This window comes from Melanerpes formicivorus, unplaced genomic scaffold, assembly GCF_026170545.1.
Source record: "Melanerpes formicivorus ecotype bairdi unplaced genomic scaffold, bMelFor1.0.p_v2 SCAF_3, whole genome shotgun sequence".
Classification (NCBI taxonomy): domain Eukaryota; kingdom Metazoa; phylum Chordata; class Aves; order Piciformes; family Picidae; genus Melanerpes; species Melanerpes formicivorus.
In genome coordinates, this window is record NW_027142355.1 from 7,085,321 (window position 1) to 7,207,401 (window position 122,081).

The window sequence follows — 122,081 nt, forward strand, 5'->3', positions numbered from 1 at the left end:
GAAAGAAAGAAATAGAGAAAGAAAGAAAGAGCGAAAGAAAGAAGGAGAGAGAGAAAGAGAGAATGAGAGAGAGAATGAGAGAAAGAAAGAGAGAAAGAAAGAAGGAGAGGAAGGAAGGAAGGAAGGAAGGAAGGAAGGAAGGAAGGAAGGAAGGAAGGAAGGAAGGAAGGAAGGAAGGAAGGAAGGAAGGAAGGAAGGAAGGAAGGAAGGAAGGAAGGAAGGAAGGAAGGAAGGAAGGAAGGAAGGAAGGAAGGAAGGAAGGAAGGAAGGAAGGAAGGAAGGAAGGAAGGAAGGAAGGAAGGAAGGGAGGGAGGGAGGGAGGGGAAGGAAGGAAGGAAGGAAGGAAGTATTTTGGAACAGATGCAATACTTGAAGTTATTTTCTTTTTTACTCTTCCTTACAAAACTAGATTTAAATTTGCTCTGTAGCAATACTTACAATAAGCCTGTAGTACAGTGCTTTGTTCCACAGTATTATTTTGAATATGATATTATTAACACACAGAAGTTGCCTGTCTGCTGAAATTTCATCAAACAGTTCCATTCTGAGGCCAAAAATGTTTTTCCTCTATCCATCTGCTACAGTTTTGGAGATTTATTGAATAAAGAAGACAAAAGTTCTAAACATGGAGTAAATCTATTTTAAGAAGTATATTTATCACAAATCTAATGTGTTGGGTGTCTAATAACATACATATGTGCACTGTGCCTGCCAGAAAACATCAATATTTCCAAATAGTTAACACATTTACAATTAAAATAGTGTATTTGCCAAGCATATAGTTGTTGTTCTTTATTTTATTAGAATGATGATTTTTTTTCTTCTGGTCAAAGTGCAGAACAAAATTTCCTGAATATCAAAAGTAAAACATTTGGGAGAGATTCCAATGTCAGATAGAGCCTCGTTCAGTTCTCAGTCATACAATATTGCTTAGATAATATCAGGCTTGTCATTGTTGTAGGAGGCCTAACAGCATTCTAACAAGGAAAACTGAAATGAGGCTTTAAAATTTGCCACTTACAAGTCCCCTGCTTGTCAGCTGCAATTCTCCAGCTATTTCTCATGTTGCATGATTTCTGGCTTCTGCTGACCCCCCTGCTGCCTCCGTTCTTCTGTAAGTGATGGTGGCAGAAGAGGTGGATGGCAGAAGGAGTTCGCATGCACAGCACTCTTACACTCCGTGGTAGCTGGTATGCAGAAATATTAGTATGTGAATGTTCCTGCTGCATTATTGACTTCTGCTCTGGGACTGCCCTGGGGGACAAATCTTACAGAAAAATACAAGATCAAAGAAGGATTAAATCTACATTGCCTTTTGGTAACATACTCATTCTTAAGCCTCCCACCTACTTCAAGCACAGATAGCTGCAGCTTCACTGGAATGTAGGAGCTGATGCTCAGGTACTGGTAAAAACACAGATTTCAGAAGAGAAAACATGAATGATGCACCTGGTGATTACTTCCCATGACTTCTTTTTGTCTCTCACAGGAAGAAAGGATGTTGAGGCTGATCCAATTGTTGGTCTAGTGGTCTGTTACTTCCATATCCCACTCACCACATTCCAACCCATGTGATGCTGTTGACACCATGCTGATCTTGTGGTAAACCTGCTCTGTAAGCAATAACATCAGGCATTCTGGAAGTAGAAAAAAATGTATCATCTTTTCTTGTTGCTTTCTGATGGTTGGCTCCCAACAGAGGCTCATTATGGGATCAGATATGTACCAGAGCTGTACCAAGAGATTCTGGGGATTACGTGACCAGAAGTAGGGAAGGGGATGGGGAACATCAATCATGGAAGAGAACCTTAGACCAGCATAGCCATAATGTGAAACTCCTCCTGAAGAAATTAATTGTCAAGGACATACTGGGAGAGGAAGGACAGTGTAAGAGAGGGATAAGATGTTCATTAATCATGATTTGCTACTCTCAGTATTCATTTGTTCACTTCTATGTAGCACCATGCTGAGAGTACTGCTTGGGAGAGGCACCAAAGGTATGAGAAATAGAGTGCTAGTGGAGATCTGGGAGATGGGAGTTGCCAGCTACAAGCTGCAATTGCTGCTTTAGTATGTCTCTAGATCAATCCCCCCTACTCAGGCTTCAAGCTGTTAGATAAGAGAGCAGGTATAATCAGAGTTTTGAAATACATAAAGGGTTTTTGTGAAGAGGCAAGAACAACCTACCTGTTTACAGAACCCATGTAAGCATACAGAACAAAGTATTTAATCTGCAGCATAGATGATTCAGATGGGATATTAGGATTACAGTAACAGTTAAGCAGTAGATAACTGGTGTGCAAAATGCTCAGACCTCCACCATCACATGTACGTGTAGATGATAATAATGCCCCATATAAGGGGCATGTACTAGATACCTCAGAGGTCCCTTTGCAGCCCTCTGGGTCTGTGAAATATCATAATGAATTTGCACAATAAAAGTGGTCCTAGCAGAAAGACTACATGTTGCAGAGAGCTGTTGGTACTGGACTTCTGTACCAAACAGTGCCTCTGTGTGACAAGCCTTAGGAAGAGGCACTGGCCTGGCTGTGGCTGGGTATCACGACCTTTTATCCTTTTTAAGAGAAATCTGAATTGAAATGTATTTCCACTGTGAAAGTTTTCTTGAAGGGAAGAAGCATTCAGAACTATTTTAAAATGATCAGATTCCTGATTTGCCTGAGCCACCATGCAAGACAGTTCTGTAGGTGATTTGATGTGACTGAATTTTTTTCAACTCTCACAATTTTTATGCTGGGCTTTGTATTTTGCCTTGTCTCAGAGGAGCACAGTTTCTGCAAGTATTATTAGAATGAAATATAGCTGCAGCCTCAACTATTAATCGCTCCAGAAGGGAAGACTTGGGCTTTCTTATGCTGCACTGAGGGAAGGACTATAAGCATAGATTTGATGCATATATATATATATACATACATACATAAACCAGAGCCACAGGAAAACTGAGCGTCTGCATTTTGTACTTGCCAACCCTCACATTTCACTTCAGATTTCATGAGTTCCAGTTACCCAACACGCCTGTGATAAACATGGGGGCTATTACATCCTGAGTCCTTGTCCAGAAGAATATAATCTTCTAATAAACTATAACATTTTAAAAAGGCATTTTTGAGGGTGATGTGTAGATGACATTGAGATTTTGTAAAATCCTGATGAATGAGGATTGTTTACTGCAGACAAGAGACAGCAACTGCATTGAGGCCACTTATTTGTAGCATCTCTCTCTGATGACAAACACTGCTTTATTCTGGCCTGAGTTCAAGTGAACCAACTGCCTTCCTCAAGAAAATTTCTTTAGGTGCTCTGACAGAGTGGCAAAGGCACTCAAAATGTGATTAATGGCAATGGGAGACCATAACAAAGGTTAATGCTTTTTCAGCTGTATGCCACTGTTCTTAAATCAGAGATCTGGATGTCTACTGACTGGCTATTTCACCTGCACATGCAGGGCAGCAGCTTTCATATGGCAGATTAAGATTGTGCTAGAGTTCTGGAATGCAAAAGTAACAGAGAGGGGCAGTATAATCAAAATTCTATTAGTCCATCTTTGTGCTGTTATCTAACCAAAATAATTTGAGTTGGATGTCCTAGGTCTCAGTACAAGCCTCATGATTTATGCATGACAAAAGCTGCTTCTGAAAACATTCATCCTTTTACCATCTCCCATGAGCATCAAAATGTCCAGTGTGTCTAGCAGGATGCTGTCTATTTCTCATGTCACTCATAAAAACCATGGAGTGGCCAACAGTGTTAAATAACACAAGTTTCACGTTGATTACCCCATTCCATCTCCTCCCTGTGACAGAAATAGATACGGTGATTTTTCTACCAATTTCATCAATAGGAAAATAGCCACTGTTGAAATCAGGGCTAATGAGCTAGAAATGTACAACAAAAAAATGGCCTAAACCCTGTAAATGTGGACACAGAAATGTAAGTATTTGACATGCTGAGCCACAACAATGACACATGATTTATTGATTAGTTGTCATCACATAATGGAAGCTTAGCTACCCATTGAAAATACCTGATTGTCTTAGAAATCCTCCTGTGAATAAAAAAGGTAAAATGTAGCCTCTGTGTTGGTAGTTAATGTTTTATTTTTTATCTTAACTGGTGGGTCATCGATGAATTCTGATTGGTCTAAATGATAAATGCTTCTTTGTGTTGTACCGTATTTAGCTCCAACTATTTTAGCTATATGTTTAACTACTCTGGTCCAGACACATGTGAATAGTATAAACACAAAATTTCTGCAATATATATTCAGAAAATATTAATTATACACTATCTGAAGTTACTCATGTAAAAAAAGATGCATTATTTCCAGCATAAAATAGTCAAATCTGATTTTCCACTTCTGAACAGAACACTGTAATCATGCACTCTCACTTGTAATTGCCTTCCCACAACATACCTCTCCATAATAAAACTAATTCAAATATTAGTAGATAATGAGATTCTATGACTTTTTTCCTCTACAATGTAAGTATTTATAAGAATTTATAACAGCATGGCTGGCAGTCAACTAATTCCAACAGCTAATTCTACAACCAGTTGCAGAATTAGCAATATCATCAAGTGCAAGTATATTGGCTGTGGTTAAAATGAATGGCTACTTTATGATAGCAGAGCAATGGCTTTGGAACTTAGCTAGGCAGCTGCCTTAATAAGAGTTGGAAATATTGGTTGGACAAATATTAGTTTTCAATATTTGATATTAGTTTTCATCTACATTTTTAAATACTACTAAATTTTTTGCTGAAAATTCTTATAATATTTTTACTTCAAAAACTAATTTAATTCCTCAGAAAAAATCAAGGTGAACCTCTTCACTACCTAAGGATGTCTTAACTGGGCTCACACACAGTAAAGTACAACCAGGGCAATGTCAGAATGTCAAGTCTTGACTGGGAGGACTGCTACTTGTAACAGCGATAAATATGCACATAGACACTGCACACATCCATATAAGGCTTTCTGTGGATTCCACACGGAAATAGTATCCAGGGCCTGCTGGTTTTCTATTTCCTACCTTTGTGCAGCAATTTGTATCTGCAGCAAAGTATATGCAAAATGCCTGCTAAACTAAACAAAAGCAAACTTCTGACTGGGTAACATTTTGCACAGGGGTAAACAAATGTATCAAGTGAGGGTTAGTTAGAAAATGCCAAAACTACCTGCTCCAGTGGTTGAAAATTTTCCAGCAACACAGGAAAAAATGAAGAGAACTAACTTTAGATTACTCTACCCTAAAACATTTTTTTTTCTAGATTGTTGGAAAATGGGCACTGAGAAATCCATCAACCAAACCCCAAAGATACACAAATTGATCTGCCACATGAGTTTGGTGCAAAGGGCATAAAAGTCAGTATGTGCACAGTGATATTTCCCAAATCTAATAATAACACCTCAGATTTATCTGGCACTTTTCATCCAGAAAAAGTAGATTCAGGGTGATTTATGGACTGTAAAAATATAAATATGTATATTTGGGTCATTTCAGTCCCTAGCAGAAGATGACAAGGTGCCCTGTCGCAGAATTACAGAATCGTTTAGGTTAGAAAAGACCTTTAACATCATCAGAACCAAAGACATCTGATGGAGGGTGAAAAAGTCTTGTAGAGCTCTTGGTTATATCTTAACCAAATGACTAAACCCATTCAGGTAGTGTCTTTATTCTTGTACTTTTTGCATTCCTGTTATTGATATAAATTTCCTACAAAGGATAGTGGTAGCAGCAGTGCTAGGGCCCAATGAATTTCAACTACCTGTAAGGCAGATCCTTTCTCCTTTCTCCTCCCTCTCCCTCCTTCAGAGTGGAGCTGAGACACAGGACATCTTCAGACAGGATGTACAAAGGTTGCTCATACATGTGGGATCACAGAAGAGTTGAAATTTTCTGTGCACATAAAGTGTAATTTTAATAATTTTAAAGGATTTGAGGTTCTTTTTTAGCTGTTTGGGTTGCTCTCAGGTTATCTCCAATACCACAGGGCAGAACCTTCTTTCCTAAAACCTGACAATCTATCATGTGGCTGCTTATCTGCCCATCAGACCTCATAAAAATGTCAGAACACATTGTCTAGTTGCAAACAAATGAATTAAAGAGGTAGAAGCCTCAAAGATAATTAAGTTCCTAGGGGGTTGTGAGTATCGGTGACTGGAGACTAAAATTAGTTTTCCAACAGAGAAAGATGCAGGAGGATCTGGCTGTTAAGGGCTGTGACTGGCAGCAGCCAGTTGTCCTGGCAGTGCAGCCAGACGTGCTGTGCAGACAGCATGCGTGCCACTCTGGACCATCAACCGTTGCTGCAGTCTCCTGCAATGAGAAGAAATGTCACATTGGACACAAAAGAGAAGCAAGATATGAGGTTATAGCAATGAGTGAGTCAGAGGTGAAGCCACAGGAAACCTGGATTCATTAGTCCCGTTGCTCCTGGAACAAGGTGTTTTTAATAATGACAGCTGGAAGTTCAGCTCTTTTTTACAGGCCTCAGTGGTCTTAGTGGTAGGACACTACATATTGCTGTGCCCCAGATAAAGCTGAGAATTGACAGCACTAGGAAGGGAAGCAGGAGAGAGGCACAGACTTTGAATCAAGTATAAAAGATAGTAGCAGGCAGAGGAAAAAAACAGGGGGACACATGTAACAACAAACAGGTGACAACATGGCAACAAGGTGAGGAGAGATAGAGGGAGTGCAGATGGAGGAAATAAATAGAAAATTGAAATCTGGACTAGAGTCCTATTCACACACAGTCCCATTATCTATTTGTGTCCTCACACTGGAGAGGGAAAGAACAAGGCTTTCCTCCCTGTGAACCACATGCTGTGTGTGTGCAAGTGCACGCCAGCAGTAAAGATCCCCAACAGTCTGGGAAGCTGTTAATCACTCAGTCCTTTACTAGTTGCTCTTTTCTAAGCATTTCTTCATTTAGGATTTGACAAGACCTTTTTTTTTTTTTTTTTGTTTTTTTGTGGGTGGTGAAAGGGGAGGGGAATAATCCTTCAGCTGTTAATAGCAATTTTCGATGTGCAACTGTTTATCTGAGTTCACTGGGAAGGTATCTCCCTGTATCACATACTTCTCCACGGGGGTGAAGGATGATGTGCTGGTTTCAAGACAAGAGCAGGCCGATGGGAGGCAGAACACCATCTTGTGAACACTTTGCACCTTTGCAAACCATCTGAGTGCTGAATTCAGCACTGACTTGGTAGCAAAAGTGCTGAAGCACACATTTGTGCCCCAGCTGGCAGAATCACGGGCCAATGTGCTGTGCTGCTGCTTTAGTGCATCCACATGTGCCTGGCAGAACAGCAACTTAAGAAGGCTTTGCAGAGAAGACAGCTGTCCTGGGATGGGATGCTGTGTGCCCACTCTGAGCTCTAGTTTAGCTTCATAATCCCTGTCACACTCAGCAAGGTCAAATACACAGCAGGTAACTGTATGGATTGGATGAGAATTCAGCTTAGCTGCATTTCGCCAGCTCCTCTTTTGAATTAAACTGTCACCATTGCTCTGGCTTTGTGTGTGGTGTGTGTCCACTGGCAGTCTTGTGTGTGTGTGTGTAAGTTTTTTGTTGTTGTTGTGGTTTTTGTTTTGTTAAAAAAAAAAAAAAAAAAAAAAAAAGAAAAAAGGCTGTTATGAGGCCAGAGCAACAGGAGGTGGAGGAAACTGTTCCAGCCATAGGGAACTGAGTGGCATGCTGGGAGGCTTAGGTTTAGCCTGGGGACAGCCACCATGAGACAGCAGAAGTACAGCACAGCCCTGGCCATGATGGAGCAGGTGTGTGCCCACACCTGGGGCTTCCCCTGCTTCACTAGGGCAAGCAGTTCAACAGGTTTGGAGCAGGCAGGGTTGGGGAGCAAGCAGCAAAGCCCCCAGCAAAAGTCCCTGGAGCAGAGTGTGCTGGGAGGCAGGGATTCATGGGCCAGAGCACAGGGAGAACTGCCTGGCTGGTAATTCCAGGGCATTCTGCCAGAAGTTTGGGCACAACCTGGCCAGAAGCCCAGACAGTTAAAAAGCAGCCTGGAAAGTGAAGTCTTACCAAGCCCATTAGCAGCCTGTGAATTTCTCTGTCCTAGATTCCTCTCAGGACTTGCACAGTTTTCCAAGGCAAGTCCCATCTTCCTCCTCTTCAGATTTCCTTTCTCTATTCCAGCAAGCAAAGAAGTATAGAGGGGGGGATCCAGATCTTCTGAAATGTCCCACAACTGTGCCAGAACCATTCTTTCTCATCTTACAGTGACTCAGCCCAATCAGGTAAAAAACAGGAAGGAGGAAAACAAGCAAGGTCAAGGGCCTCCTGGTGGATGTTAGCAAAAAACCAAAACTGGGCCAGACTGGTGAGACCCAGCCAGGGCAGTGTGCCACCTGAGCACAGCCCCAGAGGGAAGAAAACCACAAAACATGGTGTTATGTTTGAAAGCTCCCAACCTATTGCTAAGACTCAGTGTCACTTACCACAGTCAAGGTCTGAAAGCCAGTTTTAACATCTCCTCCAACTGCCTCTCACTTTTTCTGCTTGTGTAGATTTTGGAGATGTTTTTATTTGGTATCTGTTACTGTTCTGAGATGGAATGTTAATTTTTCAGCAACTTCCAGAGTGCCAATTAAGAAGCATGGCTTTCAGACCAGCTCTCCTCTGTTGTTTCAGAGCAAAGCCCAGTACATACAGCATTTAATGAAGCTGTACTCTAAGTGCCAAAGTGTTAATTAACTACTCCTTGCAACATTGCTGCTTTACATTTCACTGATGGAACACTACTTACAAAGTCTAAACAACTTGCCCAAAGTTTACCTGATCCAATCTTCTAGTTCTTTTAACAGATAATCCCTACATTACTTACAGTTGAGACAAATTTGACGTCTGAACATGGACAGAATCATGATGCTAAAGCAAACATGATGTGCTTTACGCACAGGTGGAAAATGTGCTCTGCATTCACTCATGTTAGTGTTTCTGGGAAAACAAAACAGAACAAAACAAAACAAAACAACAGTAAACTTGCTCATGGGCTTTTTAGTGGAGCACTTACAGAAAGTTTACCTGAAAGGAATAAATCCTGGTGTACTTCAAGTTCACTAGAAATGCTGCCATTGATCTATTGTGGCCCCACAACAACAGGACAGAGTGTCCAAGTGGCAAACTGTGGGAGCCCAGGAGTCTCTGCTCAGAGATCAGGGGTGGAAATTACGCTGTTCCATACATATTCAGGACCGTCCCCAAAACACCACCGGAATACGCCAGCTACCCCAAGGAACAGCAAAGCCCCCTTCCCCGTGGTGCCCCCTGCCCTGGAGCGCTCTGCGGAGCCTCATCAGAGGCCGCGGGCAGAGGCCGCCCTGGCAGTCCCTGCTGCTGCCGTTCCCCGCTGTTCACTCCCGAAGGCCGCGGGGCTGCGCTCCCCGCCGTGGAGCGCCCGCAGGCGTCTGGGGATTCGCCGCCCCTGGCCGGGATTCTGTCCCCAGTGGTGCCCGGCGCACCCTCAACTCAGGGCTCCCCACGAGGCCCCGCTCCGCCGCGCCGGCTCTGCCTGGCTGGCGGGCAAAACAAAGCAGAGATAGGGAAAGGAAACGGGAGAGAAAGTGCAGCGCCTGCCTTCTCCCAGCCCTCCGCTTGAATCTCCCTGAATGAGACAGCGCTGCAAGCAGATCCTGACCGGGGGCAGGGGGTGGAGAGAGGTGGAAAGAGGAGGAGAAGGAGGAGGACGGGGGGAGGGAGAGAGGGAGGGAGGGAGAGAGAAGGAGGGAGGGACGAATGAACGGGAGCCTCTCTCCTTCCCTGGGCTGTTTTTTTCAGTTTCCTGTCTCGCATTGTGCTTACAGCGGATATGTGCTGCGCCTACAGGTGTGTCCCCTCCTCGCAGCTTTTCCCCGGCTCCCCGGCATAGGTTCGGGCTGTCGGGGGACGGCGGCGGATCGCGACCGTGATGTGACGATTAATTTCTTTCGAGGCGGTTTCTCTCTTTCTGCTTTTCCCTCCCTCGCTCCCTGCTGCTCTTCTCCTTCCTTTCGGAGGTGGCCACAGCCGCTGCCTCCTTCGCGCTGACTCCGGCTGCTGTGGCGGCGGCGGGGCCCTCCGGGAGCATGGGCGGCCGCCGGGGGCTGCCGTAGCGCCTCTGACCAGCCGGCCGTTGCCCGTGCCCGGCTCCCGGGCGCCGCCGCTCCCGTTCGGGCAACTCGGACGGTCCGAGCCCACGGGGCTCCCTGCCGCCGGCGCCTGCACCTGTTGAAGGTAAAACAGCCCCCACTCCTGCGCGCCTCGGGATGGGGCTGGGGGGAAGCGGATTTCGCGGCAGGGTTGCCCCTCGTTTGCCCTCGGCTCGGGAGCGGCTGAATCGCGGACATAGCAACTTCCCTATTCCTCGGCTGCGGCCCGCGGGGCAGGGCGGTGGGGGCCGGGGCAGAGGGGGCCGCCGCCGCGCCACCCGCGTCCCAGATGGTTTTGGTTAGGGTTCTCCCAGGCTGCAACTCTGGACTTTGAGCCCTTTCCCAAGCCGCTGTGTAGGGCCGAGGGAAGGCGTGGGGCGGCGGCTCCTCCCGCCCGGCAGCGAGGGAGCGCCGGTGCCCGGCGGAGCTCTCTCCGTTCTCTGCCGCCGGAGCGCAGCTCTGCTCGGCGGGGGCTGGTTACTCTTCCAGGGAGTTTCGCAATCCTCTTGGCGCTGCTGGGGCCAGCAGCCCCGGTGTCGCGGCTCGTCCTGGCCCGGCGCCGGCCTTGCGCTCCGCCTTTAGACCGCCCGCTCGGGAGCTCGTTTGGGTTTTCCTGTAAATGCGTTCTGCTTCTTTGCAGAGGCAGCTTTAAACTTTCTTTCCAAACAGATAATTAGATACACTGCGCTTTACTCGTGTTTCATGCAGGCGAATGAAAGTGCGGGGCTGGAAAGGCTTATGAGTCAAGGCATAGTTATTTGGGAGCTGCAGAACACTTCTGCTTTGCTTGTGTAGCTGGGCTGTACCTGTGACTTGGGACTGTGCCTTCTCCGAGACTGCGTCAGTCTCAGTGATACCCGGAGGCAGAGGGGATCAGAAACGATTTGGATCCCTTCTGGGTTAATCAAACACTCCAGTGAATATACAACAGAGGAAGTGTAAATTTATCGAGTCTCTTAAATCTCAGACAAAATAGCATTGTCTTTGTTGTCTGTGAATTACAACACTAGGATCCTGTTCTTATTACCGAGCTCATCATCAAATGATAACTTGATTGTGAGGGAACTTGATGCTTTTATAACTAAGACTGCTACCTTGAATGTGATGGTTAGCTTATTGAACACCAGAGGGAACTCTGAATAGGTGATTCATTCGGGGGAAATATATACTTATTTCACTGCTTATGTTCTCATTACAATGGAATCTAGAAGGAAGCAAGGGTTGGTAACTAATAAGCTGCTGGTATGTACCTAGGATTGGCTTTGGCTTGACTTTACAGGTCTTTTCCTGAAGATGTCAACCCCAAAGCTGGGCTGAAAAATCTCTCTCTTTTTTTCTTTTCTTTTCTAAAGCTTGAAATGTACAAGTGGCCTCACAGGAAAAGGGCTGTGTACCGTCCTGTAGGCAAATCAGCTGGGTGACCTGCTTGCTGTGAGCAAGAGAGTGAGATTTCATAGGCATTTTGGGATGGTACTTAATGCCCAGACTGCCTCTTGGGTTGTGAGATGGATCTAGCATGCTTGGGCACAAGGACTGCCGCCTGCGATGGAAAAGCCAGAATAGAGCATGCTTCCAGCTAAAACAAAAGGGAGGAAGTCTACTTGCAAGCCTTGTGTGGCTTCTTCTCCTTGCCTTGAATACTTGTGGGTCTCAAGCCCTGGTGGGAACCTAGGCTGTTTGTACATGAAGTAGAAAAATATCTTTCTTAGAGTATGTTTCTTAGACCACTATAGAAAGTAAATGGTGGAGTTGCTTGGGAAAGGAGTTTGAATGGTGGCTTCTGATACAAAAAGATTTTTAAATGATGTGACATAACTTTAAGAAGCTGGGGTCAACCCACCAAAATGTGATGCTGTGTTTTGTAGTAAAATAAGCCCCCAAAACACGTCCTGAAGCTTTGGATACTTGTGGTAGTCAGTTACAACAGTGTTGATGAACAGACTTATTTGATGCTCCTGGATTGTTGATGGTTTGCAAAGGATAGCACAATAAATGCACTTGTGACTGTTGTGCTCCATGACCTAAAGCATCCAGCTGTTCATTCTGTCCCTTTGCCAGAAGTTACTCTACCATTCAGCAATATTTTCTAGTGGACTTTGAATCTGCCAGAGTTTACAGCTGGGCATATGAATGTAAACTGTGTTTCATGGCTGCTCATGTTAGTGTGTAATGCTGTGAAGTCAGGTAGCATGAGCCTTCATGAGCCATCTCTGTCCTGGCAGAATGACAAAGCAAACAGCTGGAGTCAGCTAAATTGAGCTGCAGTTGTCAACCAGAGCCCATAAGCAACTAGGTTCTTCTGAAATGGCAAATGTGACTCCATCAGACTACCTCACACCATATCTCTGTGGTCAACAGTCATGAGGAGGCAGCTGTGTACAAGAAGTTGTTGTGGTTCCTTCATGGTTGGGTGGTCACTGCATGTGGGGTTCTGGGTTTCAGAAGTGCACCCAATCAACCCTCCTTTTCCTCTCACTCATCCATTCTGGGAATCAGCAAGTGAACAAAGGGTTTCTTCTTTTAGCCAAATATCCTCAGCGAGGGCACAGCATTCTTCTGCCTGAATTTTCCTACAGATATTGTTGGAAGTGGGATAAAGACTTTATATATATCTTTACAAAATTGGGAACTATTTGCCTTGCATGCAGAAGCACCCTAAGAACAAACTATATTTTGAAGGGAGATCTCTTCATGAATGCTTATTAACAACAAAAAATTCCGGTAACTTGTTTCTAACAGGCTTGGAGTCTATCTTGCTTTTGAAAAAGTGGTTTGCACATTTATTTATTTTTATGGAGGTATGATACTAAGCATTTTGTATTTCTGTAACAGTTGTAATTTGGAACTTTTTTACACTTTGGTAATTGGACTCAATTTTAAAGGGCTTTTCTAACCACAGTGATTCTGTGAAACAATGAATGAAGGTATTTGTGACACTAGCACATTCTGAATATTGAATTACAATGCAAAAGTAAGGCAACTAAAGTTTCCAGCAAACAGTTAATGGCAACATTAACTTCTAGTAAAGTAATTGCTACCATTCTTTCACTGTCATTTTGTTCTCACTCTTCCAGTCAGACTGTTCGACAGAGATATAATGAATATTCACTAAAATAGCTTGGCATTGTCACTTGTGCAATTCCTCATCAGATCCAATGTGTTGATGAGCTAATGTGCACTTGATTAAATGTACTTGATTTATGCAAACAAAAACTGTAGGTCCTTCTTGAAGTGAAGTTAGCACCTGCACAGCTGTTAGTGAGATGAGAGTCTAAATAATTAAGATGGAATTAAGTAAACAAACAACCCCAGTGTGGTGTTCCTCCTACTTCTTCACCTTTGTCTTTTAGTTCAACTCAGTGGGGGATATTTATTTTGGCTTTTTTTGCAGGTTTTCTCAGCCACCACAGGAAATTGTGAAGCTCATCTTATAATGTGTGTATGGGTCCTCCTCTATTTAAATACTACCATTAGAATAATTCTTTAAAATAAAGTCATTATTAGGTATAATAAAACCAGGTAACTAGAATTGGAGGAGCATTATTTTAGGACTTTTGTTTAAGTATGAGGCTATCTTGGACTTCACATTTTTCTGTTAATCCTTGTTAAGAAAAATAAAACACGGCCTGAGTAAGGGTTTTTTTTGTTTGTTTCTTTGTTTGGTTTTGGGTTTTTGTTTTGCCTTTTTAACCCCAGTGTTTGGATAGTAAGTGGTTTAACCTCCTGCTCTTTGCTCTGTCAAAACTTATGCAGACAAAGTGGAAATAAGGAGTTGAAGATAGCCATTTATCTAACCATCAGTGGCTTAGTGGTAAAAAAACTCTCTAGTTGTCTATAAAACTGCTCAGATGTGGCTACAGAAAGAGGATGGAAGATGTGGAGTCCTTGCCCCTGGAGGCTCCAGAGGATGGCTGAGAGAGGGAGGGGGCATGTGCTTGCCTCAGTTTCAGAGCAGTGGGGCAGCCTAGAAAGCTGTTGAGGAGACCTAGTAAAGCTGGGACTTTGTTTAGGCAGATAGTAATTCAGTTACCTTGTTGAAGTCAAGTATTTAACTTTTTTTTTTTTTTTTTTTTTTTTCCTGTGGAAGTACATAGCTTTTGGATCTCTCAGAGATTCAATTTGGATGGTTGAGGAGTTGACATAGTATCCAAAGTGTCTGTGCTTGAAAGAGAATTGCTAATGATTATTGAAACCTCTCAAAACCAACTTGATGATCAGACCCTGGTCAATTGCTCAGCCTGAGACTGCTGTAGCATGGGGCACTGTTTGTCCCCAGGAATGTGTCAGCAGAGTTGTTGTAACTAGCCACATGCTCACTAGGACACTCAGTTTCTCTTTGGAATTTGGCTTCTGGGAGCCGGCATGGATTGATGATTAGCTCTGCACCCAGCTTCCTGGGCTCAGTAGCCTTGGCACTTGTCAACAGAGTCAGCTTGGTCCTTTCTGAGGCTCTTCTGTCCTTGATTCTAACTTTGTAGTTAGCTTCCAAGTTTCTGCCTTTCTGTATTCCTTTTCTGACATGCTTTCTTCCCTGCCCTAGAGCAAACAGCAGTACCTGGAAACACATGAAATTCATAGTTTATTCAATCTATGTATGTCTTCTTCAAAAAGTTATCTAATTGAAACCTCATTTCCAGTGTTTCACTTGCTTTCATTGTTAACTAGTATCCATAATTGAAGGCAGAAAATGGAGGCAGTCAGTCTTGCCTCTGTGCCTGAAAAGATAATGGAGCAGAGCCTCCTGGAAACTATTCTAAGGCATATGGAAAATAAGAAAGTGATTGGTGACAGTCAACAAGGCTTCACTAAGGGCAAATCATGCCTTACAAATTTAGTAGCCTTCTACGATGTGGTTACTGCATTGGTGGATAAAGGAAGAGCAGCTGACATAATCTACCTGGACTTGAGCAAAGCATTTGACAGTGTCCTGCACAGCATCCGTGTTTGGAGAGGCATGGATTTAGTAGATGGACCACTTAGTGGATAAGGAATTGGCCAGATGATCACACTCAAAAGAGCTGTGGTCAATGGCTTGATGTCCAAGTGGAGAACAGTGACAAGTGGGATTCTTCATAGATTGATACTGGGACCAGTGCTGTTTAACATCTTTATTGGCATCACAGTGGGATTTAGTGTGTTGTCAGCAAGTTTGATGAGAACACCAAGCTGTGTTGTGCAGTCAAGACACTGGAGGAAAGGCCTGTGGAGAGCTTGAGAGTGTTGGTTGACAAGAAATTCAATATGGTGCACCAATATATGTTTGCAAGCCAGAAAATATTGTATCCTGGTCTCTTCAAAAAGAGGGTGACTATCAGGTCAAAGGAGGTGACTCTTCCCCTCTTCTCTGCTGTTGTGAGAGCCCACCTGGAGTACTGTGTTCATCCTTGTGGCCCTCGGCTTAAGAAGGACATGGAATTGTTAGAATGTGTCACAAAGATGATCATAGGGCTTGACTGCCTCCCTTGTGAGGATAGTCTGAGAGAGCTGGAGTTTGGGTAAGAGAAAGCTCTGGTGAGGCCTTATTAGCAGCTTTGCAGTACCTACAGGGGGCCTATGAGAAAGATGAGGACGAGCTGTTTAAAAGGGACAAGGCATAGTATAGGATTTTGAACTGAAAGAAGGTAGACTTAGATAAGGTGTAAGGAAGAATTTCTTCACTGTTAGAGTGGTGAAACACTGGAAGAGGTTGCCCAGAGAAGTTGTGGATGCCACAGCAGAGACTGAAATTAGATGGTCTTTAAGGTCCTTTGCAACCAAACCATTCTATGATTTTGGTAAATCGCAGTGAATGTATTCTTTATTACTTGACAGTCACAGGTTTGGTGTGCAGGTTTTGGTGGTTTGTTTTTGGTTTTGTGTGGTTTGTTGTTGTTGTTTTGGTTTGGGTTTTTTTAATGTTGCAGGTGTCTTCTTTCTTTTCCACCCCACCCCTATTCTTTTCTTCCACCCACTTTCCTGTTTCTTCCCACCCCTTCCCCCCCAAAAAAAAATAAATCAAGATTTCTCACAACTCAGGCTTAACTTTCTGTTTGTACTAATTTGCTGTGTTTTAAATAAGTAAGAATATCGGGAGTTAACTCCTTGAATCTCTTCCCATAGGGCTCTAGTTTAAGAAGAGATAAAGTGTCTTTCTGACAGATGTAGTAAGAGTTGTATGGAAGGAAAATCTAGCATTTATTTCCTGCTTGCATCACTAGGGATAGAATTTATAAAGGACTTGTTCTTTAACCAGTGTTTGGTCAGTGTGAAAATAGTAGGAAGAAAGAGGGCATAAAAAATAAAGTACATTCATGTGGTAAGAAGGGTGCAACTGAAATACAAGGTGAGGTCTTCTGTTCCGAATCAGAACAATTTAATAATGTTTTGTTTGAACTTAGCCTAGGCATACACAGTGAATAAAGGCTTCTTTCCTGAAGATCCATGGCACTTGGAATGGTTAATCATAAGAGGGTATGGCTTACTTCAGCTTGTAATAGTTAGGCCTTCCCCCTGGTTATGCTCATTACAATTGGAAGTCCAAAATATGCAGCTTCTCTCTTAAATACATCAGAAGAATGTTCATTTGTCCAGGTTAAGGATATGTGACCACAGTGTGTATTACACTTAAGTTCTGTGTTCGCTTAATGAGTATGAGATGAATGAGTATAAACTTGATGTTGAACCTGTTGAAATGCAATGAAAGCATTAATTTAATCTTTTCTATTTCCAGTCTTGTGGAATTAGTAAGTTAACCTTTAAAAGGTTTTTCTGTGCAGTTGAGATCCACATCAGCAGCATCTGTACCTTTTTTCCTTCATGAACTGCCCTGTGTAAACTCGAGTTGGAATTGCGATGCATGCGCATCACCCTTCGTGGTATAAGTTACAAACTTAGAAAAGCAACTGAAAAGGGTCACTTTTGGGATATTTCTTTTTCCTCCCAATCATGCAAAATGGATGTGGTTTTGTTTGCTCAGTCTTTGAGTACTTTGTAGAAGTTTTTCAAGAGTCAATACCTGCAAGGCTGGCTTTGTGACTGGGAATATGTACCTGCTATGTACTCCAGGTGATGTCTCCTGCCCACCCAGGCTGTTGAGATGTAGACACAAAAAAAGCTTCACTTAGCCTGGCAATCCCATAGTACTAAATAGTGGTATGAGTTTACTTATTAGAACTCTGGACAAAACTCCAGAGAGATGATGTTTATGTTTATTAACAGATGGCCTCTTCATTTGACATTTAGCTGGGGGAAGATCTGCAAGCATTTCACAGTCCATTGTGCATTTAATTCAGTGTTCAGTAGCATTAATGAAAATGCAGGGCAATAACCTTTGGTCCTCTGGGTGTTTTGTTTGAAGGTTTTGGGTTTTTTTTTTTGTATGGGGTTGTTTATAGTTTGTTTGGGGGTTTTGTTGGTGCTTTTTTTTTCTTCCTTTTTTTTTTTTTCTTTTGTTTTTCTTTTTCCTGGGGGGACTGTTGCTCAGACTTTAGGGTCAGAGCAGCTTTAAAGTCCTGCAGTTGTTTGCCCATCTCGCTCAGCTATTGTTCATGGGCCTAACAAATGCTTGAGCCAAAGCATATCTTATCCTGAAAATAATGAGAACAAGATAATCCGTCTTTAAGAATGTTGCTCCTGTTTGTTTCTAACAGGAGCCTTCTATGCTTTTGACTTGCATCTGTTGGTCCCTTTTAAGTTACCTGGTGGCTATATTAAAGCATTTTTTATTGTTAATAATTTTTTTTTTGCTTAAAGATGATCAAGTAAGCTGTCAGTTGTCAGTGGGTTATCAGAAAGACTGAATCTTTAAATATGATTATACATGATGCCTTTTTAACCACCTAGATGTTAATGGCTTCTGTGGCTCTGCTCTACATGTTCTCTAGTTTTCAACATGTTTTTTTGCACACCATCCATGGAATTTGGCACAGTATTTCAGTATCAGTCTTTATGTTTGCATACCCCATTCAGTATTTCCATTCACTCTGACGTCTTTGCATCCATGAGCAATATTGTTGTGGATTTAAGACTGAATGTCTTAACCATGGAGTTGAAAGTCCTGCAAGTACCAGAGAGGTGCAGGGGGCTGGACACTATACAGTGTAATCTTTTGTTATTTCATCCTATCATGCCGGCATCTCCCCTATTATAAACAGACATTTCTGTCTTTTCTGCCCCTCTTCCTTCTCTCCTGCTCCCAGCATGGACTGCTATCTCTTGTTTGGTATTTATAGGGGAGTTGAGGCTTTCAGCCTTGAGTGGCCTGGCTAATTATTATTGCATCATTCTGGCCTGGGGTTAGGGAGCGATGGGGGGTGGGCATTGAGGCCTGGGGTTTTGGTCTGGTTGCAGGGGAGGTTTTGGATGATGTTTTCCTAATGGAGTTTTGGTAAAGCCCAGGTTGGAGAGAACTGGGCCAAGGCTGAATATGAGTTTGTGTATTTTGTATGTTTTTGTATTGTTGTATATAGTTATGAATAGTATTTTTATTTAAATTTCCAATTCTTTCTAATCCTGTGTGGAGCATTTTCCTTTAACTCCCTTGGAGAGGGGTAAAAGAGCTCTTGTCCACTCCAAAACTAAGACACACACTAGACCTTTAATAGAAAGAGGAGCTCTGAATTGAACAATTAGTTGTGAGGCTGTGATGACCTCTACATGTCTTTTGGTTTTCTTGCATCTTAAGGTCATGGTGGTCTGATTTGCAAACCTTATCTGCATTTAGGTATCCTAGACTGTTTTGGTTGGAACAAGCCCAGCTTGGCAAGTAATTGATTTAACTCTCTGTGATTTCCTTTCTACTTTTGTTTATTGTGCTACTAAACAATGTAGTCTGTTAATTTTACCACCAAGGACATGCTTATTTCCAGGTAGCTAGTGAAACAGTAATAGGTAACAGAGCACCATTCTAGTCATTGCAAACTGCAGAAGGAGCAGCGCAGTTGCATGATGATGTTACTCAGTAATTACAACTTTTTTGTTTGGCCTATATATGTTAATATTTAATTTTAAAAATTCTGTTGATATTTGCTGACTGTTATGATACATCTTGAAGTCTTCAGTTGCTACATTCAGTGGGAAATCAATAGATTTCACCTTCCTTACTCTTCCCTCTCTTGTAATTGCACAGATGAAAACTAGGTATTTTCTGGGATGTCTTGAGATACTAGCTCCAAAATGATACCTCATTGGGGATATCCATAAACCCACTGAGCAAGCTATTTCTCTTTGAATTGTGAACATTGTGCAGTCCCTTGTCTTACGTGTTCTCTGAGTCATCTTTTTGTGTCTTTCCCAGCAGGAGGAAGTACACATCAAAAGGCACTTCATTCTGGAAGCTATTTGCACAGAAGCTTGAGCCTCAAGAAGTCCCTTTCACTAGCGGTGGTTGTGCTGCTCAGGTGGGCTAAGAACTCATTTGAACCAAGGGTTTGGTTTTTTTCGACCTCCTTTTCTTCTTCCAGCATGGTGTCTTACTTGAGGAGGAGGAGGTCATCTTGTAGAGCACTGCAGTGTAGTTGGGTTGGTGCACTGCGAGAAGAGATGACTGTGTAGAGTTTCTGTGCTTTGGGCCCAAGTCGAAATATTACAACCTCAAGTTTCATGCAATAGTCTGACATGAAAATGTATTTACTTTATTATTGTCCCAGATACTGTCTGATTTAGTAGTGATTTTTTTACCTCCTGGACCTGTAATGTAAAATGGCATTAAGCAAGTTGTGCCTGTGAATCATTTCCAAGGTAACTTGGTTATCAAAACATAGTATCTCAATTGCTCATAGTAACACTTTCCACTTCTCTAATTGCACTTCTGCAATCTGTGTTGCTTACGCTGCCTCTGTTCAAATTATTGTGTACAGGTGTACTTGGTAAAGACTTCCAATTTACTTTTCCCAGTTGTAGCAATTAGTTACTACCTTTTCATTTTGATCCTGAGGCCTGTAAAATAAGTCAGTTAATGTAAACAGCATCCTCAAAACTAAACTCGTCATGGTGTTTTCTCCTACTGATAATTTGAAGAGGCAGACTGTGTTTTCTGTTGTCTGTGGCATAATTTATCTACCTGAATTGCACTTGAATGGGAACTCTGATATCAGAAGAGAGTTTAGCAGCCTTGGAACTTAGGAGCTTTTGAATGAAGGTACACTGAAGAATTCCAGTGCATTATTACTCAACTTGTTGGGGGAAAAAAAAAAAAAAAAAGGATCTGTACTTGGTTCCCTCCCTCTCCCAGACTTCCTTTTTGGATTGCACCTTTTGTATACAGTAACTTGTCATGGCCTCACTGTTTGCTGATGTGTCCTGTCCCAAACTGACGCGTTCCTACACTTTCCTAATAGGTCAGTGGCTGTGGTCAAATGAAACAAATGTATCTATTGGAATACTGGAAGCCTAGGCTGCTTTGATTATAGGTTAGGTGCCCAGAGTGCCACGTATACAATGCACTGTACGCAGTGGGGTCCTGTAGGTTTCTTGACTGGGGACTTTATACATTCTGGTTTTGTTTCTGCCTTTATCAAGTAATGTAATTTCTCTGTTAATTGTTTTTATTATTATTTATGTATTTTGACATTGCCTTTCTTGGGGCGGAATTTCAAGGAATCTGTAGACGAAAAATACAGTTCAGTGGTATTTTGGTCATATGTATGTCACTCAAGTGGGTGCTGTAGCATTCCTTCTTGACCAGGAAAGGTTGGGATTTGTTAATTCTATAAACTATCCTATCTCCTCTCCTCAGAAGTCCCTAAGCAAAAGCAGACCTGCTTCCCCACATATCCTGGTGTGAGCAAAACCTTCTACAAAGCACTTTTCACATTAGTCTCTCTTGTACTCATGAGATGACTTGGCACAGGTGGGAGCATTTCTGTTCCAAGTGGGTTAGCAGCTTGCACAGACTATCATTCAATGATACGAAGTCTTTGGTGGCAGCTCTGCTCTAGTTTATGCCATCACTGGCCAGTAGCTGCTTGCTTGTGTTGCTGTGAACTGGACAGGAAAGCTGATCTTGCATTATACTACATTATATGTAGTTGCTATATGGCTTTGAAAAAAACTGAAAGGCAAAAAAAAAGACACACACACACACACACCCCCAAAAGAAAAAGGACCCCCTTACACTGATCTTGTTGCCAAATTCTTTGTGTTATCAAGCCCCGCCTGCGTCTGTAGCTCAGATGTATCAGCCCCTGCCCATCCCCTTCTGGGTGGTCCTCTTAGTCAGAGAAGAGGAGGCTTTTGCAATCAAAGTTAGGGTGTTGAGCTTGTCTTTCAATAGTAGCTGTGCCCTTGTGTAGCTTCACTTCCATTAGTAATAATATGAGGTGGTTTTAAACTGAATGCAGACTTTTTGCAACAGAGTAACTATTTGCTTTATTCTCTGTGGGTGCTCTAAATATGTCCATATGCACTTTGTGCAGGAGCTTTCTGGGTACCTTGGTTTTCTTAGCTAATTACATAGCCTGCACTGGTAGCTCACTCTAGTCACTTCCTTTTCCCTCTTACCTCATTTTAGAAGGCTTTGCTCTTGAGTCCTGTAGACGAGGTGATAATTTCAAAGCAAACAGTTTCGAATCCCTTCTTGCCAACTTTGGCCCACAAGGTATGCAAAGTAAACAGAGCAGTTAAGAAATTAGTTATGTACCTTCCCTCCTGCTGCAAGGCATCCCAGGATGATTCCTAGCTGTTTAAGTAATGAATAAAGGGAGAGAAAGAGGTTGATATGCCCAAGTTGTGTTTTAATGTATGGAGCCATTGTGCAGATCATTCATATTCTTAAGAAACATTAGGAAAACCCTCTAAAATGTGAGGCTTTAAAACATCCCCACTATTCATATATTGAACATAAAGGTGTTTTATTGCTGGCAGCAGAGAAAGAAAATCAAAATACCAAGGATGCAGTAAAAGAAGTATAGATAATTTTCCTCACAAAAAAAAAAAAACACCTTTCATGCAGACTTTCCATAAATATAAGGATTTTTACCTCTGATAGGCTCTTGGAGGAACATTAGAAGGATTTGCAGATCTTACCATGACATTTGTATGTTTGGTTTGGAAAACGGATCTGGATGCTGGAATAGCAGATACACAGCAGCTATAGGGTGAAATGCCAGATGCTGTCACAGAGTATTTATTCAAGAAGACAAATGTAGGCAACAATTAGAAAACATGACTTTAAAAGGTTGACAAAGAAATAAGTTAACACTTAATTTAGCTCCAGTGATGGTATTGAACAGCCTTTGCCATTTGAGCGATAGAAAAATTTGTTATTTGTGAAAACTAGACCTAAGGCCTGGGTTATTGACCCTGAGGCTCAGCTACAAGAGAATGGTGTAGCTGTAAAGAGGAATAACCTTCATGTGATCTTCTGCAAATGAGAGACGGCAGGTCCCAAGTGTACAAGGCTTGCAGGAATCAAAATCAACAACTGAGTTAGGATCTAATGAGACCATGAGTACAAACACAACTTCAATTCTTAGCTCACGTGTGGCAGCACAAATAGAAAGCTGGAACTCCTCCATCCCAAAAGAAGACCCTTCATTAGCAATTTTACTGCCTTGGCATACCTCAAAGTATTGTCATAACCCATAGTAGTTCTCCTTTGTATGTTTCTAGCTAGTTCATAGAAGTAGCTGTATGCATGGGGTGCTCTCAACTCCTCTACAGATACAGGATCTCTGTTATAATACTATATATATATGGTGACAGGTTGGACTTGATGATCTTTGAGGTATTTTCCAACCTTATTGATTCTCTGATTTTATATATATATATAAAGTATTATGTATAATATATTTCATAGTAAAATTGATGTGCGTTTAAAGGAAAGTATGCTCCGTCATGTAAAAACTTCATGTTTCCCAAGTGAAGGTTTTGAAATTTACTGAAAGTAGAAATTCCTTGAGTACCATAAACTTTTAACTGAAAACACCTGAAAGAATGTAATATATCCGTCTTCTGGAATATTCCTGCTGTACTTGTGCCAAATTCAGAGCAGCAAACTCAGCTGCAAGGTCCTAGTTTATCTGTGCTTACAGTTCCTAGAATACATGAACTGATTTTTTTTTCTCCCCCTTCCATAAATACACATTTAATGCTAAGTTTCTATGTTTACCTTAAGGAAGAGGAAACATTACAATAAGTAAATATTTAGTCAAATATATATATATATATATATATATTAGCCACAAGGTAAGGATGTATTCCTGGAATAATTTCTTTTTAAATAGTTATGCTTCAATAAAGCACAGGATCAAACACTGCAAACCACACAGTAACATCATTGGCTCTTTTGTTTAAATAAACCTCCCCTCAATTGACTTTTCTTTTTTTTCCTGAATGAAATTTTGAATAGCCTATTTACAAGCCTAAGAGAGATTTAAGAGTTGAGGTAGCCTTTTGCTTAGCTTAGTCCCCATGAAGCAGACACTGCTTTATGAGATTTGATTTAGCATCTGTTTTTTACCTGTGAATCCTTAATGAGGATAAAGCCATGCAGGTAAATACAATTACAAATGTGATGCAGATCATACCAAAGCCGCCAAGAGATCAGCAGTCTGGAAGCTTTGTGACTGAACTACAACTCAGGAGAGTAACCTCTTTAGTACATAGCTGTTCCCACACTGCCCATCTTCTAGGGAAGAAAAAGCAGCAGTAGTCAGTGGCACAGATTGTACCTTCCTTGCTTACCTGGTGCAAAGATCAGAAAACCAGGTAGGAATCCAGATTTTTATGTATTTTTTGTTTTCTGAGTGGCTTTTCTGTTGCTGTGGGGTCAGACAGAAGGCAGTGTCTTACCGACTTCTCTATTGCTGTGACAATAGCTTTTTTTTTTTTTTTTTTTTTTTTTTTCCCTGCAGACTTTGTATATGTTAAGTATAGTGAGGACAGAACATTTATTTTTCATCCTTTCATCTGAAGAAACGTAGCAGCAGATTGCAGAGTGCTGCAAGGCTGTCTAATAATGTGAGCAATCCTTGCAGCTGTTTCATATGATTTGTCTGAAGTGAGAGATTAAAAAAAAACCTAGGTGACATCTCAGTTGGGTTTTATCTCTTTGGTGTGATGAGGCTGCACCACACATTTTGCAATATTTTTGCATTTTGTAGTTTTAGCAATAAATATCTGGCCTATTTCAGTAAGGTGGGTCCATGTACCTCAAATCAAATAACTGAATACAAAAAGGTCATTTTGCTTTCTTCAAGTGAGCAGTTGTGCAAACTCAAAACATTCAGAAAAGATGAATTAACTTAAGGTGTGGGGATAAAGTACACCAAACCTCAGTTCACCTTCAGGCAGGTGAATACTCTTGAGACACATTTGCTTTCTCCTTTGGATTAGAAAGAAAGGGGGATTTGATTCCCTGTGAACATGGAAGAAACATCATGCTGCCTCATCTTCCGACTTAGGTGTTGTTCTTCAATGGAGTAGTCTATAATTACACCTTTTTTTCCAGGAAAGAAAGTGGCTACAATTTTACAGGAGAGCAAAGTGAATGATGGGGCTGCACTTCTTTGCCTGAGGTCAAAACTGTGGCTTTATTCCTCAGACCCAGCAGATCCAGGAGTAGAAATCATATGTCTAAAGGTATTTGTGTTCAGAAACCCTCAAGAGTTTCTTTCTGGATGAAGAGTGACCCTCAGATGGTGGTTCGGATCTGTACTGTACATGAATTATATAACTTCAACTAACAGTCACATTAAAATTACACTATTTACACAAGAAAATCTGTACAACTGGTTCAAGTTAAAGTATCACCACATTAATCATGAGCAGAAGCATGTGAAGGAAATCCTCTGCTGGAATTCCTTGGGAGCAGTGCAAATGCCTTACTGTTCCTGGAGTGCAAAATCATTCCTCCCTCCTAAAGAGCACCAAAATGCTTTTAATATTGACTGGGAGATTAAAAAAGTCCCAACAACAAAGTGTACATCTTGGATCCTCTTACTGTATTGAATAGCTATTAACATAGCTGCTGTTGGAGATGGGTTAGGAAAAGTGCAGGTGCCTATAGCGGCAAACGTAAGAGCTTCTGAAGTTTTAAAATTCTCCTTCTCTGTCCTCCCATGTCAATACTACCTGCCATCCTATATTTGCATTTTATACATTGACTTGAGAAAAGATTTGATTTGATGCTACAGCACAGCTTGAGGAACCAGCTGTACAGAATAGTAATATCTGATCTTGTGTCATTAATATCAATTTCGGGCCTGCATTCCAGAGGGAGTTAATATTAATCTGTTTTTAACCACAGTAATATTGTACAGATTCCTAGACTGAACACACCAGCTGGTTTGCACTAAATTTTATGGTGCAGGAAACAAGAAACAGGCTTCCTCACGGAAAGGGAATGTGGCAGTAGAAGTCCTGGAACCACCTGGAGGTTTTAGGCCCTGGGTGGGATGTTTTGCTTTCACAGAGAGGTCTGGCAAAGGTGAGGCAGGAGACAAGAGAGGCTGCATCTTGCCAGTGCTGTTTCCTTTGTTTTAGATGTTTCTGATCACCTCACATTCTTTGTTCTGATTCCACCTCAGCTCTCTTTCTAATTTACATTAACCACCAAATGAGGTAGTAAGACACTGGATTTTTAGTTTGTATTTTTTTTGTTACAATTCAGATATGCAGTCTTGGAAGAAGTGAATGAACCATATCTGTCACTCTCCACTCTTTCCATCACATAAAATGGCATAATTAGGTGAAAGCAATATTGTTTTACAAATGCCTCTATGCGTGAAATTAGTGTGCTTCCAAAACAAAAGCTCTAAAACTGAAAGACACTGCAGTGTTTGCTACAGTAAGTTAGGCTTGTGACATTCTATCCTCTGAGAAATATTCTTGCATAGGATCTAGTTATCCAGTTCATCAACATGCATAATTTCTACTACTACTCCTAGATTTGAGTTGAGATTGGATTTTGTGAAGATGTCTGCAGAGGAGTTTTATGTATTGAGCCATATGAAAAGGTTAAAAATTGTTGTTGCAGAAGCTGTGCAAAGCTATAATATAAACTCTTACTGCTTTAAAATATGAAAAAAATGGTGTCTTTTTAAATATCAAAGGGATTAGTATTAATCCAGCACTTGTGATTTTCTTAAATCATGTTATTTGCATAATAATACTCAACCACCTGCTATATCTTCAAAGCGCTTTTCAGACATTAACTAATTGATCTTTGTAACACCCCTGTGATGCAAAGACCTGTTATTATCCCCACTCTGCAGATGTGGAAACCAAGACCCAGAGTAGCTGAAGGAACTTGTTGGGTGCAGGCTGAGATGGTGACATCACAGTGGCTGGGTCCCTATTGTCCTGTCCACTGGGAGTTCTATTTGCAGCACTTCCAGGGGCACCCACGCTTTTGTCTTGCCTGCTTTTATTTAAGAACAAAAAAGGCACTGAGTTACGTCTTTGTAGGGATACTGTTGGGGGATGTTTATTTCTTTTTATTGTGAGGTTTTTTAGCTAAATGGTTTTATTCTGGTTTCTTAGTCACCTTATAATCAAATACATGTAAGATAAAAAAGCCTCTTACAGCTCCTTTTTGTCTGTGTACACCACAGTGATACTAGTTGGGAGCTTTCAAGCACATTTTCCTTTGTTCAGGACTCAGTATGATGTTCCTGTTACAAAGCTTTTGGTCAAATTTGCCCCTGCTTGTCAAAATAAGAAATTATTAAAATGGGAAGTGACCAGGTGAGTTACTTGTCATTATAAAACCTCAGCTCATTCTGTGCTGGTGGTGAGCAGCAGTGCCCAGGTGTCTGCTGGAAGAGCAGCTAGTGTCTGCAAGTGAGGGCAGCTTCAGCGGTGGGATGTTGGGGTGTTCCTGGCACCAGGATGGCATCGTGTTACCACCCTGTGGGATGTCTGCCTCCCTGTCATCCTTTGCCATGTGTTTGGGGTGGCCATGGATGTGTGTTGTCCCAGCCTTGGTTGAGTGGGTGGTATGTAGGTGATATGCAGGTACCTCCAACCTCTACCACTGCTGCCTTTGGAGCAGCACTTAGTAAAATGCCATGTGGGCCTTGCTAAGTGTTGTGTATGTGGGGCAAAAATATAGGACAGGCAAATGTCATGTACCTAAGTCAAAGAATAGATTCTTTCATGGACAATGATCTGAGGGAGGATATTAAAAATATAAATTACAGTCCCCTTAATCTGACAGTGGCACTTAGTGCAAGGGCTTAATATTAAACTGCATGGATTTGTTTTTACAGATGTTTCAGTAGTATTATCTCCAAGCAAGGAAATAAATCTTGGTGGAGCACTTCTATTCTATCAGTGCAGGTTCAGAATAAACTGTGAGAAAAACTTGTGTCACACCAGATTTCAGGAGATGATTTCAGACTGTGTGTGGTTTCCCCAGCTCGGTTCCTAGGGTTCAAGGGCTGCAGCAGTGGCAAAGTTGCAGTCAACAATTTAGGGATGTGGTTATATGTATTTGCTTTAGTTATTTGGCTAAGTGGGGGGCCAGAGGATGTGAGGAAGGGGGAACACAAGTGACTCTGAATTCCTTTGTACTCCAGCTAGGACATATAGGCTGTAATTTCTCATCTTGGTGCAAATTACAGGGTTTCCAGCTCCTGCTATGCTTGTGAGCTGTTGGCTTCTTTTTACTCCCTTAAACATTATTTTCATGCAAGGTGTGTTAGCTCAGGACAGAAACAGATCCAGTTTCAGGTGAGAGCATCACTTGTCTGGTGAGGTGTTCTGTCCATGTTTTGTGGCATCTTCAGGTGAAAGGGATGAAACAAAGTATTGATGAAACACTGCTGGGAGAGGGAAAGGCGGTTCAGGAGAGGCAGAGGAGTGGACAAAGTGCTGGTCATCATTCAAGTGATGCTTGATGGCCAGGGAAGCAAACCAATGCTGTCTGACCTGCTAATGATGTGTTTGAAGATGGAGAGAAGTGTGATAAAAGGTGGATCATTTAGCAAGAAGCAGGGCTGGAAGTATGGGGCATGGCGGAGGGTGGAGGGGTGGGGTGTGTGTGGTTGAAAACAGATTGTGGGAGGCATTATGCCAGTTTGCTGTGCTGCCTTAGCAGGGATGCACATGCCACTTGGGAGAAGGCTTTCTTCATGGTGTACCTGGTTCTCCCAGCAGACATGGCAGTGCCTCTCTGCCTTCTTCCCTGCCAGAACACAGGACAGCCCTCATGCTGGCAGGAGCCATCTGCTTCAATAGTCTCAGGGGGAAATTGCTATACTCATGATCATACCAGGTGTTTTTTTTTTGCCAAGGGCACAGCAGCTCTGGCTGTCATAGTCATGGCTCTTACCTTCGGTGAGTGCCTGAGGGAAGAAGCAATGGTCTGCAGTCTTGTTGGGGTTGGTCGCAAAGCAGAGGTCAATCTTCCTTTTATCATGCTCCACAGATGCTTTCTGGCCTGTGAATGTCCAGAGGAAGTGGGAAGTTGTAACCCACTTTCCCACTTTCTCTTCTGAGGGTAAAGGTGGACCATCAGATTGTGTTAGAATTACAATGTGGACAGTGATGGCCTGACTTCTGAAATGTCAGGTGAGGGCATTCTTTCTCTCCTGGATTATTTATTTATTTAATCTGGAACTACTGAAGTGTGGAATTTCTTTGTTATATAAGTGGAGGTGTACTGGAAGACTCTTATTTTAACATATCTTTTATCAGGGCAAAAGCTTTTAAGCCCAAATTCATGTTTCTACTCCTCCGCAGCTTAAATTAATCAAAGGAGTAAAAAATATTTTTTGCCATTAAAACTTAGGTTTGAGACTTGGGGATTAATTTTGTCAGTTGCTGTCTGCAGCAGAAAATGACATTCTATGTATGTGGAGACAAAGCTTCTCCATAGCACTGTATCAGAGGGTCTCACTTCAGGATTGTGGATAGCAGATGCAATTTTTTCTTGGCCTTTAGATCAGTGAGTGCAAATTTTATTTTATTCTTTTTCCGTACTCTGAATACATATGTAGTTATGGGACTGAGATGATAGTTTTCCAGAAAACCTGGGCACCTGGCAAATAAGCATTACTTTTGATCTCTTCTGATGGGCTGTACTGAGCTATCAAGTCTTGGGCAAAGTCTCAGCAAACCAAGTTTATTTAAAAGAACATTTAAAATAGTGCACAACAAGTTTGGAGAGCGATCTGAAGAGGCCATGTATGCAGTCCATCCTCTGTCATAAGTCAGGATCAACTGTGGTTAAGCCATTCATTGTAGATGCTAGCTTGACATCATCTACAGGCTGTGATGTGAAGACATCATAGCTGTCTGTTCCTCTGCTCAAGTATTGTTACTGTGAAGTTTTTACTGATGTTTATCCTACAACTCCTGGATGCTGTTTGGATCTCCTTTCTATAATAGATACAGCGAGTAGCTAATTTCCTTCCTCTGTGAGTAATATCTCTCTATTTGTGTACTTAATAAAAGCTAGATCACTTGCCAGTAATTCTTGGGCTCCTGAAATAGCAAAAAAAGCAAGCTTTTAAACTGTTTTAAAGTTCTCTTCAGAAACAGCACTGCTTTGGCAGTTTATACAAGATTGAACTTGTTTGTGAGCTGCCTCTATAGACTCTGTAACTGGCTAGGTTTGTTTAGTAAACTTTTAAAAACCTCTCACCTTCTGAAAACCAATTGTTTCCAGACTGGTGTTATAAATGATGCTCTGTGCCTCTCACTTGTTTAATTTTCCTGTGAATAGAAATGGCAGTGTCTTCATTTAAGAGCCTGCCTTGCTTTGTACCAGCTGATTTACAATACAATGTGTAAATGTGGTAGCAGTCTGGAACAAAGGATAGCCTGTTTATCCAAACAAATTTGAGGGTGAAGGTGAAGAGGTAAATTGCAGCCTGTTCACTGAACTGCAGCATGAAAGCAAAATGAAACTACCTTGCTGGGGACACGTGATGGGCAAAATGATCCTTAAAGGTTTTTGCCCTGTAATTTGAGCGTAATGCTGACTGAAGGAGCCAAGGTGAGCTGTTGGGGTGCCCAGGTGCTTCTTAGCCCTTTGGAGGAACTTCAGTGGCAATTAAGGATTTTTTTGTTTGGTGGGGTTTTTTTTTTAGCCAATTTTGGTGCCCTGCTTAGAGCAGTTGCTCTTCTGTAGGTAGCTGTGTGGAGCCCAATGTAACCTCTTGGCAGGTCTATCTGTAGTCACCACAGTTCCCATCTGTGGTGTTTTAGCAAATTTCTTCTACTTGTCCTGAACTAAGGCCAGCAAACACTTTTCTCAGATTTAAGTATTCTGGGTATTTTAACCTTATTGTTGAGCTTATGTATCTCAGCTATAATGGCTAAGTCTATTAGCAAAGAGATTAAATTACGTAGAAGTTATATTGCCTTGTCCAGACATGAAAAATAAATTGTTAGAAATAGGCTTCTGTCCAAGGTGTGATTGCTCCTGGAAAATAAAATGGACAAAAGTACTCACTTCAATGCTTTGCTTAGAAGCCTGTGCCTTGTGCACTCACTCTTTGTGCTTCCTGTAGATGAGTTTGTTACCTAATGACAAAAGTAGTAAAGAAGTTCCTAGTCAAATTCGTATTGATAACAGTAATCCCTGGTTGCTGAAAATCTCTTCTTCACCCACTGCCCCCCTGCCTCTGCTACTATGTAACAGCTTAAAACGGAGATCTGCAGAGCAAGGAAGGTTCGTTGCAGCTAGAGTGTGATAAGGTGAGCCCTTCAATGTAGCTCATGAGCTTCTTGACTCAGTAATGTCTTGTATGCTATTGTCAGACAACATGAAGTTTCATTTGTCCTTTGTTTTCCTGTCCACTAAGTACAAAATTCATTTTGGTTTTGTAGCATTTTTTCCCTAAATTTTCTTGAGTTACTATTTATGGCTTTTCTGAATCTTCAGCCTTGCCTGTAGGAAGAACACTTTAATTTGTCATAACAGTAGATGAGTAATCTAGCTACACACAGTGATTTTTCAGTTCAGCTACAGTCAGCTTCTTTCTCCAACTGTTCCACTAAAATTTCAAAGGCAGCAATCATCCCCAGCCAGCCTTGTTTATCCTCCTCTTGATTTTTCTTGTTCTCTTCTTGGTCTGTGACACTGAAGGAGAGCACTATATTACAGTGCATGTAAATACAGTACTGTATTTACATTAATGGTTTTCAACACAATTTTAAGTCAGGGTGTTTACTTGGGTTTGCTTCATTTGGTCCTCGCCTAGAATTTTACATTTCATGCTTGCCATTTCAAAACAGATGAGCAGCATCTCTTAAGAAATATATTTTAGCTTCTTGTGTCTGTTTGAGTCCTTTCTGGTGTCAAAGAAAGTCAGCATTAGTTAAACTAGTTTACCTTTCCTTCATATACCTGAATTACAAAGTCAGGCTGAAAGCTCTTGATTGATGTGCAGGTTAACTCCACAGGCATTTTATAAAGCACCAAAACTTGAAATGCATCAGCAATCTCTGTTCTGCAGATAGATAGATGGATGGGATGGAAAGATGTAAGGACTGACTCTTGTCTGCAGGCTTACTGGGTAGCTGTGCTGAGGCCAGCAGGGAAGCTCCAAATTTGGGGCATAGTGTGCTCCTTGGAGTGGGTGGATGAGAACAAGAGAGAGAGCCTGATGGTGTGGAAGCTACTGCCCTGTGAGGTACTGGTAGGTCAGCAGATGGGATATGTTGCTCTTGAGAAGTTTGTTTTTATTTATTATTAGTATGTAAGGTTAATTTACTCCTGAGAATGTATTAGGGAGAGAGTAATGTATAAGGGGGAGGCTGGGTCTTCAGGGGCTGCTGCCGGCTGAAGTGGGGAGGGGAGGTATTTTGTTTTAAGCAGCTAAGTGTGGTACAGACTGTTTCCTGATAGAAAGACAGAAACATCTTCTTTGCTTTTGTTCTAAAATGCTTTGAAAAGGCTGTGGGTGATGGGTTATCCCTTAAAGGTTATTAATGTTATTTGGAGTGGCTAAAGTTCCTACTTACTTAGGTAATGCACCCACTGAGCTTGGGTAGAAGGTCAGGGATGGTAATTATGGAAAATCCCTTTTTTGTTAAGCTTTTCTAAGTTTAACCAAGCCACTCTCAATAATTACTCTTTTTTTCCTTCCTATTGTCAACTGGGTCTAATCCAGACTGGGCTTATTTATTGGTTGTTTTTTTTTTTTTTTTTTGCTTGAATGTGCATGTGCAAGCTACATGAAAACTATCAAGCTACATTGGGTACACGCTAAGCAAACACGTTTGCTGGTGTTAAGCAGTGAATATCTTTACAGTATGGTTGTAAGAGGTCATAACTGAGTTATGAAAATGTGTGCTCTTGCACTTTTATTTAGCCAGTTGTCTCTTAAAGTTGAGCAAGGCATCTTGCACAGTGGAGGGAGGAAGGGTTCAACCAGAACTAGAAATAGCAGCTGTTTGTTTATGCCAGGAGTTTTATTTTCTCTTCTTCCTCCCTTTCTTAGGGATAGTCTTATGTATTCCACCCACTCTCATTCCCTTCTGGTGAATGTGTGTGGATGTGCTCCAGGACCATATGCGCTCATAGATACATACTTCAAAGGAAACTGTAGACTGCCTAGAGAAGCTGTTTGAGTTTATATGAGCCTTGAATTTGTCAAATGCTGCAGCATTTCTTTTGAAGAACCACTTGGCAGTGCTGCCATTTCTTTCCTTCAGCACCTTTGCACACTGATGAACACCCTTAGCCTCCAAAGCAAGTAAGCTGCCAATAAGCATACTCTGTATGAAATTAAGCAAACTGAATTTTACCTTAAGGCATCAGCTCAGCTGGGCTTTTTCATGGCTAACAGACATGTTTTGGATCACATGATGTATTCACCCAGTAGTGAGGTTGTTTCTTTTTTCTCCTTTGTGCACAAAGGTGTTTTTAAAAGATGCTTTTCATGGAATGGCCCCAGCTGATTCAGGTACACTCTTACCAAGTTATTATTTCTAGGTACTGAGGATTCTGGCTGCCAACCAGAAGGATCTTAGCCATGTCAACTCTGCTGGGGCTGTTCATGGTTAGATGTCTACTTTCTGTTTGACAAACCACTGTAGATTCTTGGTGGCTTACATATGATCTGTGTGGTGTTAAACTGAATATGTTAAACATACTTTCAGCAGGGGATTGCAGGGCATCTGGTGCAGATTTTGGCATCCTTTCCCTTCCAAAAACCAAAACTGCACAATAGCCACTTCATCCCAGTGGCAGCAGCTGTTGAGTCTGCACCATATTCAAGTTAAGTGTTTGCCAGGAGTTGTCCATTGAGTTTTCCAATATGAAACATTGATCTTCTATATGAAGGCATTTATTAAAAAAAAAAATAAAAAAAAAATCCTACTTATTTTTATGGATATTTAGTGTGCACCTTTTGAAAAATTAGTTGTTTTAATGAACTTTTATATAGCATCTTCCATTCTGTGTCCTCTAATCTGTGGTGCTGATCTTCATTAATTTGTTTCTGTAGAAGCAAGTTTCATATCCTAGACAGGCTGATCCTGTTTTGTAGCTAGCTGGAGGTAAGGGAAGGAAAATAGCTTGATTTTTCACAGGTGTTACCGTGCAGTCACTCATTCTCTTCTCCAACCTTCACACATTGGGCAGCCATGAAATGCAGCATGTAAGGGTGTATATGGAAACTTAGCTAGAAAAACCTACCTTCTGTGAGCGTAGGGAGTTGGTTGTACTAGGAATGAGAAATCTTGCTTGCTCATCTCCTTAGACAGCAACATGAAATTGCCTTTAGAGACTTGACAACGGCAAAATAAAATGACTTCTCCCCCTCAACTTGCCCTTGGAAGAGTGTATTCATGTTAGCTGGGTTGCCTGCAAAGGTATGACTCTCTTTGTTATCCTTGAGATGATCTGCTGGGGGAGACCACTTTCCTGACCATGGGCTTGTTTCCCTGTTATTCATGCCTGGCAGAGTGTTTGTGTTCACAGGATCATTTGTTTACAAATTATATCTTTCTCCTGAGACTACATCTTCTGATGATGATCAGTGGCTCAGTTACTTTTAATAAAGCTGAGGCAGTCAGACACAGAAATTCTTTTGAAGCTGATGAGGCCTCATCTGAGTCATATAATACCATAAATGAAAACAGAGGAACTAGGAAATGTAGAAGGAAATGACAGGTGTTGGCAGGAGGGATGTTTAGGAATTTTATAGCTTTCACAGCTTTTTTTTCTGCTCAGGGCAGTTGATTACTCTGACTTTAGGCACAAGCAAGCTGCAAATGTGAAGCTGGTAGAGAAAAACGGCTAGAAATGGCAGGATGATGGGTCTGACCTAAGGCATCTTCCTTTTTCAGCACAGGCAAAGCTCCTTGTTTTGGAGAACCAAGTTCAGCATTTAGTGTTGATGCCGTTAGCTTTGGGAGAGTGGTCACAGGATGTGGCTGGCTGTAGGCCAGGGCTCAGCCACTCAGCTTCCTGCAAGGGTTACCTAGGACTTCTGTAATGATTAGCTCCAAGATGCTCTGGCAGGCATCGAGTGCGTTTTTGTGGTGTGTTTGGAAGGTGATTCTGTAACCTCTAATTCATATTCCTGTATGTTTTCATATCTGTCAACCTCCTTACCTGTGAGTGTCTGTATGACAATTTAACTCTTTTACCAAATCAAGCTGTACACAGGCTTGTCAACCTGACAGAGCAATGGTGATTTTCTGCAGAAGTGGTAAAAGGAGATCTTTAGACATTGCATTTAACTTTCTTTAATAGGAATGGATACATGGCGTGAGTGCTGAGTAAGGACATCCCTACTATTCACTTTCCTGATAACATGGTACTTAAAGCAAAATATTTTTTGCCTTTAAATCTCCTCTAGGTAAAATAGCTCAGTAGAGGTTCAAAAAAAGATTAAGTTTCAGGAAAAAAACAAAATAAATGGAACATCATGTGTGTTGTGCTGGGTAGTTTGTTTTTGTAACCCTGGGCGTATGCTACAATGCTGCAGAAGATGGCAGGCTCTTTTTTCCCTGCTCACCTTCCTATCCCATCAGACTCCAAGCTTTTTGAACCAGTGCATGTTGTTATCTCTCACTTATTTGCTGTGCTATTGCATGGTTAAAACAGTTGTCTGGCCAGGTATTGCGGTGGCAAGCAGCTTATTGTTTTGCTGGCCACTGTGTCATTTTCTATGGTACCCATTACCTGCCACAGTTTGAAAGCTACTGTCCTAGTCCTGCTGGACTTGCACAGTCTTACACAACTAGCAAAGTGCACTGCTAGTTTTTCCACATGAGATCTTACTGTGCATGGTAAACCTAGTCTAGCTATTGACTAGTGCTAACCACCACTGATGATAACATTAGGGGAGAGACTGATGTGGGGTTTATTTTCTGAGATCACAGAGTGGTTGAGCTTTGGAGGGGACCCTCCTGCTCAAGTAAGGCCTTCTAAAGCCAGTTGTTCAGGGCCATGTCTAGACAGATTTTGAATACCCCCAAGAATAGAGCATCTGCAGCTTTTCTGGGCAATGTGTGCTAGTGTTCAGTCATCATCATGGTGAAAAACTGTCTTGTGAGGTTCAGAGGGAACCTCCTGTGTTTTTATTTGTGTCCATTGCCTCTGCTTCTATTCCTGGGATTAATTTGAGAAGGTAGAGCAATTTAAGCACTTAAAAAATGAAAAACAAAACCATGCCTTGTTTGATACTTGTGAACCTGAAGGGGTCAGGGCTGCTAGGGTGTGGACTGCTTTGCAGCCTATGGTTTCTGGGTGGCTCAAGTACTGCTAGACTGCACGTGGTAATAGAGGCTTGCTGCTGGCAGGACTCATGCATTATGTTGAAGTATGAGCCTGGTGGGGGTTCCCTCCCAGAGGCTAATACACTTGTAGTCATTCTCTGTCTGCAAAAGTAGCTGTCAGGCTGAGTATTACTCCCCTTTCTTTTTAGGGCAGGGTGGAGATCAGTGATTTCTGTCCCGCCCCGGTTCCTTGTGCTTCTCTCCCCGTTCCTTGTGCTTCTCTCCCCGTTCCTTGTGCTTCTCTCCCCGTTCCTTGTGCTTCTCTCCCCGTTCCTTGTGCTTCTCTCCCTTGTTCTCTGCAGCTGGTGGGTACTGTTTCATCCCTGAACTAATTAATCTTCTGCTGTAGTGGTGCTTTGTGCCAGACCTGTGAGATGTTTTGATCTGGGGGCAATTTGTTTGGATTTCTCTTAAAGAACGCAGTGCTCTTTTCAAGGTTTTGTTTCTAAACTCCGCATTTGAACACACACCCAGCTTGCCTGTTGTTAGGCAAGCAGCTGAAGTGGCACAGGGGGAAGGTGTGGTAGCCATCCTGTGCCGGAAGGGAGGCATAGGGGTGGTTACAAGGCAAAGAAGGCAGCTCTCAAACCAGCTTTGCTGCTGGAAGATTGTCAAAGTGCAGCAGCATCCTTCCCCAGGCTTTTGCTATGCCACCCATTTCTTCCTGAAGTTGCTATCCATTTGCTAAATGCTGGTAAAATAGAGTTCAAAGTACCTTTCTGGGAACTGAGACGACTTTGTCTCCAAGACCTCGGTGGCAGGGCTGCAGGCATAGTCCCTTCTACCATACCCATAGAGCTCAACCAGGCTGGCGGGGAGCATGGTATGTTTGTTTATGGAGGGGGACTGCACAGTGACAGCAACACTGTGCCAGATGTCCCTTGTCCACCTTAATCACCCTGCTGTAGCTAAATCATTCTAGTTTAGTCTGTAATAAAGTGATCAAGACTGGGACATATCTGCACATATAGCAAGTCTTGCTGCATGGCATTAGTTGCAAGATCCGTGGAAATGGCTGTGCTGGAGCTGGAGAGGGACGAGAGCTAAAGGTGCCTGTAATCCAAATGAGTTCTGTAGTACCTGAGTTCCTTTCCAGTAACCTAATTTTTCCGTGCACTGGAGCTGAGTTTATCATAGCTGTGGAAGAGACGTGAGCATTAACTGCATTGTTACTGCCTTGCTTAGGAGCTTCTACTTAGGTATTAGTTTTTCCTGGCTCACCTCAGTGAGGAATCTGGTCTAACAGCCAGAGAGAGCCTAGCCCGTATAAAAACCACCCATAACATCCTCTCTGAGCATCTGTTAGCTGTGTCCCAATTGGCTCACAGGATACGTGTACTTGGTGCTTGTAAGCAAAAGCTATGGGAACCTGCCAAAAGTATGCCCTTGGCTGCAAAGGGAAGAGGCACATGGAGTCTAATTACTGGCTCTAAGCAGTATAAAATAATGTTAAATAACTCCTGATTTTTAGATTTAATTAAAATGAAAGGCTGAATTGGCTCAGCTGCTTCTAAGTTCTCAGTGAGGGGTAGGAGTTTGCAGCAGAAAGGAAGGTCTGCAGGAGAAACTTTGAAATCATTCTAGTATTGCTGGAAGACAGAGATCCAAAAATATTTGGCCTTGCTCACTGTGCTGAACATACTTCTGTTCATGCTTTTTGTTGGTTGTTCCCAAGTGACAGTGACACATTCACTTAAGTCATGGGGGGGGGGAATAGATTTCAAAGCAGCTGATTATGAATCATACTAAAAAAATCCAACCACCCCGTACTTGAGACATAAGTAAAATTTAGTTCAGCACTTACAGTCATGAGAGGGGGAGGGGGGAAAAAAAGGAAGTTTAGGGAAGTAAAGCACCCAAAGTAGCCTGCAAGTCATTGTATATTGATACAACTTGACAAGAGTGATTCCTGTCAGCATGTCAAACTATGTATTTTGCAGTAGTCTTCCTCTATTTGTTCTGAGACTGCCTGGTCTGACTGACAGCTAGTTTGCTTGTTCATTCATGGGGTAATCTGTTTTGTCTCCTATGTCTGTATGAAGCTGAAAAAGAAAATTGCAGGTAGGCTTTTTATAGAGAGAAGGAGACTTCCTACTCATCTCTGCATGTGAAAAGGTACAAGCTGTGTTCAGGGAAGAAAAAGAGAACCTGTGTTCTGCAGGTGTTTCTGTGATATTGTTAGAACACCTTCCTAATGAAGCTTTCCATAGCCTGACAGTGGAAGTCAGTCCCAGTGGGTCATTGGCAAAAACGAATTTGGAGAATTCATACAGCTTTTAAAAAAGTTTTCTTGTGTTACATGGTACAAACTTAGCTTCTTAGACCTGGTTATTCTGCTGTAGATTTGTTTATTGTTCTGCCCTCCCCCCCCCCCCCCCACCAAGATGGAAGAATTAACAACCCTCTGCCTCCAAGCGTAATAATAATTTTCCTAGCATTTTTGAATGTTATAACTACAGTACTTAAGCTTTATGTTGATAGTGTTTAAATTTACTGCAATGAATTGCAAAACTATATTCTGGTTGGACCTTTTGTTTTCTTTAAAAAAAAAAAAAGGTTGGCTTCCCTGAATTATATTTTCTGAGAGAGAGTGTAAAGTCTTGGAAATCCTGTCCTCTTAGCACTGACATGATGTTGATCGATGCTTGGACAATTGTATTTGTGAAGTAATGTGTCTGAAAGCTGCAAACTTATGTAATTGTCCGTCCAGAGGTAGATAATCTAAGCAGTGTTGCATCACTTAAGCATGGTCTGAAGTCCATGAAAGCTCTGCTGGATAAAGCACTGGCTGGGCCAATGAGCCCAGAGAGTGGTGGTCAATGGAATTAAATCCAGCTCTCAGGTTATTAGTGACAGAACAGGAGGGAATGGCCTCAAGCTGTGACTGGGTAGGTTTAGACTGGACATTAGGAAACATTTTTTCACTGAAAGAATGGTCAGGCATTGGAATGTGCCTGAATGGTGGTTAAGTTGCCAACCCTGGATGTGTTTAAGGGTCATTTGGATGTGGTGCTTGGGGAGTTGGTTTAGGGGTGAAGCTTGTAGAGTAGGGTTGTCAGTTGGACATGAAGATCCTGAGAGTCTTTTCTAACCTGAATGTTTCTGTGATTCTTAACCTTGTTTGTTTTTGTTATGTTTCTTTTTTTTGTTTGTTTGGTTTTTTTGAAGCCCAGTTCCTCAGAATCACACTATAAATAATTCTAGCTTTTAATTAAATTCCTACATTTCACAAGCATGTAGCTGATGGAAAATAATGACATGGCAAACAAGCTGTGTAGGAGGGGAAAGGGGATGCTCCATGTATATTTGGCATTGTCTTTCTATTTTTTTCATGGGAAGAGAGTCCAAATCATTTCTCTGCAAGTATTTGGGACTGGTACAACTACTGCAAACCGTGCTACTGTTCACCAAAGTCAAGTTGTAATGTGTTTAAAACCTACTCAAATCACTTGCTTCATAATTTCATGATAGGCTTAACCTACAGCTGTCACCACCCTAAAATGCAGGGTAGATCCATGTTTACTGGAGTTAATGAGAGTTTTCATTTCCCTCCTGCTCCTTGTTAAGTGGTGCAGGATTCCCAGTAGTGGAAGTCCCTGCAGTATTGGAACGTGATGTATCATCCAAAGTTGACTGAGGTGTTAGTTGCAGACCGACATACAAGGGCATGCCGTCCTAGGGACTAAGGGTAGCAAATTTATGCAGTAGTTTCATAGCAGAGCATGTGCCTATGCCCATATCCTTCAGTTTGGGTGGGCTGAGGACACGCATGTTAGTAGGTGCCACAGTGAAGACAAGCTTAGGTGCCAGTTATTTTACAATAGTATGACTCATACCTTCTTTTACTTTGCGCTCCCTCTTTTCTCATGCCTGTGCTCCTTTTAGGCTACAGATCATTAGCTTTGCTAACACCGCTGTTGGTATCTTCAGGGCAGCTGAATTGCAGGGACTTGCCTTCGCTGGACCAGACATGTCTCTTTGATAGCCGCCTGGCTGTGTTTGAAATGTCAGTTCTAAAAGGCTTTTCACAAAAAAAAAGAAAAATAAAATAAAGAAAATCTGGCAGCAAGGCACAGGAGCTGTATGCTGCTTGTGTAAGAGCTCTACAGGAATGAAAATAAGAAATTGCTCCTGCTCGGCCGTCTGCTTAAATAAACCAATAATATACCAGTCTAGCAAGGGCTTCTGGGGTCGTGTGGGGAGATTATCAGGAAGTCTGGCTGCTGTAGAAATCCGAATAGAAGTAGTAGGCAACAGAAATATAATGCTCTGGAGGGGAAGTAGCATGCCTTCTGTAAAGGGAATTTGTTTCTTGTAAATCTGTGGAAGCTTTAGAAGGAAGCTACTCTGTGGATACAATAGATCCAGCTGATACCTTGTGGAAAACTCTTTGAAAATAAAAGTACAAGCTATATTTCACAGAAATATGCTAGAACCACAGTTACCAGGGAATGAAAGGAAAAATCGTCTCATGAATTGCTAAGTGGTTAAAAATAGGAAACAAAGTGATTAGCACCCCTGCTCTACAGCAGCTACTGTTGGGATGAAGTACTTAAAACATCTGAGCTGTTGTTGTCAGAGCATCGATGATTTGATTTTAAGTAGATGACAGAACTTGTAGAGGATCCCAAAACTATTTACAATAACCTAACCCAAAGCTGCCTGAAACAACTTGCAGAAGCTCCTTTGACATGGAACTGGAAATATGGGCAAATGAAAGTCAGCGTCAACAAATGCAAAATAGTGCATGGAGGGGGGAAAGGAGGCAATCCTCTTCTTGCTGAGGGATTAAAAAAAGCCCAACACCCTATCCAAGGGACAGTGGATGATTCTTCTAGTGGTGCTCAGTAAAGTAAATAGAACAATAAGAAATACTGAAAGAGCCATACGGAACAAAATGAGAATTATCCCTGTGATGCCTCAGGTCAATCTTAGATATTGTGTAGAGTTCAAGAGTTCTGGTCATCCCACCTCAAAACAAACAAACCCCAAACAAATAAAGAAAAAAAACAACCACACCCACAGAAATAGAGAAGGGATAGAGAAGTGCAGGAGACCTTGGGATGTAAAAGCTTAACTTAGAAGACTCTTCATTTAGGAGGGATGGAAAGAAAGAGAGAAAATGTGATGCAATTTAGTAGGAATACTGAATAGAAACAATACAGTAATCAGGTAGCAGGCTTATATGAAAAGTAAGTCCAGCTCCTTTTGCCCCTTTTCTTGTTTAAGGCAAAGCTAAAATCATGGAATTGTCCAAGAAAGCTATTGGATGCCAGTAATATGAAGAAGAGATTAGGCATATACATACAAAATAAGGTAAATCTTAAGCCTTGATGCAACTTCCAGTTTAGTAACTGCTGAAACCCACTTTCTTAGGAATCTTGGAGGGTTTTTGCAATGCAAAATGACTGATCTTCAGTGCCAGCTGCTGGGCACTGTTAAAGCACGGTTCGTTTTCCCTGATTGTCTTCAGCAAGACATCTAACTTGTATCTCTGAACAGTTACTGAAGGCAACTTCTGTTGTCAGGGGAGAGATGGAAGGAGAGACTGAGATGATTGGTGCAAGCCTTAGAAAAGCACCTAAACTAGGACATGTAAATTGCCCCAGGAGGGCTCAATCTCCTTGAGAACAGAAATAATCCCATAACTGTTTTGGGCTGCTTTGCAAAAAAGTGGGGTGAAATCTCTTCTCAGGGAAGGGTGTTGGGCTAGAGGATGTTTCATCTGTCTCAGCTTTGTAAACAACAAAACATCCTGTGCATTGAAGTAAGTATCACAGGCCTTAATTCAGAATGGTTTAGCACAATCACAGTGGGTATATTGAGCTGGCTTTCAAATGTGTCTTCAGTTTATGTGGATGATCATGGGTGTGAAGAGGGGCTCCAAGCTAAGTACTCTGATTTAGTAGTGTCACCTTTAGAATAGAATAGAATTAACCAGGTTGGAAGAGACCTTTGAGATCATGGAGTCCAAGCTATCATCAAACACTATCTAATCAACTAAACCATGGCACCAAGCACCCCATCCAGTCTCCTCCCGAACACCTCCAGTGATGGTGACTCCACCACCTCTCTGGGCAGCCCATTTCAATGGCTAATTACTCTTTCTGTGAAGAACTTCTTCCTAACATCCAGCCTAAACCTCCCCTGGTACAGCTTGAGACTGTGTCCTCTTGTTCTGGTGCTGGTTGCCTGGGAGAAGAGACCAACGTCTGCCTGTCTACAACTTCCCTTCAGGGAGTTGTAGACAGCAGTAAGGTCTGCCCTGAGCCTCCTCTTCTCCCAGCTAAGCAACCCCAGCTACCTCATAGGGCTTGTGCTCCAAACCCCTCATCAGCTTTGTTGCCCTTCTTTTGCTTCCAGTCTCCTCCAGTGGTGGCATTGTCTGGAGGTGCTCAAGGGCTTGAGGAAATAGAAATATATCCTGCTGGAATAAGGGGAAAGCACTGTTACAGATTAACATTTAAATATCTTCAATTAATGTAATTACATTTCTTGAATTGTACCCTACCTTGAGTGCACTTCTGTACATTCCACTGGTGCAAGAGAAAAAAGTGTAATTAATTTCATTAAAAGCTGCTATTTTTAGACTAGTCGCAGTAATAAATAACCTCTACAAGTCTCTGCTGGGGGTTCCTGAGCTGAGTGTTGAGACAGTTTTGGTAGCATGTCAGTTGAGGAGCCTACTGAGGAACTCTGAGACAGTGTGCACAGGAGGGAGCTGGAGGAAGTCTGAGATAAATTTGCCTTGCACTTAGGGCAGGCTAGTTGGACGTATGTCATCTGTGATGTCATATATCTGATGGTAGAGATTGCTTGCAGTGAACATAAATAAGGTAATCTGCTCTAGGGGCCTTTAAGTGATACTGCATCTCTGTAGAAGGGACTAGTTCTAAAATAATGAAGCTTGTCAATCTACCAGTGTAAACATCTTCTATATTGTTCTATTGCTAGGTGGAACAGTGGGATAATTCATCTCTCTTGGTGTTCTACAAAAAGGTAGTGAACAGGTAAACTCTTCAGCTCAGACTTAAATAGGGTGAATGCCAATGTATATATTTTCGCCTTTGATTGTATTGCTGCTTTTTTTTTGCATTGTAGATCTGCAAAGCACATGCCTGTCTAGATTTTACATCTGAATTTCTAAATTACCAACAGATTCTTTATAAATGACATAACCATGGGGTGAGTGTGATCCCGGGCTGCAAGGTGTGAGGGCATTAGTCACCATGGGCATGTTTGCGGTGGAAGTCAGGATTCCTCTGCCAGCCCATGGCACAACTGGTGGCCCAATATGCCCAGGGTTTTGTTGTTTCTTGCCTCTGTCACAAACTTTCTGCAAATTCCTTAAAAAGAGTAAAATTCACCACATTGAGAGGAAGGATTTCATACTCAGCCTTGTTTTGTACTAATCGAGAAAGAAATTAAGAGCTTGCTAGCACCCAAAATTTTAACTGAATTGTTTAAGTACAAATGGTGTGGAGGAGGATGTAAGATATGATATGCAAAAGCAAAAGTTGGGATTTAAAACAAAACAAAACCCCACACTTAATCTTCCATCTATCATTCCCACAGAAAGGCCTATGTAACTTCTACAGTTATTTCAAGAGTGATTGAAAAGAACCTCATGAAGCACCCAGGGGAGAAGAGCATTGGGAGATTCAGCACTTATGAACTGCTGCCGCAAACAATCTCATGTTGAAATGTAATCTCACGTTGTAGTACAAATGTGATAGATAGATATATTCCCAGTCAGTTGGCTTTTCATTAGAAACTGAGATGCTAAAACCTTCTTGTGATTCCATTTGTGGTGCATTGGGGTGACCTGGAGAATGATGTAGGAGGAAAGAGAAGTCTTATGACAGGTATTTTCCAACAAGTTACTAAAAGTACAAGAATGCGCTACACAATCTTCTGGTGTTAATTACTGTTTTCAAATACATACGCCTCTACTATAAAAAGGGTCTCTTTTAAAATGTATTTTTATGTATTACAGTCCCTATAATGTAAAAACCTGTATGCTATAATTGAAAATAGGTATTTATTGCTGCTGCTGCCACTGATATAAAATGACTGACACTCTGAAATGGGGTCTGTGGGAGGTTCAGGTGCAAGCAACCCTGAAATGTTTCTTTCTCCAAGAAAAGATGGCCTGAACTATTTAATAAACAGATGCTTGACACGTCATGAAAAAGCCAAATCTTATACTCAGGGAATTATTTCTGAAAACTGACAACCAATCAGCTTAGCAGCATTAAGGAAAAACTTCCTTCTCTGCCTCTTTTGCACGTCTGAAAAAGGCATTTCAGATGCGCATAGCTGCTGTGTGCAATTAGCTGGAGGATTGGTTGCTCGTGATTTTTGAATCATTCAGGAAAGTAACACCTGCTTGGCTTCTAAAATTGTACCTTCATGATAGCACCACCTAGTAATTATTATTCTGAGTCATCAGGTAATGCTCATTACCACTTCATAGTAGCAGTATAATTAAAAATACTGTGCTGTATTCCAGTAATGATCAAGCTCAAAAGCTAAAGATACGACTTTAGAGAAGTTAGTTGCTCTCTGCTCCATCTGTTGAATAGTTTCTGAATGCTCTTCTGTTTTTCCTGATCTATAGCCATATTTTTATTTTTCCCCGTGTGTTTTAAATATGAGGAAACCTTGAGAGGGAAGGAAAGTCAGAGCAGCAAAGGTTGCTCATCAAAATGAGAGGCTCTTGGGTTGGATCTGGGAGAGCTTGAGGTCAGATCTCAGAGGAAATGAGCTGCTGTACTCATTGCTTTGAAGGTCAGAAGTGGCCTATAGAAGACTGAAAGGTGAGAAGCTGACTGGTAAAAGCAGGAAAAATCAAATGGCCTGTAGTAGTTAATTTTGAGTAGAACAAAGCGCTTTGAATTCTCTCCTCAGTTCAGGTGCTGGTGAGGCCAAGATGTTGATTTGCCTTGTGTGTTCTGCAAAGAGAACTGACTCTTGGAATAGCCAGTGGTCTTCCCTCAAGGCTTTCATCTATGAGGTGTGTGTGTGTACCTAGATTTGGGGATTACCTTCAGCCTGAGCGGGAATCTAATTACATGGGACACTAGTCCATTACTCTCTCTCTTTCCTTCCTTCCCCTGGCCTAAATGGCATTTCTATATATAAAGAGAAACAGCTCTGGTGAATAGGACAGAGGTGGGGAGCTGGTAGTTTAGTTTCTTGTTTGGAATACGAAAGACTGAACTTGGAAATTCTCTTCCAATTTAGGCAAGGCAGAAATAATTTACACAGAAACCCCCTGGTGTGATGGCTGCCAAAATAGGTCAAAGCATCAGGAACTTGAATTATTATCAATCTTACGGGTTCTGCCAAGCTCCTAAGAATACCTTTGATCTGGTGTATTGCTATTCTCTGATGAAATCAGCTCTAGGAAAAAGTCTTATCACCTATAAGCCGACAGTTACAGACAACAATCATCACCTCTTTATCATCCTCTCTTTACCTTCTTTCAGATAAATTAAATGGATTGGCTGCAGTATCTGTCAAGTATACTAAGTCTAGCTCTTTAATTGAGCCTGTTGTTTCATCTGAACTTTTACAGATTTAATGACATTAGATGCAACAGTGTCAAGAGCAGATGTTTTAGAAAGACCAATGCTAAATGACGTGATTACATCTCGCAATTTAAAGATGCTACTTTGATGCTGTGTGTGTTGAAATATCACATTTGCTCTCTTTCCACTTCCCTGGAGTGATTGTGCCAACATGTGACCCTAATGTTCTTTTACATTACTGTCTTCCAAATTACATTCTAACACTGCGACCTTTGTTTTGGGTCTGCTTTTTGTGTGGTGTTGTTTGGTTACAGTAATAATGCTGCTGTTCAATTGAGTCTATTGTACTGTGTGATCCACACCATCACACCTTTGACCTTGACTTGTTCTTTTGTACAAGTCAGATGAAAATTGGTGGAATAGAGGATTTATATCACTGCTGACTTCAGAAATAGGATGTAGAGATTCCTGGCAGACTTCTGCTTCAGGTCTCAGTTCCCATAAAGACTAAGGGAGCTGATATACCCAGAACAGAATGACAGTGGTCAAAAATTATTAATTATTTAATCTACTTTTTTAAAAATAGAACTGTTTAGATATGAGAGACTAATAATAGGTTTAGTTTGCTGCAAGATACCACATGTCTTTGTTAACCAGACTAACCAGTCTGCGGATATTTCTGGGTAGGGTTATAGCACTGATTTTCCTAAAGCTATATTGACTGTTTTACTGAGGGTTCTGTACCTTAATTCTGTATGGTCTTCAATTTCTATGAATGTTTTGACTCTGTTGCTTGAAATCAATGTTGATTTAAATGGCCTACAGTTGCCATAGTGACCTCATTTGCAGTTCCTATATATTGCTAAAATAATTCATTCTTTGTCCTCTAAGATGTGATATCTAATCAGTCTTCAACCCAGTGGGTCCATGGCCCATGCTTCTAAAGCTCACAGGAGGACATGATTTCGTCTGACACATCTTCACCATTTTAACTTTAACAAATGGTGTGTAACATCTTCTTTAACTTCCTCAGAAAATGGTACCTACTGACCTTCAAAGCTCAGGCAAAGTACTGTAGTGGTAGGGTGAAGAGGTGATGGTCTGCCTCAGCATACTTGAAAGTCTCCTGTTTTTCAGCAGAAGACTGGTGAGTGGGAAGCCACCACTGAAGTCAGGGCACCTGAGCCAAGGGTGTCCAGCAGCTTGTGCTGTGCTAATGGCAGCTTTTGGGAACATCTGCTTCTCTGTTTTTCTGAAAGGTGTGTGATGAGCATGTAACCGTTACCTAGTCACAGTCAGGGTGGCAAATTTTGCTGCTATTGCTGTTGATACCTGCAGTTCAGACATGGTCTGATCTCACAGATGTGATTTGTTTTAACTTAATTTGTGGGTAATAGGCTGTAATATTGAGGGATAACTGTGAAGTAGGTTCTTTGAAGCTTTTTCCTCCTGCTTTTGGCATCATTTAGTCTCAGCAAATTCCTTTTATCTTGAAACAGATTTCAGCTAGCCATTAAGAAAGCTGAATAGTGGTGCTATTTCAGTTGGTTCTGTAATATTATGCTCTTGCATATTAACTGCTGTTCTCCCATTCTAGTTGACTCTTAAAGTTCTTGCACTGCTAGTGGCTGTTTATTTAATTTAAGTATATGTATGCTGAAGAGGGGAGAGAAACAGTAGAAAGTTAGCTGAGGAAAGCAGGTATGTGTGTGTGTATATACATATATACATGCACATACACTCACAGTACCTTCTGATGCTGTTCAAGTGGTTCTTAAGTGAAGCACATGTGGTCTGTTAACACAGCACAGAATCTCCGTGACTCCCACTCCCTGCTATAGACACTTTCAGCTCTTTTCTGGTTTGTTTACAAGCTTGGCAACTAGAACAGGGGCAAAGGAATGAAAGAGGAGCCCTTGCCAGAGCAGTGGGAAGGGAGATTGCAGGCTGGGAAGATGTCCTCTGAGAAGGGAGTTTGTGGTTTGTGGAGGGAGCTGAGAAGTGGCTCTGCTCTCCCTGGCATGGAGAAGATGAGGGAGTTGCTGGGTATTCTTCTCAGTCAGCAAAACTGCCTAGGTTTCCTGGTATGTTCCATTATAGCTTTGCTGCAGCACTTTTTCACTCCTTTGCTGTATCTTTCTGGTTTCTTAACTGGAGCCGTAGCTGGGTCTTCCCCAAACCGGTCAGAGGACTGGAATAGGTCCCTCTGTCTCACACTTTGACCCCCAAATCCTCCCACATTTCAAATAGAAAGCATTCTTTAGCAACAGATTTTTAAGAAGTTTTTGATGGCCATCATAGAAGCAAGACCTCTCTCTTTAGTGAGAGAACTGGGAGAGAGCAGTTATTTCTTCTCCTTATATGCAGAGCATTCCCCACTGATGAGGGTGCTCCTTTGAAGTAAACAGCAGTTTGTAGCAAAAAATTCTTATCAATATTGAGAAGCTCAGGTATAAGTGTATAAATATGTCTCTAATTAACATACTCTATTATAGGAAAGTTAGTAAGAAATCAGTACTATCTCAGCAGTTGTAGCTTCAGGAGCTGTTTGGTATAATTCCATTGACCTTTATTCTTAGAGAAGCTTCCTTCAGTGGGTTGTCCAGGCTCTTCGACAGTGCTCACATGACTAATGGTAATATTTTATTTCTAGCTTTGGCTGACAGTTAGTAGGAATACTCACATATTGAAGCATTGCTCTGCCACACAGTATGTATACTATTGTGCTGTAGGATGACAGGCAGAATAGGCATGCAGGTGTACCAGGCTGCAGTCATGCTCCAAATGTCACATCATTGTGTGATCTTGAGATGTAATTGTATCTTAAGCTTTTCCCTAAACACCTTTCTCCTCATCATTCTAAGAAGGATGCCTCCTGCTACTGTTGCTCTCAGTGCTTGTGTGGCCACAGGCAACTGAAGTAAGTTGATTTATTGCTTTACATTAAAATGTAAAGAACATCTTACTTAGACAACATGGATTTCTTTTTTTTCAGGTGCCAGTTAGCAACGTGGGGTACAAGGACTGGCACAACTGAGGTGGAAGTATGCAGTAGCATGGTTGGGAATCTCTTAAGACATGTTTGCTGACTAAAAAGATTTAATATATAACTACTCCTTCAGGTGCAGCATTTGATACCTTTCAGAGCCTTTAGAAGGATTTCAGTTTTTTGCTGTCATGCCCCATGAGACTATTTTTCTAATAAGGTTGTTTTCTGAAGGGTAGAGGAGAAGTGCAGTAGAAATAAATGGTAAGCATCAGCCACTGTAAATGGAAGAGTATTACCTGGAATTTAAGAGAGAAATTCACCCTGCTGTATTTCTGTTGCTGAGAAGTAGTCTAGTGAGTCTCAGTCCTGTTATCAGGGACACAGAACTTGTAAAAATCAAGTTATTTCCTACTGTATCCTTCTTCCAGGAAAGAGAAACTCAGGTTTTAGGCAAAGTTGTATATATTTCTTTGTCCTCATTACCTCATACAAAAAAAGCAATTAGTTTCTCTCTTCTCATTCTTCCATATTGGATCATTTGAGAATGCAGCATCTTCCCAGCTTGGCCCTCGTAGGCTTTGAATTAAAATCTCACCTCATAGGGCTTAATGCTTTTCAGAGTACATGGGCAACAGGAGTCCTGCAAGAACTGGGGAGGTATTCAGCTGGTCCTTTGGCAGAGTTGGTGCATGAGTTGGTTAGCAGAAGATCCTACTTTTAGTAGGATGTACAGAAAGGATGAGAGAAGTGAAGTTTTGCTTCTGAGGTGGGGGAAATGTTGATCAAAACTGAGAGATTGTAAAAGACAATGAAGAAGAGAGTCGTATTCTCCCTGAGTATAAGCAAGACTTCATGAGTCTGGATTAGCCAAACAGCCTGAGACTTCAGGTGTTTTAAGCATGTCCTCTCCGACCCATCTCAAAGGGGCCTGGTCATCAGGAAAAGACGGGCATGCAACCCCTGAAACCAGTGCCCTCTGTTCTCAAGATAAAAGATTATTTAATCTCTCTGAATAATGTCCAGTGCTCATCTTGCATTTTAGCTGGTGCAGGTACCAGGCAAAAAAGAAGTCAGCACTACCAGTAGTTAGAAACTGACCTCCCAATTCTGTGTGCCCACATGCCTGCTGCCTTTGAGGCAGTGTTTGTAGTGATTTTTACTCCTGCTACCTTGGTGCCTTGTGATGCACCTCCTGAGATATCTAGGGCAAAAAGCTGAGCAGCATCGTTGACTTGAATGCATTCTTCTTGGTTTTATTTTTATTCTTAGAGAAGCTGGATCCTCTACTGTTATGTATGGATGCTTTGAGCTTTCAAAAATGTAACTCTGTGCCCAGAGAGCAGTGCTAGCCCCACTTTGGAGGCATAAAAATGGGAGGTTGAATGATGTGGTGCAGTCCTAGTTCCTCCAGGAACTTGTGTATCACAGCCCCAAACCATCACCACACCCTGGCATTGGTCCCCAGGGGGCTCCTATGTGGAGGGGATAATAAAATATGGAGGTGGCTGAGGAGGTAATTGGAGGATAATGAGAAGGGGACATGGCTGTGTTTTTGTCACCATGATGCTGTGCCAGCAGCTGCTTTAGCTCCCTGCTGCGACTCAGCTGGGAGAGATGCCAGTGGGTGCCCAGCTCAGCCCTGACAGGCAGCTACTTCTCTTTCATGCTCTCCTGATCCATCGTCACATGAAGCGTTATCTTCTGCACTGCTGGCGTTGGGCAGCTGCTCTCTGGCACACTTGAGGTGGTGGTTTGTTTCCAGAGCTGTTGTGATGGCAAAAATCTGGCTTCCCCGGAGTGTGCAGCCAGGGCAGAGTGTCACATCTATCCCCTAGCTTTTTTCCTTCCATAAGAAAAATGTGGGGTTCAATAGTTTTAATAGTCTTGAAGTATTTTGGACTAGCCTAGAACTGGTAGTCTTTCTTAAATACTGATTGGCCCTGAGTGGTGAAAGGTTGGTTGATGCCATGCAAGTCTGGCACCCGAAAAAGGTGCCTCTTTGCATGATTTATCTGTAAAGCTTTTTATAGAATAGCTGAAACCTTCCTACAAAGCGCCAGTCTTTTAGGCTGGAGAATCAATGGCTCATCTATCCCGGGAAAAATGTTGAAGATCTTCAGGTTTTGGTTCCATAATGGGTATTGGTTCTTCTAAAAGAAATGAACATTTGGACCACTTTTTACCCTGCAGCAGAAGAAAGGTCCCTGTACCACCTTCCTGAACTTGGCCTTTTAAGCCTTATCTGTGATACAGTAAAGGCCCTGGGCCTCCTGAATGTCAACTTGATTTTTAATTTCTTTTCAACAAGAGCAATAATTCTGAAATGCATGTAATTTGTGGTACTTTCTTCACAATCATCTGTGGACTGCATCTACATGGGCTTCTGGAAAAATCTAACTTGAGCTTACTTCTAATGTGTTTAAGCCATCTCATTACTGTAGGGAGCCACCGGAGAAATGTGTTAATGGCCATGTGCCAGCATGTGCAGCTCTGCAGAAACCACTGAGATGAACCTGCTCTGACTGTTGAAAGCCAGAAACAACTATCCTCTTGTCTACGCCAGGAAAACTACAACTTGTTAATGTGCCATCAGCCAGTAGCTGCTCTTGGGCTGGCAATGGTGGAACTGGTAAACGGCGCTCAGACATATTTAACACTGTAATAAAACATAATTTAGAATTACAGAGCAGAAATGCTGTCTATTATTAAGGGTGTTTAACACTTTCCATTACAAGACTCATGTTTTCAGCTGCTTGCAAGTTTGACAAATTGTAATAGCTTTCACTGAGAGTTCTTTAACTTGGTGTCTGCCTCTTGTGGAATATTCTCTTATTGTTGTTTTAAAAGGAACAGCAGCATTTAACCAGAGCAGCTCAGCTGTTTCTAAGAAAGAGGACTGAGAAAATATCTTGTTAGTCCTTTCAAATTAGGTGACCTTTTCTTTTAACAGCTCAGAGGCAGGATTTGGCAAGAGAGGGAAGCTGCTGTCAGAGATGCTTGTGCTCTTTCTATGAATATTGACCAAAATAGGCTGAAGTGCCAGTCCTCAAAACATTTCAGTTAACACCAGCTAGCAGGGCTTTAATTCATAGCAGCAAATTTCCATGGAGAGGTGATGCCTGCAGGCTGTGCAAGTCTGGCCCATATGTTGGAGAAGCCAGTTTCTACGTGGTCTTGGGAACCTGGGTCTATGTGTGGGCACTTGGGAATGCAGTGTACTACTTCCTCTTGGCTAAGACCAGGCCAGACGGAAAGATTTAAATGGGGTAGAATGTGACCTATAGACAACAGATGTGTGTACACCTATGCACTCTTCATGGTATCCTTTAGCTTAATGCATTATTTGCAACTGCTATGTGTTAAGGTACAAAATGTAAGGCAAGAGTAAAATTTCTTAATAGCATTTGTCAATAGCTTCTCTTGTCTTTTTTTTTTTAAATATTTTTCCCCCTGGATATAATGGTAGAAACCAGATTACTATGGTAGAACATCACAGGCAATTAAAACTGAATTACTTTTGCTGTAGCACACTGTAGGTTTTTCCTCAGTAACATGTGGTGCTACTCTTGCCTGTGTGTCATAGCAGATGCTAGTGAGATTTTGATCCAACCCTACAGAGACCTGAGTGCTGTCTTCCCCCAGCCACTGCCAGTGGCTGGAAGGGGAAGAGAAGAGAAAGCACCTAAACCCTGTTAGCCAAGCAAGAAATGTTGTTTCTGCTTTTAGCTATGCTCCCATTCTAGCTATCAAAATTGCCTTTTCCTTATTTTCCTTTCACCCTACTTATATGGAAATTGTAGGAGTATCTCAAGGCTTGTCTTGCAGAGCTCCTAAAATCTGCAGACTGAACATCTCTCAGTTGGCATACAAGCAACAGTACTCTTTATCTATTACGTAGCTACAGCTGCACATAGCAGGGCAGCTGAAAGCTTACACCAAAGGGCTCAGAGAATCATGAAATCAATTATACTACTTACTTCCAGGCAAACTGTGTTACTGTGGAGTTCAGCCATCCAAACACATGAGCTTGCAGTTGGAGATGAGGCATGGCTGCAGGACAACCGCACCTAAATTAAAAAATAACACTTAAAAGTTTAATTAGAACTCATACGTTCATTATGCACCTTCTCAGTGCATAATGATATCAGGTTAAGACACTTGAAACCTAAGGCAATTTTGTATTTGTATCACCCCAATCTTTTAACAGGCAGGTTTTTCTTCTGCTTCCCTGGTTGGCATGAGAAGCTCAGAGAGACAAAGGAAATGTGGAAGAAAAATAAAACCGGAATATAACTCAAAAGACTCTCAAACACATGTAATTTAAAATAAATGGTGCAAGATGTTTTCTCCTTTTTTTTTTTCTCTCCCTTTATCTGCTTTGTAAAACCATTCTTAGGCTAAAGGTGGATGGGAATCCTTTAATGACCCATCAATAAAACCACTTAGCAGAGCTGAATAGCAGTTGTGACAGGTGACCTGCCTTTTTTTCAGAAGTGCTCTATTAGTTCTCATTAACTTGCCTCTAGGTCACTTTTGGGGGCCTTTCAAGGCCCCCTTCTTTTTTTCTCCTCTGAAATTGTATTTCTTTCCATCTGGAGATGAGTCCATGCCATTTGTTGGGAGAGTATGTTATTCACAGGAGATGCCTGTGGGAGAATCCCTTGCTTACTGTGGCAGAAATGCTCTTATTGAAGAGGAAGCTAAGAGTGGATGAAGGTTGTTGGGAAGAGATGCCCTTTAGTGTATCTGATTCAGATTTCATGGGGCAGCAAAATGCTATATTCCTTGCCTAAATCTGCTCTATAACTAAAGCAAGGGGTGCCACCTTCCCCCTTTGAGGCCTGGTTTGTAGAACAAATGAAATAATCTACTTCTCTGGCTACCTTTGTGAAACTCATCCATTGCTTCACTTTTTCTCCAAAACCTATGAGGTCAACTAGTAACTGTTTGGGGCCTTCTTTCTAGCAAAGGTACTGCTATCTGGTTTCTAGGTTTGTTCCCATACAGATGCTGTGTAATTCTTCTTAGCTCTCTGATTTCTGGAATTAGAAGTAATTAGAAGTCATGAATAAATAATCAAATATCTTAGGGAACAAAAAAAAAAAAAAAAGCTGCGTTTTGCTCTGATTTACTTGCAGATATTTGAAACGGGTATGAAATTGGGCAGAAATGATGTGGCTGGGGAGGGAGAAACACAGCTTTTTACTGAGGTATCTTTCTTTGAAATAAACTGAAATGTTGTGCTGCAGTATTGTGATCAGAACAGTCTTAAGAGCACCCATATTTCATGTTTCCATTAGCAGCCTTTTCTTATCCAGTTTTGCTTTAGACACAAAAATGCAATTTCTGAGGCTTTATCACATAAAACAAGAAACTTTGCCTGGAAAGTACTAGAAATCAAGTTTCTGCAGACATGTTTTCTTTCTCTAAATGCTGACAAATAACTCCTGCCAAATGCTACATAAAGGAGAAAAAGAAACATATGGCAGTTCAACAGGAGTGAAAAGATGAGCTAATCCAGCATCCAACAAGTCTTTGGATAAGACTATAATAAAACCAACCAGCCTTTATCATGCTTGATAGCACCACTATAATTAGGAGTCTGTCACCAGGTTCATAATGAAGCCGTAGCCCTGTTTTCTGAGGTTTATAGTCTGTTAGCAAGTCACTCTGGGTTGCAACTTGGCATATTAGAGCTTACTGTGCAGAAGGCTCAAATCTAGCATGCAGATTTTAAATAACCTGACTGTTAAAAGTTGGTGCCAATGATGAGCTAGTTGTGCTTATCTGTCCTATCTGTTTAAGGAGTCAGTGTCTAATTTGATATATTTTTCATGCTAAAGATAGTAAAAATGTGTGGTTTGATATCCTGATGTGCTTTCATAAGCTGCCATGTAAGGAATCAAGAATGGAAGGAATCAAGATGATTTTTTCCCCTTAGTTTTATGATCCCTGTATCTGCCTTAGCAGAAGCTGCTGCTGCAGAGCTAGGGGCTAGAATTTGCTGTACTCTGCCTTAAAAATGTACTTGTAAGAAAACTCATTCCTTACAAGTCAAGTTTTCAATCTCAGGGAGAAGTCTGCCAGACAAGGCAAATATCCAGCCTGCTACCTTCTCTCTCCTTGCCCTATATTTTCAAGGCTTAGTCAGCTGTGGGGGACTGGTTGTGCAGAAGGTGCCTCAGTTGTGTATGGAGGCCTGCAGTTGTTTCTGTATAAAGGGGTTTGAGCTTCAGGAAGTGTCTTTTTCTTTTCTTTTCTTTTCTTTTTTTTTCTGAACCCAGAATTAATGCATATCTACTCTGAAATACCAGAAGATGAAAGAAGCCCTCTTTAACGTATGTTCATTATGTGTTGTCCTCTCTTCCTTGCAGCATTGAAATTTCTCATCACCTCACAATGTCTAATACAGCTATTTGAGAACATCTGCAGGAGAACATCTGCAGGAGACAGGGTAGAACTCTCACAGCAGTATGTCCTCTGCAAAACGTGTGTCTAGTAATGAAAGGTCAAACATTTGCATGTTAAGGCTGTGGGTTCATATAGCAGCTAGATGCATATGGAGATTTAAAGAAACAGTGAGGCTCCCCTGCAGCCTTGTGTGCCAGACTCTTAAGAGTCTGGCTTAAAAGGAATAACTAAGCAACCTCAATAATGTGAGCAAAGCCTTAGCAGGTCAGTCCTGTCCCAGTATGATTCAACCTTCTGACTTTTGTATGAAAAGAAAGGTGAACTGAGGTGTATCCAGCTCATATTTAATATACTGTAAATGTTAACTTTCCTTCCCAAACACTTCAGGGGAGGCTTTGATGTTCATTTGATGAAGTTGAGTAGGTTGGGGGAGGGTTAAAGTTCGTGAAGTGCTGCAGTAATCCTAAGGCTAGCATGGTGGGCAGCTGAGTGATGCCTCTGAATCGGTCTAGAGTAGAAGTTTAAAAACCACACATGAGTGCTGGAGACTGGGGTGGGGAATATCTCTCATAATCCCACCACCCCCTGCTATGTTGCTTCTGCTTGTCAGAAAGTCTGTGCTGCCTTTCTAACAGAGACCTTCCCAAAGCTGTACACTTATGAATCAGTGATTCATAAATTAGCAACTGTAGGTTGGCAGTCTCTTCAGGGGATTATGCCAGGTTTTGCTTAAAGGAGAGGCTGACCTGTAAAGCCTGTAATTGTAAGCTCAAGAGTTGAGAAATCCTGTCCCTTGAAGAGACAACATGCTCTTGGGGGCCATTGTACCTTGTCTTTAGGCAAGACATTTTGAAACCCTGGGGGAGCCAGGAACTGTTGCCTCTTGCAGATCCCCTGGCCTCAAGCTCCCAGTTGTGCTATATTCCATTGAAACCCTTCTGCCATCTTTGCCACCTTTCTGACCTAGCTGGCCAGGGAGGACAATAAAAGGGAGAGGGTGGTAACATGTGTGCCTCTATACACACGTATTTGGCTGCTTTGTCTATATCTGCTGGCAAGCACCAGATAGGAAACAGCTGCACACACTACCAGTTGCATTACACCCTTCATTTGGGCCCTATGCTTTCCAGCAGGAGTCACAAAACACAGATTTGTACCAAACTGTGGCAGCCTTCTGTGGAAAGGAGGAGAGGCCTTATAAAGAACAAGGGACACAAAGCAGGCAGGGACCTCTGCTTGGCCTTCACTTCACAGAAGTGCAAGACCAGGAATTCCTGCATGAATGAAAACATAGAATCCTTTAGGTTAGAAAAGACCTTTAATATCATCAAGTCCAAATGTTAACCTAGCATTGCCAAATCCACCAGTATACCATGCCCCTAAGTGTCACATCTACACACCTTTAAAACACCTCCAGGGATGGTGATTCAATCATTTCCCTGGGCAACCTATTCCAATGCTTGACAACAGTATTTAAGATGTGGCCTGACTAGTGCCATGTACAGGAGATCACTTCCCTAGTGCTGTTCACCTACTTCTGATACAGGTCAGGATGCTGTTTGCCTTATTGGTCACATCAGCACACTACTGACTTACATTCAGTTGGTTGTTGACCAACACCCAACAGGTCCTTTGCTCCTGTGCAGCTTTCCAGACACTCTTCTCCAATCCTGCAGCATGTCATGGGGTTATTGTGACCAAGTACAGAACCCAGAACTTGGCCTTGTTGAATCTTATCCCATAGGCCTCAGATCATTGATCCAGCCTGTCCAGGTCCCTCTGTAGAATCTTTCTTCCCACAGGCAGATCAACACTCCCACATCTTGGTATCATTTGCAAATTTATAGAGGGTGCACTCAATCCCCTTGTCCAGATCACTGAAGAAATTGCTAAACAGAACTGGCCCCTATAGTGAGCTTTGGGGAGTACCACTTGTGAGTGGTATTTAACTCTGTTCATCACCACTCTTTGGGCCTGGACATCCAACCAGATTTTTACCCACCAAATACTGTGGGGAACTGTGGCAAAGGCTTTACCAAAATCAGCAGACAACATCCACAGCCTTTCCTTCATTCACTGAGCAGATGAGTAGGAGGTAAAGGAACCTGCACAGACACTGCATCCCAAGGTGGTCTCTCTGTATGAGTAGCTACTTGGTGTGGACATTACAAGAAGGCACATAGCATACTCTAGCATACCTGTGAACAGGGTTATGCATAATCTCCAAGGAGAATGTGGTGACTGAATAAAGCCACCAATCACACAGTGTATAGAAGCTGCTCATGCTAACAACTTTGATACTGGCACTAAAGACAAGTGTCTTGAAAATTAGTGTGTGAACATGAGGGACCTTTGTGAGTATGACTTTGATAATTAGAAAAAAACAAGCTGAGACACTCAATCAAGAATATAAAGCAGAAGGAAGCCACTCTACAGCAAACTTATAGAAAAGAAAGCTTTTTAACTTTTTCATTAATTAGGATATATTTGATCTCTTGGCTTCATCTTAATTTAAAGAGAAATGTGGAAGCACCTTGCAATTTCTGTTTTGCAGCAGAAGCTTGCACAACCCTTCAACTCCTGGCATTTTCAAACTAAGGTATAAATTACAAAAGGAGAAGTTGCAGTTGATGTGGAAAACACAATGTGTCTACAAAATCGTCTATTTTAAAATGACAGTTTTATACTCTCCTCCAAAAGTTAGAGTAGAATAGAATAGAATGAATAGAATTAACCAGGTTGGAAAAGACCTTTGAGATTATCAAGTCCAACCTATCACCCAACGCCATCTGTTTTGGTTGGGGGTTTTTTGCTTTGTTTTTTTGTTTTGTTTGTTTGTACCATTAAATATTTTTCTGGAAAAAAAAAAAGCCCTAAAGTGAAGAGGAGGTCTGGAAATCTTATCCTTTTTTTCTTCCTCCCCCCATTATTCTTTTACTTGTTGTATCACAATTCTAATTCTTTCTGTATGTAATTCACAAAAATATTTTATCTTGCTAGTAGATGCCTAGAAGTTTTATTATTCACTCTTGTTCTCACTCGGATGTGACAGATACTATTTTTTCTGTTGCTATGCTCTCCTAAGAGTTTAAGAGCTTTAATTTCTCCATTCATTTAGTACTTTTCCTGAGACTTCAGAAAGGGAAGTTTCTGCTACTCTGGCCCCCTCCTCAGCTTTTTTCAGTCTTCTTGCCTCACCAGCTATCTCCTCTTCAATTTTTCAGCATTTCCTTATGGCTCTTCTGAAGAGCAGCAGTCTATACTTGGCATGATCCTTGCCTTTTTCATTAGTGCCATTGGCAAACTCATCATGGAGCTGTTAAATTGCCTATGCTTGTTAATTTCATTCTGCTGGTTTTGCTTGTAAGGAACAGAAGACTTTTGCTGTCTGCCTTCAGTCTCAAGAAGAGGCCACTGAGATACATGCGTCTCCAACTCATTTGAAAATACTGGGTTTTGCAAAACCAAAACCACCACAGTTATTTTTAGCTGAACCCCTTATTTGCCAGAGTTGACGATTTAGGTTTCCATGTGCCAAGCATAAGGTTATTTTTCAAACCCGTTACACATTTGTAGTTATAGGTGCACATTTTAAAGATGAAGTCCCTGAGTAAGGAAGCAGAGGAGCCCAGCACTTAGTGTGCTGGTGAGAGCGATTGTTGTAACGTGATGTGAGAATCCAGCCTAAAGTGTTTGCAGGGCTCTCGCTCCAAAATATTCTCACAGTTTGGCTCTTTCACAGTACTTGCCCCTTTCTGCTCACCAGGAGGAAGGGCTGGGAAGGATTTCTGGGTAAACAGAATTATATTTTGGGAAAAGTTTTGCTTGCAAGAAAGGGGGAAAACTTTTACCTTTGCAGGTGAAAAAAAAAAAAAAAAAAAAAAAAGGGAGGAAGAAATAAGGCTTCAGACCAGAACAAAACCAGACACTTAAAAACTCTGTGGTGGATTGAATCCACACAGCATTATGTGTTTTGGATTTGTGCACTCACATTAAGAAAATTCTTCATGGGATTCTACTGAGAACTTAACACAGATGCAAAATCCATTTATCATCTGTTTGGTTATGTGCCGCTGTCCCTTGTGACCTTCCCCAAACTTGGAGCAATGAACATTTTCTATCCCTCTACATGTGCTTATTTTATTTTTAACCACTTCCTCACCACTCCACTACTCATGTTTTGTGCGATCAGCAATTTTTTCACATAGAGGGTGATAGGTGCATTGATTAAAGAAATACAAGTATTTGGAGAGAGAGCAGAATTAGCTGGAAGCAGCAGCTTTGGTGGATTTTGTGTGTGTGTGTGGGGGGGTGGTTGTTGGGGTTTTTTTTGTTTATTTTTTTTGTGGGGAGAAGTTGTTTATGACAGGACTACTGGTATACAGGACTACTCAGGATTTACTTCTTTTTTCCACCCTGTGCTTACCCCACCCAGTTATTTCCCCACCGACCCTTCCATTAGAAAGGGTACATTCCACAACCACACGTCTCTTTGTGGTCTACCTGATGAAGCTTGATATAAAGTTAAGTTCTTCCACAGCTTCTTCCTGAGCCCAGAACCTTAGTTCCTCTGTCTGAAAGCACAAGAATTCAGAATTTTCCTGCACTTCATTATTTTTGCAGTTATTCCCTTCTATTACTGCTTGAAGATATAACACAATGAGTGCAGCCAGCACTTCCTGGCTGATGGCCATAGAGGCTCTCCTTTAGTCTTGCAGGAGGACATCTACCCTCATTCACTCTTCTCTCACCCTCCAAGCTGCAGCTGTAGCTGAGCACGGCTCCTTCTCTAACCACAACTGTCAGCTGTTCCTGTGGTCAGGATTAGCAGTGATAGTTCAAACACTATAAATAATAGGTTTTCGCACACCTATATTTTTTATATAAATGGGCAAGGTAGCATCATCTAAATGGTTCTGACGGTAGCTTTGGAAGTTGGTAACCTCCATAGGAGCCCAGAGGAACACTGGGCTGAGGGTAATGGCTTCTTCAAGTGTTGTAGCTAGAGGTGGTATGTGGTATCTAGCCACAAGTAGTGACTAGCATCTATGATTTGCCTTATGGCAAGTCGTTTTTCTTAGACTGTGCTTGAAGAAGTTAGGTAAAAACACAGTCAAGAAAGTGTATGCTTCAAACCTAGGGTTGTGTTGTCATGTGCATTGTATTGTCATGAGATCTAAGAGGATTTGTCATGGTTGGTTGATACAATTTGCTCTCTGAGTGGTAAGAGAACAAATTATTTTACAGAAGAAGATTTCTGTCCTCACTTCAGTTTAGACCTTGGTGGAAGAGCACAGCAAGTATGTGGCTGGGCCTGACAATAAAACTTGATGCTATAAGAGCTTAATCCACACAATGCCAAACATGCTTTCTGGAGAACACCAGGATGCAACAAGTAGTTATCAACAGAGAATTAAATCAGGGTTATGGCAGAAAAGGGATCTGTTGGTCTTTTCATAGTCCAGATAGACTAGGGTGCTCTTCTAGCATGGTACAGATGTGTGAAAATAGACTTGGAGGAGATGCTTCATGAAGCACTGTGAGCTAGAAGGCCTTTTAAGAAGTGATACTGCAGAAGGAGGAAGTGGACATTCTTCAATGTACTTTATCAGCAAAAACAGAGGGAGAATTTCCAGCTTCTGTGGCTTTTCCTCTGTCCTCACAGAAGTTCTCCACCACCTCAGGCTGCTTTTGTGGGACAAAATTTTTCTGCTGTGACTGTATGGATACGTATGTGAGACAAAACCATACAGATACATGCCCTTCCTTTGTACTCTTATAATAGTTTTTCACAGAATTGTTCCTGCCTATATTTTTACACCCCATTTTTTTTTTAGCAGCCTTTTCCTGAGTTGGGTTCCTCCCACACAGCACAGTGTGGCAGCATAGCTGATAGTGGGGTGTGGGGTGAGGATGCATCATCATCATCAGTGGTGTAAGCAGAGTGTGCCGCCAGGATATTGTTGTGCATTTGGAGCTTCATAGATGTCTGTTGAGCTATCTGTGTGCTGCAGAAAGCACTTTAGTGGAAGGAGCAGCCACCTCTAGCAGAGGGTGTGTAGGGTGTAAGAACTAATCACTGTAGGAGAAGGGCTGGAAATGCCTTCAGTCATTGCTATCTTCAGAGGATCCCTTCCATGGAGTAATGCCATAAAGCTCTGCTTCAAGTCCTCTCAGTGCCACAGTGTAAGAGATAACTGTGCTCTCATTTAAAGCAGACTGATAAAATCTGCTTCCCTTGCACAAAGCTGCATTGCTTCCTTATGTGGGGAAGAAGGTGAGTTTCCCTGTAGGCCCTAGCTGTGATTTGCCTCTCTTGCTTTCAGCAGTGGCTGTCTGTTTTGGAAAATCTTAATTTAAGTCTTGGTTTTCCTTGGAGCTTACCTTCATACTCAGCAAAAAAACTACTGAGTAAGTGAAACTATAGGCATGTTCTTTCCTTGTAGTGGTGTTTACCAAGGACTGTCTTTGACAATCTCTGAACAGGAGAAAAACAGATTCACTCTGAAATATGCTCATCTCCCAGTTAGCTTAATGGGAAAATGAGCTTCTTGCATGTTTTCTTTCTCTCCCAGGTACATCTATGATTAATTCAGTTTTGGTACATTCTTCTGACCAAATGTTTGCATTCTCAAATCTGCTTCATCTCCTTCATTATGGTCTGGCTAATAAAACCCTTAATTTTGCAGAAGTAATTCAGAAGGCTGAATTTTGGTATTTTCTCTGCACTTTCATTTTATGCCTAAGTAATGTATGGCCTTGAAGTTACCATCAGCACAGGTTTGGTGTCTACAAAAACCTATTTGAAATGAGACCTACTGTTACCCAGTGTCTTGCTTTTGGATGAAGTTTTGGATAATGGCACTAATATATTTTTGTTTGATGTATATTTAATAATCTCCATGGAAATACAGTATTTTAAATTTGGATTGAGAAAATGGAGTAGATGGCCTTGTCAGTCCCAGCATTGTCTGGTTGTGCAATCTCCAATTACCTTGTGATACCATCGACATTCCTGATGCAAACATGGACACCGCTATAGCGAAATCAAGTTTCCTGAAAACATACTTGTTTTTCTTAGGAGCTGCTTAAAAGCAGAAGGTAATAGGGCCTACAGATAGTCTTGTGGGTGGTTTCTAGTAGTATGGCACAGCTGCTCTGGATGTGTTGCCTGAGCAGCTGTCTTACAAGGCTCACATTTCAGGGTCTGCACTCATTGCCACCAGGTAAGTGCCTAGGCAGCACATGGGCGTGTGTTTTGGATCGTTTTCATGCCCTGTTCTCCAGAGGCAATTTACTCTAGTTTGCAAGGGTACCTCAAAATAGAGGCAGTTGCAATCCAATGAACATGTGTTGTTTGGCTTAATGTATGAAAACATTAGCTAGGGTTTTCTTATGCCTGTTGGCAAAAAGGTGTTCTTTTAAAGAAATGCCAATAATAATAAGAGCTACTTCAAATAAGGTCTGAGTTTCTTGACTGAGTGGGAAATTATGTAGATTACCAACCCCCTGATACTCAGTGTCATGATTAGAGGGTGTGAAACTCTATTTGAGAACTTGGCTGCTTTACACTGAGTTCCACAGCAAGACTACTTCACGTAATGCTTGACAGATGTGTTTTCTAGCAGTAAGAGCTCAATATGTTACAGAAGACATGGTTTGCTATTTATGAACTTCTCATTTTGAAGCAATGCTTGCACTAATGATTGTTTTCAAGGGCTTGAGGAGGGGATGATTTTGTGAATTGTGTTCCAAGCTGAAGTAATTTTGTGTGTGTGTGAGATGTGGACTAACTTGTTTACCTTGGGAGATACAACTGGAAGATGAGATGGCAGCTTTTTTAAAAGGAAAGTATCTGGATTTTACACTCAGTTTAATAATCTTCTGGTCTCTGATTTTAAACCACATTTCTAGAACACCCATGGAATATGTTTGAGGGCAAGAAGCATGTAATGTGTATGTGAACTGTAGTATTATGGGTTTAAGGCTGTGTGTGTATATATATATATATATTGTTTATATTTATTTCTATATATATAACTAGATGATCATTCATCTCACTAAGACCACAACATCCTTAAGAACCACTGCTGCTAGGAAAGTACCATCCCTCCTGGTCTGTCTAACATTTGTGTTAAGACCTTTTCCCTGCCACCCTCCAGAAATCTGATTTCTGCTGCTTTTCTCTCCTTGAGCTTCTGAGATGTTTGGATCTCCCATGAGAACTAGGGTCTGTGGCTGGAGACTACATTGGTTGTTTACAGAAGACCTCATCTTCTTAAGGTCCCTTCCAACCCAGATCATTCCACAATTCTGTGATTTGTCACTTGGGTTTGTGTGGTAGGTCCATTGCTCAAGGAAGTCCCATGGTTGTTAAAGGCAAAGTACTGCCTAGGATACCTGTCATGAAGCCAGACATTTATTTACAGGAATTGTCCACTCCTGCCTGGGGTTTTCCCTTTTGCCTTTAGGATCCAGGAGAGTATCACCTGAACTCCTACTTTTGCCCAAAGAGCTATTTAGCAATTCTTCATGTATTCCAGGTTTCCTATGGAAGTGTCACTGGTAGCTACATGGATGAACAAGGGGTGATAGTTCGAAGGGCAGGTGAATGTCAGTTAGCTTTCTACATCATCCTAAATCTAGCACCTTACAAGTAAAACATCTCCCATGACATCATCTTTGGTTAGTAGATGGATACCTTTTAAGCCCTGCAGAAGGGAATCTCAGCCACTGTCATCCAGCCCTTCTTCATGGTGCTTAGGCTTAGTTCAGGACTTGTGGAAGTTGAAACCCCACTTCATGGAGCTTGTTCCCCATCCTGGGCCATTTTGGCACAGTACCAATCCTGACTATTCAGGCTTGAGGGCAGGGGAGGAGTCTCTGTTCTGCCTCAGAAATCCCAGGCTTCTTGGGAGTTTCCATCTGCTGTGTGCTCACAGGTGCCTTCTCACTGTTCCTTCTTCCTCACATTGTGGTACTTATCTCTTGTTCACCCTTTATTATTCTCTACCCACAGCCTACTTACATGTCTGGCCTGTGTTCCACAGCACTGCACTTCCCTGGGGGAGGCAATAGAGGGGGCTGGGATCACCACCTCCCTCTGGGCTGTGACTGCTGATTTGCTAGGGTGTTATCTCCAGCCCCTACTTCTGATCCAGGACCTACTAATTCAGGTGGGAAGAATGAAGTGCATAATGGCCATGAGCTTCCTGTGGAGGAAGGAAACAAATTGCTGCAGATTCCCTATGGCACCGTGTTTTACCAGTCTTGCAAGGGTAGGGGGAGGCAGTGTAGCTCTCCAGGATAGGGTACTGTTTGGGATCTTGAGAGGAGAAACTCCATTGGATAGCCAAGCTTGACTTTTCATAGTTAGTGTTTAAAAAAGATGGTCCTGACTACAATGAGAAAATATTTCTTGCTTTCTTGTCTTCAGGCATTCTGTTGAGGGGTTTGCTGCAGTCATGGTTTCAATTTCAAGAGTACAAAAAACTGTAAGGTTGATTTTTTGTTTTGTGTTGTTTTCCCTACAGGATGTGGTGATTCCTCTTCTGGACCTTTTTATTTTCCCTCCCCATGCCCCCCACCCCCCTACGCATCTTGCCCAAAAGAAACAAGTTCTATTTCAGTAATTCACCCTTGCCATTAATGACCACCTTTGAAATAACTTTCTAAGCCACTTTAGAGTTCTGCCATGAAAGTCAATAGTTCTTTTTCTTGTGTTGTTATTTTTAAAAATTGTAGAGTGCCTTTTGTCATTCAAATGCATGCCTCATCAAAATATTAATAAGTAGGTTTTTATGCATAAGTATTTATTTCCAGACTCAATTTGCAGCTGTTATGGTTTGTTGGATCAGTGATTTCATTTTTTTAATGAAAATTCTAAGGAGGTTTTCATTATGAAATGCAGTCTCACAAAGAATTATTAAGTTTTAATGTGTCAACATCTGCTTTTCTCTTAAATTACTCTAAAACTTCATACCTGTTTAAAAGTAGAGAAACACCCTATAAATTAAAAGTCTGGATGACAGGAGGCTTATATCCCTGTTACAAATTGGAAAAAATAAATATAAAGGAATTACTTGGAGTCAAATTCAGACTCAGTGATGCTGTAGAGTAACAATCAGGATGATTCCTTAGGCTTTTTGTGTGTTTAAAACAGCCATTTGAGGAGATTTGAGAGGGACATTTGAAAAGCCAATGACTAAGTCTAGTCTTGCGGTCCCTCAGCAAAGGGGATTGATGTGATCCTTCTAATGTGGGAGAGGAATTTTGGCAGAAGTATCACATTACCCAAAATGACATAGTGTGACTGCCAACTGGAAGTGATGCTTACAAGCCTTACCCTATGATTCTGCATTTGAGCCAGTGCTCCTACATTAGCACCCATGAAGTTGGGAGGGAGAGGAAGGAAGAGAGGGGAAATTTGTTGTTTATTTGTCCTTGTGTAAGTCAAAAAGCCCCCTGCAGCATCATGGAGGAAGACAGAGAAACAGCATGGCTATTGGTGAAAACACAGTCCTACAAATGTGGTGAGACAGTGGTTTGTAGTTCACTGACAAATGATTTGGTTTCAATCCAGCTTAAGCTGAAAACAAAATTGTAAGCTGTAAGTGGATGGGATCCTACAGCTGTTCACCAGATCTGGGCTTTTGTAGGGCTACCTCCCTTTCCTCCCACCATCCCCCGCTATCAGCCATTCCCAGAGCAAGGCTCTCGCAGCACTTTCCCTCCAGATGGATTATTCAGCAGAATCCATTAGAAAACTCACTTCATCTTTGCCAGGGATTGGTTGGCCCTAAGACTGCTCTGTCCGAAGGGAGGAAAACATTGCTGGAAGATGTCTGTAGAGTCTCTGTCCCCCAGGGTTGCCTGCTTGCTTGTCAGTGCTAAGAGAGGAAAAGAGAGCTGGGGAGGCCATTTTGTGTTGCATGGAGCACTTTGTCCTCCAGCCCCTGTTTGACTGCACCGGGGAGAAGATGGGAGGGAAATGACCAACCACTGAGGTTTACTTGATTCAGGTGTCAGGATTAATAATAACTTTGTGACTGCCCCAGGTACTCACTATATAGGGGTTTTTTTTTTTGGTCAGGAAAACTGGGTGATCTCCATGTTAGTTCTGGCATCCTCTCATCCACATTCTCCTACTGATTCCTACTGCCCAAAGAGTTGTGATCTTGTGTCCATTCTTCTGTGCGTTGCCTCTGGGGCTTGTCAGTCTGCAGAGGCACTGCTCTCACTGCTGCTGTCTCACATGGCCACAAATTCAACAAACCAAAAAAAAATTGGGTTTTTCAAGATTAGTGAGTCGAATCAGTTTATTCCTAAGGACCAGCTGCAGGGAGGATCTGGGACTGCATAGTGTAGGTTAAGAAAGGGAGAAGGATATGTGTGGGCAGAAGGTCACCCAGCTGGTGGCATGGATCAGCTGGATTGGCTGTCTTGGAGCTGTGCCTGAAGCGTTCCTTGTTGGGTATCCACCAAGAGCAAATTCAGTGAAGCTAATTCTGTAGAAAGACTACACTAATCTCTTTCTGCCGCTCTCCTGTTTTTCAGTGTGGGTTCTCTCATATTTCTTTGGGGAATATTCTTAACTTTCATGCAATTCTGTTAAGAGAGCCAGTCAAGCACAAGAAGACAAATCGGTTTAGGAAACAAAATTCATTCATCTCAATGCACATAAACCCATTTGTGTTATAACCTGTAAAAATGAATGGATGGCAGTGAAGCTATTCCTATTTCCTAGTCATGCAGAGTATGGCCACTGTCAGCACAGGTGATATCTCACCAGAAAATATTAAAACCAGGGCTACAGCAAATATTATTCTTCAGCTCAGTAATTCTGTATCTCAGAGCAATAGCTTCCATAAGTCGCTGACTGTTGTAAATCCTATGTCTTGCGGTAAAATGGATTAAAAAAAATTCTTTTACCTCATTTGGTCTGTTAATTAAAGTCAACAAAACTGTGTGAGAAGAAAAAAGTATCACACTTTAGGGATATGATAGTTTGTTTCTTGGGCAGAAGCTCTCTTGCTGAAAAGTATTTCAAGGAGACAAAGCTTCAGACTCCAATGGAGCTGCACCTTACTCTAACATTGTACAGCAACTCAGTCTGAACACCTGAAAAGCTTTCCACGTATTTCATGGGAAAGATGCAAAATTCTGCTTCAGTGTTAGCCTTGTGCTAGTCTGGATTTTTAGTCTTCACCTGGAAAGGACAAACAGGCTTGAACTGTGCATATTTACAAGCTGTTTTGTTAAACACCCTTCTTTTCTAGCAAAGATTAAAGACCTAGCCAGACCCTTGCAAACTGCAGAAAGCATTTGTTGACTAACCATGGCAGGAGCTAATGTGTACTTCGTCTCCTGTGAATACTGCTGTATAAAGAGATAACAAGAGGGAACGCCAAGCATGCCACCTTGCCCATCTACTTGCAGTAATTCAGCCAGGTAGTGATTAAAGGCATCTACTTTTGGAGGACACCAACAGAAACACTCTGGAATTTCATGCTGAATTGATTTAAGAAGATACTGCTAGAGCTGTCAGCTATGTTTCTTTAGCAGAGATGGTTGAAGGAAATGAAAGTCTACTTCCCCTTCATTGCCCTTCACAGCCTAATATGCTACTTAAGGCTGAAGCATGCTGGCCATCCTTTCCCAGAGATGACAACCTCTAGCAGAAGGGCAGATCTGACAGTTTGGTGTGGCACCTGCCTCCAGGCATGAACTGCTTGGACTCATATGCCCACTCTGCATTAAGGTTAGGATTCAGTGGGGAGACTGATCTTTGTGGTATCTTGCCAAGAACTGCAACAAAGTTTATATAGATCATACACTTACATCAACAGAGAGCATGCTGCTTACTGGGAATTGCATCCTATAGCAGATGCAGTTGTCTCTTGCATGGAGAGACAAGCTCATTGGATTTCACAGATGGAAGTGTCTGGCCACATTGTCATGGATTTCCTTCCCAACTTTAGGAAGGGCAAAGGCATGTTTTATCTCACCTCTTGAAAGAGCCTTTGCAGTATCTTGTATTTTGAAAGAATACTTCTGAGATACTGGGTTTTTTTGTTGTTGTTGGGTTTTTTTTAGTATACTGTATTTCCTTTTTTGAATAGTTCAAAACTGGGCCTTTTGGTGGTGTTAACCTTTCTTCACATGTAAGGCAGAGTTTAAAATACTTATATTGAAGGGATTTTTCTGCTTATCGCAGAATTGGAAAGAGAGGAAGGCTTTTCTGTTAGGTCCATCAGGTAAATTCAGGTCAGACAGGTTTTGAAGCTTCTTGAAAGCTAGAGGAATATGTTGTTGTTAAAGGACTAGTTTCTCTGGAGCTCTGCATGTGCTGCTGTCAGTTGTTAAGGTTTTTGCTTTTTGTAGGATCTCATCCCTAGGAATTAACCTCAAATGAATGCCCTTTTTTCAAGCTTTGCTATTTCCAGTAAAGTATGGTGGATTCAGGGCATTCCTATGAGCTCCATCAGAGGCATGCCCTCATCTCCTGGAAGTTACTCTAAAGTATTTTAGGTATCTTTGATTTCTACCTTGATAGCCAGCAATGCAGCCAGAGTTATGGCGAGGACAGTTGCTTTCCAAAACCCTTTTATAGCTAGATGATTTGTCAATTTACTGAAAGGTTTCTTACTGTTGTATTGTGGTTGTGTGGTGGGTTTTTTTTGGTTGGTTTGTTTCTTCTAGTAGTTTCTTTGTACTGGTGTGGAAAATCCAGGTTATTCATTCATTGCAAATGTCGATATAGCTGCTATGTTATTATCTTAATAACACGGGTCAAATGCAGCACTTGTGCACTGCTACAGATCAGCCCCACCTTCCTCATAGCTCTGTCAGAGTGCATGGCCTTCACCCTTGGAAAATTCTGGGTAATTGAAAATGACTATTTCCATGCAATTTGTCTCCCTGAAATGGCTCTTGCTTTCTGCACTCTCCCATTGCATGCAGCTAAATGGACAAATAGGAAACTGATGTGCGTATCGGTGTGATGCACATGCCAGAATGTGTCACGTATACTCTGAAATTACCAGCAGACATTTATCTGCCTTTTTTCTATTTGCTTGGTGATAGGTTTTCTGTCTTATATGTATTTCGGCTACAGGTATTTTGTGTGTTGCATTTTTTTCTAAACAAATCTAATGGAGATCTGTTCATTCTGGTTTGAGTGTCTTCTCCTCCCTCCCTTGTATAAGCATGTAATAATAACTAACACATTTTATAACAGGTCATGTAAGTATTGTTTAAAATTCTCATTTGGGAAAGTGATCTCTGCAGGTACTATATTTTTATTTAAAGCTCTCTGATGACAGCATGAAGTTAAAAAAGCTGAAGCATGCATTTTTTGAAGAGTTTGAGGTACAGAGAATAATACTTCTGGTCTGATTTTATTTTACTAACCTTAGAACTCTTAGAAGAATTTCATCTTATAGTTCTTTGACACTGATGTGTGATTGTGTTTTATTTCTAGTAGACCTCATGAATCTTTGCCTCATGTTCACCAGTTAAAAACCATACCTTTTGCTGCTAACTTATAATAGGGCATGGAAGAAAAGACTTGATCCCACAACTAGTAAACAGTGAAAAATGCTCTGGAGAGGGATGAATGTTTCTTCATTCTTTTTTTTTTCAGCTCTTGGCAGAAAGCATGATTGTGGCTTTATATGCATCTTCCTTCCCATTTCTTTTGCTGGTGGACATCCTGGCCTGCATCAGAAATAGTGTGTCCAGCAGGAGCAGGGAAGTCATTGTGCCCCTGTACTCTGCATTGGTTAGGCCACACCTTGAGTACTGTGTCCAGTTCTGGGCCCCTCAGTTTAAGAAGGACATTGAGACTCTTGAACATCTCCAGAGAAGGGCAATGAGGCTGGGGAGAGGCCTCAAGCACAAGCCCTATGAGGAGAGGCTAAGGTAGCTGGGATTGTTTAGCCTGGAGAAGAGGAGGCTCAGGGGAGACCTCATTGCCCTCTACAACTACCTGAAGGGAGGTTTTAGCCAGGAGGGGGTTGGTCTCTTCTCCCAGGCAACCAGTACCAGAACAAGAGGACACAGTCTCAAACTGCACCAGGGGAAGTTTAGGTTCAAGGTGAGGAAAAAGTTCTTCACAGAGAATTGTTAGCTGTCGGAATGGGCTGCCCAGGCAGATGGTTGAGTCACCATCCCTGGAGGTGTTCAAGAGGGGATTGGACATCGCACTTGGTGCCTGGTTTAGTAATCATGAGGTCTTTGGTGACAGGTTGGACTTGATGATCTTCGAGGTCTTTTCCAACCTTATTGATTCTATCATTCTATGATGTTAACACCGTTACTTCCATTATCCTGTTTAAATTGGTGTACCTCCCAGAGAAAAGTTTCTTAATCACATAGTTACGTATTCAAATATGCTTCTAGTCAAGGCAGGACTGTATGCTTTTCTGTTGAGATTTTGGACTAAGTGAAATACTGAGTTTGTCCGAGGCCTTCTGAATCTAGAAAATCTAGTTATCTGAACTGGATTTTTCCACTGTATTTCACTGTGCTTCTGCAAATAGGCTAAGATAAGGTAATCATGCATTATATTATTAGATTATTAGCAATTATGCATTGTGCACCCAGAAGCGACGACCATAACAGGAAGCTTTCTATGTTGCAGTCTGAACTTCAAGCCCCATAATACATTGCTCCAGTTTGCACTTTCATTTTTGAGGCTGGTGTGACTTGTAGCATGGTTAGAATAACAGCAGTGGGTTCAACTCCGTCCATGACAAACCTGAGAGCCCTCCTACAAGAAGAGCTTTTATGAACAATGTCACTATGAAATAAGTCTATTTCTGAGATGGTTTTAAGAAAAAAGTTATTGTGACAGTACATACGTACAAATGACTCTCTGACCTCCCTTTTCATTGAAGTTAACCATGCACATGTGACCAGCTTTCTGAAGGAACATTTTGGTCTTTGAACACTGCAATTCAGAGTCCTATAAAGAAATGTTTCAGGTATGTGACATGGTAACAGGTGCCATGATTCACTGACCACCTTTGTGTTTGTTGTACAGTCTCTCTACAGCACTAACCATAAATATGTGAGTTCAGCTAGTTAATCTTTGCTTTTACTAGGGGTGATTTTTGTGTTTGCTTTCCAGGGTAACTACCTAGATGTCTTTGGTGTGTAAAAATAGCTGTGCAGCTTTGGTATCCGTGGCCTTCCATTTAGCTTGATTTCTTGGCTACTCAGAAGACTATAGTTATAGCTAAAGTGCTGTAAACCACTGCAGAAATGTAATGGTTAGCTTTTAATCTAAGATTTGACTGAGTTCTTCACAGCTGTGTGAAGGCAGCCACATCATGTAATACTGTCATCTGGTTAGATAATCGGTTGACCAGATACATCATTACTTGAAAATTCACTGCAGAGAAAAATCTTTTCTGATCTGTGTTTCAACTGCAATGCCAAACTTAAATTCAAGCAAGTGTGTGTGTATGTGTGTGCGTATGCATGTGCATGTGTGTGTATAGCTATATATATATTTAGATGACTGACGTCTGAATGCAGGCCAGACAGGAGCAATTTGCACACTGCAATGTGACAAGCTCACAGTGTAGAATTTTAATCAATAAGACATTTTAACTCATTTCCATAAATTATTTATGCTTGAAGACTAGTATCAGATTGAAATATGGCAAACTTGCTCTTCCCAGAGGAGAATTTGGAGAGAGTATATAAAATCTCAAGGTGATGAAGTTAGAGTGAGAAGCACTCTACCCCATTACACTGTTAATACAACTGGTTGTTTATGACAAAAGGTACTCCTGTTACTACCTTTAGTGCAGTATAAACCTTCCAAAATATTGACATTCTTCCAATTTCTTGTGTTAGAAATGCTTTCCAGAGACAAGACTACTGTTGGGCCTTCAGCAGTCTACTTTATGGAAACTAATTACTTTGCTGCTCTGATTTCTGCAGTTAACTGACTGTTGTGTAGAATAGCTGCACTGTTCTTCACTCTTACTGGTGTCAGACAACTTTCCATGCAGCCATCACCATTCCATGAACTCTGATGAAAATATCACAGATCGTCTTGCATCACCAGAGGTGATAGATAATGTATTTTGCTACTGCAGGACATAGTTGTCTTTTTGCAAGTATTAGGACCACATCTTTGGACCATCATTTGTGTATAGGTATCATCAATCATTTCCAGTGCTTTTAGTACATACCATATGAGTCTTACAGTTCTAGTTTTCTAAACTTGATCAACAAATTTGAATTATAATACCTTGTAATAAAAAAAGAATTCTTATATACTAAAAAAAAAAATGAAATCTGTGTTCTTAAAAGGAATGCTGAGATCACTGGAAGCTTCAAAGATGAATTTGAAGCAGAGAATGATTGACTTGTACTAATAGGAGGAAAACTTTATTCCCAGCTGGAAAGGAAGCAGCACTGGCAGAAAATCTTTGAAGCATTTGTTCATAACAGAACAATCTAGTCTTTGGGGTTCTGTTAAATGAATTAAAATCAGCTTCCTTTCTCTTAACATGCTGAATTAACAATAAGAGATTAACAGTACTGAGAGGGAATTCTAAGAGCTCTGACTTGATTACTGCTTCATAAGTGCATAAACTTTATTTTGGCCAGGACTGAGCAAGTAACTCATTACAAATAAGTAATTCAAGATGATAAAGGGGGTTTTGGTCATAAAAAGTTCAACTACATTATCTGAATACATTCCATACATTTTTCTTTCCAGTGAGTGGGGAAGGAAGAAGAGGTGACATGGCTGTTCTGTCTCTGAGAGTGGTTGGACATCTCTTAACTATTATTATAAATCTAGGAAAGTGGCAGAAGGATGAGGAAGATTCTTGAATTTCCAAATGTTTTACATGAGAGCTCAGGTTATTTCAGACAGCCTTCAAAAAAGAAGTAGGTTGTAAATATGGAAAAAAGCAGAAGCCATGTGTGTGGTATGGCTTTAGCAAGTATACAAACTTGCTGATGGTGTTCATATTTATCACAGCGAATAGGTGATACTCATCAATAAATTACTAGGCCAATGGCAAGCTTGAACCATCTTCAGGGGTGCAGCATCAAAGGTACCTTACACAATACCTGAAACCCAGAATGCATGTGTGTGGAATTGTATATGAATGTTGCTGCATCAGTGGATCAGCTGGTGCTGTTTCTTATTCACATCATAGCTTGCACAACTGGTAGCATTCCCCATGAAATAAATTACTGTAATTGTCATAATAAAAGTAACAGAACATTTAAAAAATTTTTTTAAAAAAATATATATAGTCAGCAGTCCATAATGATTAGGTATACAGCATTAGAAACTGGTTAGCTCAAATACACATATTTGAAACATATGTAGGAATTTTAGGGGCTCATAATGCAGTCTGCATTCACATAATATTTTTAAGCTGCATTAATACTTTACAGAAGTCTTCACATACTGCTCCTTTGGGATTTGGAAAGATAGTAATTACATGGTAAACATACACTCATTATAGGAATCACTTGTTGCAGCTTAACAGTGTCCTTGCAGATTTGTTACTTCTTTCTGAAGGATTATATGAACTTCATTTTTGGGTTCTCGGTCTGCTACGCATCACAAGTGCTAAGCTCCACTCTAGAAGTAAAAGGTAGTTTGAGTGATCAGTGTTGGGTAAATTGCCTGTGTTAAATAGGTGACAGGTGCCAGGGAGATATTGGTGATACTATCCTATGAGTTTGTGGTGGCATTTCCATAGATTAAGATATTTTCTTTCCCCTCTGTGCGGCTTAGCAGTTCCCTTCTATGAATACTGTCTCAGAGTCAGGATGGGTCAAACACCGAGACTAAGAGCAAGACAGCACAAAAGCAGTCAAACATCCAAAAATAGGTGGCAAAGAATAAGGAGAGAGATAACATATCCTTCCTTCATCACATCAAATAGGAATTAAATTCTATGTCATCCTTTCATGCCACAAGCAAAAGACAAAATATTTAAGAGACATTGTTACAGTGCCGTAGTTGTGTAGGGCAAGCTCAATGATACTGTAAAAAGTGGAAATAAATAAATAATTTCCCCTAAACCAAACATCTGAGTGCTCCATGTGCTTGTTCTATGATTGAGCATGCATTTTCCTTGCAAAAACTCAATTTGTTATTTGAACAGAAAACACACCAAATAGTAAAAAACCATTTTGGATGATGTTGGAAATTGTGATGCAAGACTGTCTGGTGTTCTAAATAAGGCATGACTGATACTGGAATTAAAAGCAAACAAAGCTGTCTTAAAGATCTATATAGCAAAGCATCTAGATAGGTCAGCTAACTACAAGGAACCAGGAATTACATGAATGATCCCTCTATACACTGTGCATCTGCCATACAGCCCCCAGTTTCTGATAAATGAAGATTTAGGGTTTAGTGGATCGGAAGTTGCATTGGGACTGTTTTGTTTGTTCTTGATGGATCTAGTTGTATGCTTTCTTAGTGAGCCCTTTCTGCTTTTGGCTTGTGGCACAGAATGGAGCTGCATGGAAAGCCTTCTTCTGCATATCTGACTTGTGATAAGCCACTGGATACCTTGTCATTTTTAATATTGTGATATATGGTGAAAATTGTTTTCTGTTCACTTTTTTTCTGGACTACTTTTGTTTGTTTGGCCATGATCATATCCTTCTACATCTCACTTGCAGATTCAACTGCTAATCTGTTTAGTCATGTGATGAAAGGTTGGTTGATGCAAATTTGCTGCCTTTGTTACCCATGTATGTTTTTTAATTCTGTAGCATTTTCCAGGACATGTTGCATATTTTGGGTAGTTAAATCTAGCTTAATATATTAAGAAGGAGCCAGGTAACTATGTAGTATCTTGATAGTTTCTGCCTTTATAGTAGATCATGAGGCACCCCTCAAACTCTGCTGCTTTCTCCTGCAAATTTGGTCTGGCCTAGTTTTTCTGGTGTAACTGTGTGAGGAAGCACCACCTTTCATTGTATCCTAATCGTATTTCAAAGTTGATTCCAAGCCAAGCAACAAATGCTCTTCCCAAGCCACCTTGAAGGGATGAACTCTAAGAGGTGACGCCTATTTACATCTCTACCCATTTAACAGGGAGTAACTGTACAGAAAGCCAGGTATTTTTTCCTTCCTTCTCAATATTTGACTTACAGAGCTTAAGAACAGTTACCAGGGCTTGAAAGAAGTTTTGGGGTAGTTGTGTGAGAGAGAAAGAGAATCCACTTTCTTAGAGTACAGCCCTTACCGTGTTTATCAGTGGGAATCTGTAGCTGTACATTTGTCCTGTTACCCAAAACCTAGTGGTTCTCCAAAACCTGATGTGGATTGTCTACTATTTATGGAACTATTTACGGAATCCAGTGTACCATTTTAAAGTTCTGAAAACACAGGTATGTTCTTTAACTGGATGCTGAAAGGGGGCTGCTATTTGAGAGCTGTTACAGTAGAAGCAGGCACATACTTTGCTAGTTTGCATGCTGCATTTCAGATCTTGGAAATAGGTTTGTCCCATATCTGAAGTTCTATATGGTCCTGGTTGGGTGACAGGTTGGACTTGAGGATCTTGGAGGTCTTTTCCAACCTTACTGATTCTATGATTCTATGGTGTATTGAAGGAGTTTGTAACTTTTTGTGAATTGAAGATGTTCAGTGCATTGTGAAAAAAGTAGGGATAATTTAAATATCATAAGATTTAGAATTAAGGCTGCATAATCTTTTTTTTATTATGGTCAGATAATTTCCAAATTAGGAAATTATCTACAGATGTTCTTATGATAATTTTTATTTATTTCTGACTTGGGAAAAAAAAGGAATTTTAATTTAAAACTGCAGTTCAGGTCTGCCTCTGGATTTATGTTGGCTATCATAAAAACAAAGGCAGAACACTCTTGTGTCTGAGTTTTCATGCTGCCATCGCCAACAAGCTGGTAAAAATCTGGATGTACTTTTGAAACTTGTGTTAGGAATACTTAAGTATTATTGTCAGTAGTGGAACCTTCTTGTTGCTTTATAGTTCTTGTAGAATTAGCATTAGCTCTTTTGAAAATTCCCATTTACTTGGGAACAAACAAGACAGAAAAAAGCCTATTGATACACAACAGGACAATGAAAATCTTAGTCTGAGAGTGATATTTAATTAATTACTGCTTAGATAAGCTTGTAAACCAAATTTAATTATGTGCAACAGACAAGCTACTGACCTCCACTTAAAATCCTGTGTACACAGGGTAACCTGTGGGTTTGACCTGAGACTTGAGGGGGTTGGGAGAAAGTCGTAAGTTTCCTCTTGCATGCCTGGGCAAAGAGGAAAGACATGCATTTGACAAAAGATTTAACCAAAATAAGAGGCTGAGATGAGCCAAAGTGCTTTGAACCACAGGAGTAGGTTCAGTGCACCAGTTCAATAGATACACTGTGCACTACATCCAGTTCCTCTGTTCACACATCCCCCAAAATGTTAGTTCTTAGTGACTTTTATTAAAAGCATGGTGTGGAATTCACAGAATCACAAGACATTACGGATTGGAAGGAACCTCAAGAGATCAAGTCCAGCCCTCCTGCCAGGGCAGAATCACCTAGTAGGACACACAGGATTGTGTCCACATGGGTGTTGAATGTCTCCAGAGAAGATTCCGCAACCTCTCTGGGCAGCCTGTTCCAGTGTTTTGTCACCCTCACAGTGAAAAAGTTTTTCCTTATGTTTGTATGGAACCTTCTCTGCTCCAGCTTGCACCCGTAATTGTGATGATGAATGTGGATAGTTTAACTTCTGATGGACTCTCATGACAAGGAACTAAATTTAGGTCGTCAGGTGTCTTTGAGGGAGGGAGTGGGTTGTTCATTTGTTTACCTATGTGCTATAGGATTGCATTGCAATCCATAAATAAACATGCTTGCTCAGGCAAAACGTCTCTAAGGCTCAAGTGCAGTGCATTACCCAGAGCTTACTGTGAAATTGTGCTGTAAATGAGGGGAAGGTGATTTCAAAAGTGCAGAGTAGACAAGCAATATCTTTTTAGGGAATTGAGAAAGCAAATACATCCTGGAAAAGCCTTTGTGTACAGAAATGGAATTAAAAACTTGCAATGAATGCTGAAGAATAGAAAAGTCCTACAGATAGTGGCCTGGGAATAAGGAGGAAGGATTATGTTGTCCCACAAGCAAGGCTAGCAGTTGAGATTGCAAACATGCTTCAGTGTTTTATTGCTGAAGTTCTGGTTCCAGCCTCCTATGTAAGATTTTGACTTCTAAACTCAAGTAGATGTAGCTGGGCAATCTGCAGTATTTTGGACGTGGCACTTGGTGCCATGTTCTAGTCATGAAGTCTGTGTTGATAGGTTGGACTCAATGATCCTCGAGGTCTCTTCCAACCTTAGTTATACTGTGATACTGTGATTTCACCATCTGCAAGAGACTAAATCTTGTCTCTCTTGTTGTGACTCAACAAAGATGAAATCACCTTTTGCTGTTTGCCCAGACAATAGCTGATGTGTATTGGTCAAAGCCACTGGATAATGACTCTCTGAAATGTGCATAGATAAGATCATGTTTACCCATCAGCTTCCCTGGAAAGGGAGGATGGTACAAAGGAAAATGGATTCACCATCTGGACACATACCTAAAAAAACTGTATAAAAGATCTGAGCAATACTGGCTCAGAAAAAGGAAAACACCTGGGCAATGCTGCTCTGAAGAAGAAAACAGAAAATACCAGGAGAGGAAAAGGACAGGGACGTCACCATGTAGCCTGGAAGGAACAGACCAGGAGGAACCTTCTCTCCGTGTCCTAAGTTCCACCTGCCACAGCTCATGGAGCTGAGGAGGCTGCTCAGAGGAGGACTTGGATTTTCGGATCTCTCCCTCTCTCCTCCAGTGGAGGATAGCACAGTCAACAAGGCAGCACACTTCCTCTGCAGACCCAAACAGTCTTGGGGGGTGGTAATATTCTTTCTGTCTTCTCTCTCCCTCTTTTCTCTCTCTCCTTCTGATCCATCCACTTTGTTCTGTTAATAAATAGGCTTGCTGTTGATATTTTGGCCTCCTTTGTGCCTCTAATTTCATAACACGGGAATATTCAGAAGAACTGAGTCTCTTTCCCTCTCTGGACCGAGACACCATCCCCAGCAGCAGATTTGCCCCTGTGTTGGAAATGGCAGCCCACTAGACAGGGTTGCTGATAGGACCTCTCTTTTCTTCACAGCCCAGTGTGAAAATGTAAACAACCACTTACGGTGTGTTATGTTACAATGTGTCACTTTGTAGTAATTGCTTACCAACCTCAGTTTATGTTGAATTAATATATAGACTTTATGTTTATATTTTGGCATGAAATAAACCACCAGTGTCTGAAATATGAAATGCTACCTGCCAGTGTCTTAGATGTTTGCCTTTCCTTGTAACTGACTGAATTCCCAGAATGCATACACAGTGAGAAAGAGATACAACCCTGTAAAGTTACAGTTGCTACTCCTGGAATATCTATAATGCACATGTACACATGCAGGAAAAACGCATGTAAAGAGATACATATGAATGTAGGAAACTGCAACTTTTTCTTGTAGTCCTGTATGGTATGTTTGCATCTCTATATATATGTTTTCCCTCTAAAATACAAGTGTTTTCCCCAGTCGTAAACTGTTTGATCAAAACTCCTTATAGATCCTATACTGAAGATTGAGATACATATTATGGAGAAAACAAATTGAACAGTAAGGAGGGCCGAGCCCAGAGAGTGGTGGTGAATGGTGCCACATCCAGCTGGCAGCCAGTCACTAGTGGTGTGCCCCAAGGATCAGTGCTGGGCCCTGTGCTCTTTAACATCTTTATTGATGATCTGGATGAGGGCATTGAGTCCATCATCAGTAAATTTGCTGACGACACTAAGCTGGGGGCAAGAGTTGATCTGCTGGAGGGTAGAGAGGCTCTGCAGAGGGACCTCGACAGGCTGGACAGATGGGCAGAATCCAACGGCATGAGATTGAACACATCCAAGTGCCGGGTTCTGCACATTGGTCACAACAACCCCATGCAGAGCTACAGGCTGGGGTCAGAGTGGCAGGAGAGCAGCCAGGCAGAGAGGGATCTGAGGGTACTGGTTGATGATAGGCTGAACATGAGCCTGCAGTGTGCCCAGGCAGCCAAGAGGGCCAATGGCATCCTGGCCTGCATCAGGAACAGTGTGGCCAGCAGGAGCAGGGAGGTCATTCTGCCCCTGTACACTGCGCTGGTTAGGCCACACCTCGAGTACTGTGTCCAGTTCTGGGCCCCTCAGTTTAGGAAGGATGTTGACTTGCTGGAACGAGTCAAGAGAAGGGCAATGAAGTTGGTGAGGGGTTTGGAACACAAACCCTATGAGGAGAGACTGAGGGAGCTGGGATTGCTTAGCCTGGAGAAGAGGAGACTCAGGGGTGACCTTATTGCTCTCTACAACTACCTGAAGGGAAGTTGTAGACAGGCAGAGGTTGGTCTCTTCTCCCAGGCAGCCAGCACCAGAACAAGAGGACACAGTCTCAGGCTGTGCCAGGGGAGGTTCAGGTTGGATGTTAGGAAGAAGTTCTATACAGAGAGAGTGATTGCCCATTGGAATGGGCTGCCCAAGGAGGTGGTGGAGTTGCCGTCACTGGAGGTTTTCAGGAGGAGACTTGATGGGGTGCTTGGTGCCATGGGTTAGTTGTTTGGGTGGGTTGGATTGGTTGATGGGTTGGACACGATGATCTTGAAGGTCTCTTCCAACCTGGTTTGGTTTATTCTAAATAAAGGTTTATTCTAAATAAAGTGAAATACTATTTCTCCCAGGAAAGTTGGGAAATTTTACAGATTGTGTGCTGCAGAGATTACTCCTTTTTACAAGGAGGCAAGAATAACTGTCTTGTTACTTACTCAGGGTGGGAGGGGGTGGGGGAAACCCACAGTTTTATTTTTTTTTAAACAAAATATAACTTGGATGAAATTCCAGGGGGAAATATTGCAGCAGGAGTGTAGTGCTACAACTTTTGAGAACCATATGTGACAGTCCAGTGTTATGTGTGAAAGCTGTTCTTTGTATGTCTGTCCTCTGTGTAATTTTGTCATGCCTTTTGTTCCTCTCTCTTTATAGCAGTTCTGCTTTAAATGAGATCTGCAGAAAAAATTCGCTGTCAAGTCTGGGAAAGATAATAACAACACCTTAATTTTATGTATTACAAAATGTTCTGAAGTGCTTGCAGAGAGATCCCAGTTCATACATCATGTCAGATGGAGTAATTAGGGCATGATGCAATTGTTTCTTTATGGGCCTGAAGCCATCCCAAGAACTACAAAGGACTGTTCCTTGTTAAAGTTTGCTTTAACCCTCAGCCAGGTGGATGTCATGGGTTTTGTTCAAATGCTTTGAGCTCTGTGAAAAATAGAATCACAAGACCCCCAAGTCACCTTGCTCACAGGATTGTAGCTCAACATGTTCCTCTCTGAATCTTTAGGAAGACCAAACACTGTTCAAAGAATGTAATTTTGTGATGGGTGTTATTTCTAGAGAAGGATATAAATGCCATTCACAGTCTTCTACTTGGTGAATCAGAATCTGAAACTATTTATTTTGGCTGGAATAATACATTGTCATACTTCCCATTTCTTCTGGAAAATGTTGGCCTTTCCACAAGTTCAATTCCACGAGGAGCGTAATTTCTGACTGCTGAGAAGAGCAGTAAAAATCTGCAAAGAAGTCAGTTATAGAATTGGTGATTTGTGTTTTGTGCTTCTTGTCAGTAAGATGCTGATAATTTTGGATTTTGAAATAACATAATAAACTGTGTCCACAGACACACTTCAAACTTGGATGTTATGCTTCTAAATATTTGCCTACCCTCACTAAGGTAGCGTGAATCTGTTCTGTCTTTCTGACTGTTATGGAAATAATTTTGGAAATTGGAAGGTGCATTTGGGACTATGTCACCAAAAATTGCAGCCTATTTAGTGGACACAGATTGAGGGCTTTCACTATCTGTTTTCTTTCTTTGTTCTAATAAATGCAAATCTACTCTGATGTTCTTCATTACCTCTAGATTAGCTAAAAACTTTTAAAACTATATCATCACTACCTAACAGTAGGCATTGTATATAGATTTATAAATGAATAAACACATGTAAGTTAAAAGAGCTAAAGGCCTGCATGAATTTCATATATAGGATATTCTGCCTTGAAATATCTTTGTGGTAGCATTTAATTCTTTTTAACGTCATGTTCAAGGCAGATTCTCCAGCAGAAAGCCTGTGTTTGTTATTGATTTTGTTTAATTTTCAACTTTGGACCCAAGCTGTTTAAACAGATTACTCCCTGCTTTTATCTGAGTCAACTTCCTCATGCTTTCATCAAAGCAAAACAGATTATTTGACTTTCTGTCTCCTAACACAGCATTACAAGAGGGTCATATGTTAAATGACAGCAAAGGATTCTGTATCAGGGAATGGCCACTCTGTCTGTATGTAATAGTTCCCTGGAAAAGACAAAAAGATCTCTCATTCTTACTTATTTGTAGGCTATTTATTAGTATTCATTACAATAGTATTTACTCTGTAACTGAAGCTAATACATTTCAGAACTAAATTAAGTGAGTGTATATTTGAACTAGAGTAATAATGTGTAGGCACAATACATTTGGATCCTGTACCTTAAACAACAGTTTCTTTTTCTTTTCTGGCCACATGCTACTTGTGAACTGATTAATACCTTGCAATAAGAGGACACTTTCTGTTAAGACTGACTTGGAGAGTTAGAATTTAACAGTATAAGCAGCATTGGCACAAGCTCTGGGCACACAAGGTGGGAGCAAAATCTCTTTTCATCCATGACATCTTATTGATAAAAAAGTTAAGGTGATTATGGTGAGTTAGCTACATCTATGGAAAATACGTGCAAGACTGCTGGGAGCATACAGAAATTGATCTATATTTATGTTTCAGTTTTGTCTGCAGGAATAGTTGGGTTATAGATGTATAATATGGGTTCTCTCAATCAGAGGGTGGCAGGTGAAATCAGTATGAACATCAGGTGCTTTGGAGATATACAGCAGCATCAGTGGCTGTAATGTTGGCAGATTGTGTATGCATCTCTTTCTCTGAGCTCTTTTGGGCTTTGTGCCCCAGGCTGAAGTGACTAAATACCTTCTGTAGGTTCTGAAGACAGTTTTTCCAAGAGAAGAACACAGATATTTTCTACTCCCATTTAAGTGGTGGAAACAGGACTTCACACTCTAGCAAATGGCAACTCCCAGACAGAGTCTTAATTCACAGCTGAAGCAGGCAGGGAAACCCTTCCAGGATTTTCATGCAGGAGGCACATGACTTCTTGTGAGTGGTGCTGATGTATTAACTCCTTGTTATGGCCAGGCTTTTCTTCGCGTGGTTGTCCTTCTGAACAAACAGTGCTTTATTAGAGAGACCTCAGTGTGATAAGCCTGGAGAGAGCAGTGATGCAGGTGATCTCAGGCTGGCTGCATTAAACCTTATAAGCCTACCACAGTTATCCTCCAAATGTGGGTCAGGGATTCCTCCCAAAGAGGGTGGCCTGAATGGGGCTCAAATGAAGGAGAGAAGTGCACAGAAACAGGAGCTGAAATAAACTCTGGAACTGTGCAGGAATAGGAGTTGGTTTAAATTTTTCATGTTAGCTGCTTATAAAGAGCTACTGTGAATGGTCAAGGCACTTGCAACTACTGAAGGAGTGTTTCTGGTATGGCTCAAAATTGAATATTATTTGACTTTATGTTTCTGTAGGAAAAGCAGCACAAGGCTGAAAACCTCAGCATTTGTTTAGTGTGCATAGTCAAACATCTGGAGACATCGCAGTCTTATTTGCAATCTACAGTAGTTCTACATATACTTTTTTACTATAAAAATACTATTCCTTCATTTTTTGTCTGTATGTATGCAACCACAAGTTATTTGTTGTCATTACATATTTCACAGCCAAGACATAGATTGGAAAAGAGTTGACCTTAAAATTAGAGTATTAGTCCTGACATGGATGCTCCATTGATGTTTCTCTGTTAGTGGTTGATAAACAAGTTAGGAAGTAGATAAATTTTTGCTGTCTAAAGTAGGTCTGGTTAAGATAATCACAAGTTACTTGTGTTTATTCTCCATAGCATGCTTATTTACTAAGAGTTTTGTGTATATACTAAGAATGGGGAAAAAATGGACCTGCAAACTTTTTGTTTATGTTGAGGACTTGTACCATGTAATGCTACAAAAAATTGGATCACAAATTGTGATTATAATGATCTGAACAGGCTCACTCTATGATATACAGCAACCTACCTACCTTTGTCTTTTTGGTAAAATATACACTCCTAAATTGAAGCCTTCCTCTAGCATAAATGCCTATACTCTTATTAAATTCTGACCTTATTAAGCACACCATCAGTATTAAAATAGTATATCCTAAATCTCAGTAATTTGGAAATTGTCTGTGCCTGAAAAGATGAAATGAGAAACTTGCCAATTAGAATAAATGTCTTAGTGGAGCAGGAAGTGACTTCAAAGAACTTTGATTATATATTTGGGGGTTTTGAGATATATATATATATATATTTTTTTTTTTTTTAAGCTACTTCCAATTTAGAGATAGCTTTAAAAACTTTTTTAGCATATTATTGGAATATTTGAAGTTCCTTTATCACTTGTGTGCAAACCAAGTGTAAGTGGAATGTTGAAACATTTGAAAATATTTTAAAACAATCTGTTTAGTTTTTAAAGCTGAAAGCGTTGAAAAGGAAATGCAAACTCTTAGTCTGGTTGTGTGTTTCTGCTGCACCGCTGTTTTCCTTCATGTGTGCTGTGGGTCAGTGTTTGATGCAGCATCTCTTTGAATATTATGTTCAGGTCTGGGCCGCTCGCTCTAAGAAGGACATGGAGATGCTGGGGCATGTCCACAGAAGAGCAATAAAGCTCGTGAAGGGCCTAGAGCACATGTCCTGTGAGGAGTGCTTGAGGAAGATGGGGTTGTTTCAGTCTGGGGGAGAGGAGGCCGAGGGGAGATGTTACTGTTCTCTACAGCTACCTGAAGGGAGGTTGGAACAAGGAGGGGGCCAGTCTCCTCCTCTTGATGAGAAGCAACAGGACTAAGGGATATGGTTACAAGCTGTACCAGGGGAATGTTGGGAATGTAGGCTGAATGTTAGGAAGTATCATTTCACTGAAAGGGTTATCAAATGTTGGAGTGATCTGCCCAGGGCAGTGGTGGAGTCATCATACCTGTAGGTGTCTAAGTGGTGTGTGGACTGGCACTTAGGGAGGTGAGCCACCAGTGCTGGGTCGAGGGTTGGACTGGATCATCTTGAAGGTCTCTTGCAACCAACTACATTCTGTGATACCCAACCCTTTACAGTATGGCCAGTCTTAATGTGAAAACATTGTGGTTTAAGTCTGCTTGTGACCAGATCATATCAAATAGCACTGTAGAGTCCAGTAAGCCTTGAATTCTCAGTCTCCATCAAACTGGTAAGAAACAAGAAGCCTCAAGTCCTTCATGGAAGGCTCCTTCCATCACACGAGGAGCATCCCAGTCTCAGTCTGCTTTAGTCCTGTGGCAGATTATATCTAGGAGCAGCTGGCATTTCCAGTTTCAAGTCCTCCTTATTTGCATTGTGCAACATCTGGCAAACAAAAAAGTTTTAATAAAAAGTATCATTAGAATAGAGAGTCACATGCTGCATAAGGGATAGCTTGGAAAGAAAGCAAGTATTGTATCCTCTTGGGTGAAACATCTCTGCGCCACAGCCTGCTTTCCCTAGTAACAGATGCAGCCTGTTTTTAAATTTAGGTTATTTTTGTGATTTATTTATTTTTAAACAGTGTTTCCTAGTTTCTACAGAAGTAAGCAATACTGAGGCTTGTTTTGGTCATTCTGCAAGGGACACTCTGTATTCAGACTTAAACTTTTTGAGTATACCACTGCATACTGATGATGTCAGTAGGATGCCTTATCACTGCTAAATGCCCTTTGTGTTTTCTGCTGGAGTGGGAAGTAAGGAAGGAGCAGTACATCAAAGCAAATGATATATTTTTGTAGCACCATGTGTATAAATATTGGTGCAGTGGTGGTAATTCTCATATTAACTGCCTGCAAAAGGGTTTTTTAAAAATTTGCCTGAGAGCTGTAGGTCCAAAAAATGCATGGTAAGGCCAAAAAGTAATAAAATTATTCACATGGTGATGGTTTAAGTGACTACTGAGGAGAGGGCATAACTACAAACTCTTCTGTGGGAACAGGAGTAAGGCCAGATCTGATTAAAGAAAACATAAGTGAAGGGAGGAAGAGGCTCTTTTCCATTCCATGCTGTATAAAATTCCTCCCTCCTTAGCTTCTTTTTAATCCTCCAACATTTTTAGAAATTACTGTTTTATAAAAATGCAAATGTGATTAAATATATTGGGTATTTAATATTAACTTACACATAATTATGTAGTTTTCAAAGATAGGATAAAAGCCATTACTGAATAAGTAAACACTTCTCTCTCAACTCTAATAATGTTTTCCACATCCTTCTGTTACAAAATAGAAGTGAACTGGATCAGCATGAGAAAGCTGTGCATACGTGTTCCTAGCCATGGATGTGTCAGTGGAGATAAATTTCATATCCTCGAGTATTACCCTTTCCAGACTGCAAATTTTCACACACCTTAACTTTATCTCTCCTAAAACCAAAGCTTTCCAAGGTGTTTATCTGCTCCTTCAGCAAGGTTTTGAGGCTTCACAAAGTGTTTGTACAAGTTAGTTCAAGACCTGTGTGACTGAACAGCCCCAGCTGTTGCAAACGGCAGCTTTTCTTTTACTTCCTTTTGGAGGAGCAGAGGTCAGGAATATAATTTATCTTCTTAGTCAGTGCAGGTTTTCAGTGCCCTTCCAGTCCTGTTTCTGTCCGCTGGCCAGCTGGGTCATTAGCAGCTGATAGTCAAGCAGCAGAATTGCCTTTCTGATCAGACTGGCCAGTGCACCCTGTGGGAACCTCTTGGAGTTGAAAAGAGGCAGCTGGGAGCTCAGTCCTTGTTATCAGGTCACATTTTTAAATAATATTTGCCAAATCTGGGTAGGCTTTCATTCTGTTTGTGGTCTCAGGGCATTTATTTACCCCTCAACCCAGAAAATTTGGAAGAGTACCATGTCTCTTCCCTCAAACTATCATGTTGAATGTTTTAATGAAGTGATTTTGTGTAGGTAAGTTTTCTAGAAATCGGTTAAAACTCTAAAAGTTGTTGGGGTTTTGTTTGTTTTGGTTTGTTGGGTTTTTGTTGTTGTTGTTTTGTTTTTTTAATAATTCATGTGATCCTAAAAGCTGTTTTTGCAGACAGACTGCTTTTGCTTATTTGCTTTTGTGGATGTGTTTATGGGAGTGCTGCGTTAGACCTTCTTGGTGACTTACACAGGATAGGGCCCTCTGTGGTTTTGCATCACATACTATACCTTGCAGAAGTTACCTCTGAGTTATTGTAACACCATTTTCCCATTAAATAACAAACTAAAAAAAAAAAAAAACCAAAAAAAGGGTTTAAATAAAATGCCTTTGGGAATAGTAAATGACAAAGTTTTTCAAATGTGGTTTATGATAGCCTTGCAGCCCTATCTCCTAAAAGAAGCACCTGCAATCTGGCTTTATAGCTGATACACAAGTAGTTGGCAGGCAAAAACCTTGCTAGGATTTCAATTTACAACCTGTGATACACAGGCTTCTTTCTTTCTTGTAATGCTTTAAACTGAAATTGAATTTTAAATTAACTTGACAGTGTGCTGTTTTCAAGTCAGATAAAAAACTGTTCCTTTTCCCTCCATTCATAATATATTAGATATCTTACTATGAAAGTATTTCCTGAAATGCTATTAATATTATATGTTTGCCTGTCCTTACTTTCCTTGGGGAACAAAAAAAAGGTGAGACATTACTGTGTAGCTGTAAGAAGTATTGTTTGCACTCTGACAATGATAAGTGTTCATAGTTTAGGAATTTTCCAGTTTTATTTCTGTAGCTTACTGTAAAAACTTGAGTTTATTTCTGTGGGGTTTTTTCCACATAATTTTGATCAAACAGTGACCTTCAGTTATGTCCTTTGAGCTACCATGTGTGCAGGTAATTTTCATTTGCTTTAATTCATCAGAGGGCTTCATTCTCACAGGCAAAGGAATATCATGTGAATTGGAAAGTTCTCCTTCAGTCAAATAAGAGTGAAAGCCTTAATTCAGTTGCATTTCACTGTCTTACACTCCCGTCATCTCTTCTGTTGTCTCCCTTTCCCCCACCATTCCCTCAAGATACTCAAATGCAAAAGCTTTCTTTCAAAGGTACATACACAGAGCAATTTGGCAGTAGATGAGATTCTTTATGATCAAAAGCATCTTACTGTGCTCTGATCCTCCCCAGAACTTAGCTAAACATGCAGGAAAAGGATTTTGCTCACTACTCTTTGCAGTTACAGGTCCTTTTGATGGATATTGTCATTGCACATTCTAAGGGCATGTGCCTGCGTGTATCTAGGCATACTTGTTTGAGTCTTGGCCAGGATATATGCCAAAGAGATTAGACTTCATCTTTCAGCCCAAGGAGAAGAGAGCCTAAATGGGTTTATCATGGGGTTTTCATTCACTGTCATTTCTTCCTCCTTTATAGTTCATTGTTAGACTTCTAATTTTTCCCGACAGCAGCGCACACCCCTGCAGCTGGTCTTGCATAATGAGTCCCTCCTCCTAGACTGACAGAAGAGTGGATGCATAAATCTCCTGCCGTCAGGGTGCCTCCTTTAGCAAACACTGCCCACTCTCCCCCCTGGATAAAATCTGTCCCCTCTGCAGCACTCTCATTTACCACCTACTACTTTTGTCTGCTAAGCCAAGATGCTGCCTATGACCATTATCTTGCCTAAGCTGAGCATCAGGAAGTGGTTATTTTCTGACAAGAAATGTATCCCTTTTTTGTTCCTCCCACTTTTTCCTAATGACAATTATTAGTGGAAATTGGAATGCCTTTGGCAATGTATGTCATGAAAACATTACACCATACAGCAAACAGCTACTGTGAAAAGCAAGAGATGACTGATGGTTTGAATTAGAAGCTGGAAGAGGAGAAGAACTCAGGCAAGAATTTTGACTGAAATATAGGACTTCAAGAGGTTTGAAGTTAGAGATCCCTGTGTTCTCTGAGGTCTTGTAGTAACTCAAAATTACTGCTTTGATCCATCAGGTAAGCACAGTGCTGTGAAATCCAGGGCTTCCTAGGTACTGAACTCATCCAGTGCATTGACACTTTGTAAATCAGATGGAACTTGTGGACTGTTTATGAAATATTGTTTGAAGATCTCTTCCTTTTGCCTTCTACCCAAACTTACAGCAGCTGGCTAAAAATCAATGCAAGAATAGTTTAAAAGGCAGCAGTCTCTGTTCTTATCCTGAAGATGAAAACAGGTACAGGATGACTGCACTGTACAGGAAGAGATTTGTCATCTTTTGCCAGCAGCAAAGGAATAGGTAAAGGTCAGCATCCCTTCCAAGAGTCTCTTCCTCAAAATATTAGGTTTCTCTAATAGGTATTTGGTGTTAGCGGTGTACTGGTAGTCTGATATTCACAGTTACTTTGAGAACTAAGTGTTGCTTTTCTTCAGTTACAAGTATTTGGCTATTTTCTCTGCTCCTGTCCCCGTGATGATTCATATCACAGTTATTTTAAAGAGGCGGATAAACTACAATTGTTTATATACAAACAGAATATGGCATTGGCTGCTAGAAACCAATCTCACTAATATTTGGCTTGTTAGGTTGCCTCCTGTTTAATGTTTTGGCTATCGGAAAAAGAAAGCTTAAAATTAACTGAAAATAGTTTCTTTCTTTCCAAGTGTGCTCAGAGCTAGTGGTATTTTCTCCTCTGTAAGTGCTGGCAATTGATTATAAAATGTCAGAGGTGTTAGCAGTGTCAGTGACCTTCATCTAGCCAGTTGGAATAATAGGCATGACTTGCTTTGGGACACACTGCGGTTGCTGACAGGTTTTGATGTATCTGTAGTTGTCTGTATCATTAACGAGGAAGAGTTGCGTGGAGGAGAGTGGACTGTAAATGTAACAGTGCTCATTCTACTATATTTACTGGAAAAATTGTCAGTTTTGTGTTTGGTGTTGTTTTGTACTGTTCACGGTCTTCTAATTAAGCCTGGAGGATTGTAGATCCAGGCCTAACTTGTGAACTGATTTCTCTTCGTGCCTTTGTTACCACACAGCATTAGGAATCCAGCTCTCGTGGTTCCATGTGCAGAACTACATTCCTGCAGCAGGCCTCCCTGCCAGCTGCCCATCATGTACAGCTATTCCCAGGATACTCACATTTGACTTTGCATCTCAAGTATTCCTGCTTAATACAATGAGCTTTAAAACAAACTGTGGGGTGGTAGGGGAAAAAGCCTTTCATGTCTCACAATAGTCTCTTCAGACTTCATTTGCAGCTAAGGCTCAGCTTTAAAACTGCTGTATTTGAAATCAAATATTCTACTAAAGAATAAAGCAGTACCTGTGATTCTTGAAAAATGAAGGATAATTTGAGTTGGAAGGGACCACTGAAAATTGTGTGGGCCATGACCCCTACTCAGATGAGGGCCAGTGAGATCAGATTTCTCAGAACATACAAAGTATTTAGTGGTCCAGCTCAGAACTTGAGGACATAGTGATGAGTTTCTTGGGATTTCTGAAAGGGGAAAAAAAATACCGAATTGTACTATGTCTTCTTTGTCTTTGCCTTTTAGAAGCTGGGGGGGGGAGGGGAAAGGCTGAGGAAAGAAGTTATTTACTATTCATTTCCTTTTATTTTTAGATGAAAATAAAAATTTAATCAGGCTAAACCTTACTTTCCATACTCAATTATTCCCCAGAAAGTTGAAATCTGTTTAGATGTAGGCTTTTCAAGAATATGCCCCTAGATGTGAATTTGTGAAGCAAAGGAAAAGAGCATGGTGATGTTGCTTTTGAAAATGGAGCCTTAATAATGGGCTTCATTTGGTCATCCATCCTTGAAAATGGATGGTGAACTATGTGAGGAGGTGAGAGGAAAAGGGGAACAAAAGAGGTGCAAGAGAATGTTATCAGGTGAAAGTACAATATAATTTAAAACCTTGGTTAATGCCCCTATTTGAAATTAGCGCTGGTTGATTGGGTCACCCAGCCATTGGCAGCTCAAAATTAAATTCTTACCATAAAGTCTTTTTGCCACAGATTGGGCTTGAGTCAGTTTATTGTGACTCTACATTTATCTTCTACAGAAGTGGTCTCTCCAAGGCAGTATTAGGATGCCTTGTAAATAGCCCCCTAGTGCTTTGCATGTCCTCAGGACATCTTGAGAGAGCACTTACAGTAAAGTAGAGAACAATGCTTATCGTTAAGGGTAGCTCTAATAAGTTTCCCCTTTTATAGGGCTGTATCTCCAGCAGTCAGATGGTGTAAATATCCGTCACTAAGTCTTGAATGTGAAATGTTGCATCACTCTTGTGCTACGGGAGGTGAGAGCCTGTTCTGTTATTCCAGGTGAGAAGAGCAAGAGGGACATCCCGAGGCTCAGTCCTGGGTCTCACCTGGTACCCACTGGAGCACAGCTGAACAAGAATAAACACTGACACTGCCCCATCTCCTCCTGAAGTCCCAGCAGAAGTGAGTTTCTCTCTCCCAAGACTTGGCATCCACGCAGACTTCTCACGTGATTTTTGTGTTTTCAGGTAAGCTTGCTTTTTCCTTTTAAAAATACACTGAAGTTTTCTAAATGGAAAATTATATTCTGTCTTTCTAGACAAATTTGTTGCTATTCATCAAGACTTTCAGACACTGCTGGAGCATATAATAAATGTTTATTAGTACTAATGGAGATAAAACTTCTAGGAGTCAGTCTTGCAAGAGGCATTAAAAATTAGTAAAGCAAAAAAAAAAAAAATAGAACAGTTTGGCAGAGGTTCTGTATTCATAAACCTATTTATAGATGGTTTACTGGGTCGAAAAGCAGGTTTGTGCCTCTGCCAGCAAGATGCTTCAGCCTACTGCTGTGCCGGTGCTTGCCCTAATTTTGCACTCATATTCTGAGTCTCCCGGGGAATGCTGAGCAGATGTGTGATTGACCTGAATCTCAAAGGTGTGTGGGTTTGACTGTATCTCTGAGGATAGTGGAGAGATTCGATCAACTTCTTTTCCAGTACTTGTTCACATTGATTAGCATGTGTTGACTTGACAGGTTTCTCAAAAACCTTCTTCCAGCTGAGAATATTCTTTATCCTCAATTGACCAAAGAGACCTGAAGCGAAGATTGACAGAGGGGTTACACAAGCATGGCTGATGGTCTGTTCTTTAAAACCATTTTGGCAGCTGGCTTGTTGCTGGTGTTTCTGCTGGGAGCATGGCTCTCAGGAGTGTTAGTTCCAGCCTGGGCATGAGGCTGTAGGGGAAGACAAGGGATTTTGCTGAGATTGCCTGTGCTGCTTTTATCTTGGCTGCCATTGATAAATATAGCCTGTACTTTTTGGAAGATAGCACTTGGCCTTTCCAGCAAGAGAAACGTGTCTCCTGCCTGATACCAAAGAGAAATGAAACAGTGGGAGAAGGAAATAAAATTTATAAAAAGCCATGTTAAGAAAACAAGTGTATTCCATTGTTTCGCTAGTATTTGGCTGTATGCCAAATTGGGAGTATTTTTCTTTAGTGTTTTATGAGGAGGGTACTTCTGTGTGTTATGTTGTACTTCCCTTTAAAATTTTTGGGGGAACCAAGGTGGGTTCAAAATACAGTTTCACATATGTGGAGCTGCAGAGTAAATAAAAGTGAAGGCAGCTGTTCTGAAGTAATAACCAAAAAAAGAGTATATTCCACATTCACATGAAAGGTAGAAAAAAAACAAACATGAAAATAGTCACTATTTAAGCTTACTTAGAAATATGTCTCAGGGAAGGTGAATATCAATAAGGAACAAAGGTGGATTCGTTGGGGGATGTGACCATAAGGGTGGGCTCACTGAAAGCAAGTAATAGCAGAATAATTTTGCTGAGGAATTTTAAACCAATTATGTGAATAACAGAGGATATGTTCTGAAAGTAGCCAGAAGTGCTTTTCCGTGAGAGTAGATACATGGTTTCAGAAAGTCTCTGCGTGGCCAGGGTTAGTGCTCCCACAGCTGAATTGGTGTGAGTGCCTGTGTGCTTGGCTGTACATCACAGCCTTTCTGCAAGCCAACTCGACCTTTCTCGATCTGCCTCCCCATTGTACACTTCCAAAACAGATGTGTTCCTCAGCTTGTTGCTGCATCTGATTGGGTTGTGTGATGTTCCAAAGGTGCTTGGTCTTAGCTTTTGCAATGATGAAACATTTTGATGTTTTGACTGTTAAACCACACCAAACTTTTACTGAAATTACTACAGGTTTCAAATAACTGGACTGAACAAAGGTTATATTTCAAGATGCCTTCACTGATTTAGTTGTTTGAAAGGAAGATTAGCATCCTTTCTTTATAAGAACCATTAACATCCTCACGCTTTTTAATAAAATAAGCCAAGTACTAAAAATCCATTGTCAGCACTTTGGCTTGAACACCACAGTATGTTGGCTCATTGCTCTGCAGAATGTGGAGGATATTAAATGTAGATATTAATTTTGTTTGTTCCTCTTTCAAAAGAAAATAGAAAATGCATGTACAAGATAAAGAAATAGTTTATGGGTTTCTTCAGAATTGCCTTTTGTAGTAGGCACTAAGGAACTTTGAAGCATAGTGGACATGAAATGTTAGCTGTATGTAAATAATATAAATCATATCGGTTGGTTTCATTATGAGTAGCTTGGGTTTGGGGTTTATTGTGGTTTTTCTTTTTTTTTATACAACTGTTGAAGTACTTACACAATAGCACTTAAAATGAGAAAGGAAATCTATGAAGTCTTTACTAAACTTTCTTGGCTTTCTAAGATCCTTTCTTAAACTTCATTAATCTCCAGAGCTTTCCCTTTCAAAGGGTGAACAGCACAATCATTTCTGCAAATTCATTTCATATGAAGATTTTGTCTCGAAAGTTGATCGAGTAAGCAGAGCCGCAAACCTGATTCATTTTTGTGGCAATGAACTTCACATGTAAATCGAGCTTCTAATAAGTCTGCATTGTGCAAGAAGGTGCTAATAGCTGCCATCAATCAGAGAGCTGGTAAAAGTTGTTCTCCTCCTCTCCCCCAGACTAAATGAGACAGCAATTAAATGCCCTTTTGTCGAGTGATAGCCGAGACAATAGAAATCAATGTCCAAAGCACAAACTAGAATGGCAAGTCTTAAGTATAAGCTAAGCCATGTGTCCCAAGGGATTGGCATGTTGATTTGCTTACAGCTGAGAGGGTATATGAAAGGAGTAACTGGGAATGTAGAGAGAAGGAGAAGCAGTAATGCTCCTTGGAGTGACGCCAGAAAGGAATATTTGCTGAGAAGACTACTTAATGGGGTGGAGACTACTTAATGGGGTGGTGCTGCCATAATTTTGCCTCAGTACAACCCAGGCTCAGCTGGCAGCACAAATTTGATCTGGTATAGGTCCTGGAATAAAACTGTGAGCAGAAAGTGTGATACCAACTTTGTTTCTGAAATGTTTTTATGTTGGCTGCTCAAGACCAGGTGTGAAGCCCACTGATACAAACTTAATCTTTCAGCATTTCTGAAAGTGCTTTAGCTGACAGGGTGAGTTTATACTTTACCAATGCTGCTGCTGCAGTGGTTTAGATCCCTGAAACAGGATTTGCTGTGTTGTCAAGCTGCATGCTGAGAACCAACATCTCCTCTCCCCAAATGGCATCGGTTTTGTTCCTGAGTGCTCACAGGTGCAGGAGCTATTCTTGCGTCTCTCCTAAATAAAATTGCACTGTAAAAAAGCCCAGTTTGCTCATACATTTATTGTAGATTAAAACAATTCCTTTGAGACCCTAAGTACTGGTTAACAATTTTGTGTGAAGGCATGCAGTCAGTTAGGTAGCCAAATGTCTTTTGCTTATCTTCTTCACTCATGACCTTCTCTGAAGCTCATTATGTCAATGGGACACTTCCTTTTGACTCTAGCTCACAATTCTGCCTTTGCTTTATCGCCTTGCTGAATGGGCCTTAAGTTACTTGTCTGCACAGGGCTGGATTGTCTGTAATCTGTATGTGGGTTTTGTTTTTGTTGTTGGCCTTTTTATTTTCCTCTTTTTTCCCCTCTGCTTTTGTGCAAAACTATAAATGCATTGAGAACAAGCTATTGCATTTACTGATGGCAAAGCACACTGCTGTCATGCAGCTCATGCTGTTGGCAGAGACTTTGGCTGTATGATGCTTTGCAGCAGATCAACTAAACTGAAAGCATGTCTTCTGCATTTTAAAGTCTCTAAAGTAATGCTACGGTAAGACTTTTTTTGTGTGTGTGTGTGCCTGAAAAGTATTGCACACAAATACGCAGTCATCTAAAGTAATACTAGAATTTGACTAAAATAAAAACATATCATGTTTAGAGAGCTCTGTATGGAATTCATTCTAAGGAGTGCGGTATCTGTCAAGTTCTCTTGAGGCCTTGAACAAATTAAAACAAAACTACCTGTATTAAGAGAGAGATCCGCAGAAATCAGCAGGTGTTAGGAATAGACTTGTACAAGAGCCCCTAGTTGGTGTCCCTTGTCCTTATTGCTGGGTAGTAAGACAAATTTTTACCTGTGTCCTCATCAAAGAGACACTCTTTTCAAACTCAGTGTTCTACTGCACTTTTTTGGTTTACAGTATTGACCATTACTTTGACACATTTTACGAATTCATTGTCTTTTTACAAATTCAGGTGTTCATCTCTGATGTTAATTCTGGTTCTAGGCTTGACTTGCATCTCAGTTCTGCTTCAGGTTTGTTGTAAAAGTAAAGCAGAGACCAAACAAACCAGGGGAAACTCTGTATGGAAACAGCATGTACTTCCATGAGTACAATATGTTGAACCTTTCACTGACAGCCTTAAATTATTACAGTCTTCACTATCACCAATACTGATGCTATCTTATCTTAAATGTTAAAGCATTCATATCAATAAAATATAATAATAAATTCTACAGTGTGGCCAAGATGATCACAAGCATACAGAGTGCAAAAGCTGTTTGTTCTGGTTTGTATTCAATTATTCTGTGTGTAATTTTGAATAATGACAGGCTATTTTTTTTTTTTTTTAATCTATATTGCAAGTGTTCAGCAGTCCAATAAAGCAGAGCTGTTGACTGTGATTTGATGTGTCCATTACCTCCTGCAAATGCTTTGGAATACAATGGGGTAGCACGCAGACTTCAGAGCTGTTATGACAAGTATTAAGAATGTGTCAAATCCCAATGATAACTGATAACACATCTGTCATTTGTGATGGCATTATTAGGAAGAGGAAAGCCACTAGGAGAAAGATACTCTAGGTTAAAAAAAAAAGAGGAGGAAAAGACAGGAGGAGAGAGGATTTACTGTTCTTTGGAGGCCACTGTTTTAATGAAGCCTCATCTAGTCCATAAACAAATCTGTCAACTTTCTGAATGCTTTGGCACCTTACACATTTCAGCACTGCAGCAGTAATTCCATGGATTGTAGGTTTTTCTCTGGTGGACAATTGTCCTATAGGTGTTGTGGCTATGATGAAGGTTCTTTACCAGTACCTGTAAACAGCTAGTGCAGTATTAGTATATTTATTTTATTTTTATAATTCATAGTTTAGCAGAGTATTGTGAAAAAAGGAATTCAGCAGACGGGTAAGATGTTTTCTGATGGAAAGGTGGTGGGAGTCAGCCAAGTGCCCAGGTGTGCACTTGGGTACCACTAGACTGTTGCAGGAGGGAGCAGCTGCTGTGTTGGATGTGTTCAGCCAGGGTGGCTGGTAGCTTGGATAATTCATCTGGTGGCATTCCATGCTGCTTAATATCTCAGAGAGGAATACCTGCTCTGGAGTTAAGCAGGACACCACAGGACCACCAGGGTGATCTCAAGTTTGGGGAGTGGAGATGGAGAGCAGAGAGAGAGAAGACCTCTATGAAGAGGAAATTGTATCAGTAATGGCATGGAGTGAACAATATTTGATTGATGTTTCTATGATCATTGCTGAGAAGCACACAGTAGCCTAGCCAAAAGCAAACACTGTCATGTGGCTTTGGACCATGTTCCTCACAGTCATCAGTTTGTTAACTGGCTATCCTAAGCTGCCCATGTCCACTTTGTGTCACACAGCATAGATAGGCCAAGCTCACCTCATTCCAGGTGAGCCCATGATTTTCCTCCTGTGAAATGAGCTCTCCACTAAGGTGATGTGACCCCATGACAGCCCTAGTACAGAGCAGGGAGCACTGGGGTGGCTAGCCATCCTTTCCCCCCTGTATAAGGATATGCTGGAACATGTGGCAATGGCTGTGCGGACACCAAGGGTGTGAGCCAGGCTGCAAGCTGCAGGGTGAGCTATGGCAGGGATGGTGATGGTAACCACTGTGTGTGTGTTCTCAGCAGAATGCCTCCCGTGGGCCATAGGGGAAGAGCATGCACCAGGATCACTGTAACATGTTTATGGGCTTACACCTTTGCTTACGTGATGGAAACTTGCTCACCTGTCCAGACCCTTGGAGTAGAATTTGTATTTATCTATCTTCTTTTTTTTTTTTTAATTTTTATTTTGCCTTCTCAAAATGAATGTTTACCTAACTGCCTGAGGCTGGCTGAGGAAGGACCAAAGAGCAACCTGAAGCAAGGACACCACGTTTTAAATGTGATGTATTGCAGCTGGCTTCATTTCCCAAGGTAGTTCTCTCAAGGACCTTGTGGCAACCATCCCAAATCAAAAAGTGATTTGAGTTCTTCAACCCAAAGCTGGTTTAGTTTAAGAGTTGTTAAAAGAGACCGATGTTTATTTTTTCTTCTACTCTAGAAACGGAACTCAGCATTTCTTCAGAGTAACTTGAACTGCGTACCCCAAAATTGTTAATCGTACTGTGAAATCATGGCTTCAACTTCCTTATTTACGCATAGGAGATTACTATACAGGTTGCTAATGTGGTGTCTTACTGGCAGTACCTCAATTCATACTGATCCAGTTTGTAAAGAGGGCTGTGAAGAACAGTGCTACATGAAAAAGCCTTTCTCTGCTAGTCACAGGTTGGCTTTTGCCCCAGGTCGATGCAATACAGATGTTCATATGTAATAATGACGGGCAGCCTATGGTGTGTGACTTCGCTCTTACAGTGGCTACCCCTTCAGGAGGAGACATGAGCACAAACAGGGCCTGTTGACAGCATTCACTGCTACATTCATTAATTTATTTGTTTGTTTGTTTTCCCCAGTGCTGTCATTGTCTTTCTTCAACTCTCATATTTAATAGATATATGTAGTGAATGAGTTTCCTGCCCTGAGAAAAAGACTAAAGTAAAGTGCACATGAGCTTGGATTACTTCTCTGAGGGAAGCTACTTCTTCCCTGTGCTCTCTATTATGCAATTCACTTGTCAGAGTAAAAGAAGAAATTAGAACATTTAACTGGGGGGCATTGCAGAAGTTGACTTGAGACTCAGTTATTTCCTTGTTTCATTTTGCGGTATGTGAGTTGTCCAGAGATAACAGAAAATCATGAGGTTGAGGGAGTCACCTCTGAAGATCATTGAACTTTAGATAAAATTCCTTTTAGGGTCCAAGATCAACACTGCCCTGCATGGTCTCAGTTCTGTTTCACATGTGCTTACACTTAGCTGCAGCTGAATTGTTGATTTATTTTTTTATTTACTGGTAGGATTAGAACCATCCCTTGAAAACTAAACTAAACCACCACTGCTGTCCTGTTCAAATACACAAGGATATCTTTATCCTGAGAAGAAAGCCCTTTGTAAGCCTAACTCTTGAGTCCATCGCATAGTTGAACGAAAACTGATTTCAGTGTTTGTTTGGACAAAGTAAAACATTTCCAAAAATTAAAGAAATGAGCAATGGTGGTGGTGGTGTTTGGGAGAGAGGAGCTGAGAGGTGAAATACTGCAAAACAACTTTTTGCTGATAGCAATTGAAAGCCCAGTGGGAGATTTCTGTTTTAAAAATGTGACTGTTGACATGAAGATGTTTGTTAGAATATTTTTAGCGCTGATAAAGGAAAACATTCATTTAGTAATCTTGAACAAAAACACATGTTAAGCTCTGGTTGCTGTGTTCTGGATGGTAGCATTACACTCTATGCAGAAAAGGTTTCTCTCAGTTAGCAGTTTCCTCTATTGTTTCCACCTCTAAGCTTTTTATACTGTATTTAGAGGAGAGGGAATGAGAATGTGAGGAGAATGCTGTGCTACACAAGTCTGGTAAGACTTCTATGTTGGTGTTTGCAAGTTTGAAAGGTTGCAGCTAAGCCTAGATAAAGCAAAAAAAAAAAAAAGTGCTTATTTTAATTGCGGTGTGCAGCATCAGAATTATCACATGAAAAGCACCAGTGATGCCTTGACTTGCTTGATAAAATAAGAATCTGTTCATGGTAATGACCATTAACTCACTGACAGAATGATAAAGAGATTACAGGGTTCAGCTTCCCAGTTATAAAGAATTAGTTGGTGCACATGCTATTCTGCTAGTCCCATCTCAGCATATGTTGTGGAGCAGCCTTGGAAAACATCTTTAATGTTTTTAATGTGCTACCTGACAGCATGAGCTCTGTAGTATACAATTTTCGATTCCTCTGACCTCTTACAGACCAATTGTATTGGGAAAACATTAATTAAGCAGGAACAATGTATTTATTGTGACTTGAAGTTGCTTTTATCACAGTTGCTATTGTTCAAGCTCCCAAACAGGACTGAAAGAACCTGCTTAGAGATGCTCTTTTTAAGGATGGCTCTTTGTTCATCACTACCAAAAAGGAATAGCAAACCATAAAAAGAAAAAAAAAAAATCCCTTCTTTTCTATTTCAGTTCCTTGAGTCTTGATGGAAAAAAGGTTTATATCAACTCATTTCCAGATTTAGCTTAGTTTAATTTTAGCCTCAATCATCAGGCTCTTCTTTAAATGGATGATGCATTCCATGGTAACACCTTGAAAAGAAAGTAATTTTTGGTGTGATAGAAATGTAGGTAGGGCCTTGTGGAAATTAAGTGGGAGTCTTGTTTATACACTAACCTGTGATTTGTTTTGTTTTGTTTTGTTTTGTTTTGGTATGGTATGGTACCTTGGCTAAGAATACCTCAGCAGCATGAACAGAGACCAGTGTCTATAGAAGTTGTAATGCTGGCAGTGGCCATCATCTAAAGATCATGAGGCAGATAGAACAGTTCAGAGACAAGGGATTAGATTTTGAGTTCAGAGTCCAGAAAGTCATGTCCCTCTGAAACACCTTGGAGCCCCACTGCTTCCCTGATGATGTAATTTTGCTCGTCAAAACTGATTTGGTCTCCTTCTAAGCCCTGCCTTTCTTATGGTATGACATAGAGTGTCTTCAAATGGGAGATGAATAATTCTGTTTCCTTTCTAAAACAAAACAAAACAAAAAAAGGTTTGTGTTAGCCATTATAGCTTCCAGAAAGTTGCATTGGGTCAAGCCTTACCCAGCAGAAACATTACTGCTCTGAAGTGCTCTGTTAAATTCTTATTCATCCTGTTCCTATCTTTTTTACCATTCCTGCCTTTCTATTATGGAGTGTTGCCTTTTGATGCTTCAGAGTAATTACAGAATCAACCAGGTTGGAAGAGACCTCCAAGATTACCAAGTCCAACCAATCACCCAACTCTATCTAATCAACTAGACCATGGCACTAAGTACCTCATACGGTCTTTTCTTTAACTCTTCCCGGGATGTTGACCCCACCACCTCCCTGGGCAGCCCATTCCAATGGGCAATCACTCTTTCTGTGAAGAACTTTTTTCTAAGATCAAGCCTAAACTTCCCCTTGCACAGCTTGAGACTGTGTCCTCTTGTTTTGTCACTGATTGCTCAGGAGAACAGACCAACTCCCACCTGGCTACAACCACCCTTCAGGTAGCTGTAGGCAGCAATAAGGTCTCCCCTGAGCCTCCTCTTCTCTGTAACCCTTCTAAATATTCTCCTACCATTTTTGAGCATTGCCACAGCATTTGTGTTACTCCTAGTGGTGTGTGAAATTCTCTTGTTCCCTTTTCCTTACCAGCCCCTAGTTGCATGCATTCCTAGGAAGCAGTAATGTTGACATAAGGTACGAGACAGAGACCATTGTGTTAAGAGAGTCTGAGAGCACCACCTTTAAGCCTTTTAGTGAAACAAAACAAAACAAAAAAAAAAAAAAAAAAAAAAAAAAAGAGTACAATAATTGATCTGAGGAGCTGGATGCCGCCTGCTGCTTCAAAAAGCTGGGGGACCTGTTGAGATCCCGCTAGTGACTGAGAAGAATGTTTACTCTGAAACACAGGATGGGAGTAACTAAGCTTTTAGGTTAAGCATAGGTGTTGGAGAAGCATTGCAGCTGCAGCTTGCTTTAACCAAGACTTCCTGGAGTCATGTATCCTGATAGCAGCTGAAGTATAGTCTCAGTATTCAGTCTGTTATTCCAGACTTACAGGCTTTTATAAACATAAATCTTATTGGCTATTTTAATGTACCAGGTATCTTTATCCCCATCCATTGCCAAAATATCTAAGAAAAAAAATAATCCTAAATTTCGGTATAAAGAGTTTATCCCACCTGCTTCTTTTGTTGATGTGTCCACTCATTGTTTGTCATCTTATTTCTTTCTGGTGACAGGCATGCTGAAGTTTGACTTTAGGCTTTGCAATATACACAATTTGGGAGAAAACGAATTGAATTATTTCTATGTATGGAATACAGAATACAGAAATACAAGCCTGTAAATTGCTTTAAAACCTATTTGTTGCTCTGCATTTATCTGTAAGGTCTGCTGCAGAGTCAGCCATTGGTACAGTCACTTACATTACTGCATGTTTCATATCTGGCATTCAAAAAGTGATGTTATTCTTTTATTTTCTTCCTGATGTGAAAGCCATTTTCAGGCTATAAGCATCAAGCTACCTTTTATCATCACTACTGCCTAGTTGTGTTCTTTCACATTGAATATCCTATATCTTGTTGGCCCAATCTGTTAAATTATTTGACAACAATGTTCCAGTTTTGTAACACTGACAGTTTTTCTTGGTTTTCTTCATGAATGGAACGAAACACTTATTGGTAAAAATGCAAATGCAGCAGAAATGGAAAAAATTAGGCTTGCTTTATGATCAATAGAGGAAAAATGGACACTTCTGGAGTGTTAGCCACTGCAGCCCTTGAGCTGTCCACCTTGGAAAAGATTAATTACATTCTCTGAGTGCCTGTTTTTCTTGGCTTATAAAGAGAGATTAGTTGGTCCAGTGTGAGAGCTATTTCCACGCAGTTGCTATGGAATTTTAGGAAGGATGAGCGTTGGTTTCAACAATGAATAGCACAGCTAATCAAGGATCTGTATCTCTTCTACTGTGGTTCTATTTTAAAATAATCTTTTTTTTTACAGGTCCAAAACCTATTGGGGTTGTGCATCTATTTACATGGCAAAGTTGATGTTTAAGGTCCTCTTTCCTCTTCTCCCCCCTCTTTTTACGTGGAGACAAGCTTGGCTAAAAAAGATTGCTTTAAAGCTTGAATATTCAGAATGAATCTGAATTTGGTGAAGTACTTTCAATACAGGCTGTTCTTATCTCTTTCCATAGAAGTATTGCACTGTATTGATAGGAAAGCTTTACCAAATACATTTGTAGTAAACCGATTATTCTTCTCTAACTTCCTTTCCCTTCTGTGCTTGGGAACTTGGTCCAAATTGACTTTTTGGAACAATGTTATATTTTACTTATACTTTTAATAAAGCAAAAATGGGATGCATTATTTAAGATCAAAATAATTTTGACTTCTGCCATCCATGAATTCTATTTAGGGCTGTGGATGGCCTTATGAAAAGTTGTTTGTCCTAGAGATAATCTGAAGCTTTGCACAGAATGCAAGGATGGAAAATGTGTAGGACAGTAACAATTCTGTGTCTGTGATATAAGTAATTTTTCTCTCCATATCAGTGCAGTTGTCCACCTACATTTATACTCACAAAGTATGGCACACGTTTATAAGAAAGCACAGCATATTCTGCAGGATGCAATTAGGGAATGCTGTGTGCATTGGGCTAAAGCCCTGTGCTTCATGAACAGCTGAGCTGCTAGAGGACACTGGTGTGGCCAGGCAGAATGGTGGGTATATTGTTTATGATTTAATTGTATTCATTCTCTTTCTTGATTAAATGTTCTTAATTTCTTCAATTTTGTTTTGTATGGAAGCTTTCTAGAGCTGTGTTGTATGCATTTAATTAATTATGCATCAACTAGTAAGATATATATGTATGTATGTAAAGCTAATACCTTTATTCGCTTAGCACTGACATGCACTCTTGCGAAGTGGTAGGTCTATAACAGGTTATTTAAAGGGCTGTGACTGCTGGTGACTGCAGGCAGATTTCTTTTTTTTTTTTTTTTTTAATACAGGGGACAGAATAGCAAAAGAAGGAGGCTTTGATCTGTTGCCTTTCATGGCTGTAAAGAAACTGTTCCCTGGACTGTGTGTATCCCTTCCTCCTCTCAGGCTCTTGCTGGGTACTGGATAATGTGAGAATGTTTTGCACGCCTGCCCAAACATATCCTCCAATGTAGCATCCCTGAAGGCAGGACTTTATGGGGTGAAAAAACCCTGGGCAGTGCCTGAGGGGGTCTTGGCAACTCTGTCAGGGTAGGCACCTGTATGCACTGCTTTCTCCTTGAGAGTCTCACTGAACAGATGACTGGAGTGAGTGGAAAAGTCCTTCCAAAGACTGTTACTAATTCACTTGCAAAATTGTGTTTTGCACTTAAGCAAAGCAAAAAGGGAGCTATATGCCTCTGCTTCAGGCCAGTCTGACTTGTGCGTGGCCTTTTTATCAGATGATGGAGCTTTTCCTATAGTGGTGCATCCAGACATCCAGCTTGTTTCTCTGGAGGCACAGGTCAGTGTTCCTGAACTTGTTCAACACCTGTCTTGTCTCACAGTGCCAGTGTCTTTTGATCTTCCTTCCCCAGGCTTGGCAAACAGTCCTGCCATCAGGTTGGTGTGGGGAGTCCTTCAAAGCTATAAACCTGGCTAATTTGTTGGAAGGGAGGTCTCTGAGCACAGATTGTTGTTTCATGTTTCCTGTCTCACAAGCCTTATATGACTTCCTTGTGTTTTTTAACTGTGTGTTTGGACAGGCAATGAAACAAAACATCACAAGAAGATAGAGAGTTTGGAGGTTTCTTTGTTTATTTAAAAAAAATTAGAATAAAAATAGACACAAATGCTTCCTTAGTTCAACCTACACCAATGTAGTTATTTTCTTCGCTCTCAAAACCTATCTGCATTTGTATGGTGGGAAGATACCACTCAGCTTTATTTGAATGCCCTGCCCTACCTCAAAGTCCAAATCTGTTTGTTACTCTACCGAGTTACCTTTTGCCCATAGTTTCTGAACACCACCCAGGCTTTTAAAAACAGAAATGATCACAGTATAGAAACAACAAAGTCTCTTGCGTAATTCATTTGCATGTGTGTGTGCATTATCTGTGAGAAGGTATCTCCAAATGCAATCCATTGTGGTTACTTGTCAAAGTAGTTCTATTTTAATCTCCTTCTGCAGGAGGGAAGTCCCATGATCATGGCCAACCAAAAAACTTCTCCCTTCTTTATGCATGGACTTCTTCCAGTTTAAACCACCCAGACGTGATATCTAACTTCCTTTGAAGTTGATGGAAAGAGTTTTTGCTCTGTAAATATTCGGTATGTGGCCTAAACACGCACTGCTCTGGCTCCCAAAATAGTTTGCAGTGGTTAGGATTCCTGCATGTTTTTTGGACTTGGCTACATTTTTGATGTAAAGAAGTGGCCCAGTATTTCAAATGTGTGTTCACTGGACCCTGACACTACACGAGATCACTTTCTCTGATGTTAGTATCTGGATTCCAACATGACTGGTGCTTCCAGCTTTTCTGTTTTCTTTGCATTCCTCAGCATGAAGTTTACCACAATGGAGAAAAGCTTCAGTGAAGCCTGTAATGGATGCTAAGAAAAGTGTATAAATGCTGTATCACTTCCAAGATATTAGATGAATAGCTTCCCCTCACCTTTTCCCATGTCGCTTTTGCTATTAATAAGAAACTTTCATTGCTGTCTCCTATGCCACTAGTTCCATGGAAAAAATTCAGCTCTGTCTTGGAGGGTATAGATATCTTGCAGGTCACGCCAGACTGGCAAATAAGAGGTCAAATAAACAAAAACCAACCAACCAAACAAAAGAACCAACCAAGCTAAGCACTGGGATTTTACCCTGGCAAAATTGCACTGGCATTACAGGCCATTGGTTTGAATCAAAATTAATAAAAGATGGTGTGGGGCAGTACAGGGCTGATTGCTGGTTGATTCCATTGTTGCTCATTCCATACACAGTTGTATTTTCACATACTCTTTTTTTTTTTTTAATCTGCCTAAGACGGTAGTTTGTAATTCAGACAGCCAAGAGGCAGCTTCTTTGAGGGCAGCAGTATTAAAAATACTGCTTCTTTTTTGGCACACTAGAAACATTCTTGTGTGTGTTTAAGAAAGATGGGCTGGATATTTTTGGACGCTCACTAATTCAGTTCAGCTGTCATTATTGTTTTGTTTGCTTGGGTTTGGAAAAAGAGAGCAAGGGAGATATATAGAATTACAAGAAAAGTAAATCTTTATGGAGCTGCAGACCACCTTGTTCATATCTTCTCCACATATCAAGAAATCCATCATTTACTGTGTCTTTTAATTCATAATTTAAAACATATATCCTTGTAAGGGACAGACCAATTCAATTTTATCAAAGTAAGCATCCAAGGGTAATATTCTGCTCCATGGCTTCTGGCATACCAACTCTTGTAACACCAGTGTTTGCGTATCTTTGATGTGTTTATGAATTTTCTTACGCAGCAAAAGGTAAGAAAAATTATGGAGGGGAAAATAATAACAAAGAAGAGTGGTAACTAGGCCTGTGGAAAACATTGCTGCAGAAACTCTCTCTAGGGACCCTGAAGCAACTGCTCGCTGTAGAATTAAAACCACATTATCATGAACTGATGGATGGGTTTCCATGCTTAGGAAAAAGAAAAAAAAAATGGGGCTATCTGTGGGACAAGCAAAGGCTACTTTTCATCTTCACTCAGAGGCAGCTGCTCAGTTTGCTTCATCCAGCAAGAAGCAGAGGCAGGAGCAGACAGGATGCCAACTTTGTGCATGGTTACAAAAGGATGAAATATGGTCAGGGAGGAGAAAAGGGAAAATGAAAGTCATGGAAACAAACAAAAGGCAGAAGGATAAAAATCTACTTGAGTTAGTGTGAAGCCCCAGAAAATCTTTAGGCCTCTGAAGATAAGTGGATGCTATTCTCCTTGGGTTTGTTTTTCTCTCTGGTGGTGCTCAGCATTTCACATCATGTGTCCTTCTTTGTTACGAGTGAGAGAGGTTATCTCTGCTTTGAGAGGGCTCTTTCTTTTTCAGCCTGAGAAGGTGATTACTCAGGAGAAGGTTCTTAAAACCTCAATAAATCCTGGGATCCCAAAAGGTAATCCAAATATATTTACTGTTTTAAGCTTTGCTTTAAGATAGTATAGTTCTTATAGTTCTACTACTTCTTTATCTCTAGCAGGGACATGCTTTTTTTTATGTTGCATCTGTTAGCAGTCAATAGCTTAGCCAATGGTATTCCCATTAACAGAACTGGATTATTTTAATTGACAGAATGAACTAAATGTACTGTACAAAGAAGAGACCTTTTTCAGGTTGAGGCATGTTAGTTTGCCAGTAGTATAACCTAAATTGCAGTATATTGTGTAGATATCCCTAGAAGATACTAGCTGATAAGGTTGCACAATACATCCCTGCTCACAATGGCATGCTCCAGGTTATTACCTTCTCAAACCTGCTCTGAGTACCCGGAGCAACCAGGGATTTTTCTGTATGTGGTTTACATTTTTAAAGAAGTAAGTACAAAGGGACCTCATCTAAATTTGGCAGTAGTTTTATGGTGCCTTAGATAGAGAAGGAAGTTAGGACAATCACAACACTTTCTTTAAAAATTGCAGCCTGCCGTGACTTTTCAAGCTATGGAGCAAGTTCCTTTCTGCAGGATTCATTTAGGCTGTGGCATCACAGTTGTGGATGATAGGTACAACTGGCATAACCTGCTGGTTATGCTTCTGGGGTGTTGATTTTGAATACAATTTTGTCTGTCGGAAGGAGTGTGTGGGTGAAGCATCATGTGGGTGACTGCAACTGAACACTTGCTCCATGGTTCCAAAATTGGAACACAGCTGAGAGGCAGGAGGCCTTTTAGGCATGTATGGAGATCCTGCCTGTATTTAAAATGTACTTCCAAAGTTGTTAATGCATATAAATCACCTAGCCTTTCAAGGACAGCTGGATTGGTTTTAGACTTCCTGCGTATCATATGTCAGTGTAGAATCAACAGGCAAGGGATCTGAGAGGACTCTCAGGCTTGCAGCAGGAGACCCCTTGTAGAAAAGATGAAACCTACATCAGCACTGAATTTATATGTTTTGAGTTAACTGCAAAGGAGCAAAAAAAATTAAAATATGTATATAGGGCAGCTGGCTGGTCAGAAAGGGAGCACTGCAGGGAGTGCTGCTTGCTGCTTGGACAGGGGAAAGCAGATCTGGTGGGGTATCTATGCCAGCCACCCCATAGACTGAGTGCTGGACCAGGTGTGATCCTGATCCTGACTGTCCACGGCTTCTGTCTGGTGGTGTGGAACATGGGGAGAGAGAGATGAGGAGAGGAGCCCTGATGTGACTGGGGGTGGAAGAACAGCCTGCGTGGGTGCTGTGGGGTGCCAGGGACCTGCAGCTTGAATAGAGCTTTCTTCTTGCCTAAACTGCTTGGCTTTTCCTCAACACTTCCTTTTACAGGATCTTGTTACCCTAGCTCCCTCCACTCCCTTCTCTCTGTATTTTCCTCTCTGTCTGATCCTGACTCACCCTTGGGTGAGGAGGTTTGCTGTCCTTGCACCATGTTCACTTGTGCTTCACTCCCTTTCTCTTTGCAGTTAAGTAACCACATGTGTAACCCTACTTTGCTTTTTATATGAAGAGATTAGCCTGATGTTGATAATAATTAATCACAGCCCTTTCTTGCTTCAGAGCTGCATCCATTGTTGGGTGTGTTGAGAGGTTGTGTTTTTTTTTAAACTGGTTACATCTTAACTAGATGAAAGGGCAACAAGTGGTTAAAAACAGCATCAGGTCACTGGCTTGCAAAGGCTTACAGAGAATAAATACACAGGAATAATTGGAAAGGTGTCTCAGGTAATATGAAGAGGTATATATCTGCTAAGTGCTTGGGGAAATTAGAGAAGTAATTGAAAGCCAGTGTTAGCTTGTTAGATGAGCAAGCTAATGTCAAAAAAAACGTGCAGCTTTCTTTTAAGAATTACAGCAGTTTTTTCCCCGAATAACTTATTAATGAAATGGTGCTCTGGAAGGTGTCCTCAGAATTGAGGCAAGTGTTCAGATAAATTACTGGCATCTGTGTGTTTTTTGCATACTGGGGTTAAATCTTACACCATAAAGTGAGGCTCCTAACTCCCTGGCCCTCCACATTTGAGATTAAACACTATACTTTAAAACACATTTTTGCATATTAAAACAAAACAAATTAAAAAAAAAAAGAGAGTAGAAAAAGCTTTGGATCAGTCCATAAACATGTGCAAGTGTTTATATATTTTTATATCTTCTGTGAAATTACTAAAATATGTTCAAGTAAGAGTCTGTATGCTTGTGGTCAAAAGGACTACTCAAAATTGCTTGAAACAGAAAGGGCACCTTCAAATATATATTCCCATAAAGGAAGGATGGGCATCTTTTGGCTGTCACGCTATGTGAGAAGGAGGAGAGATGAATCTTCTGTAAGCATTCGTAAGACTGTGCCCTAAAAAGTAATGCAGAGCCACCCTCCTGAGAAGAAACTACCCTGAATTATTTGTTCCTGGTTTTGGGACCTGGGGGATTATTTATCACTTTTTCTGAGAAAATTGCCTTAAGTAGAGAGGAGGGTTTCAGAAGGAGGGTGAAATGCTTGACATTCCCATGATCCTGTTGCTGCTGGACCTGGGAATTTGCAAGAAGACATTGATGGAAAGCAGGAAAGCAGTACAGTGGTTCCAAGTGGTTTTGGAACAATAATCTGAATTCATATCCAAGTCAAACTGAATGCATACCATGGAAGTTAGCCCATTTTAATAATTAGTTTTGCTTTGCTAGGAGGACAGAATACCCGTAGTTAGTGGCCTAAATATGCTTTCAGGTGCCCTAAGTTAGCATTTGTCTTTCAGGGTCTGATAGAAAGCTACTACAATTGCTGATGTGAAAAGAACAGATTATCTCTAACAGTATGTGAAAGAGAAATGACCAACTTCAAAGTCAGCCTCATGATCACAGATTTATGATTAAGTTAGAACATCGGGGGGGGGGGTGGGGGGTGGTGGTGGTGGTGGTGGTGTTTTTTGGTTATTAAATGTTACTGTGTTCCTGGAAGTGCAAAGAGAGTTAACATACTGTGGTTTGATCATCACGAGTGACTATAAACGTGCAGCTTTCTTGAGCTGTAAACTGCAGGTGGTGAAAGTGTTTTGGAATACAATGTTTGTGCATTTGGTGTTCAGTGCTATTGCTAATTTAGACTAGCCACCGGAAAATTATGTTCGCTTTATTGCCTATTATTAAAACATGAGTGTTGGCATTTGATTTTCTAAAGACTAATTTAAAAAAAGGGTGGGTTTATTTGTTCTTATTTTTAAAAAAAATATGCCAAAATACTTGTCAGTCTCTGCTGTGATTTGCAGCTCTGTGTGCAGGTGCATTTTGATTTAAATGAAGATTACTCTAAACTTAAACTTCTGCCTCTTAAGTAGACATTAGACAACTTGGAAGACTTAGAAGTCAAATAGGGCAGGATACATAGGTTTGTTGGTTTGGGGTTTTGGGTTGGGTTGGGCTTTTGGGGTTTTTTTGTTTGGGTTTTTTTGGGGTGTTGGTGTTTTTGTTTTGCTTAATTGGGCATCTGGAAATGTAAATATTTGGGAAGGTGAAGGTAAAAACAATAATGTTTTGTCCCAGCATAGTAAAGTAATTTCATGATGGCAAATGATGTATTTGAACGGTACCTTGATTTTGCCTATTTATTAAATGAAATGTACAAGATTATTAGAGTACCCCTTGAGGCAGGACACCTTTTTGCTTTTCAAAAATATTATGATTTTATGCAGCATCTCAATGCATTACTTATTCCTATTTAGCCTTTTATTAATGCCCTTGGGGAACAATGGGCTTTTCCCTTAAAACTTGCTAAACATGAGCTCTCAGTATCAATCTCCTGTATTTTTCACAGCCGCCTCAGATCTCAGTGCTACCAGGGGATTTCTAACTAGTTTTTGCCTATGTGAAATCATAATTCCCCTCTTTACTGGTCTGCTAATAGGAATGCTGAATGTTAGGAGAGTACTTTCCTGTCAGCATTTTTGCTGATCAATGGCAGGGGGTGGGGAAATGGTGTGTTTCTTAAAGGAGAGGAGATACAAAAGCTGATGAATCCTGTCTAAAGAGAATCTAATTTAACGACTGAATGTGGCTTGACCAGATATTATTGGTTTGATGGATGACAATTCCTCCAGAGCATATACAGATAAAGCTGCCTTCATTATTTATGGACATTCATTAAAGTAAGCAGCAAAAACCTTATCGATCTTCCAGATAAACCACTGTGGAATTAGATGAGTCTATTGTACTAGGTGACAATCTAGAAATATTTAGGTAGCTTTTATGAGAAAGTAACAACAAAGTGTTGTAACAGTGTATGTTACAATATTATTGCCTAAATGAGCAGCCTTTTTTAAAGTATGAATTTTTAATTTTATGGAAAATTAGGGGAAAAATTTGGCAGTCTAGGCTGTAAGTTAGTCAAAAGTGAACATTTCACTTCAACAATTTTATGCCTACAGTCCTCACCATATTGATTTGGGATGTTAAATGAGACTAAACTGTTCTGAAGGGTTGTGAGTTGGTTTACCCAGACTAGAACAACCCATGCCAATTCATGGTGCAACCAAAGGCTTGTTTGCTAACTCCAGGCACACAATTTGTGGAACAATACATCCATGAGAGTTTAGGGGTGGAAAATGAGCAAAAGCATTTTGTCTGCCGCCTTTCTGTCAGTGTACAGTATGCCAGGGAAAAATGGGAAATATTTTGCCTGCAAGAGAAATGAGCCTCACTTCCTTAGAGTTATGTCTAATAGCTAGATTGTAGATGCCAACTAGCTCTTTAGAAGGACCATTTCCAGTAAAATACATGGTGTGATGAGGAGGCTGCCAGAAGGCTGGAGCAAATTTTGGAGAATGCCAAGCCATGTGTCTCACATCCTGTTTCCTTCCCCTGAATTTCTTAGCTAGCTCCTGTATATGTCACAAAAAGTGGAAATAAACTAACAAGTAAACAATATTCTAAACAGATAATTCTGTTCCATTTCCATCTAAAGTAGATAAAACCTATCAGATCTTATTGGGAAGGGGGTGGGAAGTGTAGGTAGGTAATTAAGCCAATTAAACTTTTACTTTCTGACTTGAAGTAGCTTTCAGTACATTTTTTTCTTTGCCATATGTACGGATTTATTTTTTTCATTGGCGCTCATATGCTCATCATTATTGTACCATTCAAATAACTCTTGTTCTAGATCTTCCTTCATCCTTCTTTTGTATAGTCTCTATATCCTGCTGGATAACGTGTTGTTATAAACGAGCCACACAGTCCTTATTCCTTTCAGAGGAGTGGTGTAACAGTGTTCCAGATAGGGATGTTCTATTTTATTTTCCTTTAGCAGGAAAAGCACAGCTCTTAGAAATGCAGCTTGATTCAAGAGTGAGAACATGGGGTATCAGGCCATAATGGTAGTACCAAGCCTACTTGTCAGTGCCTCTTCAAACACTGGATGAAGATGCAGCTGCTCAGCACCCTGCAGTTCCATCATATTAATTGACCCCATTTTGTTTGGCTCCACCTTTTCCTGGAGTGTGACCATATTTTCTCAGTCAACATAGCATTATTAATTGCTAATGTTGAAATGGATACACTCCAAGTCAAGTTAAGTACCTTTAATGCTTAGTAGTGAACATTGTAAAATGCCTTACCAGCAAAAAAGTACTGATCTATTTTTTTCATAAAAGACAATGTTGCTCTCTTTAATTGTGCTGAACATGGTACTGCTTAAATGATGCCATAGGGGGTCCAGGATCCTGGCCAGCCTTGGGTAGGGCTGAGGTCAGGACTTCCTGATTCCTGGGATGAAGGACCTCATGGAAGGAAAGGAGCTTGATTCATGTGGGTATAAAATACAAATTTTAAACTCAGATTTCTAGGCCTCTCCACAGCAGACATGATACATGAGTACATGGTAACAATATACAGTACCATATGTTGTTTGTTTACAATGATTTTAGATGCTACTTTTGGATGGCTTTTAAACTTCTGTGTCTGCTGGAACATCCTGTGCAAAGGTGGCCTTCACACTCTTCTGTCTGTTCATCTCCTTATTTAGTAGCTAATAAGAATTCTTCCCCATTTCTGAATCTGCCTCTGGAGAAGTGCACAACCAGCTGTGTTCTTCTCATTCTTCTTTGCATGCTCCTGCTATGTGGCTTTTATTCCTTTGCTGGGTGAGCAAGCAAGAACTGCAGCTCCAAGTTTTGTCATCTCTCATGCATAAAACTAGTAGCCCACACCTTATCAGGACCATACCCTCCCATAACCAGTTCTGGCATCAGCTTCTTAAAGAGTGTGATGGATGGGCATCCCTGATAGAAGAAACCACACTGTGTATCTAATTATATAGTAGCAGAGAATGTAGGATGCATTTCAGCTATAGATTGTGAAGCAGAATACACCATGAAATTTAAAATTGATGACTGTAAGATGCATGAAGTGTTGCAGTCATTCCTGTTATATGGTTTTACTTTCTTCTCAGTCTTTTCTCTTGTAACTATTGGTTGTCTGTGTGAAAACTTTATTAGTGGAAAGGTGATGCACTGAAATTCTTTAGCTGTAAGTGTGTATTCTGCTTATCAGTGCCATGAAAATGTTTAAATGGTCAATGAGTTTGTGATTAGATTTCAAGTTACAGTAGTCATTCCCTAATTACAGAATGCAAACTGATCTGTATTTTTGTTGAGAGCTTGTGTAGCTACTGAAAACTTGTTTCACAGACAGTCCAAGAGGAAAAGTCTATGTAGTGCAATGTCTGCATCTCATAGGGGGCTAGTTTTGCTTGAGGACACAAGACTGCATTTTATTTTTAAACAAGGTAGAGTGATTCACAATGTCTCTTGATAAATGATTCTCTTACAAGTTTTAGATCTTACATGTCCTGCATCTTAAAGTGACATTGGGTATATTATTGTTGTGTGGCTCTTCTGAGGTTTGTTAGTTGTTTATTTTTAATTCTCTCTGTTTTTACAAATTCACAGTTAAACATATTTCGTGCCAGAGCACTATGGAGAGTAAATATCATGGAGAGCTACCCTCTAATCAGAGCGGCGATGCAATATGTGGGTGGGGGGATCCATGTCTCCTCCTTGGTGCAAGGAGAGGCTGCAATCTGGTGGGAAATCTCAGCCACCCATGAAATCACAAAACCTCTCTCTGCACCCTGTATTTCCTCATTCCACCTCTTTAATTAACTTGTGACCTTGCCTGTGTAGAGGTGCTACTCATTGCCATGTCCATCTGTGTCTACAGCCTGCAAAGTCCCACAGTGATTGCTGAGGGAAGTTGCTGTTGCTCACATTCTTGGTGACGCACTATGTTCTTGTTCAGGTGCCTGGTCACAGTGGATTTTTATTTGAATAGGGGAAGGGCTGAGGGGTGTTGTATGTTTTCAGATTCCTGGTTCTCTCTTTCAGTCTGGCAAGTTTTCTTAGTGTTTTGTTGGTTGGTTTGTGAGGTTTTTTTCTTTCTTTGCTTATAAATTATGTCTGCTAATGGTCTAATGTAATCTGCAAGAGTTTTTGATTGTATTGTGTGTAATAGATAGGAAAGGAACCTTATTTCAGAAGAAGTAGATCCCCATTGTTGCATATCTAATTGAGGTTTAAAATTTCAGCTCGCAGAGTAAATTGGTGCATTTGATTTTTTTCCCTTTAAACCACACTGACTTTGATCAGTGGTGGAATCTCTGTGCTTTTGAACAGCACTATTTTGTCTAAGTCTGTAAAACAGGCTTTTGGTAACTTTCATACTTTCTAAGTAAAGCTTTTAATTTTTGCTCCTACTAAGCAATAAAATTTTTCAGAATAATGTAAGGTAATTGTGTGGATGGGTTGATTTGGAGCTAGGTAATTTCATCATTTGTTCCCTTGGTTAGAAAGCAGGAGAGATGAGGGTGAGAAAAACAAAGAGAAGGTGCTTTAAAAGTGTTTTTTGAATTTCTTGCCTAATAGTGGCTGGTACTGGTGTTTGAGTAAAGATGCGTAATTTGAACTTATATAACTTGACTGTAGTTAGATGCTTCTATTCTGGAAGATATTTGTGTTTGGTAGGTGTTTCCTGACAGTTATCCGAACATTCTTCTGATGCAGCTTCATTTGGAAGTTCCTTGTTTTCATTTTGGGCTATTTTCCCCCTAAAAATACCATGGCAAGTAATAACCACAAAAAAAGTTATTTGAAAACCTTCCCACATGAGCTGTTAAGAGCTTGAGTACTATTGTTTAGTGCTTTGACAAAATTCAAGATGGAAATTATATATTTTTCTCACGGATTGTTGCAGGGTGCTTTTTTGTTTTGCTTTTTAGACAGGTTGCTATGTTTGCTGCAGATGTTAAAAAAATTCTGCTCCCCTGTTCAAACTGGGCAATAAACATTCAGTTTTTACTTGGTCAGAAACGCAATTGTTTTGATTCATTCTGGGGATGAAAACTCATGCTAGGAAAGCTTATGATTTCCTGTTTAAAAAAGGCTTGGGTTAGCAAAAGGTCTTCTTGGCAATGCTTAGAAATTTTGCAGTTTAGTTTTTGGTCAGGACTGAGGGGGATAATCATAACTTCAACCAGCTACACAATGTACACAGTATTTCTCTAATGTAGTTTTAGAGATCTTAAAGGATGAAGTTGAAAAGAGCATCTGGGCTTGTCAGGGCTGATGTCTTGGCGCGGCAGGCTGGGGTGGTGAGCTTGTGCAGGGATTTTTCATGCCATTGAGCACTTACACTCGTGTGAGCAAGATCACCCTGAGGAATGAGAGCGACAGATGCCTGAGTAAGGGGCAGCTGTAGCAGTTCAGGAAGCCTCAAGCTGCAGGAACTGAGCACATACAAAGCTTTTTCTGCATCCAATGCCCTTAGAGCTCTAAAATGACTAGCTCAAGATGCATTTAGGTAGGCCTGATTTGCTCATGTGTGTTTCATAGGCTGTCTGAATGGCAGACCAGAGACAGTACTGCATTTCCCTTATTTTATAGTTCAGTGCAGAATTTTGGAGCTCTTTGATACATGATGATAGAGGGAAGGAACTAGTCCTTCTGTCATGACAGTTGAATTTTTTTTATTTTTTTTTAAAGTTCTGTATAGGCCTATGTAGTATTATGGAGTAAGCCCCTTCTCCCAGCATCCTCTGCTTCCCTCTACCCAAACTATATTATTATATATATATTGTCTATATATATAATAGAATCATGGGAGGGTAGGGAGTGGAAGGCACCTCTGGAGATCATTGAGTCCAAACCCCCTGCCAAAACAGGATTGCCTAGGGCAGGCCACACAGGAACACATCCAGTTAGGTTTTGAAAGTGTTTAGAGAAAGAGACTCCACAGCCTCTCTGGGTAGCCTCTTCCACTGCTCCATCACCCTCACAGTAAAGAAGTTTTTCCTGGTATTGAGGTGGAACTTTCTGTGTTCCAGTTTGTACCCATTGCCCTGTGTTCTATTACAGGGCACCATTGAAAAGAGATTAGCCCCTTCTTGGCACTCACGCTTCAGATATTTATAAACATTGATAAGATCCAGTCTCAGTCCTCTCCAAGGTGAACAGCCCCAGGTCTCTCAGCATTTCCTCATAAGACAGATGTTCCAATCGCTTAATCATCCTTGTAGCCCTTTCATTGGACTCTCTCTAGTATTTCCTACTCTCTCTCTCTCTAATTTGGGAGCGCAGAACTGGACACAGTATTGGAAAAGTTTTCAAAGGACCTTTAGAATTCATCTGAATGTCTTTGATAACAATAATTTCATCAGAGAGGAAAAGACATGAATCAGCCAGATTTCCAAATGCCCTGAACAAACTTGTTTGTCAGACTAAGAAAATGTTGAGTACCCCTATGGCTGAGTGAAAAGTCAACAAGTTAGTTCCTTATGCAAGACAGGTTTGGGTATTATTTTGTTTTCTTCATAAAAGAACTATGCTACCTACATTTATCCTCCAGCCATGGGCTGAATTCCTTTGTAATGAAGTGAAACTGTTCCAGTCCTGTTTTACCTGTTCTTCAGCTTCCTATGTCACTTTTATTTTGCTCATGATCTTTCTTTTTTTTCCCATGTATGTTTTAGTCTTGTTCAGAACATGATAGTCACATAAGCAAAAGAAAAAACTTAAAAAACACCACACGTGTACGTGGGTTTTAGTTGTTGATTTTATCACATATAGACTGTCCTGAATGTCTACTGGTGGTTGCTTCTGGTCTAGCTGTCCCCACAGTTCAAGCTGTGTTTAGGCTTAAATCTACATGCAAAACGCTGCTGTCAAACACTGCATTACCAAAATTATTCAAAATCAGATGGAAAACTGTGATCCTCCAGGATATTCAGATAAGCATTGTTGACATTTGTGTCATTTGTTTATGTTTCTTCTTTTGTTAGTGTTTAAGACTCCCTGGCTGGAGGGGTTCAAGTGACAAAGATACACAGTCTTGGAATACGTCCATGTATCTGTCCATATGTGCATGTGTGTATTTCAGGTTTCCAGTAGCAGGATGCTATAATTGATAGACAATTGCCAGTATTTCATTGGGCTTGCTGCAATATTTCTTTAATGTAGTCCTTTAGCACTCATCTTTCCAAACTCTGCAAAGTGGTCCCGCCTCTTACTCTGTACAGCAGCACAAGCTGTCAGGACAAGTTTTTCACTCTGGCATAGCAAAACCTTATAATCTGTACCAGGATACAGAGCAGGAGGAAGAGAAATGCAGTATTGGGAAGAAAGGGATTTTCAGTCAAAGCCCTGAGCCCTGCTGAGTGTAGGAGTACAAGTCATTTTCATTTATTATTCATGTTGTTTGAGCATTAGTTTTACTTCAAGCCTTGTTGATAGAAGTTTTGAATATGTGCACTTATAAGTTAGTTAGAAAGTTTGTTACTCTCCCAAATAGCCAGTGGCTAAGAGCATCTCTTGCCTGGCTGAGCTGATCCTTTAGGAATACATTTCTCAGAGCTGACCGCAGAAGTGGGTCTCCCAGAAGATGTCACCATCATTTGCCCACAGACAGGAATAATAGCAGGCAATGTTCTTGGGCTGCTGACAGGGCACCTACGATATATCTGTGTGAACAGCCAAGTCATCCATAAATTACTTCTGAGCTGTGCAAAACACATGTAATATAGGGGGGAGAGGGACTAGAAAGATGCCCTGCCTGGCGCTTTCATTCACCCTTGCTCCCTGTGCTTTGGGTTGCATTGGTGACATAAAAAGAGATTTCCTCCTTCTGATTCCTGGGGGCATCCAGTACTCTCACTTTCACCATCTTGCCCCTGGCATGAGGAAGTGTGGATGTCCCAGCAATGGTTCCTGACCTTTTACAACACCTAGCAACACAACCAGTCCAGAATTTCTTGGTGGTTCTGCTCACTTAGCCTGCATGCTGCAGAACTCACTTTTCAGTGTGCATCAAGATCATCTCTTTCAAATAAATTGGAGCCATAAGGACTGCAATTCAGTCCTTGCTGAGTGAGCTCTGTGGGCCGCCCAGCATGCATGCCAGGGAGCAAGCATGCCACTTAAGAAATGCATGAAGTATCCATGTGCGCCTGACAGTGTCAAAATATTCAGTGTCTGTCTCTGTTTTCCCTCCAGATCATCCTTCCAAATAAATAGCTTGCTTCACACACACACACACACACACACACACACACACACACACACACACAAAGGATGAATTAGCTTGAAGCTTGACTTGGAGTCAAAGTATACGTACCATTCTGTGTCTGGCACTGGTGGGGCATGTGAGTTGCTGCTCACCTGATTCCCAAAACCTATAGCCTGGAGAGTGTCAGCACCATCGTTAATATCCCAGCACAGCTCCTAGCTGCCATTCTCAGACCTGTAATTTCTCCTCTGTCCACCATATCCACATAGCTAGCTGCTCCCCTGGCCTGCCTCCAGCGTCTCCAGCCTGTATCACGCCAGGCTGGTCTCACTCCTTGGTGAAGTAATAAGTAAGGAATGTTGCACACACTCGAATTTCTCCTTCTGGCAGGCAGACTCTCCATGCTGTTTGCTGCTTGCCTACCAATTACCCAGCTATACCTCCCTTTTTTAAGCGCCAACTGTTAACCACATGGACTCTCCTATATTTTACAACCTGCTGCAGACTTGAGTCAGCTGAGGGATCCTGGCCAGCAGCAGAGAATTGCTCAAGCTTATACTACAGCTGCCATTACTGCAGTACATAGAAACCCCATAGACTGTCTGAGGACTTCATGGGAAACCACAGCTCTCTCCTAGAAACATCCGGCATCCCTCTTGCATTTATACAAGCTTCCCCTTTATGCAAAAAAAGAAGTAGGATGGTGGATAATGCTGAGCCAGTAGACATATCTCAGACAAGAAAGTCAAGTTCAGCCTGCAACTCAGCAGAGCGTTGGTTTTCACTTGGCATCTTCACTGGCATTATTGTAGTTGTGCATTTACATCATATGACAGTGGGATTTTGAATATACTTGCCTTCAGACAGAGGTTCTCTTTTACTAATTGCCTGATCTCCATGTTTTGGGCCTGAAATGTGTGGAAAGAACTTTCAGCAGGAGAGATTGCCTGCTATAGGTGGCTCCATGTGCTTATTGCACTGTCTGGAAAGGGAACTCATTTGGGTATTATTTTGAAATTCAAAACTGGTGGGTGGATGGAGAAGAAAAATTTGTTTCTTCCTGCTCTATTCGTCTCACTTTCCTAACATCCATCTACACTCTGGATTTCCAGCCTTTTTAGTTTTGAGTGTTCCTGCTATTCTGATTTTCTCTGGTTTGGTTCTGTTCCATTTTATAAGTAATTTCCACCCCACCCCCATTTTCTTCCTTCTACATCACCTAACAAAAGTGATTGTTGTGGGCTGATCTATGCAGATGCTCCCATTTTTTTGCTACTGTATAGCATCATGCCTATGCTCTTCCACTGTTTTGCACTGCTATAGACAGAGAAATTGAGTGCACCCTCAGCAAGTTTGTTGATCATGGCAAGCTGAGTGATGCAGTTGATAGGACTGAAGGACAGGATGCCATCCAAAGGGAAGTGGACAGGCTGGAGAGGAATCTCCTGAGGTTCAGTAAGGCTGGGGGATGATGAAATTGAGAGCAGCCCTGCATGAAAGGACTTGGGGGTACTGGTGAATGAGACACTGAACATGAACCAATAATGTGCACTAGCAGCCCCAAAGGCAAATCACATTCTGGGCTGCATGAAAAGAAGCATGGCCAGCAGATCAGGAGAGGTGGGTTTGCCACTATGCTCTGGTGAGACCTCACCTGGAGTACTGTGTCCAACTATGGGACTCCCAACACAAGAGAGATATAGGCCTCCTGGAGCAGGTCCAGACGAGGGCCAAAAAGATGATCAGAGGGCTGAAGCATCTCTCCTACAAGACAGGCTGAAAGAACTGAGGCTGTGCAGCCTGGAGAAGAGAAGACTCTGGGGAAACCTTATAGCTGCATTTCAATATCTGAAGGTGACCTACAGGAAGGCTGGGGAAGGGATGTTTAGAAGGGTTTCTAATGATAGGACAAGGGGCATTGACTTTAATCTAGAACAGGGTAGATTTAAGTTATACATAAGAAGTCCTTTACAAAGAGAGGGGTGAAATACTGGAACAGGTTGCCCAGAGACATGGTTGAGGCCCCATTCCTGGAGACATTCAAGATCAGACTTGATGTGGCCCAGAGCAGCCTGATCTGGTTGGAGATGTCCCTGCTCACTGCAGGGAGTTGGACAAGACGACCTCTGAGAATCCCTTCCAACACGACACAATCTGTGATTTGTATTTAACACAAACTAAATGTGTGAATCTCATCAAGACCCTGCTGAAGTATTTGAGAATGAATGATACTGGTGTTTTAAAGAAAGTCAGCATCAGTCCTGTTGGCAAGTTTTTGCTTAGCCTACTCCTGCATTCCTTAATTGTTACTGCATCTGCATTGTAAGAGGCAGCCCCTATTGAGTGCTTTCATACCCAGAGTGGACACATTTCTCCGCCCAGAACTTGTTGTGACACATCTGGTTTATATTGAGACTAGTGGGTTTCTGCTAAGCCCTCCAGCACAGAGAAGTCTTTGAGACATTTATTCTGCATTCCAGCTTAGAGCTATTTGCTAACGGAACAGAAACCAGTGCTGCATCTTTCATTTGAGAAGGAAAAAAAAAAAAAAAAAGACAACCCCCCCCCAAAAAAAAGCCACAACAAAACACCAAAAAAAAGTATCTTTTGGAGTGCAGCTTGCCTTTTGTTGTAATCCACATGGCGGCGAAGGTTGTAAAGACGACAGCCAGGGCTCAGCCTACAGGATGGAGTAACTGTATTGCTGCGGTCAGCACGGTATCTTAGTATTTCTCCTATGTCTTCCAAGGTGGTCTGTTTCCTAGTTAACAGTTTGCTGGTTTTACTTTTGCTTTGTAGTTTCTTGGTTGGTTGGTTGGTTGGTTTTTTTAACTTCTCTACAAGGAATGCCTTTGGCTGTGGTGGACTGTCTCTTAGAGGATAGATTTCCTATAGTATCACTGCAATATACAGTTCATATCTAACTCATGAGGAGAGACCTAATGTATCTTTGTCACTCACAAGGGCATTCTTACTTTGCAAAATAATTTTCTGGAGTTAATGAGGGGTGATGTGGACACTGGCACCGCTCTCGACTCTACTAATGAAAAATGGATATTTAAAGTAGTGGGGCAAATTCTTTCTAGATGTTACCTTTCATTTTAATTTACATTATTTTTTCTTCAGAGTCTTATAAATCAGATAAGTGCTGTTGAAGATTTAGGATGCTTACCCTTCTGTTAGAGAAACAGAAAAAAAATTACCCATTAAAGCAGTTTCAGTGAGAACTAGTACTGAAATAGCGTGTTTTGTTCTTAATTATTTTGTTGCAGGCTGCAAAACCTAAAATACTTCCTGCTGAAATTTGTTGCTAACTTAATGTTCTCTTTACTATTTAGAAGCACATTTCTTGGTAGCTTCTGACTTAACTGGGGCTAATTATCTTTCTTGCCAAACACATATTTTCAGTCCTTTCTGTCCTGCCTTTAGATGATATGTCAGCAAAAACCTAATAATAGCATTTGAATTAAACTTGCTGGAGGGGAGTAGAATGAGAAAGCAAGTTTTTCGTTTGGTTTGATAGGGTTTTTTTCAAGATTCATATTATGTGCAAAGTAATAAAATCACTGGCTTTTAATTAAATTAAAACAATAGTTTGCCTAAATTGTGACTACATAAAGTAGCTGTATGCATTAAGCTTCCATTTTAATTACAAATCAATCCAGAACACTTCCTGTAACATGACAAACACTGACATAATTTTCTTCCATAAACACAGCTGAAGCAAATGGACTGTTTCTTGATTTCTGTTGTGTGCACTTTTGTTATGTTTAATTCATTATATTCTTAGATTCCTGCTGTCACTCAGCCCCTTCTGACTCATTTGCACAATATCTAAAAAATGTATTTAGTTGTCTCTCTCAAACACGAACAGCAGCCTCTCTGAGGCATGGTGATGTTCCAGCTAGAAAAATCTGTCATAGGTGAGGTCTAAGCAGCAAAATGAATTGTTTTCCCTAGACCTTCTTGATTGTAGACCTCTTCTAATTCCTCAGTGTCCTTTCTTAATCAATACTAAATAGATACCTCTTCACTTTGCTTGTCTTTGAGCACTTTGCTCTTCAGTATTTGCCTGAATTGGTCCTGCATAAGGTCCAGATGAAACATACCATGCTACATTTGCCTTGTATGTGCTTATTACTTTGCAATCATTTTTTCACATATATACACATAAGAGTGAGCTTGTGAATGCAGAAAAAAGTAATCCTGAAAAAATCTTTTTGTCAGATATTCTGGTCTCTGTGTCTCATAATGCATAATTGTCATTTTGGTGTGGCCTGGTGGGTGAACCCAGCTCGCTGGCTGGCATGGCACATGAAGCAAAAGTGCCAGACACTATGTAAAACAGGGAGAAAACCTACAGCAGAAGCACCTGCTCTTTGAAGGCCCACCAAAGGAGCACCCCAAAGACACTGGTCATTAGTGAATGAGCATGTTAAACCTATTCCACCACTAAAGCTACGCTTCATGAAAGGTTTATAGCTCCTTTTTGAGAACATTGTTAAACTAATCTGAGTAAACTCTGTGTAGTTTAATCTGAATGTCCTTGCTGAAAATGGTATGTATCTGCAGTCCTCTCTTTCAGAGAGAATGCTTTGTTACTCTTTGTCAAAGAAATTTCCTTTAAAAAAAAAAAAAAAAAAAAAAAAGAGGGAAAAAGAGAATATCTTTAATCTACTAGTGGTTGTTTATGGATATGAAAATAATATAGGGGACTTAAGTCCTAGATTCAGGAGGAAGCACAACAGACAAGAGGGTAAGTTATTTTTTCTGTATGAGAGTAAAAGCCTAAATCAGTCTGTGCTCTTTCAGAAGGCTGGAGATATCTTTTATTTTAATGAGAACCATATAGGCTTTTGTGTGTGCTCAAATGCGCAGAATAAATTGAAACTCGTTTTCTGTGTGCTGTCACACATTGCGCCTGGAATGTGGTTGTGTTTCTGGCCTGGTGAGATCAGGTTGGGATTCTTTTTTGTTCAAATGTAAGGGTAATTCATTCTTCATCGTCAATTGATCTTGAGCATTTTCAAGCCAGCTGCCGATTGTGATACTTGCGCTACTGGCTTTGTGGTGTGTTCTTTTGTCCCCTTGGTAAGAAATTGCAAGCTCTAGTCTGGTGACCTTAACCTCTTTGGATG

The 122,081-nt window shown here is 40.9% G+C and overlaps 1 protein-coding gene and 1 long non-coding RNA gene across 5 annotated transcripts; one reads left to right on the forward strand and one right to left on the reverse strand.

The window, feature by feature from the left end:
• Positions 1-255: 255 nt before the first annotated feature.
• LOC137455130 (uncharacterized) lies at positions 256-10,384 on the reverse strand. Of its 3 annotated transcripts, none has more exons than XM_068165707.1 (3): positions 9,849-10,384; positions 8,872-8,984; positions 256-1,637 (listed from the first exon to the last, which is right to left on the reverse strand). In XM_068165707.1, coding segments are annotated over exons 1-3 (639 nt in total). In that variant the 5' UTR covers positions 10,373-10,384; the 3' UTR covers positions 256-1,635. The 3 variants fall into 3 exon arrangements, with proteins under 3 accessions (XP_068021808.1, XP_068021803.1, XP_068021794.1); XM_068165702.1 differs by lacking the exon at positions 256-1,637 and adding an exon at positions 2,714-6,340; XM_068165693.1 differs by lacking the exon at positions 256-1,637 and having other exon boundaries at positions 8,693-8,984.
• Positions 9,783-92,596, forward strand: LOC137455148 (uncharacterized). 2 transcript variants are annotated; one of them, XR_010990768.1, is made up of 3 exons: positions 9,783-9,872; positions 19,449-19,551; positions 90,298-92,596. It is a non-coding gene; the product is annotated as an uncharacterized lncRNA (long non-coding RNA). The 2 variants fall into 2 exon arrangements; XR_010990770.1 differs by lacking the exon at positions 9,783-9,872 and adding an exon at positions 10,175-10,259.
• The last annotated feature ends 29,485 nt before the right edge of the window (positions 92,597-122,081 follow it).

What these genes read in the sequence shown, in the direction of transcription:
- LOC137455130 (XM_068165693.1), bottom strand. Translation starts at nt 10,372, where the DNA reads ATGTCCGCGATTCAGCCGCTCCCGAGCCGAGGGCAAACGAGGGGCAAC. An exon ending in AGGCGCAGCACATATCCGCT is followed by an intron (nt 8,985 to 9,848) that starts GTAAGCACAATG and finishes TTGTTTTCCCAG; the next exon opens with AAACACTAACATGAGTGAAT.